The sequence below is a fragment of the Eschscholzia californica genome, unplaced genomic scaffold (genome assembly GCF_041429995.1).
Source record: "Eschscholzia californica isolate CP2 unplaced genomic scaffold, dmEscCali1.0.p SCAF_1, whole genome shotgun sequence".
In the NCBI taxonomy this organism is placed as follows: domain Eukaryota; kingdom Viridiplantae; phylum Streptophyta; class Magnoliopsida; order Ranunculales; family Papaveraceae; genus Eschscholzia; species Eschscholzia californica.
In genome coordinates, this window is record NW_028238198.1 from 2,673,944 (window position 1) to 2,799,157 (window position 125,214).

The 125,214-nt window shown below is 35.8% G+C and overlaps 16 protein-coding genes, 3 long non-coding RNA genes, 3 other non-coding genes and 1 pseudogene across 29 annotated transcripts; 10 read left to right on the top strand and 13 right to left on the bottom strand.

The window, feature by feature from the left end:
- Positions 1-2,687: 2,687 nt before the first annotated feature.
- Positions 2,688-4,303, top strand: LOC147563190 (uncharacterized). Its single transcript, XM_086635523.1, has 2 exons — positions 2,688-3,664; positions 3,887-4,303. Exons 1-2 carry the CDS (start codon positions 2,900-2,902, stop codon positions 4,112-4,114), a joined length of 993 nt encoding a protein of 330 aa, XP_086491649.1. The 5' UTR covers positions 2,688-2,899; the 3' UTR covers positions 4,115-4,303.
- Positions 4,304-5,293: 990 nt separating this feature from the next.
- Positions 5,294-12,658, bottom strand: LOC147563191 (Transcriptional coactivator/pterin dehydratase). 5 transcript variants are annotated; one of them, XM_086635532.1, is made up of 7 exons: positions 12,422-12,658; positions 12,296-12,342; positions 9,418-9,515; positions 8,710-8,795; positions 7,318-7,441; positions 6,613-6,681; positions 5,294-5,556 (listed from the first exon to the last, which is right to left on the bottom strand). In XM_086635532.1, the coding sequence occupies exons 1-7, from the start codon at positions 12,509-12,511 to the stop codon at positions 5,450-5,452; spliced, it is 621 nt and encodes a 206-aa protein (XP_086491658.1). In that variant the 5' UTR covers positions 12,512-12,658; the 3' UTR covers positions 5,294-5,449. The 5 variants fall into 5 exon arrangements, with proteins under 5 accessions (XP_086491658.1, XP_086491654.1, XP_086491651.1 ...); XM_086635528.1 differs by having other exon boundaries at positions 12,290-12,342; positions 12,422-12,624; XM_086635525.1 differs by having other exon boundaries at positions 9,418-9,536; positions 12,422-12,591.
- A 5,368-nt stretch (positions 12,659-18,026) lies between these two features.
- LOC147563192 (RNA-binding KH domain-containing protein) lies at positions 18,027-22,949 on the top strand. Of its 2 annotated transcripts, none has more exons than XM_086635579.1 (8): positions 18,027-18,388; positions 18,809-19,411; positions 19,623-20,057; positions 20,143-20,397; positions 20,493-20,819; positions 21,007-21,083; positions 21,269-21,348; positions 21,504-22,949. In XM_086635579.1, exons 2-7 carry the CDS (start codon positions 18,842-18,844, stop codon positions 21,318-21,320), a joined length of 1,716 nt encoding a protein of 571 aa, XP_086491705.1. In that variant the 5' UTR covers positions 18,027-18,388; positions 18,809-18,841; the 3' UTR covers positions 21,321-21,348; positions 21,504-22,949. The 2 variants fall into 2 exon arrangements, with proteins under 2 accessions (XP_086491705.1, XP_086491710.1); XM_086635584.1 differs by having other exon boundaries at positions 18,250-18,388; positions 22,365-22,949.
- Positions 22,950-26,892: 3,943 nt separating this feature from the next.
- Positions 26,893-28,863, top strand: LOC147563193 (uncharacterized). The gene is made up of 3 exons (XM_086635588.1): positions 26,893-27,684; positions 27,777-27,867; positions 28,172-28,863. Exons 1-2 carry the CDS (start codon positions 26,993-26,995, stop codon positions 27,859-27,861), a joined length of 777 nt encoding a protein of 258 aa, XP_086491714.1. The 5' UTR covers positions 26,893-26,992; the 3' UTR covers positions 27,862-27,867; positions 28,172-28,863.
- Positions 28,864-31,088: 2,225 nt separating this feature from the next.
- LOC147563194 (uncharacterized) lies at positions 31,089-34,078 on the bottom strand. Its single transcript, XM_086635554.1, has 7 exons — positions 33,830-34,078; positions 32,112-32,274; positions 31,924-31,986; positions 31,768-31,815; positions 31,617-31,670; positions 31,425-31,488; positions 31,089-31,339 (listed from the first exon to the last, which is right to left on the bottom strand). Exons 2-7 carry the CDS (start codon positions 32,256-32,258, stop codon positions 31,299-31,301), a joined length of 417 nt encoding a protein of 138 aa, XP_086491680.1. The 5' UTR covers positions 32,259-32,274; positions 33,830-34,078; the 3' UTR covers positions 31,089-31,298.
- A 2,036-nt stretch (positions 34,079-36,114) lies between these two features.
- Positions 36,115-36,205, top strand: LOC147563195 (small nucleolar RNA R44/J54/Z268 family). The gene has a single exon (XR_015231666.1). It is a non-coding gene; the product is annotated as a small nucleolar RNA R44/J54/Z268 family (small nucleolar RNA).
- Positions 36,206-36,289: 84 nt separating this feature from the next.
- LOC147563196 (small nucleolar RNA Z267) lies at positions 36,290-36,361 on the top strand. Its single transcript, XR_015231638.1, has one exon. It is a non-coding gene; the product is annotated as a small nucleolar RNA Z267 (small nucleolar RNA).
- Positions 36,362-36,481: 120 nt separating this feature from the next.
- Positions 36,482-36,564, top strand: LOC147563197 (small nucleolar RNA snoR122). The gene has a single exon (XR_015231671.1). It is a non-coding gene; the product is annotated as a small nucleolar RNA snoR122 (small nucleolar RNA).
- Positions 36,565-38,831: 2,267 nt separating this feature from the next.
- LOC147563198 (uncharacterized) lies at positions 38,832-41,626 on the bottom strand. Of its 2 annotated transcripts, none has more exons than XM_086635549.1 (3): positions 41,259-41,626; positions 40,887-41,166; positions 38,832-40,729 (listed from the first exon to the last, which is right to left on the bottom strand). In XM_086635549.1, the coding sequence occupies exon 3, from the start codon at positions 39,845-39,847 to the stop codon at positions 38,927-38,929; it is 921 nt and encodes a 306-aa protein (XP_086491675.1). In that variant the 5' UTR covers positions 39,848-40,729; positions 40,887-41,166; positions 41,259-41,626; the 3' UTR covers positions 38,832-38,926. The 2 variants fall into 2 exon arrangements, with proteins under 2 accessions (XP_086491675.1, XP_086491672.1); XM_086635546.1 differs by having other exon boundaries at positions 38,832-39,791; positions 41,037-41,166; positions 41,259-41,621.
- A 1,331-nt stretch (positions 41,627-42,957) lies between these two features.
- On the bottom strand, positions 42,958-44,623 carry LOC147563199 (uncharacterized). Its single transcript, XM_086635563.1, has one exon. The coding sequence runs from the start codon at positions 44,621-44,623 to the stop codon at positions 43,154-43,156; it is 1,470 nt and encodes a 489-aa protein (XP_086491689.1). The 3' UTR covers positions 42,958-43,153.
- Positions 42,958-49,892, bottom strand: LOC147563200 (uncharacterized). The gene is made up of 3 exons (XM_086635571.1): positions 47,599-49,892; positions 45,976-46,049; positions 42,958-45,650 (listed from the first exon to the last, which is right to left on the bottom strand). The coding sequence occupies exons 1-3, from the start codon at positions 47,836-47,838 to the stop codon at positions 45,566-45,568; spliced, it is 399 nt and encodes a 132-aa protein (XP_086491697.1). The 5' UTR covers positions 47,839-49,892; the 3' UTR covers positions 42,958-45,565.
- Positions 49,893-50,287: 395 nt separating this feature from the next.
- LOC147563201 (O-fucosyltransferase family protein) lies at positions 50,288-55,075 on the bottom strand. The gene is made up of 8 exons (XM_086635556.1): positions 54,179-55,075; positions 53,305-53,372; positions 53,116-53,204; positions 52,870-53,032; positions 52,081-52,370; positions 51,437-51,641; positions 50,982-51,139; positions 50,288-50,863 (listed from the first exon to the last, which is right to left on the bottom strand). Exons 1-8 carry the CDS (start codon positions 54,438-54,440, stop codon positions 50,590-50,592), a joined length of 1,509 nt encoding a protein of 502 aa, XP_086491682.1. The 5' UTR covers positions 54,441-55,075; the 3' UTR covers positions 50,288-50,589.
- Positions 55,076-56,578: 1,503 nt separating this feature from the next.
- On the bottom strand, positions 56,579-59,085 carry LOC147563202 (RING/U-box superfamily protein). Its single transcript, XM_086635567.1, has 5 exons — positions 58,351-59,085; positions 57,778-57,956; positions 57,537-57,617; positions 57,186-57,347; positions 56,579-57,028 (listed from the first exon to the last, which is right to left on the bottom strand). The coding sequence occupies exons 1-5, from the start codon at positions 58,601-58,603 to the stop codon at positions 56,897-56,899; spliced, it is 807 nt and encodes a 268-aa protein (XP_086491693.1). The 5' UTR covers positions 58,604-59,085; the 3' UTR covers positions 56,579-56,896.
- Positions 59,086-59,204: 119 nt separating this feature from the next.
- Positions 59,205-61,885, top strand: LOC147563203 (uncharacterized). Its single transcript, XM_086656265.1, has 2 exons — positions 59,205-60,425; positions 61,175-61,885. The coding sequence occupies exons 1-2, from the start codon at positions 59,205-59,207 to the stop codon at positions 61,883-61,885; spliced, it is 1,932 nt and encodes a 643-aa protein (XP_086512391.1).
- A 3,727-nt stretch (positions 61,886-65,612) lies between these two features.
- On the top strand, positions 65,613-68,348 carry LOC147563204 (transmembrane emp24 domain-containing protein p24delta9-like). Its single transcript, XM_086635611.1, has 4 exons — positions 65,613-65,940; positions 66,359-66,568; positions 67,628-67,704; positions 68,066-68,348. The coding sequence occupies exons 1-4, from the start codon at positions 65,737-65,739 to the stop codon at positions 68,208-68,210; spliced, it is 636 nt and encodes a 211-aa protein (XP_086491737.1). The 5' UTR covers positions 65,613-65,736; the 3' UTR covers positions 68,211-68,348.
- Positions 68,320-71,475, bottom strand: LOC147563205 (Pentatricopeptide repeat (PPR) superfamily protein). The gene has a single exon (XM_086635597.1). The coding sequence runs from the start codon at positions 70,818-70,820 to the stop codon at positions 68,862-68,864; it is 1,959 nt and encodes a 652-aa protein (XP_086491723.1). The 5' UTR covers positions 70,821-71,475; the 3' UTR covers positions 68,320-68,861.
- A 295-nt stretch (positions 71,476-71,770) lies between these two features.
- On the bottom strand, positions 71,771-74,421 carry LOC147563206 (uncharacterized). Its single transcript, XM_086635605.1, has 2 exons — positions 73,274-74,421; positions 71,771-72,131 (listed from the first exon to the last, which is right to left on the bottom strand). Exons 1-2 carry the CDS (start codon positions 74,306-74,308, stop codon positions 72,042-72,044), a joined length of 1,125 nt encoding a protein of 374 aa, XP_086491731.1. The 5' UTR covers positions 74,309-74,421; the 3' UTR covers positions 71,771-72,041.
- Positions 74,422-75,799: 1,378 nt separating this feature from the next.
- On the top strand, positions 75,800-79,646 carry LOC147563207 (uncharacterized). 2 transcript variants are annotated; one of them, XR_015236347.1, is made up of 6 exons: positions 75,800-76,153; positions 77,464-77,606; positions 77,685-78,215; positions 78,560-78,621; positions 78,747-78,872; positions 79,235-79,646. It is a non-coding gene; the product is annotated as an uncharacterized LOC147563207 (long non-coding RNA). The 2 variants fall into 2 exon arrangements; XR_015236353.1 differs by lacking the exon at positions 78,560-78,621 and having other exon boundaries at positions 75,956-76,153.
- Positions 79,647-81,340: 1,694 nt separating this feature from the next.
- Positions 81,341-82,646, bottom strand: LOC147563208 (chalcone synthase 2-like; annotated as a pseudogene).
- Positions 82,647-83,049: 403 nt separating this feature from the next.
- Positions 83,050-87,141, bottom strand: LOC147563209 (serine/threonine-protein kinase VIK-like). The gene is made up of 11 exons (XM_086635619.1): positions 86,627-87,141; positions 86,401-86,475; positions 86,157-86,273; positions 85,751-85,845; positions 85,492-85,612; positions 85,259-85,338; positions 84,680-84,739; positions 84,430-84,551; positions 84,237-84,322; positions 84,026-84,141; positions 83,050-83,600 (listed from the first exon to the last, which is right to left on the bottom strand). Exons 1-11 carry the CDS (start codon positions 86,987-86,989, stop codon positions 83,459-83,461), a joined length of 1,377 nt encoding a protein of 458 aa, XP_086491745.1. The 5' UTR covers positions 86,990-87,141; the 3' UTR covers positions 83,050-83,458.
- Positions 87,142-88,145: 1,004 nt separating this feature from the next.
- LOC147563210 (uncharacterized) lies at positions 88,146-90,475 on the top strand. Its single transcript, XM_086635628.1, has 6 exons — positions 88,146-88,401; positions 88,510-88,712; positions 88,774-88,860; positions 89,617-89,766; positions 89,971-90,168; positions 90,276-90,475. Exons 1-6 carry the CDS (start codon positions 88,347-88,349, stop codon positions 90,378-90,380), a joined length of 798 nt encoding a protein of 265 aa, XP_086491754.1. The 5' UTR covers positions 88,146-88,346; the 3' UTR covers positions 90,381-90,475.
- A 10,238-nt stretch (positions 90,476-100,713) lies between these two features.
- LOC147563211 (uncharacterized) lies at positions 100,714-103,455 on the bottom strand. Its single transcript, XR_015236360.1, has 3 exons — positions 102,461-103,455; positions 102,203-102,384; positions 100,714-100,822 (listed from the first exon to the last, which is right to left on the bottom strand). It is a non-coding gene; the product is annotated as an uncharacterized LOC147563211 (long non-coding RNA).
- A 6,233-nt stretch (positions 103,456-109,688) lies between these two features.
- Positions 109,689-111,669, bottom strand: LOC147563212 (uncharacterized). The gene is made up of 4 exons (XR_015236365.1): positions 110,634-111,669; positions 110,445-110,564; positions 110,043-110,139; positions 109,689-109,932 (listed from the first exon to the last, which is right to left on the bottom strand). It is a non-coding gene; the product is annotated as an uncharacterized LOC147563212 (long non-coding RNA).
- Between the last annotated feature and the right edge of the window lie 13,545 nt (positions 111,670-125,214).

A 125,214-nucleotide genomic window follows, 5' to 3' on the forward strand; every position in this document is an offset into this window, starting at 1 on the left:
CACCACCATCACCACTTAGTCGCATGTTGCTTTGAGTAAAGACGACCATTTCAATTTCTATTTGAAGTCGATCGATAAACCACTGTCTTCATTGATTTGATTGAGATAGATAGAAACTTGCTTTGTCTGATTAAAAGAAAACCCTAGAAAGAGCTTTCCGTTCCTTCTCTATCTTGTGTCTATTTATCTATTAATCTCTCTTTGATTGCTGTTGGTTCTATATCATATGTAGTAGAAGAGCAAATTCAATGATAAAAGACATCAAAGTGTCAACACAAACATCTTTTTCACCATAAAATGGAATAATTGAACCCTTCGATCAAAACATAGATGAAGACTATGTGATGGGATTTGACATCGGTTCTGGCGAAGAAGACGAATAATTGATTGAAGAAATTGAAGCAACAGGGGATGAAAATGTTGAAACTTTAAGCAGATTAAAAAATGAGAGTATGATCCATTGAATCTTTATCCAAACAGTGATTAAAGAAGGAATGGTAAATCATCACCAAAGCCAGAACTAATCAAACGATTAAGAAGAGAAAGAGGGGAAGAAAACTATAAAGAATAGCATAAAAGAGGGAGATCCGGCGAAGGGAAACCCTTCGCCGAAAACGCTGGATCTCGAAAACTACTTTCTCTCTCTGCGGTTATTCTCTCTCAATTGAGTCCGATTACAAGACATTGATACATCATAAAAATGTGATAATCACGATAATCGCCTAAGTTAAACTAATAATTAAAGAGGCCTAGAGCCCGACAACATCTATTATATTTAGTGCCTAAATTATATGAGATAAATCTTAGTGATAAACTGCTTCCACCGAGACTCAATCTAAAGACTTCATGATGTCCTACCACTACATCAGAGAGGCAGAGAGTGGTGGACATCACAAATGCTCTGTTGAGTGAAGAAAGAAAAGCCAATGCAATATTAGTATGGGAATGGACGAACTTTTGAAAAAAGAACACCACTCATCTTATCATCAAAAAGGGATAATCAAATTGTGATAAATTTGATACTCAAGACAGATCAGAATGCCTAAGAAGTTGAATCGGGATCTGTTTGGGATTCGACAAGGGTTGAGTTCGAGCCTAGCACGAATTACTCGACCGAATTATGTCGAATTTAATCTAAACTTGGTTACATAAACAATTTTATTATGCTATTTCTTATATTTCACGAACTTTACTTGATTGGTTGAAGATAAGCTCTCATTTTTCACTCCGTAATAAAACAAATATGAATGGAAAAAAAAAGGAAGAAACACAAGGGAAAAGAATTTGAATGTAACCAATAAAGACGAAAAGGAAAAATCAAAGATAATCATTTCTACCCTAACGTGTGGTTTGGCACCACGTGCTAGTATTGTGGTGCATGTGTTTCATGTAGTGCTAGCGCGTCTAAGTTTGCGCTTTAGTCTACGTGATGTTAAACGACGACTTATGTAAACATCGTTTTACATGCATTCTGAGCGAATGTTTAAACTCGTTGTGCTTACGTTAAGGAGGTTTTTACCATAATTGGCGTAAGTCTGACGGGATTGACCGCACTTGCAAGATGCGGGAGAAACCTAGTTATGTGTTATAATAACTCGTTATTTGTCCATAAATGTGTTTGAGGACAATGCGACATACACTTGTTTAAAATAAAACGTAAGAGAAAATAATTTAAAGAAATGAGTATAAAACGAAGAAAATTATAAAACAACACACAACGAAAACTGCGGAGATGGTTTATTTTCTCTCTTTCTTGAATAAATTCGTTGCTCTTGAGTTTTATAATTCTTTTTCTAACTCGTTTTAACGTGTTATTTGTTCATAGTTTACAACAATTATTGTAATGAAATCATTAAAAATAAATAAATAAAAAAGTCATTGACATTGCAATGAGTTAAAACTTTTTCCTGCAACCATAAGTAACCTTATAAAAATTGATCAATGTCCTCTAAAATTTACAATTCTTATTCTTCTTCTTCTTTTATAGGTCATTGATTAGTACCTCATCAAATTCAAAAGCAAGAGAAACAATTCCTAAATAACTAAAACTATATCAACAAGAAAACCAAAATCCATGGTAAGAAATGCTCAAAACAAACCCTAGGAATTTTCATCACCCCTGATATAAATTAGACATGAATGAGTTTGCCAACATTAGGATAACATAGTTTAGATAGTTTTAAATACACAAATCAGCACATTAGAATTAGAAAGTACTAAGAAACTATATATCTTCTTAAGCCAATGGCAGAACAAAATAACTTCTATGTGAATGAATTATTTATTATTGTTCTAATTCTAAAAAAATTGAAGAAACAGAGAAAGTCAATTAAATTATTATATATAAAGATTGAAAGAAAAATATGAATAGAATTTGGAGAAAGATTGAAACAAAGATTGAAAGGAAAGAGAAGTTGGGTTAATGGAGAAATTTAAGGAAGTGGGTAGTTGCTGAAACTTCACACATGTCAATAATACCCTTGTATTCAACTGTTTTGAACTTAACATAGTTTGTAATTTTTTGATAAAAACAAGGGTAAATAAATAAAAGGTAGTTTGAGGTGAGTGAAAGAAGTCAAATTACTCTCCTTATTTTTCTCTCCATTATTCTCTCTCTCTCTCTCTCTCTCTCTCCCACCCACGATTTTCTCCCATACATACATATATGGTGAGTTAGATTAGTAGTAGATAGATAGATGTTTTTTAAGACTAAAACTGATTTAAAGAGTGAATGCTCTTTCTATAACCTCAACGACCATATCTTCTTCTAATGTCCTAAATCATCATAATCATAATAGTAGTACTACTTTATCATCAACAACAACAACAATATCCTCAAGAAGAAGAAGAAGAAGTAGAAGAAGAAGTAGAAGAAGAAGTAGAAGAAGAAGTAGATCAAATGATAATGAATATCACTAACAATTCTACATTTCAACAATCAGATATTAATAATATCCCACCACCAAATCCATTCATTTATCCTAATTACTTCACACTACTAGAAGAAGATTTCTCATCCTCCTCCTCCTCCTCCCATGTCATCTCATCCACTCAACAACAACAACATTTCTCTTCTTTTTCTTCACCATTGAATCAACAATTGTCTCAAATCTTTCAACCACCTCCTCCTCCTCCTCCTCCTCCTCAAAATGATGATATTCTCTTAGGGTTATTCTACAATAATAAGCGTCTCAAGAGTAGTAGTAGCTATTGTACTACTGACTACTTGGTTAACAATCCTAACTACTACTATGATTCTATGTTTAATTCGAAAACTAGCACTAACATCTTCCCTGATCAAGAAGAACTCTTCTTTCTGCCTTCTACTGGAATAATACCTGATATCACTATGGGGATCGATGATATTCCGGCATTAACAGCTTATAATATTTGTGATGATGATGATCAGACAATGGGGGGGAGTTCTAGTAGTAGTGGAATTAAGACGAAACCAAATAATGAGAGTGGAGGAACGGGATTATCGGCACAAAGTGTAGCGGCAAGACAGAGGAGAAGAAAGATTACTGAAAAGACTCAAGAGCTTGGGAAGCTTATACCTAGTGGAGGAAATAAGATAATGAATACTGCTGAGATGTTTCATGCTGCTTTCAAATATGTTAAATACTTACAAGCTCAAGTTGGTATTCTTCACTTACTAACTCAGGTACTCTTCTCTCTTTCTCTCTCTGGAGGTGTACTTCTTCGGTTCCACTTATAGAGGAGACTCTGTCAGGTTTTAGTCTCGTATGTGAGTCATTAGGGCGTGTTTGTCTGCCACGTACGAAGGGCTCCATAAACACGCTCTCCCACTCTTGCTTATGATCTTTTAGTTGATATCAAGTTTATAAATGAAAAATGAATTCATGGGTAGTTTACAAAAATGCAGGGAAATCAGGATGAGATTAAGGCACAAGCAAAAGGAAATACTAACAAATATGAACTTCAAATGCAACTTCTTCTTGCATCTTCAACTATACAAGAGAAGCTCTATCTAAAGGAAAAGTGTTTGGTTACCAAAGATTTTGTGGAAACCCTAGCAAATGACAAAGAGATCATATCAAATCAAACAATCTCTATGGATATTCAATCTTTGGTTAAATTGGAATCATCTTGATAGGGAGAAGTACTCTCTGAATTAGTTTTTTTGTCTCTAGTTTGATTTGTTGTTTAATTTTACTTTTTTTTTCGTTTTTTTTTTTTTTTTTGTTGTTTGTTGTTGTTGTTGTTATTCTAATCTTTTCTTGTAAATAACTAATTTCCAAGAAGTCGATTAGTTAGTGCTTTATTTGTTCTCCCACAATCATTCTTTGGTGTTCATGGATATTCTTGAGCTTTCTGATTCTGATTTTTTGAGTTAGGCCAATAGTTAGTATATTTTTCGACCATTTCTCTCAACTGTTTGATGAAATCAAAGAAATCTGAATATTCCTCTCATAGATGAACAGGATAGTAAGCTTCTTCTAGTAGTAAGAAAAGTAGTTTTAGTGTAGTTTGGAAGGAGAAGTTTCGGAAATGTCTCGATTAGGTGATTCGGAAGGAGCTTCTACTAGTGGATTCGATAATGAGTTATTATCGAATTATGGGTTACAATGTACTCTCTTTATCGAGTTTACCCCCGGAGATCTATGGGAAAAGAAATAATCAAGAAATTGGGAGCAAATTAAAGTATAAGAATGAGTTGGGTGATGAATCTAGCAATAGCTGCTTACCTCAATTTTGTCGAAGAGGCATGGGTTCTTCAAAGACATCGAAGAGAAATGGTAGTAGCTCACTAAGAAGCAAAATGCTCGTGCATTTTTCGATTAGGCATGTAAATTCATTAGATAGTTGTACAAAGAACGTATCGAAATGGAAGAATATGTGTTTAGTGCATGTCCTTCTCCTGTTAGAGACCGCACTATGAGTTCATTGATCGTGACTGATGGGAATCAAGTAATTAGTAGAGTAAGTTGTGATTATAGGTCAAGGATTCGAAGCGACAATTCAAAAAAAAAGTTGTAATTCTTAGAGTTTGCAGTTAAAGAGTGAAGAAAGTAAGTTTCAAAAGGACAATGAATTCTCCTCCGATGGAAAGGAGATGGTTTTGGGGGTTCCATCTCTTCCCGAGCTAAGTCCTGTGGAGAGGAAAGAAAAGAGATGGAAGGGGGTCGAGTTGGAAGATTAAGCTGTTCAAAGACAAAATCGAAGTTCGAATATGTTATCTCACAAGGTAGTCATGTTATACCCCTGTTCTACCTTATTTATGAATGTTTTTCTGTTGAAAGTATGGTTTGAATTAGCATGATGAAAGTGGTTTCGTGGTAATAACTGTTTCCTCACTTATTTTGGTTAGAAGTTAACTAGTTACACCTGAGCACCTTAAGCTTCTTTTAAACAAGACCCAAGCAAACCAGATACAGACACTTGACATGAAAATAGTTAAGCAAAAAGGACAATCCTTTCACAACTTCTAGTTGTTTTTTATGTTGTGGGCAACTGATTTTCGTCTGAGGAGATGTTGGAGATCAAGGGTGTTGATCTTAGCAGCCAATATGAAATCATTCTCTGTCAGGCCACCTGCATTTGTTATCACAAACAATGTTTAAAGAAAGGTTTTCCTTCCTCAAAGCGGTTTTATGTAGATGCGCAGGCCTCGAGGCGTAAGCATCTACCGAATTTTAAAGTATTGATCACAAACTACATATGATATCACATAATAAACACTATAAAGAGAGCACACTTGCAAGGACTACAACAAAATATATTTTAGAAGTATTCTGCTAAGATAATGAGTCGGTTCTAACATGTCAGCCAAGCCACTCGTCTTACAAGTTGAAGAAAGACGAACCACTTAGCCGGCAGATCAAGTTAGCGAGAGGTTACCAGGTTGGTAAGCTAGCAGTGTTCACTTTTGTCATGCCTAGATTAAGTAGTTTGGAACCTTGACCCGAGCGACCAGTAGATCAGAAAGGGATCTAAGGTTAGCCCCAGGGGATTCCATACCGACCTCCTAAGTCAAGGATTTCTACCTTAAAAGAGAGGTCACTAAGTGAAGAGAGATTCTTCTATTTGACGAGAATGAAAGATAAAAAGCAATTGATGCATGCGGCAATTTACTGTAGTTGTAACAACAACAACTTTTTGTGCAACTACTTTAAAAGAAGCTTCGCAGTTGTTGTCTATAAAATATATGTAGTCAATCCGATGGAGGAAAATCAAATAATAAATCGAGTTGGAACTTTAAAGGCTACTTATGTCATTAAACATGAACTGCAGGAACGTTTCTCTCCTGAAGTCTATCTCCCCACGTCTTCACTCTATCGACTACTTCTCCTGTTTTCTTATTAGATTTTTCAGGTTTTTCTTACTTGTAAATTATCAAATGATATCATGCGTTTACCAAATTACACCTTTGCAGATTCCATGCACAAATTTCTTATCTTGGTAATTACTACTCTAAAAGTCTGGGTTCAAAGTTTTATTGTGACCCACCACAACGACATTAGCCAAGAGAGATCTTCGGTAAGTATAACACATAGTCTTCAGGGTGGCTAATCTGGAAGCAATCCCGTTTCGAACTACTTATGCCCAAAGAAACTAACAAACAGGAGACAAGTTGACAGATAATCTTACCAACAGAATGTGTCCAAATTTCAATCTTCACATTATTCCATCCAGTGAGGTGAAGATCAGGGTGATGACCTGCATTTGAAAAGAAGATGATTGTCAGTAAGTCATGTATTCAACATCTTCAAAGACATATCACGTACCACCACAATCCAACTTCTATGTCAATTGGGACATACTCATTTGTTCATACAATTTGGTACCAACATTTTATTCGGGAATCGGTATCACACACAAAAGGATAGTTTCTTTCTGAAACAGAACTATAGAATTTTCAGAGAGGGATGATTCACTCATTCAAATCAATCTCACTATTAAGAAAATCAGATCATTTTATTCATTACAAGACTCTGGAGGCCCGTACAAAAGTTATACTATTTATGGTCCATCCATTTTATCCTAATTCTGAACCTAGACAGTGAGATATTATGTCAAATGACCTAGACATAAAGGAGCACATCCTCGTAGCATCAGTTCATAAACACGGCGGCTCCACAAATAGAAATACAGAGAATGTAACAAAATGTACTTCAGAACACAAAAAGTATTTCAACAAGAAGACCATCAACATTTGATATCTACCCCTGGGACAGCTAGGGTAGTCAATATATCAGAAAAGAAGTTGGCACAAACACGGGATAAATCCCTGTGCAGTAAGATAGAAGCATAAAAGGAAAACTCAACAAAACACATAGGCAGAGAAAGTTGTACCTTCTGCTTCTGCAATATTTGCTACCAACTGAAATAATTCTAGTCCTTTAGTGAAGCTCTTTACTTTCCATGTTCGGTTCAACTTCAAGGTATCACCATCATGAACCAAGCTCCATTCTGGAACCTGCATATAAGAAATTCAGAAAAAGAACTTTATATATGCAAACTAACTAAAAGCATTGGGCCAAAAGGACTCAGAATCCAATGCACATTAACTCCAGGCAATGTGCTTGAGCCTTGAGATAGTTCATTTGTAGTTTGTAACTAAAAAGAACATAAGGGTTATACTAACAAGTTAACTAATTGATGGGAGGTCAAACAGCCAGAACCTTTAGATACCTCCTAGTACTATGGAGAAAGAAAGAGAGTAAAGGGTGTTCACTACTTCACTCTGGTAAAGATGATTTTATACCATAAAGTGATACCAACCAATCATTCAAAAAAGTATTGTGCAAATCTGAAATTCAAAGTTTCAAACTCCTTCAATCCACTTCAATATAATATTTAGGCATCTCTTCTAGTAGAGTCAAATTGACTAAATTCTGGGGTAATAAGAAGTATCGGTATGGGATGATATTTTTGGAGGAACTGAGGATAGTCTACATGGTGAGAGGACGGCGAACGAAACCAATCTGACAGAACGACTTGGACGAATTGCAGACAATTTGGCTAAATCAAAAAAGGGAAAAACTCAAGTTATGCCTCTTGGGACACATCTCCATACAACTAAAGCAAAGTACTACGATTGTGAACATGTGAACTGCAGAAGACGGCCCATTGATTAGACCAATGGACAGATGGAACTTCCACTGGCTTATGGGTTCGTCGACTATGTAACACATATGTCCTTGTGGTGGACTAGATACCCAGTTAGCAGTAGATAGAACTTCTAAATAGGCCAAAACAGTGTCACCCGTCCAAATGGCCATACCTTTGGGACCTTCTTCCATCTTTGTAAAACTGTGAAACTAGGACTTTCTCTGTGTCCTAACCCAATACATTTACAGGTGATTCTCTAAAAGTTTCTTCCTCTAGACAAAGGAAATGTAATGTCTGGAAGCATTCTAAGTCACATAACAATGCTTATAACTCAAATTCAAACAAATTTATTAGTCTACGAACAATCTTAGAGTAGATAGAGGAAGCCTTTCATAAGTTCAAACGAAAATAGAGAAAAATAATAATGAAAGAGATGTAAACCCGAGCTGTGTTAGAATTACTTGGAGTCTGGTTTTTAAGTAATGTCAAGACCAATGCTGAAGGTCATGTGCAAGGCCTCTCTACATGATAAACCCCCAAGACGCGTGATTTACATAGAAAAACTGAAAACCCGTGACATTTAGTTCACTAAAGAATAGGAATAAATCGGATGATATGATTTTACAAATGTACCTCCGTAACTAGCTTTGCGGCTGCTTCTTCAATCATGGGCTTCATGTCCTTGGAACTGCATGGCACACACTTCTTTGCCTGCAGATCTATTAAAAGCAGAAACAGAAAACGAAATCACAAAACCATTAAATGGTATAGGAGCACTTAATCTAATTTTTTTTTAAGTATTAAGAAGTTAAAGTTAAAGTAGAAGAGGGATTCCTCCAAGGTGAGCCCTATAAAGGGGATCTTTATTATCCGCTTGGTTTTGTTAGCGTTCTTTATAGTATATTTTACATTTGGATGGAACTTTCCCACGATTGCCCGTTCCCAGTTTCTGATATAAACCTTGAAGTGAGGTTCCATCAGTAATATAAACATGAAATTGAGCTCATTTATGTGCATAGCAGTCTCCTCTGTAATACCCATTCCATTGACACAATAAAAGCTTGATCACTATTTCAAACCAGAAGGTGGGATTGAGCTTCCTAAGTGTGTAGTTTCATGAAACAAGCATATCTAAGATAGCATTTTGAATTTATATTTTTCCCAAATAAAAATTTCTGAGAAGCTGCTAGCTTTCAAAACCATGAAAGTCGGTCAATTGGCTGATCATAGTGTGACAAGTTGGGCTGAACTAATCCGTTTTCAAATGAGATTTTTATGAAATAACAGCAGAACGATGCTGGTGGTAATGGTTAGCGCTATACATACAATTCGAGTACGCACCTTTTATTGTACAAAAAGTACGAAATCCAGAAAATCTGTTTCTATTTGATGACACTCCTAGATGGTCCTGGAGTGGCTTATTTATTTGAACATTTGAGCTGTATGATAAGATCTCATCACTCAAGCAGGAAAAAGAAATGATTACTATAGACTGCATATGTGAAATCCTAATAAACAAAAAAACGGAAACAGATTTGTAATAAAAAAAATTCCAGATATGTAGAATCTTTGATAATAAATTTTAATAAATGAAGATAAGGTGAAAGGCCCACCTCCAAAATCTAAATAGCATAGATCTTATTTCAAATTTCAAGTCAATTCTAAAGGACTCTTGGTTATACATGCCTAATGATATTCTCCTATAATCTTTATCATTAATTTCAGTTTTAACGGTTATTTTCTTTTGAAGGTTAGTATACTATAAGGGGTATGAATCCGTGTCTCGAACTTGTTTTTACAAGGGATGCAACACAAGGACTTCCCCAAAATTTGGTACTGCTCCTCTATGTCAATGATATCATCCTCACTTGTAGTAATAAGGACAGTATCACATCTCTAAGTGAAAGTCTTAGTTTTGAATCTGTTATAAAAGACCTTGGGTCTCTTCATTTCTTCTTAAGCATTGAAGTTCTCCCAAATGCTTTTGGTGAATTGCTTTTGACTCAGAAAAGATATGTTCCTGAACTCATTCAAAAGGCGAATTTTTAGATTCCAAACCAAGCATCACTCCTGTGTCTTCTGGTCAAAGGGTTTCTAAATTGGACGGGGAATAGTTGTCTAATCCTTATTACTACAAAATCAGTTCGGGGCTTCCAGTACTTGACTCTGACTAGGACATAGATGGTTTCTCGGTGAATTATACAACTCAGTTTATGCAATATCCCTCACACCTCTCATCTGCAGGTGTCGAGAAAGATTTTGAGTTATTTTAAAGGGCCAGCGGATTGTGTCATTTCAGTCAGTAGTGGGGATATTCACAAGCTCATTGGTACTCTAATTGGATTGGTTGTCCTGATTCCAAGCACTCTACTACTGGGTTTTGCGTTGATTTAGGTAGCTCTCTCATTTCTTGATGCTCCAGAAAGCAACCTACTGTGGCTTGATCATCCACAGAAGCAGGGCATATCTCTGTTGCAGCAGCTGAGTTAGTTTGGATTTCTTATCTGTTGATTGAGCTGCATTCTCTTCTTTCTCAGCCTATTCTGTTATATTGTGACAATATCAGTGCAAAAACTCTAGCTACCGACACAGTTTTCCGTGCTCGAATAAACACATTGAAGTTGATTATCACTTCATCAGGGAGTTGGTAACAGCGGGGAAGTTACAGATTCGTTTTATCCCTTCTCCTAAGCAGCTTATAGACACCTTGACCAAGGGTCTTCCGAAAACAACCCTGGTCCATCTTTGCGACAATCTGATGGTTCTTACTGATCCATCAGCTTGAGGGGGGGCCTATCAGAGACGACATACTACAGCCATTAAAGCTTAACTCTGAAGTGTAATCTTGGTACAAAATTACTAACTAGAAGAAAGAGTTGCGGGGGCCTTTAAAAGTAACAATAGTTAACTGAGATAATGGTGGAGCATATAGGCTTAACGAAAATCTGTTATCGTTAGAATAACAACTTTCTCTCTATATAACGTCTTTTCTAACTTCGGAGGAAATTTTGCCCGATCCCCAAATGGAAACATTTCGTAGAAATATTTCAGTTACTGCGAAAATTTCGCAAATCTATGGAAATGATATAGGAAAATGAGAGAATGCCCGGCCACTATCCCGGCTCAATCCCGGCCGGGGTATGTGACCGGGCATTGCATCACGGTTGAATGATATAAATACGATGCAATTGTATATAACAAGATTATTAAACCATAATGAAGCATAAAAATGATGTATATAATGGATTAACAGAATCTATTAGTTTGAGGGGGTATTAACAATCACACAGTTACGTCAGGGAGTAAATTGAATAACTTTTTGAAAATAACACCCAAAAGATAACATTTTTATTGATAATAGTTAATAGTTAACAAACTCTGATAGTTTGAGAAGGTATCGTCGATTACACAATTATATCAGGGGTGCTACTAAGATAAAATCGATTTAGGCAGTTAAGTCAGGGGTAAATCATTCAAACAAATTTAAAAAACATTAATAACATAACATAAAAATCAAGAGATATCTACGAGAAATAAAGAAGTTGGCAATGAAAAATATGAAGGGAATAGATATGTCTTTAGTTTTAGTTTATCTGGATTTTTTGCTAGATTTCCATTACGTCGATGGAAATATCAATCATGTCGGTGGAAATTTCCAATAAGTTCGGTCGAAATTTTCATCACGACGGTGGAAACTATGCAGGAAATAGTTGCAAGTGTGACATTGTGCACCTCATCTAAATTTAGGAAAGGTTTCGCAAAATTTTGGTAAAATTTCATTCCTTGTTTTTAACAACCTGAGTGTACCTGACTCATCTGATGTAACAGACTATAACTCGAGTCTATCGGTTGAGTGAATTTCCATTCCTGTGATTTGGTGAATTGCAAAGTTTTCTAAATAAGAAGAGTATATTCGCTCTTTCTCTCTGGGTCTTTCATGTCAAAGTTTTCACACCTTAATAACAACAGACTGCAAGAAAAAACCAAGGACATCAATCCCCATCTCTACCCTCTCTGCTAGTCAGTACATGAAAAAGTCTAATACTATAATGGTAAGGACATTAGGGTTGAATAGCTTCCTAGGGCTAGGATTGATTATTCATTTATCTTTTGATTAATCTGAAATGAAAAAATTGTCAATTACAATACACAAATAATACCCAGAAAAAAGAAAAAGTGTGTGTGTGAGAGAGAGAGAGAGAGAGAGGGGTACCAATACCATCCATGATGAGTTTCAGTGGTTTTGAGAGAGTTGATGAATGGTACCTATTAAAGACATGAAACCACCAAAAGTAAGAAGATAAAAAAAGTAATAAAAAGAAGGTTAAACATTGCTGGTTCTAACCTTATTAGAGTAAGAGTAAGAGTTGAAATTGGGAGGAGAAAGAAGAAGACGGGCTTTCGACAACCACAACATCCGATTCGTGAGATTCATTCCTACTCACTGCTATTTTAAGATGTGGAAATGAAAAAGAGCCTCTTTCTAGAGGGGAAATTTGACCAACACTCTCTCAACTTTGGTTAAAAATGATGAGTCTGGTTGTTTTTAGTCTTCACTTTTGCAACATGTTGACATAGCTTTACAACGCCTTGCGGCCAGCTTTATTGTAATATTCTCACATTGCTCACAAGAGTGTCCAGAGACTGGGCTATATGTGTAAGCTCAAGCTTAGTAGGTACCGAGGCCTTTTGGGTAGGCTTGTGGTGCCTTCACCAAGGACAAAACCCCGTACCTGTGTGAGGTGGTTAAAGCGGGGACAATATCGGCAACTGCTAAGGCTTGGGGCGTTACAAGTGGTATCAGAGCCGAGGACGGCTCTTCGCTGAGGGTGGGGGATTGTAATAGTCCCACATTGCTCACAAGAGTGTCCAGAGACTGGGCTATATGTGTAAGCTCAAGCTTAGTAAGTACCGAGGCCTCTTGGGAGGGTCGTGGTGCCTTCGCCAAGACAAAACCTCACACCACGCCGAGTGGTGGCTAAGTGAGGACAAAATCGTGTATGTGGGGGGTCCACGATGTCGTTGCGTGCTCTGATAGGTCGGGCGAATCGCGTGTCTTCGCCCAATACCGAGGCCTTTTGGATAGGCTTGTGGTGCCTTCGCCAAGGACAAAACCCCGTACCTGTGTGAGGTGGTTAAAGCGGGGACAATATCGGCAACTGCTAAGGCTTGGGGCGTTACAAAGTAGTGGTATCAGAGCTCTAGGTTTAGTGGTCCTAGGGTTGTATTGTGGGTTTGATTGTCGTCGTTAGACACGTCATTGTTATGAACACTTTAATTAGTGTCTTGCAGAACTGGTTGAATCTAGAATGTGCTTTTGGAATTGCTTTCTTGTGAAAACTTGAAAGAAGTTGTCTTTATATTTTGGGAATCTAAATTGTGATTGCAAATTTTCCATGGGAAGGATAATGGCTATTGATGTGATGCACTTTTTGTTTTTGATGCGTGCGAGTAAATGTCTTATTTGACCGTGATGTCAAACCTAAGGTATGTGATTGTGATTGTAGCAATACATATATTTATGATATACATGAGGGTACTGAAAATCCCTACTTTTACGGGGTTTTGGGTTGTTTGAATGTGTGTTGTGTGATAGTGTATCAGTTGATTATGAATCAACTTAAAAATTTGTTTCGATGAGAAAATGTTAACTGAGAATGGTTGGCTCGACATGTGGGTCGATGCAAACACGAATTTGTTGTCGTGATAGTGGACAACCTCGTGGACCATGATTTTAAGTTCTACTTATTGGATTGAACCAAGAATGGTTGGCTCGACATGTGGGTCGATTGCAAACACTAGTTACTAATGTGATATTGGATAACTTGGTGGACCATGATCTTGAGTTTCGTTAATGGATTGAACTAAGACTGGTTGGCTCGACATGTGGGTCGATTGCAAACACGGGCTTGTCAATTTGATATTGGACAACCCAGTGGACCAGGGGCTTGAGTTCTAATATGGATTGACGATTATAATCCATAAGTGATCGGTGGTTGGCTCGACAGGATGATCGATGCAAACACAAGTTCATTATTGTGGACCACATACTTCTAGTTTGAGAAGTAATAAATTGAACTAAGACTGGTTGGCTCGACATGTGGGTCGATTGCAAACACGGGTTTGTCAATGTGATATTGGACAACCTAGTGGACCAGGGGCTTGGGTTCTAATATGGATTAATTGTAATATTCCCACATTGCTCACAAGAGTGTCCAGAGACTGGGCTATATGTGTAAGCTCAAGCTTAGTAAGTACCGAGGCCTTTTGGGTAGGCTTGTGGTGCCTTCACCAAGGACAAAACCCCGTACCTGTGTGAGGTGGTTAAAGCGGGGACAATATCGGTAACTGCTAAGGCTTGGGGCGTTACAAGTGGTATCAGAGCCGAGGACGGCTCTTCGCTGAGGGTGGGGGATTGTAATATTCCCACATTGCTCACAAGAGTGTCCAGAGACTGGGCTATATGTGTAAGCTCAAGCTTAGTAAGTACCGAGGCCTTTTGGGTAGGCTTGTGGTGCCTTCACCAAGGACAAAACCCCGTACCTGTGTGAGGTGGTTAAAGCGGGGACAATATCGGCAACTGCTAAGGCTTGGGGCGTTACAAAGTGGTATCAGAGCCGAGGACGGCTCTTCGCTGAGGGTGGGGGATTGTAATATTCTCACATTGCTCACAAGAGTGTCCAGAGACTGGGCTATATGTGTAAGCTCAAGCTTAGTAAGTACCGAGGCCTTTTGGGTAGGCTTGTGGTGCCTTCACCAAGGACAAAACCCCGTACCTGTGTGAGGTGGTTAAAGCGGGGACAATATCGGCAACTGCTAAGGCTTGGGGCGTTACATTTACAAAGTCTTAAGACAACTTTACAATTGTTTTACAACAGTTTTGAAGCATCTTGCAACACCTTACAACAGTTATGCAACAGCTTTGCAATGTCTTGCAACGTCGTACAACACTTTTGTAAAAAATATTAGATTTTCAATCAAACAAAACACAAATATTTAAATTTTTAACAAAAAAAAAATGGATTTTAAACCAAAAAAAAAATATAACCTGTTTTCTTAACTAAAAAAATGCTTAAAATTGGGTCTTCGGTCCAATTTCATGTTCCTCCTAGAAACTACAAAGAAACAAAACAATGTGTATGTTGTCACGAATCGTGATCGACCCGATATAATACGCTGAAAACACATAGGTTGAAGTGACTTTCCCAAGTGACTTTAATTAGATTATCAAAGAAATTAAAGAGGAGTAAAAGTGACTTTCCCAAGTCAAAATAAAATGTCTTTCTACCTTTGGTGACAGTTAGAGGGTGTTTGATTTTTTAGAACTTATAAGTGATAGAACTTAGCAAGTGATATTCACTTACTAAATGCTATCACTTAATAAGTGCGATGTTATTTGTTTTATATCGTTTGTTTTTCATCACTTATAAGCGCTATTAAAAATATAAATTGTCATAAAAGATTAATGGCGAAAACATATATTTTGTTTACTAAAGATTGTTATGAGTTTTTTTCTGCCATAAAAGATTAGCAAAAAAAACTAAAAATAATAAAGAAAGAATAGCAAAAAACCATATTATATTTGATGAACCAAACTTATTGGTATATTAATCAATGCATAAGGCGAAACAACAATGAATGTATAACAAAAGACAAAAATGATATTATATTAACTAATGACATAATTTATTTAGTGTAAACAAAAATATAATGAATTACAAACAAATAACAATAAAAAAATAAACTAATTAAACAATGAAAAATAAGAAAATTCACTTCTACGAGATTCCTACTACTTTTGCATCACACAGTTTTGTCTTGAATTTAGATATGTATTTGTAATTTTAAATCTTGTTTAGGTTTTTTTTGTCTTTTTTAGCACTTACTTTGACACCACTTAGAAGTGATATTCATTTATTACGTGAAAAACACAAACGGCCTAAAATCCCCGACCCACACTTATTAAGTGGAATCACTAAATAAGTGCAAAAATCAAATACCCTTTTAGTTGGGTCAAAATGGCCAACCAGATCAGACCGGTAAAAATGTGCTGACTTGACACGATGGTAAGGGCATTTTCGTAATTTAACATTTCAAGGGTAGTTTAGGCTTCAAGCCGATCTCATTACAAATGGTTAAAGACCGACTGTCTCAAGCCTGAACATACAAACAAAGCCTTCTCAATCTCTGATTTTTGGAAGATCAAATCTTAGTTAAGTTTCAAAGTTTAGGGGATCTTCGTTTAGTTGTAGATGGAAAACCTTGGATAATTCAGAACAATCTTGTCTTGATTGCACGTTACATCTCAAACGAAGCACTATAGGATTATTCTCCGTCTAAATGTCATTTTTTAGATTCAATTGCACAATTCACCACCCGATCTTCTCACACTTCAGATAATATCTCCTCTTAGGGTGGCTTGGGTCGGGCTAAAATCGAAATCGATATATTTATACCACTTCCTACTTCTATTAACCTATCTTTGAACCCAACTATGAGTTATATAGTTGCTCAAAGGTTTGAAAAATTTCCACGTTTACGAGGTTTAGTCAGGCATACCAGAAAAATTCTACACAAAAAAAAAAATGATATTTTCGAACTCTTTTGAGACGATTTACCGTCTCATGTCCTGAACTCGATTAACAAAGCTTTGGAACCGGCCTACTCCGCGAATTTCAATGTAATCAGTCGCTCGAGTTCCACTTGACCGTTTAGAAATTCCTCCAAACATGCTCCAGTCTTCTCGTCGTCAATGGCAACGCTGAATGCAAGCCATGGAGATCAATTTACATCCTTGATGAGTTGATGGTAACAACCTCGCTTCTGATTTTGGGTACTTCCACAATAGTCCAACCCGTCCCCATTAACTCTATCTGAACCATTAACCCATATCAACCCAATTATAGTTACTGTTTATGGCAAATTTTGTCTTTCTAGAACCAGACAAGATGTTGATACTGTTATGTCGAATCTTGCATTGCTCATCTCGATCTGGGGGGCAAAACCTGCAGGGAACTTAGAAACTTCTCTGACACTCAAGCCAATCAGGTTGCCCTTACAGTTAAAGCATTGAATATCGAGTGACACCCATAGTTCAGTGGTTGACCATTTTAACCCGCTACTAAACTCATAATACTCGTATAACTAGACTTCGATTGGTTGAATTTGACACCAATTGATTCAGAAAACAACTTAAAATTAAGTCTAAAAATCGCCAACTTCGATTTGAGCCCTATTTTTCATATTCACCACCACCTTCGACTATAACCACTACTTTTGAACATATTACTCACGCCATGACTAGTGCTTTGGGGCATTCACCTTTGGTTTGAGGGCTTTTACACTTCGGTCGGTTAAATTTGACTCCAATTGATTCAGAAAACGAATCGAGATTATGTCTAAAAATCGTCAACTTTGTTTTTACCCCCTAACTTTCATATTCACCACCACCTCTGAGTTCTTCTTTGTTTTCCTTTCCCTTTTTAAATGAAGAACATTGATAGGGGAAAGATAAAAAAAGGTGAAGATAGAGAGAAGAAATAAGACATACAGAAACTTTGTGGCGGCTGTTGGTGATGGTTTGAAGTCAAGGCAATGAATTGTAGTCTCTCTCTAGATCTCAACTGACCAAGTACCCTGACCGAAATTCGTCTAGATTTTTAACCAAACATAACAACAACAGATTATGGGTAAAAACAAACTTGTTCCTTTTTGGACTCAAACTTAAGTTCTCCACTACGTCCATTGAAATTAAATCTTAATTTTTGTTTTTTTAAATTGACTACGATCTACGATAGTCATTATAATAGCATTGATACATCAAAAATGTGATAGACACGATAATCGTCTAATTTAAACTCTTGTAAAAACGAGCCTAAAATCCAACTACATTATATTTACCTTAATAATCCAAGTCGAATAAATCCCGGAATCCACCTCCTCTGAAAATTGAACCGAAATTTTCAGGATTTTGGAGTTTATGTCACCATGATCCATGATAGACCCCTTTAGTGCCACCAAATGTTCGCCAGTTAACTCCCAATTGACCAAAGTTTATACGTCAACGAACCAAAGGTGATACCCAAAATCCCTGGCCTACTCACACGTGTGGTGTACGTCAGTCAGTTCGAGGGCATTCCGTTATTTTACTTACGTCAATAGGATTCCTTAGTCATTTACCAACTTCCTGGTCAATCAAAACCCTAGAACGAAAACTCGAGTCTTTATTGGTACATCTACATATTTCTTCATCGCCTTCCCCAAAACCTAATAACCGAATTGGTCTACCTCTCTCTACTTGATCCCCAATCAGGTATGCCGTTTTGGGAATTTCTTCATCGCTTTCTGTTGTATAAATTGACATGTTTGTGTTTTTATAGTGGATTTAGCTTTGAGTTCATTAGATTTTCACTTCAATTTTGTCAATTGATCTGTTTTATTTATGAAGATCCAATCTTAAATAATTATCATTGGGTTTCTGTTAATTGGGTTAATTTTTGTTGGGATGTTCATGGATTGAATGTCTGGACTTATTTTGGAAGTTCATTCTGTTATGTAAGTTGTGTTCCCATCCATCAAAACCCTAGCTAGAGGGTACTATGTTTTGGAAAACTGGGTTTTAGTGTTTGGTGGTTTGTGATTTTAAATTGCTATTGAGATTGTGCACTTATCATTGGATTCTTAGAAGATTTTGTTTTTTAAGTTTTTAATCCTTGTATTTCTATGTGTGTAGGTTTTGAAATTGATAATTTAGTTGTACTAAGTGATGGCTGGTCAGAGAAATAAGTACGGTAAGCGACCGTACAACGACTACGATGATGTAGGAAGTAAGAGAAGAAATCACGGTGACGATAGAGAGCAGTATGCTCCAGGCGCTGAAGACACTGTTTACCGTTACCTATGTCCTGGAAGAAAGATCGGAAGTATAATTGGTAGGGGAGGTGAAATTATTAAGCAATTGAGAGCAGATAGTCACTCAAAGATTAGAATTGGCGAGACAATACCAGGTTGTGACGAGCGGGTTATCACTATTTTTAGTTCAAGTCGTGAAAGTAACTCAGTTGAAGATAATGGAGATTCTATCTGCCCAGCGCAAGATGCCCTTTTTAGGGTATATGAACGGCTTATCGCAGATGAGGCACAGGCTGATGACGATTCTGACGGGGCTCAACAAGCTGTTGTTCGTCTACTTGTACCATCAGATCAGATTGGCTGTATAATTGGGAAAGGAGGAACGATCGTACAAGGAATAAGAAGTGATACCGGTGCTCAAATTCGTATTCTGAAGAATGAAAGTCTCCCTCCTTGTGCTATGGGCTCTGACGAGCTTCTCCAGGTAACACGTTCTCTTATTTATTCACTTGTTCATTTGTTATCTCAAAAGTCAGATTCTTACTGTACTGTACTTAATCCGGATTCCTGCATGTGAATTGTGATTCCCGAGATCCGTGAGATGCTCATGAATAAGTTAATTTTCATTTTGTGTTTTTTCCCTCTATAACTCTCAGAGAGCTATTTGTAACCCAATCAAGTTTTTCTTGTATCAGATAAGTGGAGAAGTCCCAGTTGTTAAGAAGGCTCTTGTGCAAATATCATCTCGACTTCACGATAATCCTTCAAGGTCGCAACATTTGCTCACGTCTTCCGTGCCAAACATGTATCAACCGACTAACCCATATATGGGTCCGAGTCCAGGTGCTCCGATCATGGGGTTGGCTCCGCTTATGGGACCGTATGGGGGATATAAAAGTGATACAGGAAGTGACTGGTCATCCAGTTCCTTATACCCTGCTCCAAGGGATGAAGGCTCTGCAAGGGAATTCACTCTTCGTATGATTTGTTCTACTGGAAATATTGGTGGTGTGATTGGCAAAGGGGGTTCTATTATCAAGCAAATACGACAGGAATCTGGGGCATTTATCAAAGTTGATAGCTCAGTTGCAGAAGGAGATGATTGCCTAATAACTATCTCCTCAAAGGAGGTATGATAGTTATCCGTTTATCTTTAGCTTCTGTACAAATAATCAAATGCAGGTGTTTGTGACAATCTCATATTTGTTCCTTCAGTTCTTTGAAGACCCAATTTCCCCAGCTATCGATGCAGCAGTCAGATTGCAGCCAAGATGTAGCGAGAAAACTGAGAAGGAATCTGGTGAATCTTATACTACTCGTCTTCTCGTGTCATCTTCTCGCATTGGATGTCTCATTGGTAAAGGAGGGGCTATCATCACCGAGATGAGGAGGATGACAAAAGCGAATATCCGCATATTGTCGAAGGAAAACCTCCCAAAAGTTGCATCTGATGATGATGAGATGGTTCAGGTGATTTTCAGTTCATTAAATTAAGTTCCAATTTTGGCTTGCCCGTTTATATGAAAGCTCTTACCTATTCTTTGTACTACTTTCTTTCTTTCCAGATCAGTGGGGACCTTGAAGTTACCCGAGAGGCTCTTATACAAGTAGCAACGAAGTTGAAAGCTAATTTTTTTGACAGGGAAGGCGCGCTATCTGCACCATTCCCCCCTGCTGTCCCATACTTTCCCATGCCGGCAGATATTCCAGATGGCCCCAAGTACGGAAACAGAGACAGTAGAGATATTAGAGACAGTAGAGATATTAGAGACAGTCGAGATATTAGAGACAGTAAATCTCATGGACGTGGATACTCATCTTACTCCGGTGGATATGGTGGCTCAAGCGATTTGCCTCCTGTTGACAGTTATGGAAGTTATGGCGGTTCACAGGTGATCTCATTTGCACTTTTGTAGTTATCTATTTTTGTAAATCAAAACGGTCATTTTTCCCTCCTGTTTTTGCGCTTCCAGCAATGTAATTCTCCCCCGGGCATCTCTCTGTTCTGTCCTTCATTGAGACTCCTGACATTTTTCTTATGTTTTGTTGTATAACGTGCCTAATTGTTTGTTATCTCAGAGTGGTGGTGGTGGTGGCAGTGGTAGTGGTTATGGAGCATACGGTGGATATTCTTCTGGTCGTTCAGGCAGCTCAGGGTAACGTTTGGTTATCTCAATTCTCGTACACCTATTTCAATCTTTTTGTGTATTGATACCAGGGTTTCATTACTCCCCCACATACTTACTAGTCCTTTGTCCAGTTTTGTTTAAGTGTGTTAATATTCTGCCAAATTTGCTATGATATCTTCTCCTTGAACCTGATTGTCAGCTTTTGTCACCAGGTTATCTGGTCACAACCACCCTGTATCCCATGGAAAACATCACGGTTATTAGGGACCACCCCGGTGATTAGGGCTTGCAGGTAGATCATTGTCCTTAAACTTATACCCTTCAATGCTGAGTTTATATACCAGTCACAATATATTTATGGCAATTTCCTCTTAACCCTAGCCTGCCCTCATTTAGATTTCTAATATTCCTATTTTACCTTTATTGCCTTCCGTTCCTATAAAACAGCTGAGATATATGAAGCCTGAAGCCTCCAGCCTAGACCCGAAGACCAGATGAACAGCGTTTGAGAAACTTATGGCCCACCTTTGAAGCTTTGTTTAGGAGGACAACCGTGTTATGGCGATGATTTTCACTAATCAATCCTTTTTGCGGACCTGGACCACATTTACCGCCTTCCAGTTTTTATTGCCTTAATGGGCCTATGTAACCAGAACATATGACTTGCAGATCTTCATCTACCTTGTTTTAACTTTCAAACCTATCTCCAGTGATTCCAGCTTTATTAGGATTAGTTGTTCGATTTCGTATTTGTTATTGTGATTTACTTCCTTTGGTTTGTTAGTAGAAGAAATATTATGAGTTTTATTTGTAGAGCACTGAATGCTGTGAAAGTCTTCACCTCAAAATGTGATACTTCATGTGGTGTTTGTTATAATTATTTTTCCCAGAACTGAAATATGACTAGATGGATATCCGTCTGAGTCAGTTCTCAGACCTTTTTCATCTCCTGACACTGACCACCCTGAGTTGGTGAAAATGACAGACTCCTTGAGCCAATATAAAACACCATCCTGTCCTCTGACAAGCCCAACTCCAGCAATGGAAAAGAACACCAAACAGTGCCTACGGTTGTCTTCTCTGTATTTTGTGGGTTTTCGATGTTAATGATTCCGCATGTGTTTTTTTTTGTCAATGATTTTTCATTGACTTCATCCTCGTTGGCTTGCTCTTTTAAGAAGCAATAACAGGAAGACAACCTTGGCAGGCATCCCCATTGTTAGTATCATTTAGAAAACCCATCTTTGGTGATTATTTATGAACAATTTTTTCGATTTGGCTTGTTGTTAAACTTTGGTTTTGTACAAGGCGTTACCCTCTGGAAGCAGATAATGTCACTTCGTTGCCTGAATGACTTCATTTAAACATTGTGTGTGACAATCAGAGGCAGGTGTAGAGGTATCCACTGATTTCATGCCAACGTACAGGTAAGTTCTCCGGTGAGTAGAGAGCACTAGGTATTTGCATCCGTTAAAATGTTGGTTGCAGGTTCTATACTGGTTTTGTTCCTTTCCGGGTTTTCTGTAATGGTGCAATTGGATTTTGGAGTTGTTATTTCAGTTTTCTGCCACGAGGAATGAGCTTCTCCTACTTCACTTCATGATGGCCCAGTCGATTATGCCCTCACCATTATAATCCAAACATAAAGATTACTTGGAACTGCAGGATCTTGATTATCTTGATCTGTTTTTAGTTGTGTTTAGTTTCAGCCGGTATGGTGATAATACCGTAACTTAGTGAAAGAACCAGCTTTAGGTCGGAAAGAACAAGCATAGACTACAACAATCATTTCTCGGGGGATAGTTTTCAAGTCTCATTAGTGTTTATTTCTAGTGTAAATTGAATAGAAAATGTATACATTTGGAGGTGAAAATTAGATTGCTTGAGAATTAACCTTCTTTTTGTTATAAGATTGCGCGAACCATTTTCCCGGTGTACTAAGCGATACTCTCTACTTGTCAAGATCCTAAGGACTTTCAATCTCGTTACTAGTAATAGTGCCTTAACTCTTACAAGGGATGCCAACAACCCTTGGTCGGAGTGGTCTAGGGTTCGAGCAATTTAAAAAAAAAAATCTTGCAAAGGACACTAAACTTTGCCTTCACCTGAGATTGCACTGTGACAGGTTGCAAACTTGCAATTTTCAAAATTTTAGCCTCTCTTTCGCGTAACTAAAGGGGCGTAAGTCAATGAAGATATTGGTTGACATTCATAGATTTCAAGTTTATGTACATTATCATTGAAGATGGAGAGTTCGTGGACTTTAATGGATTCTTATTATCATTTTAATGACATCTCTATTGACATTGTATATTTTACGGATTCTCATTAACAACTTCATTAACGTTTTATAGACTTTCATGAATTTCATGTCGGTGTAATATATTGTGATAAATAGATATAACCAATATATATAATATTATTATATATTATATCGTATAAAAGATTTTATTAATATTCTTTTTAGTTTTTGACGACTCCAAGAGTAATTATATTCATCATTGTGTGGATACATAACGATAAACACGTTAATTAATTATAGCTACTAAATCCACCAAAATGTGAATGAAAGTTCAAGTCTACCAAAATCCATGGGTTTGGGAATGTCACTGACATGTGCCGACTCTGAAATGTCTATGATTGAATACCATTGACATTCGTGGACTCTGAAATATCTGCCACTGAATGCCACTGACAACGGACTCTGAATCATCTGTGATTTAATGTCGACATTCACGAATTTTGGAATGTCATCTAAAGTCATCGTTGACTACTCCAGTACTCCCTCTAAAATGGGAAATTTTTTAACTTATTTGGTTTGCCCTTGATTTGTTTAAGATTAAAGACCTAATTAATTTTGAGTTACTATAAGCAAGATTAGGCTAGAACTTTTTTTTGTTGAAGTTATTAGGCTAGCACTTGACTGGAAAATAAAGCAGTTTAGTTTGAAGTATCATCTTAACTTGAAAAAACTTAAGGGTACGTCTAAAAGCACCCGCCTAAAGTGCTGTTGGCACTCGGATTGCACATGGGAGTTGGGACATCTCTCAGTTTGTACTTTGGCCGAGTGCCAACAGCAGTTTGAGCGGGTGCTTTTAACCGCACCTTGTAAAGGCTGAAAAGAAAGTAGAGTTAATTCTTATTGGGAGATTTAGTGAATGCCCCCCACTTATTTAGCAATATTAGGACTTCACCTCTAAATACATTATCGTTCAGGCGTTAACCCCCATTGTCCCTTTTTCCGTCAAAAGCTCGTTATGTTGTGAGCGTGCGCGTCACGTGCTTGTTGTCGGACGGAAATACCCCTTTACATGATCTGACGGTTGGGGTAAGCACAGAAGATCAACGACCAAGATCTAATCTAACAGTTCAAAACTATCCCATCAACTACTCACCTACCCAGTTGAAGGCGGGAAGTTCTAACCAGCCTTTACTCCTTTTTTCCCAATCGTCTTCTCTCTCTCTGCGAAAGGTACGAAAGGTACGTACGAAACCCTAAAACTATTTTCTCATCTTCAAGCTTGAATCGGAGTAGAATCATAGGGGTTTTGATCAGGTATCATTGTGTTCATGTCCATTCTTGTTTCTCTCTCTAGGTCAGTCGAGAAATTTTGTTTCGTTCGATTCTTAAAACTGAGTTATCTTCAACAGCCTAAACCCTTGGACGAGTAATGACTTCTCTGCGTCCTAGTTTGTAAGTATCCTTGAACCAAAATTCATTTTTCGTTTACTTACCATTTGAACAAGAGACATTGATTTGTATACACTCCATATTTGCTATTTTGAGACTCGGTTTTAGGGTTTCTGTCATAATGTGTTTCCATTTGAACAAGAGACATTGATTTGTGATGTTGCTATGTTTAATCCTTATTGTATTTGGTTGTTAATGATGATGCTCTGTGAGAGAGCATATATTTATGTGTTTTTGATTTTGTTTCTGTTTTTTAATGTTTCTGTTTTGGTTGTTGTTAATGATGATGATTTTCTCCTAATTGTGACAACAATTCTTATTTCTAATGTTATTGGACTTAGACAACCAGAATGGCCCATTCTTGTATGCTCTGTATTTAGAAAGATTATGAATTTCATTAACTTAATATTGTTGCTCTGTTTGCTATGCTTTTGCAATAATTTTTTTGTTTAACAGACCTAGGGAAGAGCTTGGAAGTAAAACTATTGTGGTTAACTATGATGGTCACTGGAGAACTTCTAAGAAGAAGGACAAATGGAAATGTGTAGACTATTTGAGTGGGAAAATAGCAATTTTCGAATCTGTGGATGGTGATGAGGTAAACATGATAGATTTGGTGAAAGGTATGGGGGCTAGGGACATGGATTTAGTAGGCCATAGTATGGTATTCAATTACTTGAAGAAGGGCAAGTTGTTTTCTCTTGAGAAAGAGTCTGATTTGTTGAAATGGTAGGCAGAAGGAGATATTGATTCTTGGGGAAGGGCTAACCTGTTCTTAGATCATAACTCACAATTGAATAGAAATGTTCAGGAGGTCACACCTATTCAAGAGATGAGGGCAGAAGAGAGTCTTACTACCCCTGTAGGACAAGGTATAAGCAAAGTTAAAAAGAGGACACCATGTCTCTTAAGAAGTTCTGCAGTTAGAAAGAAGTTATATGATGTGCAAGGTGATGAAGTTGAAGTTGAGGAAATACCTATGATGTCCAAGTCCAACCAAGGGAGTAAGAAAAAGGAAACCAAGAAGAAAGAAAGTGAAAAGGGAAAGCAAAAAGTCATTGAGATTGAATCAGAGGGTGGTGATTTGTTTAATGAAGAGCTAGATGGAATGCCTAATCTGGATGGGATTGATCCAATGTCAAATGAAGCACCAATTATACCTGATGTGGGGCATTATGACTTAAATGAAATTCATAATGATGTCCCAATTCAACCTCAACAACCTGAAACTGATGGAGCACCAACTGAAATAGATGACATTCCTATTGAAGAAGACTACTACAGCTACAACTCATCAAGTGATGATGACTATGACCCAACCAAAGATAATGAGATGAATGGTTCTGATTCTGATATAGATCCAACTGAACAAGTACCACCATCTAGAGAGTTTAGGGAATTTGTGCAGTCATCAAACAACTTGTATACCAATGAAGAGTCTTTGGAGCATAATAGGGTTGAGGTGGCAAGGGATGTAATCTCTGAAGGCCAAAAGTGGGCTAATGTCACTGAAGCAAGGAAGTTTCTGAGAAGGTTTGCTGTGCTGAATAGGTTTGAGTTCAAATACATTAAAAATGAGGAATATAGGCTGAGAGCTAAGTGTGTAAATGAAGGTGATGGTTGTCCTTGGTTCTTTTATGCTAGAAAATGTCCAAAAGACAACTTCTCATTTGTTTTGAGGCAGGTCAATAACACACATACATGTGAGCATAGTTCAAAGTTAAAGAACAGAATGGCCCATTGTTCTTTTGTGGCTGAAGAGTTGGAGGCAACTATTAGAGCCCAACAGAGAAAGAATTTCAATCCTAAGAACATCATAGATGTTGTGTGGAAGGAATTTACTGTCAATATCAGTTATTGGACAGCTTGGAGAGCAAGAGCAATAGCTCTTGAGAGGATTTATGGAAACTATGAAGATGGATACAAAATGGCACCAGCAATGTGTATGAATCTCTTGATTGCAAATCCAGGAAGTATGGCAACATGTGCAAGGTATGATACTGACCATAGATTCAAAAACTTGTGTATTGCATTTAGACCTTTTTTGGATGGGTTTGTTAGGGGATGTAGACCTGTCATTGGGTTAGATGGATGCTTTCTCAAGGGGAAATATGGTGGGGTATGCTTGGCTGCCACTGCCCTTGATGGAAATAATGGGTTATATCCTTTGGCAATTTACATTTGCAGTTCAGAAAACTTTGAGAATTGGTTTGACTTTCTTAGGCAGCTAAGTGACCATGTGAAGATGCATCCCAACCTTCTCACTTTCATCTCTGATAGGCAGAAGGGTTTGATAGAAGCAGTGGCACAAAACTTTCCAAACAATCCACACAGGTTCTGTTTTAGACACTTGTACAAAAACTTTAAGAAGACATTTGGTGGGGATCATCTTAAGAACTTGTCATGGTCTGCAGCCAAAGCATACAAGAAGGAAGATTATCAGAAATGGGCTGATGAACTGAAGAAAGATGATGAAAAAGCATATCAATGGCTGCATAGGTTAGATGTTAGTACATGGTCAAGGGCCTTTTTTGATGAGAGAACAAAATGTGAACATATTACCAACAATTTGTCAGAGAGCTTGAATAGTTGGATAGGAGATCTTAGAGACTTACCTTTGTCATCCATGGTTGATAAATTTCATTTGATGATGATGTCTCTCTTGTATGAGAGAAGGAAGATAGCCAGGACATGGGATCCAAATGGAATAGTTCCAAGAGCACAAAGAGCAATAGATGCTTTCAAGAAGAACATAAACAAGTACAGAATTCAAGGTTCAAGTGACCATCTATTCAATGTCTATGAGGTTAACACTCCAAATAGATGGACAGTCAACTTGACTAGTCTTACTTGTAGTTGTTGTGTGTGGGATATTACTGGCATCCCTTGCCAACATGCTGTCCCTATCATCATGCAGACTAGGATTGCATGGGCAGAGTATGTACATTATACCTATTTAATCTCTTTTAGACTATGTAGTTTATATCTAATGTGTGGTAGTAATGGTTTCTTTTAAATCTCTATTTCAGGTTTTGCAGCCCATTTCATAGAGTTAAAACTTACTTGGAGGCTTATGCTGGATTTATCACACCCATGAAGCAAATGAAGGACTGAGGAGAAGTAAGTGTTTCATGAATTGTCTAATCATGAATTGTTTATGATTCTAAACTATTTTAGACTAAGTTAAATCTCTTTTGGACTAAGCTTATGATTCTAAACTATTGTCTAATCAGGTTTTGCAACCCATTTCATAGAGTTAAATCTCTTTTAGACTAAGTTTATGATTCTAAACTATTTTGTATGCTTAAGTACTTACTTATAAACTTAGTCTAATCATGAATTGTCTAATCATGAATTTACTTATAAACTTAGTCTAATCATGAATTTACTTATAAACTTAGTCTAATCATGAATTGTCTTTTAGTCTGCATATGAGGTACTGCCACCCATGTTAATCAGACCTCCTGGTAGACCAAAGAAGCAGAGGAGGAGAGACATTGATGAAGGACCATCAAATCCTAGAGCTAAGAAAAGGTGCAAGAAGTGCAGTGGATTGGGTCACAACAGCAGGACATGTAAAGGCCCAAAGGCAGTACCAATACCTACAACCACCACCACCACACAACAACAATCTTCTTCACAACCACCTAGAGCTTCTCAGCCACCTGTGTCTCAAGCTTCATCTTCTTCTCAACCATCAATATCACAACATGCAGGAACTAGAGCTGGTTGTTTAACATACTTTGGGAGGGCACCAACTAGACCACTTGGTCAGGTCTTTAGGCCATCCAAGATGGTTCCAGTCAGGAAGAAGCAGTAAGCTGAAGAACTAATTTAACTGTCTTTTGAACTATACTTCAGGTGTCTTTTAGTAGTTGAAGAACACACTATTACTTTGACTTACTTTTTGAATGGTTTTTTGAATGGTTTAGGGAAGAAACAGCAAGTTGAATTACTTTTTGAATGGGTATATGGTATATGGTAAATGTGGTTGAACATGAGACATCTAACTTTTTGAATGGGTATATGGTATATGGTAAATGTGTTTGAAAAGGTTATGTATTACATTAACAGTTTACTCAAGTTATTGGAGAATGAAATGGTTGATGTTTTGGTTATGAATTCTTTTGTTTTATTTTGCCATGACAGAAGATGTGCAAGGTTGAATTGGTCCACTCTTTCTTTATGAAACTTCCTTACATTTCTTGCAAAACTACATGTTAAAACTAAGTGTCAACTTCATGGAAATTCGATGAACTTTTACTAATTCAATAAGAGTACTTCATTACATTTGAAATTTCTTGTTAAATTTGTTACAAAACTCGTCGAGAGTAGTAGTGATTACAATTTGTGTTTGTGACGAGCTACTATGCTTGTCCGTGACTCTCCTACCCATGGGACAATCTTTCTTCCAATGACCTGCTTCGCCGCAACCATAACATCCTTCAATTCGATGTTGCCTTACACGTTGAGTTTCAACTACTTTCTTGGCATCATCAAGCCACTGAAAACTATCACATTTGAGGTATTGACACCTCAAATATTTTCTCCCCGGGTTCTTCGAAGTACTCGACACCAATACTTTTCGAATACCATCGCAACTTCCTTTTGTGCATGCTGAATATAGGAATGGACAATTCAATGCCCCATGACCCACCATTTCACACATCTGGCAATGCATTTCCTACATAAATAGCAACAGCTAAAGTTAGGCAAAAACCCTCACTGTAAATATGATATTTAGTGAAGGCCCCCCATTCAAAAATCTATCAGATTCGATATACCTGAGAACCTGACGCTTCTGTTTTTGAACCTCCTCCCATCGGTTTTAGCTAATCGACTACCAATTGCACAATTGTACCTCCTCTCAAAGTTTTCCAGTCAATTCGAAATGAAGATAAAATGGGAACTAGGGTTTTTATAGAGAAAGATTCTTACCGTTGGAGAAAGTTGGGGGAAGGGCAAATTTGGAAAAAAAATTCAACAGCTATATGAAGTGACAGATTAGATCTTGGTCGTTGATCTTCTGTGCTTACCCCAACCGTCAGATCATGTAAAGGGGTATTTCCGTCCGACGGCAAGCACGTGACGCGCACGCTCACAACATAACGAGCTTTTGACGGAAAAAGGGGCAATGGGGGTTAACGCCTGAACGATAATGTATTTAGGGGTGAAGTCCTAATATTGCTAAATAAGTGGGGGCATTCACTAAATCTCCCATTCCTATTTGGCCTCCTACTTTGTCACCAGCTTCTTTTATGGCTCCCTATGTAAATTCAAATTTAACTCCTTATTTTCATGTAAATGTCATAACTACCCCTCCTGTTAATATATTTTTAAAATAAATTTAATTAGTAAATATGTCTCTCCACCTCACATCCCTCTCCACCACAAATGTCTCTCCGCCTCACCTCACCATATTTCGGTCTGGTTTCTCCGGCGAAGGGGAACCCCCTTCGCCGGAATATTTAGAGAGAGAAAGAGGAGAGTTTAAGATTTTTTTTTTTATGTTGAAGGTCGCCGACCAGGAAATTTTCCGTCCGGCGACCTTCTTCGGAGAAGAAAGAGGTGAGGTGGAGAGACATGTGTGGTGGAGAGGGATGTGAGGTGGAGAGACATATTTACTAATTAAATTTATTTTAAAAACATATTAATGGGAGGGGTAGTTATGACATTTACATGAAAATAGGGGGTCAAATTTAAATTTACAAAAAATAGGGGGCATAAAGGAAGTTGGTCACAAAATAGGGGGCCAAATAGGAATTAACTCAAAAAAAGTAAAAACAACTGAAAAATAGAAGTATTTAAGGACACTCATTTTTTGGATTTAGCACCTGAAACACCCCTTTACTTCATTCTCCTGAGTCCTGACTCAACAGAGTCTACAAGGTCTCAAACCGGGTAGTTCGAGATCTTGCTTATCCTTTCGGACTGATCAGTCCAAGAGCGCGACCCAATTACCACTTATAAACCGCTCTAACGCTAGTTGAAATCAACCCAAAATTAATCATTTTTGATGATTTAAACACACTTAGGGAAATTTTCAAAAGTTAGATTAATAGATAAAATCATTTAAAAAATAGTATTATAAACTAATCTTTAAAAAGAAAAGGAAGTACCAATAATACCATTCTAATGACACGAGAAAATCTAAAGAGTTGTGGTGAAGATTTTGACAGAAAGTTCAAAATAGAAATAAAAGCAGTCAAGAGGGCTCCTCTTCTGACCCAGGGCGCTTATAGATGAGAATGTCGTTTTAGCCTAATAAACCTGAGATTTGAATCGCTTATCAGATCTCGAAAGAGAAAAAAAATAGTAACAAAAATAATCTGAAACAAGACTTAGCGAAGTTGTTTAGTTTTCACCTAATAACCCTAGCAAGTTCATTACACATAAATGTTCAATGCTTCAAAAGCTGGAGATAAATAACAAATTCAGCAGGGAATTAGGGATTGAGACATAAATCCGGCAGTTTACAACAGTTCAAGGAAATGACTGCTCACTACTTAATGACAGCATCATCGGTTTCCGAATGAAATGGGAAGAACCAATTACTGGATGTTCTGATCTTCAAGGTTGCCGTTTCCACCATCTACAACAACGAATTGAAATGCTTCACGAATAGAGAAATCACATCACACACATTTAGAAAAGTTTTAGGACATTAGAATACTCACCTTCACCTTCATCTGAAGGAGCATAAGCGGATCGCCTAGATCGTACTTGTTGTTGTCGTGTTGGCTAGTAAGTAAAAAACACGTCGATAGAGTAAGTTCATTTGTCCAAACTACTCCACCCAAACAGAGAAAACATCTTATATGTTCACAAATAAAGGAGAAAGCAAACGAAACTTGAAACCTAACGAGTACCTGTAGTTTTGGTCGAAGTGCCTCGAGTGGTCCTTTGGGTTTTGGTCCTCCTTGCTGTTAGAATACGAAAGCGAAGACACTAGGCATTGAGTTTACTGCAACTACAAATGGTTGAAGTAACGAAAAGTATGGAGTTTAACAAGGTAAGTACCTTTCCGAGTGCCCAATCAGCAGAATCAAAGAAAGCACGCTCATGGTCCTACAATTAACATTGATTACGGGTTAATTGGTGAGTCATAAAGCGAGAAGAAATATTAAAAAGTGGACTCGATTTTGTAAGATATGAACTGAAGAAGGGGATCATCACCTTAGATATAAGTGGAGTCTTCTTGGGTATTATTCCTCCATACTTCTTCTTCAGTACTGCTTCCTGAAGAAAACAAACAATTATCATGGTAACTTTTACTCAAAATGTCAACCACTTAATATCGTTACTGACAGTTTAATAGCATCTTTCACTCTCGAAATAAAACTTAGCGAAATAGTTGTAACTACCTCTTCCTGAGCCGAGGGCATTGAATGCTCCTCTTTTACTTCCAAAGGAGCTTGATCAGTCTCAGGCAAGCCTTCTTCAACCTGGTTCTTGAGAATATCCTCTTCATGTTCTTGCTTCGGGGCATCTTCCATATTTACGCTTGACATCTTCTAAACCGGACTTCTGGCAAAAAATAAAAGGGATAGGATTAAAAAATAAAAATCCCTTGAATATCACATCCCTCAGACGTAAACGTGTATTACACATGCATGAGTAAATACGGCATGTTCCTACAAAAAAGTGTCGTACTTTCCATTTGACGTCATAAACTAGTTTTGGTAAAAATACAACAGTAAGTATTTTTCACTCCCATGCTACCCTTTATTTCAACAGATCGAGCGTATCTTATGAGATAGTGCATAACGGTTTTACTACCAAAAAACGAAACACCCGCAACTATTGAGCCTTAGAAGTTGTACGGATGAATGTAAAGGGCGAAGTACGTAAACATACGGGTAGTATAACGAAAAGTTTCATCACTCAAAGGAATTGAGCTATAACTTTAACATACCAAAAAGTTAAACTGTAACCACTAAAAACAATTTGTAGGGAAAGACACTTGCAGAGTCGAAAGATATCACTCAACCGAAGTTAGTAGATAATAGTGTTGGTAGTCTAATGAAATCACTCAATTGAAATTCAACTATAACTTCATTAAGTTAACAGATCAAAATGTCAGACTGGCGCCACTTGATACAACTTATCGAAACAAACACTTGAAGTGCTGAACCCATAAGTAATGAGCTACCATACAAGTATACTTTCACGGGGAATACATATTTGAGTCTTTCCACAACCAAGACTGAACAAAAACACTCTGACGAAGGATACATATGTCTATTAGAGCCAAAATAGTGGACATATAAGTCTTAACTTCTTAACATATTTGTTGCCCTAGGAAATATTCATATTTAAGACACCGTATCTAAGAGCTGAAATTTAGTGAAGTAAGGCTGATTTTAATAACATTACGAGATTAGAAAGCTTCACTATTAATGAGATTCGTATTTATCGCAATCGATATTAATAACAACCTACAATCAAGAATTTAAGCAATCGACATAGCCACTCGAACGACTGACAAATCAATAAGAACTCGCATCATCTCGTGCGAAATTTCGAACATCCCTAAAGATTTGCAGTATTTCAAGTGACAGAATTAGGTCACAAGTAAAAAATTAATCTTAGCTTATGACTCTCTATGCCAAGATCCTTTGAACTTGACAAAAAATTCTACCCCATTAAACATATGCGGTTCTTAAAATTCTGTTTATAAACCAATCTTTTTTTTTAAGTTGCTCAGATCAATCAGCTAAGACAAAATTGGGCATCTTCTTAATCAATTTCAAAAATTCTAGGTTTCAAATCTAAAAACAGCCTACCCATTTTGATTTTAAGAAACATACTTACTTGAAGAATCATAATCATAAACAACAAGGGCAATAAACAATCAGATCTAGATATGATCTTATTGATAAAAAGATCAAGAACTAAAAGAGAATCAACCCAATTTCAGTGGGTAAGAAAAAAGATGAAATCTAAAACCTAAAATGTTAAATTAGATCTACCCATGGATTAAAATCAGATCTAATAATGTTTTTAAATAAGAAGATAAAAGTGAACAGTTTGATCTAATCATAAGTTGAATTATATTAGAGGGGATGAATAAAAATGATACCTTGGGTTTGTGGTTTAGTAGTAGACAAGAACAGACTCTTTCTCTCTCTCTCTCTCTCTCTGTCTAGTTTCTCACTCTATCTTGTAGTACTACTGGAAGATGATTGAATTTAAGATGAAAGAGAGAGGGAGAGAGAGGTTTATGGTTGCGTACGCAATTGAAAAGATTTTATTCGAAGAAGACATAAAACAGTGATTGATAGATAGATAGATTGATTGGATTCTTCATTGACTTCTTTCTCTGCCGTTCGATTGGTTGACCATTTCAATGATATTTGTATCGATTGGATCTTTTACTAAGTTATATATGGGCACACACGTTTTACAAACTCCACGTACCGACAATCTCAGTATTTCTCACTAGTCAATTGTTAAACTCACACCACCACCCATCCACCACCACTTCCACATTTTCTCTCTAGGGGTCTAGGGGTGTACACGAGCTGAGCTCTTAACGAGCTGCTCGAACTCGGGTCGAAAATTGTTCGTGTTCGACTCGAATATTAACAAGCACGAGCTTAACACGAGTCCAAAATCATGGTCGTTTATGTAAACGAGCCGAGTTTGATCATTCTTTAGTGTATCACGAGCTACTCGTGAACAGCTCGTTTAACATACTCTTATAATATTATAGTACGTAATTACGTATTAGTATTGAAACTTGTACATGAAATATCAACCATTAAAAAATTATCGGAATATAAATAATTAATCATTATTATTGTATGTGACAAATGATCATTAAAGTATTTTGATCATTTAGGAAGTTTCAATTTGAAGTATTTTGATAAACGAGCTTAAGACAATGCGAATTCGAACTCGAGCTCTTTCAAACTTATACGAAGCGAGCTTGAACAAGTGGACAATTACTCGGACGAGCTCGAGCTCAAATTCGATAGTCAACTACACGAACCGAGCTTGAACATCTTACTACTCGACTCAGCTCGACTCGAGTACACCCCTATTTCTCTCTCCACTCTAGGGGTGGGAACTATGCGTCTATGCCGAGTCGAGTGACCCAAGATTATTTTGTTGGTCGGGCTGTGGAACTTTATATCCATTGAGATTAATGAGCGGAGTCAGATGTTTTAAAATTGGTGTTCAAAGCTAACACACTCTTTTCGGTTTTCGAGTTTAGGACGGCGGAGTCTGGGATAAAACTCAAAACACATCAAGGCACGAGACGAGTATGAGTCGTTTGACTAATTTTAGGTCAAACAAACCTATCTTTAACTCAAATTAAGTTCAATTTAGGATTTTTTTTTTATTCTAAATTCAGTTTTATTTTAATTTTTATATTCAATGTGGAGTTATGCATTTAGTTCAACAAAAAAAAAAAAAAAATGTGGAGTTATGCATCATTTCATAGCATTAAATTAATACATATTGGACCCTAAGGACAATATGAACACCCATCAAATAGGGGTGAAGAACCCAATCTACTCTTACATCTACCATATTGACACCCCTATTCGATCAATCATGGATTTTCACTTTTATGAGCATCGATTCTGAAACCTCCAGAATGCGGAGTGGGAGTCCAACAACTGCACCAAATGACGGTGAGAAATTTCATGTTGAAATCTCTATCTTTGACTTCAAATTTATCCTTTCTTACTAATTGCTCAAAAGTGTGTAATATAATTATTGTAATTAGCAATCGGGTATCATCATCCAAATACTAATGTAGTTGAGATGAGACGTGATGTCGGGTACTACTTCAAAATCCGAACCCAACATTTTTATTTCATCGGGCCAGACGAAGTTGAGCTTGTCTTCAAATTTAGGGTTTTAATAAAACTTTTTCCCAACCCCTTTGTCCTATAACCTGATAACCCATTCGTGTGCCCTTAAACCCAGGTCGGTCGGTCTGGCCTTCTCATTATTATTAAAAGCCTAAGCTTGTTAAGGATTATGGACTTATAATTTTTATAGAACTGGGTATCCACACAAAGATTGCGGAGAAAGCCCAAAAGTTTATCCAATTGGCTTCTCCCCCTCCTCTTCTGGTTGCCCTAATTTAAGAATCATGTCTATATAAACCCTCGTAAACCCCTTGAAAACCTAAATCCAATTTCTAGATCTTTTCTTTCTCATCTTTGTTTTCTCACTTCATTTGATTTTTTTCTCAGAATCAGAAACCCTAGTTTACGTTTTCAACGTTTCGATTTTATCTTACGAAAAACCTTGATCTGAAAGTTCTTAGCATGATAATTGTCTCCTTTATCTTTAGATTTAGTAGTTCATGATTTAAAAAAAACCCTAGATTGTATTGTTTTTTGGTTGATTGCAAGTGATGATAAAAAGACAGGGACATCAGTAATCCATTTTATGGAATATGTTGACTCAAGTCTATTGGGAATCTCTCTGATGCATTATTAAAAAACTTTCATTTTTTTTTCAGAATCATGAACCAATTCGTCAGCTTTAATTTTTATTTATGAATCTAGGGTTTTTAAATATGGTGCCAGTGATGGTTTTAAATATACTATGAGTAATCACTATGAACACAAAATTAAATCTGAGGCACCAAAAATCTGATATATTTTTTAGGGCTTTCATTTTTGAGTTTGTTTTTTTAATCTTTAATGACTAATTAAATCTTGATTTACTTGATCCTTTTTTTTTTCCAATTAGATAAGTAAAATTTAGATGCCAATGATGTATAAAAATGCACGTATTATCGGACTAATAATAATGACGATATTTACATTAGTTGTCACTACCGCTGAGGCATCAGTCATTTGATTCTTAATCATATTTGCCTGTTGTTGGACATAAATGATTAACCCTAAAAATAACTTTAATTTGGAATTATTCATGTCCACAAAATGGAAATTGTAAGATTTAAATGAGACATTGATTAAAACTGATCAAAAATTGTAGCTAGTTTTTATCTACCCATAGATAGGGCATGGGCTGTATAGATTGACCAACTTAATTGGGTTCCTTGGCGAACAGTTAAAATACAAACAATTGAATTAAACATAACATACAGTAGTTAAAGAATGAGCGGCCAGGGGCGGGTATCAAGTCGAAGTACCTGAACCCCTGGGCAATCAAGTCTGATGAGGGCCATGGATGCCTGCGTTCATCTCGGACATAACTCGCCAAGTTTTTGTGTGGAACATGTGTTAAAATTTCTATCTACTCATCTGCCCATTTCCGCACCAATCAGATGACATCAACTTTTTGGATTGAAGCCCAACAGTCAATGTTGCTAGGCCTAGTTGAGTTGGTAACAATATGTTTAAGGACAATCAGAGGAAACCAACGCATTGCTTTGCAATGACTCAAGAAATTTCCCAAGCAGTGGAGCAAGGAGTGAGTAAGTTTATATTATTACAATCTCATAGAGACATTATAAATAGAGAGGAAGAAGTGAGCTTTTTCAAGTCATGTGCTTACCTGCTACCCACCCATTCATACTCGAATTACCCAAGCTTCTTGCTCGAATTACCCAAGCTTCTTAATGAGTTTGTGCAGGCAATAGACAAGGCGAATTTCAAAATTATTCGCTTAATTAGTTCGCTTACCCTAACAACAACTGAAGTTTGGTGCCTGACTTGATGCTTCAAGTTCTACAAACACTGTCCGTACAAGTTAAGAGCTCCTTGACTGTCTATTAAGAACTAACCACGATCAATCAACATTTGAGGGAGTAAAAGCTTATTGATAGGCTTGTTGGTAGAAGCTTATTGACTATTCTTGTGGGATTTGAAGCTAAATTGCCTACCCTTTTTGGAGTAGATTTAAGTACTTCGAGGACAACTATTTTTTAGTTAGTTTTTGCCTTTCAATAAAGTATGATTTTTCTAAACTACCTTTGGCGCTCCTTTTCTTAACTATTTTTAAGTACTTCTTGCTCGATTGCGCCACCGACTCAAGACCTTACCGTTAGACTTCTTATAGTTGGTTTCATTAATTGTCGAACATCTGCCCCATAGACTTTTCCATCATCTACAGAAAATAGAGTAGTATTTTCAAAAAGAAACCTTTAACTGTCTTGCCATATTTCCTTCATCAAAAAAAAAAAAAAACTGTCTTGCCATATTCTTTCAGTTAGTTAGAGTGTGGTGCTATTGGCACCATGAGGATTGCTGGTCGGAGTCTGCTTTGGCCTACGATAACATTTTAACTTTGAAGACCATGTTATTTTCATCAAAATCATTTTCGCAACAATTTGAATCCAATATCGAGTTAATGAATTGATACACTTAAAGTTGTTTTACATTAAAATTCCACAAGACTTGAAAAATATATTTGTAGGACATCCTATAAAACTTTGAAATATATTTGTAAGTCTATAGTATAAAATTGGGCTGGATTAATTTCGAGAGTGTTACTTTTTGAAGTGGTCAATTTATCCAAATATATTCACACAAGCTCATGAGATTCACGTGAATATCAATTTCATCGCCATGAAAATCATGTTGCAATTTCGTAGCTATAAAAATCAATTATTTTAAAAATCATTTCAAACAATGATTTTTAATGGTCGTGTTTGAATAATAACATTGAGTTTAGTTTGGTTGATTATTTGATTGTGATGCTCCAATTGATATGGGGGATACGATAAGATATGCATTTAATTAATTCTTTAATGAAAATGTGGTCCATGATTTTAACTAGTTTTCTTCTCTGTCACCAAGCTAGCACCAGTTTGCTAGTTGGCCCCTGGGCCAAACTCAAGAATGGATTTGACCAGCTCTAATAACGTTTTTCAGGCACCGTAAATGTGTTTTTTAAAGATCTAATAGAATTTTTTATTTGTAAGTTGTTTCTTTTTAGAATTACGTCGTTGGCAAACAGTGAATCAATGTAAAACGAATAAATACAAAAAATAGTTTCTTAACGTTTTTCATAGTGTTGCTTGATTCGTAACGTGTTCAAAAGAACTATCCGTACCCCACGAGCACGGGTTACACCCTCGTATATACATATTATTTTTGGAGTACATAACTAAAGTATTTTTTTTTTTTGTAAATAAACACATCTAAAGATTATTAAAAAATATAAACACTTCTAAGAAAATATACATAAATTGAATCTGCTTATGTTTGTTAAATTTGTTATTCTAATTGAATAACTTTTATTCTCATTCAGAAGTATTCAAAAAGTTCAATACATTTTTCTTGCGATCTTCACTACCATCAGCCTCAGTAGCACCAATTGCACTATCGTTTAATAAACTGCTATTGTCAAAATGAGATAAGAGTATATTAGCGAACCCATCGCCGAAATTCAGACCCGGTTGTTCCTGTTCCGGGGCTTCCAATGGTTCAAATTTCCAATGATCTTCATCTTCGATGGTGAAATCCGTAAGACATTTTTCATACCCATCCCAATATTCATCATGGACTTCTAAACCTTTTTGGTTCCTAACTCCATCAAAATCAAACGATAAATTTCTAATCAATTGGGTTTCACCAGGGTTTGAATTTGAGTTTTGTGAAAAACTAGATGTTGAGGTTGGAGATTCAAGAGGGTGATAGTTGGAACCAAAACCAAGATTAGAACCAGATGTGATTGATTCTGGTTTAGTTCCTTTCCAAGCTCTTAAAACATCAAGACAAACTGCATGAGCTGCTGGCTGAGTAGCCACTTTGTTTAAGAGCTTAGCCGATAACGAGGAAGAAGCCGAGCCCAAAGCTGAAACTGAAGGCGTAACTGGTTCCAGAGCCTCAAGTTGGCGAGAAGCACCGGATTTCTGCACAATAAAGCGGTGGGCAGACCGGGCTTCGGCTTCGAGCCGAGCACTCTCCCACTGAGCCATATGGCTAATGGTGTTGGCTGACGAGGATGAATCACTGCTTGAGCCACTTGTTATTGGGTGGGTCATGGGTTTGTGGGTAACCGGGTCAATACCCATTTTGGTTAAACGTTTCTTGAGATGGGTATTCCAATGATTTTTTATTTCATTGTCTGTTCTCATGGGCAAATGTGTAGCTATTGTTGACCACCTGAAATCAAAGATACCCAAATCAACAAACTGCAATTCTAAAACCCTAGAAACCATCAAATTCAATCACATTTTCAAGATTTATATAATAATGTATGCAAGGACAATATTAAATTAATAAACAAAACTAGATTATTTTTTCATAGCTATGTTCTATATAAAAGTCTTCATTTGATTTTATGTATCTTCAAAACCCATTTTAAATTATGATTAAGATTAAAGATTTTATCACAAAGAAAAGACTGATTCACGTGTTCATTCTTTAACATTTATACTTGAATCAGAGTAATGAACAATTTATATATTAATTCGAACTAGTCATAGAAGTTAAAATCGGAACTGGTCAAGGAGTAATAAACTATTCTCATTTGTATATTTTTGTCCAAACATATTCATCATGAAAGAAAGGTAAATATGTGTTGAGTGTGATTATAAGAATATATAAAGTCCTCAAGCCTTATAGGTAGTAATTCTGAGAAGCCATTGAACGAGACAATATTTTCAGCAGAACTAGCGGAGAGTAACATGGAAAGGACAGAAACACTTTTGATTGTCAATCAATTTGTGATCACATTTAGTAGTACTAATTAAAGAGAGGGAGATAGAGATCATAGAGTATGAGAGAGACATGAGATGTGATGTCTAATAGTGTAATCTAGAAAAAATGTGGTTGTATGTGCTTTACAAATTCTAAAAAGGTGTTAGAGCTTGAGAATAATTTCCCCGAGGAAAATTGGAGCTCACACGCGACTTTTCTTTCAGGTGGAGTTGAAATTACGAAATTCCAACTTATTCTTGAAATAATAGCTTTGATACCCGTTGAACAAAACTCTCTTTGACTAAGACTTAACCACACGACAATTCTCCTTCACGCGGAGCTCAAGTTATGATGTCTCAGCCCCTCCCTAAAATTCTAACTTTGATGCCCGTTGGACAAAACTTTCTTTGAAAACTAGCTTGCATAGAAAGAGCCACTCAAAATACCTTCATCCGGGGTTGTGACTTGACTACATCACACTTCTCGTTGACGGAGAGTTAAAGTAACCAAATCTCGGTCCCTATATATCTAACACACTAGCTCTGGTACCCGTTGGACAAAACTCTCGTTAAAAATTGGCTTGCAAAGAAAGAGCCTTGACAAATTCTAATGCCCAAGTAAAGTTGATAATTCTAACAATATCATTTGATAAAATGCAATTCTAATACTATAGGTTAAAGTTAATTAATGAATGAAGTATATACATACCTATTGCCAAGAAGAGCATGAAGTTGAATGATGGTTTGTTCTTCATGTGAATTGAACTTCCCTCTTTTAATATCAGGTCTCAAGTAATTTGTCCACCTCAATCTACAACTCTTCCCACATCTCTGCAACCCTATATACATTATATCAAAAGATTAGGTCAAAAAATTTATATTAATTAAAGTGTTCTATATACTAATTATCAAAGACTTGGTAGTTAATTACCAGCTTTAGATGGTAATGCACGCCAGCCACCATAACCATTTTCTTCAATATAAGCTACAAGTTTTTGATCTTCCTCTGGTGTCCATTGCCCTTTTTTTAACCCTATCTTTTCACAGCATGGAGTTCTTCCCATTTTTGGTGAACTCTGAACAGAGATTGAAATAGAAGATCTTGGAATTTCTCTTATATATATAGGTGGGTTTTAGTCAGAGTTGCATTTTAAGAGGATGAATTGATGAGAGAGGGTTGGACTATTTTGAGAGAGATGGCAGAGAGAGAGAGAGAGAGAGAGAGAGAGAGAGAGAGAGAGAGAGAGAGAGAGAGAGAGAGAGAGAGAGAGAGAGAGAGAGAGAGAGGAGAAGTGGAGAACTGTCAAATTTATGAAAGTCATATTTATACATAAAGTTGTGTACTATTTGGAGAACTAAAACCAGCATAGACAAATAACAAAAACCACTCAAGGTGAGCTAAAATAACACCATATATAACTTGGTCTACTAGAGTCTAGACTACTAACAAGTTCTAGTTAAGTATGTCGAGAACGAGAGATGTACCATCTAGGTGTACCATCTTGTTGACCAACTCAAGTAAGACAAGGAGTAAAATTGTAATTTCGCACCGATAAAATTACCACCTATCCCTTGTCTTTTTTGAGTTGGTCAAAAAGATGGTAAACGTAGATGGTAAGTCTATCGGGCATGTTCATGATCCAGAGAGAAAAGTTAATACTTTTTCTCTAGATCGTGACTGGACACATACCCAGGCGGAATTGTCTCGGGCATTGTATCATAGATTCATAGTTGACTTATTATCTGTTACAAATTCTAACTATTTTCAGAACTAAGTGACATACTAAATTATTAGTTTAAGAAGATATAAAGAAAATTGCTGAAGAATCACTCTCACAGGAAGAACGTACACTATCTATAAAAGCATATTCTACTTTTGTAGTTGTAGACTATAAGATACATTCCATCGAACCCTAAAGAATAAGTCTTGTATATTGATCTTGGTGTAGCTTCTTTCTAAGTCGAGTTGAAGCTTTAAAGAACATATGTATCCCTTTTGATATATCCAAAAAGAAATTTTTTGTGCTAGCCCCTTTCCTTCTCCCTACCCATGGACATGGGGAACACAAATGATGAACTAGACTTCCAGGAGAATTGGGATGTCTTAAAGAATTGCATTCTCTTGTTATGTTTGAAATTGTGTGTAAACATATACAACTTCAATTAAAAAACAAATTTGTGCTTTTCAAATTTTTACTAATTTTCACTTTTTCTTTCCCCACCATAATATATTATTAGCTTATGATGGAACACCCATAATTGGAGAGAGAAAAGAGTACTTATATGTATGGGACAGAATTTCATAGTCCACAGATTTAAGTGCCCACCAAATGGTCCAAATATATATGCTTTTTCTACATCTAAAAATTATGTGAATCGTCGTTTTCACTTAATAATAACACAACCGACTCTAATAAGTGAGTGCTTAGATTGTTGGTTGATATGTGTAGTTGAAAATATAAATTTTCATCACATTAATGCACAAATCAAATCACCCAATAACTGGATCGAAAAGTATAATATTTGTGAATCTTTTTATTGTTTAACACATTAAGTGATGACCTAAAAACATACAAAATTCGTAAGATTTGATTCGAATTTCAAACTGTATTATATCTTAAAACACAAAATGACAAAATCAAATTTCGCATTCATTAAAAAAAATCTAAAAATGATAAGAGATTAAATACAATGGTAATCTTTGACTTACAAAGATCTAATCAACTAGATTAAAATCCAATACAACAAAGAACACTTGGAACTTTCATTCATATTTATCTAAATTTGGGGGAAATCAATGAATTTCCTCTCAAATCATAAACAAAATCAAACTTGGAATCCTGTCCATCTTATGAAATTAGTTAAGTTATTAGAAACTGCCATTCCAATACCAGTTCTTCCTTCTCTTCCAATACCTCTATAATACAATCTCAATTCATCACCATCACCATTACCATCCATTTGAACTAAACAAGGATACCCAACTTCTTTATTATCCCATCCATCTTCTTCCCCACTTGGTTCAAGAATTGCTTCTCCATTTTCACATCTCTTCCAATCTTTCAATCCATCTAATGATTCTGCTAATAGAATCTTCTTCTTCCCATCACTTCCAACTCCTTCATATGCCATTAAATACCCACCACCATTTCTTCTATTCTTAACTATACTTGCATTCACAACTCCAAATTCATCAAATGAACCTTCTTTTCCTCCACCCATGATCTTCCCCAACTTTACCCATTTCATCCCATCTCTTGATCTCGCCATTCCGATCGAAAATTTTCCACATTCTTCATCAAATGAATGATAATACATTCTTAAATCGCCATTTTTGTGATAAACAACTTTGGGTCCTGATATAAACAAAGAATCCCAATCTTTTTCGGCTCCAACATCAAGAAGAGCTCCACTATGGTGTTCACCTTCAATTCTTGCCCAATGTCTTCCATCTTGACTAATAGCTAAACCTGGCAAAGATTTATAAACCCCACCATTATTATTATTACCTTCTTCATTTCTCTTTGCTCTGTCAGGATTTTCTACAAACACCTTATGAGCATTATTAGATAAGTTGAGTAATTCAGAGTTGAATCCAGTATAGTAGAGCCAATAAACAGCACTTGATAATCTAACTTTTGAACTAGACATTATAACAATTTCAGAAGGTCTAATACTTTCAGTATCAAAAGCCCACCAATCTTTACTAGGGTTCATGACTGAACCCACACCTGAACTTGAACTAACAGGTCCTAATCCTCTTTCCCAATGAATCCCATTATTTGAAACAGCTAATCCAATTGAATCTTGGGGGTTTCCATTAGTAGGGTTTCCATGGTACCACATATACCAACGTTCTTCTTCATCACTTAGGTATCTTTTCACAATTGGAGATCCAATTTCTTGACTATCCCAAGATTTTTTTGTACCCAAATCAAAGACTAATCCCCTAGAAGAGTATAAACCTGAAGAGGGTATTTGATTATGAGATGAATTTGAGACTTGTTCTTCAGAAACTGAAATTGAATCTGTTTCAGCTCCAATTGGGGTCTTGTTTGTTGCATTATTACCCTCAATATCCGGTTTTGTGGAACAATGAGTTAGAAAGGAACCATTTTTTCTAGGGTTTTGGTGTTGATAATGATAAGTTCTATCAGGAGAGAAGGTAAGAGATGAGAAATCTTGATTATAGTTAGAAAGAGAAAGTATTGAAGAATTTGGGAACCTGGGTGTGGGTGAAGATGATAAAACGTTAAGCATTTGAAACCCATTTGAAGCTACTACTACTGCTTCCATTGATTGGTTGAGAGAGAGAAGTGAAGAGATCGACCAGAACCACCTGTGCGGAATTTTGAGGGAAAACAAAAACTCACTAGAGAGAGAAAATCCGAAGTACTAACAGAGAAACTCTGAATCTATCCATTTCTCTGTTTTAGTTAGAGGAATAAAAACGGTAACCAAGATAAATAACGGTTACATTGTTCTCTAAATTGAAATGGAAATAACAGTCCTTACACCGTTATAACGTTATTGTCATTGTGATAGTCCGACTATAAGTGTGTGCTCAAACTCAACGAGTACCGAGGTCTTTTGAGATAACTTGTGGAGTGTTCGCTATGAACGAAATCCAACATCTATACAGATGGTATCAGAGCACAATACAAGTTGTCTTCCATGGCAGGGGATTGTGATTGTCGATGCGCTTAGTAAATGTCCAAAGCCTTTCTGGCCTGCTCATAGAGCCTTCGTTAGGAGCAAAACACATCACTTGTGCTCTTAGGGCTGAGTGTGCTCTTAGGGCTGTGTGTCGAAGTGGGGATAATATCAATAATTATTAAGGTTTTGGACCTTCCAACTCTGTAACTATTTCAACGATGCTTCTTATCTAGGTCTTTGTAGCCTGTCGATATGCATGAAAGGCGTAATGATTTGGGTTTTGTTCTAGAGAGATACAAAATAGACATGTCTCAGAAGATAGAGACTACATTCACTAGAACAGAAAGACCCTATGAAGCTTTGCTCGGTTCTTTAACGTTATATAACCGTTCTTTATATTGCTTAGCATATTGGTAGCTTCCTCAATTTGTAGTACAAAACAGAATTTCTCAAAGACTGAAACTAGAAACAATGAACAATGTGGCCATGACAATTCAATTGTCTAAAATTAGATAAATCCAAAAATGGTTTCATTCTGAAAAGGCAAAACCAAGAAAGGTTTGTGTTCATCTTCGACAAAGTTCACGTAGAATCATTACTTTCGCCTGGAATTCCTCGTTCCCCGCTACAGCAAAAGAAATGAGGTAGCTTAACCCTACCGCAGCTCCTGCAACAAGAAAGGTAATAAGTATAACATTACCAACAAATAACTAATAATACCTTCACATTTTGATGAAAGATATAGAACTTCAGTTCCCATTGAAGAGGCAAATTGCATAACACCATACGAAAAAACTTTTCGATTACCTTATTTCAAAGTTCAAATCAACAACCTAACTAGGACAAAGAAATGGGCTTGTTATTGGCTTTCTAGGGATTTATTATGTACATAGATGGAGGATTTTTAGGTCTGCATTTTGTAGGAACGGCTGAATGTGTTGAGTTGAATTGCTAATGGAGCTACATGATCACAAATGGGTGAGAACATGTACCTGCATCGTACTATCACTGGAATGGGTTTGAGAGCTTTAGGTCCATTTCTTATGCCTCTCTTATGCTTAGATACCTGCAAGATTTGAGAATTATCATATTAACTTGTTAGTCCTTGAAGCACATTTTGAATTCAAAAAGATACAACGATTAGCAGTAATAAGTTCAATGAAAGCAAATAGATGGACAATTAAATTGAATGACGACTCAGAACACTATAGAAGAATAAAGTGAAGTATTTCAACTTCTGATCCTCCCGATGTTTGAAGTGGACAAATGACTCAATCAAACTCAAAACGAATAAAATCACTGATAAACATTTGAATTCCATTGCAGAAGGAAATTCTCATATGGGTTACCAACTCTGGATCATCAAAAACATATCTACAAACACGCCGAATCCATTTAAACCATTAGTTTATCACTTTATCTTCTTTTTGTTCTATCTCAATTCAGCTTATGAAGTTACTGCCATAAAATCGAGCGAGTAAGACACCATAAGGTGAAAACTGAGGCATAACATATGGGAAAAGTGTAAGCTCCATAGATAGGGTAAACTTCCTTTGAAGTCATCAATGCTTTCTACCACTAAATTAGATTCTTTTCGAGAAGCTTGGTTGCGTTGAAAGAATACAGCTACATTTAACGTTCAAGACATCCAAAGTCCAAACTATAGAACCCTTCTCTCTGGAGAGAATACAAGGTCTTAATCCGTAAGCAGATCCTCACATTGGTCAAGATTGATAAAAGTAAATAAAAATTTAATAGAATACAGAATTTCAACAAACGATTTGCTTCTTTGAAGAAAAAAAAAGCAAGAGCTATTACACCGAGGAACTAAACAAAGACTGAAAGCAAAACCCATGAGACTTAGACGGGAATCCACAAATGAAAAGGTAAAACGACAGTGAAGGGTCGTATTGAATAGCTCCAAGACACCACACTCAAAGAGCAATGAAAAGGAATTAGATAACCACCCATCTACATGGCCATCTAAGGCATTCAGTCGAAAAGCAAATACTTGTTGCAGACGTAGAGAATTGTAGTCGAACAAGAAATAGTAATTCAAACATGGTTTTCGAAAAAAAAAATCAAATTCGTCTAACTAAAGATTTATAATACAACATTAAAAATTCGCTCCTCTCAGACCTTCCACATAGTATCATATTACTAGAAACCCTGAAACAAAAGCTATATGAGCTTAACCGAAATATAATAACTTCATATATTCATCCAAAGAAGATAGTATAAAGTATAAACATAAATAGCTAAATTGTTAAAACCAAATAGCTTAGAACTACAAAAGGCATAAAAGGAGATCAAAACAACTGAAGCACCTAAAACATTAAGGTCACTACTCAAATTGCAACCTAAACTCTTGCAGAAAGTCTGTGAAATGACCTAGAATCAATTCCATATGCAAGTGAGAGAAACCAATCAATTAATGTATAAACCCTAAACCCATTTCTGAATTGAGATTTAAACTGAAAAACAAGCATACCCATATTGGCTAAAATGAGTTTCAATGTCCAAATATAAAAATCATACCTTAAACCCTAAAAATAATCAAAACCCAAGTTTGTGTAGATATCAATTAGGGATAAAGAACAAAAAAAAAAACTCACCTTCTTCTTTGGGACAGCCATTAGCTCCATTGAACCAGTAAAAGAGAAGTTTGGTATTTCGATTTTGTTATTTGTTTCTATTTCTCGATCAGATTCTGGCAAAGATAATTGAATCTCAGGTTTATGATCCGTTACCCTCTCTAATGGTGCTGGTAAAGGTACATGATAACCCCTTATACTGTTAAGTCTAAACCCTAAACCCCTCACTTCTCTGCTAAGAATGGTTGCCCTAAACGCCATTGTTTCACCACTACCCTCCTCCTTCAGAGTTGTTTCTGTCTCTATGGCAAAATCTAGAGAGAGAGAGAAAGTAAAATCGTTTTAAACGGGCTTGACCCGACCCGTTATTGTAGTAAAGGACAGATGTCTCTAACCCACAATCAGTGCTGGACGACTTGGCTTCTACAGCCGCAGTAGGCAGTACTGTTACTCTCTCTTTCTCAAGTCAAACCCTAGAAAGTTCAATTGATTACTTGACAATTGTTAAAACTTTGAACGTTGATGAAGCAGCTTGAAAGGGGTTTCTAGGGTTTATAGCGGATACCCTTTTGAGATCTTTAGATTTTCCCCAGTTTAAATCCTTATTCTATAATATGGCTTCATCTGCTTCAGAAACCCTAGAAACATCACCAGAGATCAAAACCCAGGATACCCAAACTCCTTCAAGCTCAAATATATCAGATCCCCATGAAAGTAAAACCAATGAAGATCAAAACCCAGAAGTTTCAGATCAATCCAGCAATACAGAAGTTGGTGAAGGTGAAAAAATTGATGAAGAAGAAGAAGAAGAGGGAGAATGTGGGTTTTGCTTGTTCATGAAAGGAGGTGGATGCAAAGAAAGTTTCATAGCTTGGGAGAATTGTGTTGAAGAAGGAGAAAAGAACAAAGAAGATATTGTAGAAAAGTGTGCTGAAATTACTGGGTTGTTGAAGAAATGTATGGATGCTCATTCTGATTACTATGAACCAATACTCAGAGCTGAAAAAGCAATGGAAGAAGAAGCAACAAAAGAGATAATAGAGAGAGAAGCTGAAGCACAATTAGAGGTAGAAAACTCAAAACAACAAGAAAAGTAGAGAAATTTTTCCCCTTTTCTCTACAGTTTACTTTAAACTTATGATTTCATATCTGTTCCAATTTTTGTTTTTGATTAATGGGTTTTAATCCCCAAATAGAAATTAAACTTGGGTTGATAAAGAATTATTGAATTCTTGATGAAAGAACTAAGAGATCCTGAGCTGGTTATTGATTAACTATGCCATTGATATTCCTGTTTTTTTGGGTAATAAATGGATTGATGAATGTGTTTACTTGAGTAACTAGTGTTTTTACAACAATACTGATTCGATCGACTCTGCTATTAACCAACTTATATGTGCTTGTTTATTCATTTTGAATTTGCAAGTGTCTATCTCTTATATTATGATTATGTTATGATTGGAGTTGCTTGAGTAATTTTTGTTCTTCTATATTGTTTGGTCTAGTTCTTAGTTCCATGACTAAAAGAGAAAGAAAATCCGATTGCCCTGTAATTCCTTAGAATATGAGAAATTTCTAGGTGTCCTAGGCATAGAGGAACCACACCAATCCATCCCGAACTTGGTGGTTAAACTCTACTGGCGGGGTTTACAAGAGAAGCCAAAATACGTAATGTTATTGATTATATGGTTCGAGTAGCAGGAGAGTTTGTGATTTGGTTTTGTTCTTGTTTAAATCCGAATCTGCACTGATTTTTGTATTCCGATATGATTATATCGTATATTTGCTTTCTTCAACACCATCCTTGACATGATATTCGTGGTTGCCGAAAGTAGATTACTTCCTTGAATGGCAATTACTTTCCGACATGTTGATCAGTAAGAACTAACGGATCAGCGAAAGCTCTTGCTGTGAATATCTTGCTTTGCTTGTTGTCCTGTTATCTATGGTCTATCGTATCAGATTGTGAATCCAACTATATATATTGCACCTAAAGCTGACCAAGATGAGGATCTAAAGGCTTTTTATGAGTTTTTCGCTGCGTCATGACCAAAAAGAAGGTAACAGGTAAGGGCAATAAGAGTTTCTGATATTCATTGTGGTCACTTCTTCCCTATATACTGTCATGAGTCACACAACACACCATGGCGCTTTAAGGAACAGTTTTATGAGGTACAAAGAGCTTATGGGAGAAGACACCACTCGGGCTTTCGAGTTTGGATATGCCAGCCCGATTCAGTTGTTCCTGTAGTTCACTCGGCCCTCCTTCCTGATCTTACTTTCATGACTCAGGTTTAGATATGATAACCTGATTCAGTTGCTCCTCTACTTCTCACAGCCTTGTATACTAGGATTGAGCTGACCATCCTTCTGAGTTGCTAGTCATATTATTTGCGTCAACACTTTAGGACTTCACGGTGTTAGCATGTGTCATTAGAAAAGAGTGCATGCCCCTTACATCTCATCGCGCACATATGTGGAATTTCGGTTTGAAATACACTTCAGTAGCTTAGGACCTCTTATGACTTTAAGATGTACTGTATCATTACGGAGAGGACGCCCAGACTTCGTCTCTCCCACTGTCCAGAAACCTTTGACAACATGACTGATTCAACACCAATGAACAATTCAACACCAACAGACCTATTACATCTTCCTTCCCATCATCCGAATGATTAAGAGAGAATTAGAAGAATAAACTAAGAGAGAATTGGATAATTAAAAGAATGATCTCATAAACGTGGAGGAAATCGTGTTGACAGATGGAAAATACATAGATGAAACCATATTATATGGAAGCAACAACAAACATATAAACAATTGACAATGTAATAAGCGATACATCAAAGCTTTGTTTGACCATTTACTTGCACGCCAGTTTTCGTATGTCATAACATACAAAGGCTCTGTGATGGGGGAATGAGATTCCGGGTTTGCATCCTTTGCTCATCAAGCAAGCTACTTGCATTAAAACTGAAGAACTCTGATGCTTGGATTTTCTCATAATCTTCCTCATCGGGTAACACTTGAGTTCCTAGGTCCGACGAGCTCATCACATTCCTGTCTTTCACAGAGACATTCGTGAGGATTCGCGTAGAAATAGTCTTCCTCCTTTGGCTTGTCCGTGATAACTTTACGGCGACTTGGTTGCCCCATCCTTGTCTCATGTATTAGTCGAACATCAGCTGCAAACTTATCCCAAGCAAGTGTTCCGTTTTGGTGCAAATCAAGCAAACCAACGAGCCTTCTGCGGTCCAGTAGTATAGTTTTCTTAAACCCAAGATACCTGAAGCAAGAACGAATAATGCAACTCTTTTATGATAAAGCATATCCATATTCCATAAGATATAATCGGGAAACTCGTGTTCTTAAGAGGTATAGAGTTCAATTAAAATCAAACGGACCTGCGGTGACCTTCGACAAGTTTAGCCATGTTACCATCATATGTGGGAATGAATGTGTCACTGGCAACTGAGACCATAAAATCCAGAGCAGCCATTTGTGATGAGTGATTCTGGAATTGCTGAAGATCACCTGAATCTAGCAACATCTCCTTTTTAACCTGCAATTAAGATCAAAGTTTAGAAGAATTGAAATTTCCACATGAATTTGCAGAGAAGACCCAAATTGATGGGTCTCCCAGGGGCAAGAATCTGGTTAGTAAGATAAGCACAAAATAGGTAGGCTTTATGCTTCTTTTATTCAAAACGTGGTTATGATTGTTAGAATCATCTGATCAACAGAACAAGTTATCTGCTTATCTAGTAATGAGCACAAAATGATTGGTACGTAATATAACCTCTGCTGTGATAAGAAGTACTCTACATCTAAGTTAAGAGATTTCCAGCAGGGTACTCACAATCCGTGGAAATGCAGCACGTAACGCCGCAAGCCTCCGCTCACTGCCATATATCTCGCCCGAGGCGATATAGATTTGAGTGTCCTTAGAAAGGCCTAAAGCTTGTAAAACTAGTGCAGCTTCCTCAGGGGTAAGGGGACATAATCCTTGTGATCTCCTGTCTTCGGATACGATCTCTTTCTCTCTCCACCAAGGATATGCATATCTGAATGAGAATGCAGGAGAGAAAGAAAAACGTAATTGGCATTTGCACACAAGTAATAAAGTAGGTCTGAAGTCCTGTAGTTGTAATATACTGACAGTCAGCAAGCTAAATTATGTGGAGATTTTTTTCCCTCTTGAGAGATCTGGCCATACGGATGATCCTAATTCCTAAGCATCTGTTTAAGTGGTATTCGGGTATAAAGCATCAGTCAGTTTTCACGTCACAGGGTAATAAATTCCTTAGGTACACATACGTAAAGTAAATAGAATTGAATACTATAAGCACCCAATCAAGTTCCTTCTTGTCTTACGAAGCCAGAAACACCCACACCACATTACATGTGAGTATGTGACATATATGAATCTATCACATCCTATGGTACACCTAAATCCCACTGACATAACGCAATTTTCTTTAACTTTGGAAAGAAGCAACAAACCTTAGCCTCTTGAGCTCTTCTGCTTCTTCCCCGGAGCAGCCTTGAGTGCAACCAGAGAAAGCCAACATGTCCATCTCATATCTTAAATGCAATGCCACGAAAGATCCCTTTTGTTTAAGAATGTTAACCAATTTGTTCCCCAAAGCCTCAATTCTGGGAGTGAACCTCAAGGCCTGATAATTGACACGGCACCTAAGTTTCTGAAAATCAACTGGTAGCCCATTGTTTGCCACACGCGCATCTGTTTTGTTAAAATGGACCACTTTATATTTGCTGAATAGTGGCAAAACCTGCAAGGTACGTCGCACGTAATAAGACAGAATGGAAAGAAATTAAACTAATCAGTAACGAGGTATCGACCGGAAAAGGGTCACAGGCTTCCTGTCCTATGTAGGTTGCAAGTTGAATGAGATAATTATCCTTTGCAAAGGAGTGGCTTTGGTGTAAGCATGCATTTTGACAGGTGGCTAAAATGTTTTCCTAGGAAAAGGATATGTCAGAGAATCTATGCTTAGAAAGTGTCAGTTTTGTTCTTCAACTTTTCAGTAGTTTCATTTTACTCATGTTAAAATAAAAGTCAATGTCAGGTTTGCGGCTGTTTGTTTAGTCAGATACAAGTGTCATCAACTTTGACTCTCGATAACCCTTGTGTTGCTTCTAATTCTTATCTCACTTATAAATAATTATCATCTAAGAGATTTATCCTAGAACTACCAATCACAAAAGACTAAAAATAGATACATGAAAACGTAGATGAAGGGGTGAAAGCCTGCAACTCAAGATACTAACCTGTTCCAAGTAATACTTCTCATTTGACCAGCTCACAGGTGACATTTCTAGCAATTGATTTGCAACTTTTCGGCTAAATTTCTTCGGTAACCTTTTAATGACATGCACCTCATCTCTTAATGAATCAATGAAGTGCTTCACGTCAAAAATATCACCAAAATCACTGCAAGATCCAATAATTGGGAGGTTAACTTAGAAGCAGCATGAATCATATTAATCACTGAACTTCTGAACCAGTAGAAATACCTAGGATCAGCCCAAAACGATGTCTTATCAAGTTCCGGAACAACTAATGTTAGGTTCAAAAGTCGAGCAACTGTCACCATGTCACAGATCTGAAATGTAGCGTACAAGATGAATAAGAGGACTGGCCATAAACATGCCAAAGTCGAAAAGAAAAATAATGAAATATACATACTGCAGAAATATACATACTGCAGCACGCATTTGGTTCAAACCCCCATTGCACGATACTTTAAGATAACCATTGCTTTCATATATTCCTGCAACATGTTAGGTAGCGTCTTATTTACCAAAAAACAAGATTCTGAGTACAAAATTCCACCCAAAGACACCTTAGATATGCCATGAGATAAAAGTTGGTACAAATGAAACTCGGGGTGAGGATAATTGATAGACCATAACTGCCTCACAGACTTGCTTTATGGCCTGATTTTATTCACTATATATGGAAATCTTTAATTATAGCTGTGTCTCTTAGTAAATACCAAACTAAGCGAAAGAGCTTCCACACTTACGAAGCTCTCAATTTACTAGATCAGATATAGATACAGGAACTTCTAGGAATGACAAACGACCTTAACCCACCCTTCATTTCAACTGGTAATGTGCACGGATGAGGAAGGAGGTAGACTTTGAATCACTGCGAACCCCCATTATTACGATTTTTTGGAAGCCATCTAAGGGGCCTTTTCCCACGAAAAGAGACGCTCATCTAGGCGTGTATCTAGGTGAGCTGAGGTGAGTCTCGCGCCTCAAACAACATAGCAAATGTGAACAAAAATTTCATCTTAGCTGCTCTACGTGATCAGCTAAATACTCATTTTGAACATATATGCTTAATCCAAGTGTCATATCCTCCAAACAGCATCTCCAATCTAGTGGGTCTTCTAGTTCCATGTTCACAATCAACAAACACATTGGAACTCAATACTTTAACTAATCCACATTAAATGCTAGAACTTTCTATCTAAATTCCAAATTTTGTCTAATCATTCAACCTTTTCTAGGGTAATCTAGTTACAGAATTCAAACATGAAACATGAACAATGCAATAAATCAAACTTACTAGCAGGAAGAAGTGGCGGTGGTGTAGGAGCTGGTTCATCAACCCTAAGAGAGAAATGAGTAATCTTATTAATCTGGTTCGACAAACCGATCAATATATGAGGACGCCAAAGCTCCCCAACTGCAACCAACTGAATAAAACATGTCCATAACAAAATGCTTGAACAAACACGAATAAACCAAACTTGTAAACGAGTTCTTGGTAATGGGGGTGAAGGTAATTTATCGCATCTTAATTGAAACCCATCAGATCTAACATCCATATCTTGTAAAACACAGACTCAATCAGAAACTCTCTTAACCACCTCATTCGTTATTCATCATTTCAGATCCCTAATACTTCTAGCTCCATTATTCAATCTTCTACCTCAAGTTCAAATCATAAAACCCTAGCTAGCTCATTTGAAGATATCATAGAAATTTACCTTCTTTAAATTCCAATTTATTCTATAATATAGGTGAACTGAAAGTCTAAAAGAATGAATTGGATATTTTGAAGAAATGATAAAACCCTAGAAATAATGAATTGATTAGAAGTACAGGGAGGGGGAGGGGGGGAAGAAACCCTAGCCCTAGGTAGATAAGGATGGTATGAAAGCGGTGGTTTGTCACTCACGAGCAAAGAACAGGAAAAAGAAAATTAAATAACGGAGCTTATCGACATTAACACGAGACTCCTCTCTGTTTTCTCTCTCTCTCTCTCTCTAAAAACATGTGTCAAGAAAAGGTTTTCATTGTTTTTAGGGGGGAAAGAAGGAGAGAGGTTAGTTAGGTGTAATTCGATTGATTAGGTGTTTAGTGGAATGAATGTAATCTTTAAGACAAACCCTAAGTTTGTAATAAATAAACAAAATATGATTTTTGAAATACAGAAAGTATTAATATATTATATTATTACATGAGCCAAGCACGATCCGTTGAAGTATTAATCTAAACATTTTGACGTCATGCATGTTTGAGTTTCTTGTACGATATAAAATTTAATTTGCTATATATAGGCAGATGAATTTTGTTTGTACATTCAATTTTTTTAAGAAAGAAAGATCATAAATCGATTATCCACCTAAGTCAATCTGCGAGAGAAATGCAGACGTGCAGTTGTGTAACCAATCTCTGTTAGGAGAGAACTTCTAAAACAATATGAATTGACGTTACAATTAGAAAGTATGAAAAAGAAACATAAAAGTATAACAAGATACCTAACCGTATAAAAAGATACCGGTGTTTTTCTTTTCCATTTTAGTTCTTTATTATACTTGCTTTTGAAGCATTAATAAAAAGGAATGATGAAGGATACCACCATTTGTTTTCAGAATCAATTTGATGTTGGCCTTTAAATTGAACAAAGATAAAGAGCCCCCACCATGAAACCTTTATGTGTTGGAAAGTGAGGTTGGAATCTCTCCAATTAGCCTCTCTCTTCCCTTGTTTAAATTCTTAGCTTCCGCTTCCCCATTAAAATAACAAATATTTCATGGGGGAACTAAGCAACCCATGCAATTTTATTCATAACGCAGATAATTAGGGGACTTAACTTCTTTAATATAGACTAGCCTTACCATTTAATGTATTTTGTACTCTTTAGGGTCTTAGCTAATTCCGATGTTGAGAGTTACGAACATGTTTTTTTTTTATGACGAAAGAATTAAGAAAGAACTAACATAGTGTATTAGTTGGTTCCACTTTCTGGAACGTTTTTGGGGCAACATTTTGTATAGCTTTTCACAATAATTAGTACCACTTTAGCGACCCAAAGCATCACCAAAAGTGACAAGATGTGGCACAAAAAATAGTAGAAACGATTACAAATGCAAAAAATTGCGCCTGAAAGCACTCCACCCACGCTCAAAAACCGAAAAGACAAGAAGCACCCAAAATTAGACCCAAAATCATTACAGGAAACAAACACAATGCGTTGCCAATTATGGCCAAGAAAACGTTGCCAAAAAACTCCAAAGCATTACCAGAAGTCCATGATAGTACTTGACCCTCATATTTTGATAAGGAACTAGTGTGGTCCCTATATAGACTGAAGACATTCAATAAGAAGTAGTAAATGAATAAAATAAGTAGACATGTTTATGTTAAAAGATCCCTAGTTCCTCGACCTGCTTTGGTTCTGCCTATCTATTGCACAGTTAACAGTCGTCACTGCATATGTATCTGCATTTGCAGCATTAAAATGCCCTAGAAAACCGGTTCACATTCAATACTATCTTCTAAAATTGAGTATCCTTAATGACTTCTGACAAAGATATATAATACTAATATTTATATCAATAAGTTAATACTTGAGTTTAGCTTAATTTGACCATTGTCGAATCCCCATCATCTAATACCCTTGAAAAAAAAGGTGCACGTCCGAGGATGGAGAAGGAAAAGAAAAGACGAGTCGACGATGTGATAACATGATAAAATATATCAAGAATAAATCCATCATTAACTATGTCACAAGGTAAATTAGATAATACATTTATGGAACAAGAAGATACAAATAACTCATCGACTTAAACGCTTAAACGGACAGTGTATGAAGATGTCTTGTGCATAATGAAGGCGTGTCTATAGTTTCATCTTTTTGCTCATACAATATAGTTACAGAAGAATAATATGTATGTACATGAATAATATAAACATATACCAGAGACAGAGAGACAGAATCCAAGGGACTAAAGAGCATAATCATACCACCTTCAAAGAGGATTACGTGTACAAGAGCTCATGACAATGCTACATCTTGTCTGCACACGGGGCATGAGCCATGGCCGACAAGCCATTTATCCACGCATGTCATGTGGAACGTGTGGCTGCATCTTTGCAAGTTTCTCACGGTATCCCCTACTTCAATTTCCTGTCAATACAAAAAAAAGAAAAATCAATAATCAACGGCAAGATAGAAATCCGCAATAATATCGACTCCCATCATTTTCCTAATTAGTATTCTCACATTTTGTAGGTGACTGATAAAGATAAAAGAGATGAATAACAAGTTTAAAGAAAAAAAGGACCTGCAAGCAAATCGTGCAGCAGAAACCATCGCCGGAGCCTCTGTTTTCAGCTGTTACCACATGGAATGGTAGTTGTTTCAATGACTCACTAGATATACCTTTAGGTGCAGGTTCACCATAGGCATCATATATTTGGTCATAACTTATGTCACCAATACTCACCTGCAAATTTCAACAATATATATGGAAGATTTTCAGGAGTCAAGATTACGTCAACTAAGCGCTCAAGCTCACTTTTAAAACCTCAATTAAGTCAAGGCCATATTAGATCCAAAACCGTAGACTGGCGTGACAGAGATGATCATTACTAACACAAACAATTTGTATCGTTTTTAAGCAAGAAAATAGAACCTGCAAACGGTAGGCTGTGAACATTGGTGCAAACTGTTCATGTACAAATCGACCATGGAGTAATTCCTCTATGAAATCTGCCTGGAAAATGATTAAAAAAAAAGTGATAGTTATGTAGTTTAGGTACCAAATATCAGTGTGTCACAGAAGTGTATGACTGAAGGAGAAATGGTGTGTATATGTTGGATCTTGTATAATCGACGAAAAATTATAAGGAAAGGTGATAATTTTGTTGACTAACCATGGATGATGAACTTCGGATGCCAGATCGCTCTGAACACCAGTATGCACGTGAAGCTTCTAAAACCTCAACAGAGAGGATAGCTCCAGCAACAGCTCCTAGCCCAGCTCCACGAATAACACCACTGTCAGAAGCACGCCCGGCTAAAGCACCGGTAACTGCTCCTGTGAAAGCTCCAGCTGTGTATCCAGTAAAAGAGTATAAGAAGACCAAAACAATATCTAGGGTGATAACTGAAAGTACCCAAAACATTCGAGGGAAAAGGGTACTCGAATAGCCAAGTATATAATATCTAGGTATCTCCACTCATCGCCAAATGGTTTCGAGTTGGATGACCACTAATTTAACATTATTCATACTAATTAGAGTTGTTTAGATTGTGCCCCAAAAACTACACTAAAGTATATACTACAAATCAGATTCAATATGATCAAACTGTTGTGAAATTTAATCAACCCAATTAACAGGCAAATAAGATTTAACTACTCACCACTAATCATATAGAAACTAACTAATTTAAGAGCAATAAAAACCAAAAAACTCAGAATTGAGAGGTTTAAGAAGTGAAATTACCAAGAGCAAAAATCCCAGTAAGAGCACCAGAAAGAGCAGTTCCAATCAATCTAGGAATATAATTATACATTCCTCCTCTTTCTTGACCATCAAACCCTTCTTCACTTCCACTAGAAAACCCTTGAAAATTTAAAGAACCAGAAGTTGATTCTCTGCTCAAAACACGAACTGATCGATAACTTCCGCATAACCCACAAAGCCCAGAGTGATCTTCACCACCATTATTGCAGGTACAGTGACGAACAATTTCCATTGAAATAAAAAACAAAAACCCCTAATTCTTCTTCTTTGTAATAAATGATCAATGAATAAACCCAAAATCCCTAATTTCTACAAGTTAATGGCAAAGGGTCGTCAATTTAGGACCAATTTGCCCTAATTTGGGGACAATAGTATATGTAATCAACCATCGAAACCAGACATTCAAGTCAGAGAGAGAGAAAGATACAGACAATAGAGAGGTTAAAAAATGAAAAAGACGAAGACTTTGATAGGAACGTGAAGGAGGAGACGTTATTTCCGCCCAAACTTTTTTCGGGGGTTTGGACAAAAGGTCAAGAAAGAGAGGGTTATCGAGGAGTGGAGGACCAATTCCTTTCTTTTTTAACACCCCGAGAGGAGTAGACGGAAAAAGAACCACCGTTTTTTTCACCAGAGAGAGAAAACTAGATCTTGTTGTTTTTCGTCCTCCTCCGAATTTTCCTCATTTTTAGTTTGTATTATCTATGTTATTTCAGTTCCTCAAGTCTGTAAAACCATCTATGTTATTTCTTTCTGAAACTCGATTACAATCTAATGCACCTGTATTTAATTTATGTCGTTTTAATTTAAACAATAGTATTATTATGCCCTCAATGGGCCGTAGTGGTGGTTTGGCTTTGTTTTGGTCAGATGAAGTTAAAACTCAATTAATCTCTAGCAACAATAATATGATTCATATGAAGGTCAAGTGTTCTGAAGAAACTCAATATTGGAACTTATTTGGCATTTATGGTCCCCCAAAAGTGATAGATAGAAAACCATTTTGGGACCAATTGCAAGCATCATTATCTGTTCTTAACTCTCCGTATTGCTGTATAGGAGATCTCAATGCTATCTCATCACGTCAAGAGAAATTTGGTACAAATCGGGCAACGCCTTTTGTCGAATATTTCAACAGCTTCATCAGAAATTCGGGTCTTATAAACTTAGGGTTCCATGGCCCTGCTTATACTTGGTCAAACAATAGAGGTCCACTCACTTTGACTAGAGAAAGACTAGACAGGGTTCTTGCTTCGGCAGATTGGTTAGATTCAAATTTTAATGCGGGATTCTTTCATCTTCCTAAATATAATAGCGATCATTGCCCTATTCTTTTGAAAACGGAAGTAAAGGCGACTATCCATCGATCCAACAGAAAGTTTGAGGCTTATTGGACTAAACACGAAGACTACATGGCACAATTGGATAAGAAATGGCAACAACCAGAATCAGACTTAGCAACCAAACTTCAAAATGCTAAAGAACACCTCAACCAATGGGGTAATGACAACTTCGGTAATTTAGACAGACGAATCTCCATCTTAAGATCCCGATTACTTCTCATTCAATCTCAGCCTATCACAAATTCGGCGATTAACCAAGAATCAAAAATCCAAGAAGATCTTATTCATCTTGAGGACGCCCAACGTACACGACTTGAACAACGAACTCGACAATTTTGGGCGTTAAATGGAGACAGAAATACAAAGGCATATCATGTGGCAATCTCAAGCAGGCGGCGGAAAAATCACATACATTTTATTGAAGGTTTGAATCAAGACAAAATTACTGATGAAAAGGCTATAGCAGAAACTCTCCTTGCTCATTTTCAGAATTTATTCCATTCAGAACAAGTCGATCGAGTACCACTTGATGTGTTATTGGCTTATAAACCGACACCACCGGAAAATATTCAGTCTATATCGAGGATTCCGTCAGAAGAGGAGATCAGAAATGTCATTTTTAATATGGTCTTCCTTGTTTATTTTACCACAATGGTTGGAATGTTATCGGCCCAGAAATTATTTTGTTCATTCAGGAAGCATTTCGTACAGGTAAATTCCCTCATAACATCAACGACACAAACCTGGGTATGATCCCCAAAACTGACCATCCTTCTAAAGCTGCTGACTATCGTCCAATAGCTCTTTGCAATACTCTTTATAAATTCATCTCGAAGATCATTGCAAACAGAATTCGACCAGTTTTAGAAGATTGTATTAGTCCCAACCAGTCGGCTTTTGTACCTCAGCGACAAATAATTGATAATATTATTATCGTGGAAGAATCTATACATTCTATGAAGAAGAACAAATCCAAAGATGACGTTTTTTTTACTAAAACTAGATATGGCCAAGGCATACGATTGAGTTGAATGGTCCTATCTACGACAGGTCTTAAGTGCCATTGGTCTGTCTGGACCTTTCCTTAATCTTATCATGTTTTGTGTAGCATTTCTTCAGTATTCTCGTGAACGGCAATAGGTTCGGCCACTTCGCTCCAACAAGAGGCCTTCGATAGGGATGCCCTTTATCGCCTTACCTTTTTATATTAATTTCTCAGGGGATTTCACTTTTATTTGAAAAATTTGAAAGAGAATCACTCTATGATGGCTATAGGGTGAACAAAAATGCTCCGACAGTATCTCACTTATTATTTGCTGATGACCTAATTATTATGGGATACGCTACTCTCAAAAATCTCCAAGGAATTCAGATTCTTATTGATAAATATTGTGCTTTCTCGGGCCAGTCAGTAAACTTCACTAAATCTTCTATCCTATGTAAAAGAATTTTTCATTCAGTCTCTTCAGGCTCCACTTATGAAGGAATCTGATAAACATTTGGGTAATCTTACACTGAGGCCAAAAACACGTATCAAGTCTTTCGACTTTCTCACCCAGAAATTTAACTCGAAATTAGCAGCATGGAAAAGAAAGTTAATATCACAGGCAGGTCAAACCCTACTCATCAGGACTTCACTAAGTCCTATCTGTACTTATTTTATGGGGACTTTTCTTCTACCACAAGGCACTATTTCTCTTCTAGAGCAACTAGAACGAAACTTGTACTGGAACCACGATAATACCAACCCTAAAATGCATTTCCTATCATGGGATTTAATCCGAAGGCCTAAAGAATTAGGTGGACTGGGAATAAGGTCTCTGTCTTTAGTCAACCAATCTCTTGTGGCTAGATTAGCTTGGAGATTGATTATCTCGCCTAATTCTACATGGAGTAAGATTATAAGTGCTAAATATTACAAGAAGGGAAATTTTTGGGATGAAAATAAAGACAAAGCAGCTTCTAAACTCTGGAATTCTTTAATGGAGGTCAAGGATTCCCTATCTCGCAACTGTTGCTGGCAAGTTGGTGACGGTTCTTCTCTCAAAATTGCCGCCGATCCTTGGATCCCAGATTTGGCGGGATTTCGATCACATGTTATCATCGATCTTCCTACAGACATATATTGGGTTTCAGATCTAATTGACAAAAGTAATAATACGTGGAAATAGGAATTATTATACTTATATTTCGATCAACCCACAGTCATGGCAATCCTACAAATCACCCTTAATGAGAGTATTACTACGGATCGACTTATTTGGAGACCAACTTTAAAAGGGAATTTTTCAGCAACATCTTTCTACAAAGAAGTATCTACAGTTAACATAAATCATACATCTATGACTATAACATTTTCTTGGTCTAAATTATGGAATCTAAAGTAAATTGAACCAAAATTCATTCACTTCATTTAGAAACTTGTAAATAAGGGCTTGCCTGTTCTAGAAAGTATATCTAGGGGAAATGGAAACATCTCAACAGTATGCCTCTTATGCAACAACGCCATGGAAACAACGGCTCACCTCTTTGGAGAATGTATCAATTAACAACAAAGAAGATAATTTAAAAGTTCGATTTTATCTTTACCTCCTTTGGAATCTTTGGAAAAAGAGAAACCAAATCCACTTCAACAATGGTCGACTGAACCTTCAGAGAATCATCATCAGATCTACTTTCAATTCGGTTCAAGGTAATAATTTGACCATACAACATTCAGACACTCGTCTTCTCCAACAAGATATGTAACAAGATAACATGATGTTAATAAACTTTGATGGCACATATCAAGAGAACAAAGCTTCTGTGGGTATAGTTATTAGAGACCCATCCAACAACATAATACTTCAAGAAGGTAAGATCATCACCCCCAAATCAGCATTGGATAGTGAGGCGAGAGCCTTACTGCTAGCTTTACAATCAGCGGTCAGTTTAGGGTTCCAAAGGATATATATATATACATACATATATATATGTATATATATATATGTGGAGATTATTTAACCCTAATTAAAGTCATATTGGACGGTGAAGATGAATTCCCTTGGAGGATACAATCAACGGTTCTCCTTATACAACAACAGTTGTCTCTTTTCCATAAATATGTCCTCAATTGGGTGCCACGTTGTGAGAACTTTCTAGCCCATAACATGGCAAAATCTGTTTTAGGGACACCTTTACTTTAATTTCTTGTTAGCACCCTGGGTTTGTCAGTGTTGCTATCATTTCTGTTTACTTCATTGTAATTCGTTTATTGCCTTTTTGGCCCTTAATGAAGTATCATCTTCAAAAAAAAAAAGTTTGTATTATCTTCTAGATCTATAATAAGAAAATCTGAAGTAGACAGGGAAGAAGATGAAGACTCCATTAACAATAATTCCTTCATCGGGTGGTTTCGTCACGACATAAAGACGGTTTTGAAGAAGATTTAAAGACGGATTTGATGAGAGTTTCTCACTCTAAAAACGGATTCAAGGACGGTTTTTGAAGTTTTCATAGTCTATCTATACATGGTTGTGATTCGTGGAGAAGAGAAGATGGATTTCAGATATGGTTCATACATGAACAACAACGAAGACCTGGATTACAATAATTAAATCAAAGGACGGGAATTGACTAAGTTATCTCTTCATCGGATTGCTATTAATACTAGTATCACCATAGTATTACTTCTAATTTTCAATTTTATTTGTATTATGAATTCTATTTTGTCAGACCTTTAGGGTCTTTAATTCTCAGATATTCAGGATATCCTTCTGTTGGTCTTTAGGGTCTTTTCTTTGAGTCATTGTCGTGTCGATTTCTTTCCCTTCATGAGGCACTTTGCATTGGAAAGTCCTATGAATTTATCTTATGTAACTCTCGTGAAGTTTTCAGAGGAGATGAATAACAATTATCTACCATGTAACTTTATGATTGTTATCACTAATGAATGAAAGTATGATTTTGCTAAAAAAAACACAAGGACCAAATCCAGCATAAACAAAGACATAAGGAACTGGTCCGAAATCATATTTGAAAGGGTTATTTTCGTACTTTTAAATGGAAAAAAGATTTACTAATATCCAATTAAAAAAAGAGGTATCCCTAATTGGACATTAAGGATGAGGGGGTATCGCTAAATACCCCTTCTATGTAACATAAATTTCTGTGTATACAAATTTTTCTTTGTCTAATGTCAGATACATTATGCATGTACACAATCCAATTGTACAATGATAAAAATGTGATTGATATTTTTTACCTTTCCACTTATCAGAGACTTGTCGATTGTGTTTGTGCATTAAAGCAAATGCACAAAGTAGAAATCCTCGTACTTAACAAAAACTTTGTTGTGGATAACATCTTCAAATATGCATACATTGTCTGTCATTGCTCTCAAACACAGACTAAGGTGCGCTTACCTTTTCGGCCCTCGAGATTTGACATTTTCTGATCTGAATCTAACATCTAACCACATTAATCTAAAAGCATCTACAATACTACATCCAGTTAGAAACTTTGAGTACTACATATAATTTTTAAAAGTTTTTCGAAAAAAAACTATCCTCAATGTTGAACTCAATTTGGATTTGTAAGGTGTGTAGTGGTAGTTATATACAAAAGGACATAGACTGCCATCTCAAGATATCTCTAACCGTCAAAATACAAACTATTTATATTTAAAACCAAAATAATCATGCCAACTAAATACGTAAGATAATCTTAGAGATTTACAATAGAGATATAGAGAGTTTAGAGGATCTCTATTTTTCCTCAAATGATAAATCAATTAAAGATCCTATATTGAATCTCGACCGATAAAACTTATATCTCTAATAAATCATTCCCTACTTTGACTTTTTGGACTGATCTCTAATTTCTTTTTTTGCATTTGATTGATTTCACAACCATAGTCTTTTTTTGGCATTGAGGGCTCATTTGCCTTTTTGTTTTGAGTTAATTCTTATTTGACCCCCTACTTTGTGACCAGCTTCCTTTATGACCCCCTATTTTCTGTAAATTAAAATATGACTCCCTTTTTTGAAGTAAATGTCCTAACTGCTCTTTCTATATTTATTTTTTCAAAATAAAATAAAAAAGAAAACCTCAATTCCACCTCATTTCCCTCTCCCCCACACATCTCTCCACGTCACCTTTTTTTTTTCTCTCTCTCCAACTCACCTCTCTTCTCCGACGAAGGTCGTCGGACGGAAAATTTTCGGACGGCGACCTTCCTTCATTAAAAAAAACACTCATCTATCTCTTTCTCTATTTATTTTTTCAAAATAAAATAAAAAAGAAAACCTCAATTCCACCTCATTTCCCTCTCCCCCACACATATCTCTCCACGTCACCTTTTTTTTCTCTCTCTACAACTCACCTCTCTTCTCCGACGAAGGTCGTCGGACGGAATTTTCGGACGGCGACCTTCCTTCATTAAAAAAAACACTCATCTATCTCTTTCACCTCTCTTCTCCGACGAAGGTCGTCGGACGGAAAATTTTCGGACGGCGACCTTCCTTCATTAAAAAAAACACTCATCTATAAAGATATAGATGAGTGTTTTTTTTAATGAAGGAAGGTCGCCGTCCGAAAATTTTCCGTCCGACGACCTTCGTCTGAGAAGAGAGGTGAGTTGGAGATAGAGAGGTGAGATGAAGAGAGACGTGTCGTGGAGAGATATGTGTGGGGGATAGGGAAATGAGGTGGAATTGAAGTTTTCTTTTTGATTTTATTTTGAAAAAATAAATATAGAAAGGGCAGTTAGGACATTTACTTCAAAAAAAGGGTCATATTTGAATTTATAGAAAATAGGGGGCCATAAAGGAATCTGGTCACAAAGTAGGGGGCCAAATAGGAATTAACTCTTTTGCTTTTTCCTATTTACACCCCAACTACTACTACTCTTACACCCTGTTTAGACCTCACTGGTTGGCGCGTCAAGTTGGGCGTCAGCTGCCATTGTGATAGTCTTCGTTTTGATCTCTCTCTTCTTTCTCTCTCTAGGGCACAACCAGTTGCTTTGTCTAATCCCTTCAAGATGAGCAGATTTGGTACTCTTCTTCTTCTGATTTTAGGTCTTTTATTCACTATTGGTCATTCAATTCGTTTCGAGCTTCAATCTGGCCATACTAAATGCATCTCAGAAGAAATCAAAACGAACGCGTTGACAGTTGGGGATTACAAAGTTATTAGTCCGATCGAAGGAAACCCAATCCCCGATTCACACAAAATCGCTGTCAGAGTAAGAATTGACATAATCAAAACCCTAATTCAATGATTCTTTTTTAATCTACTTCTTTCCCAGTTTCGGGTTTGTGTTAAATCATCTTGGGTTTCTTAAAGGTGCAATTTTGATGTGTAAAATTAGGTTATTTTTGCTTCTTCTTTGACCAATTTTTTCCCACTTTCAGATTTGTGTATAACAATTCTGGGTTTTTGTCCGGTGCAACTTTTGAGTGTAAAATTAGGTTATTTTATGCTTCTAGTTAACTAATTCATTCCCAATTTCATATTTGTATAATGCAATTCTGGGGTTTTTATGGGGGTCATGATTTTTTTATGTGTAAATTTCTCAGATTTCAGATTTGTATAGAACAATTCTGCTAGGGTTTTTTTTTGGGTTTAATTCTGATGGGGTTTTGTTTGCTGTGTAAAATTAGGTTACTTCTGCTAATGGGAACACTTTTCACTCTGGAGATCATGTTGAATCAGGGCATTTTGCATTTACTGCTGCAGAGACAGGTGATTATATGGCTTGTTTTTGGTCACCTGAACAAAAAGAACCAGTTACAATAACTGTTGACTTCAATTGGAAAATGGGTTATGCTGCTAAAGATTGGCCTAATGTTGCTAAGAAAGGGCAAGTAGATGTAAGTAATTGATCCGTTTTTTATTTATCAAAATTCCATATAGTTACTTAATAATCATTGATTTATCAGTTTAGATTGTGTTATGCTGGTAGAAACCCTAGCTTTCTCGCCGAAAAATCAAGTGTTGACTCTCGAGAATTCGATTCATGAAGTTTTTAGGATCTCTTCCCTTTGTACAGTTATATTTTATTCAATTCATATACATTTGTTTTGTGCAGTCATTCAAGTATTGAAGATGATAGTAAGATAAACTCGAAAACAATTTTTTTTTGTTTGTTTTCTATGAATCTAACTCAATACTTGATTCAAAGTTTTGGGTGGCTATTAGTTTCTTTAGACTCTAGTATTGCTACGACTAGTTTGGTTCATTTTACTACTGTCATTGCAAGTTTTATCGAACTTTAATCAACATTTCCTGATGCCCCTTCATGAAAGATGTGTTTTCTTCTTTTTTTTTTTGAAGAATTTGAATTAATATAACGAAAAAAGAGAGAAAGGACTGTACATAGACAACAAGAAAAGAACAAAGGGAATCCGAAGCGACTACATGCTCAAGATACTGTCCCAACTAGACACGAAATCTAAATACGTGTAAGCCCTAGTCCAACCTAGAGACCTACTCCAATTAAACAAAACTCCCAAAACATCTTCCACCTCTACTTTAAACGCCCGAGGGGAGTCCTTAAAGGTTCCATCATTCCTCGCCTTCCAAGCACTAGAAGATGTGTTTTCTTCTAGTGCTTGGGGAAAGCAGGAAAGTGGTGACATGGTTGCCTGTTTCCGTAAAACTACTTGGGGTGGTCTTATTTTTCATCTAAAAGTGATGAGAGTTCATGGTATCAAAGAAATAGTCTTCAAATGTCATTCCTGTCGTAATATATTGGTGTGGCAGGTGAAGATGATAAGAGGAATAAACCCAAATGAAACGACTTGTTATCTGTTTTAGACTTGATTAAATCCTAATTTGATGGAAGTAATCTTTGATAATTCTTTCAATTTGGTTTCTGAATTTGTTTGACATGTGAATCTTATTAACTCATCTATAATTTTCTTTTGCAGTACATGGAACAAGAGTTGAAAAAACTAGAGGATACTGTCCGATCTATTCACGAGGAGATGTTTTATCTCCGCGAAAGGTATGTAAATGTGATAAACAATAGAGATCCATCTTTTGATTTCAAGTAATAAGGATCCCATAGTGAAAAATTCGATTATGGAACGAAAAGGAGAAAACAAAGAAAATAATGGATGATAGTTAACTAGAGCTAGAGCCTGCTAGACCATGTGACCTTAACAAACTAAAAAAATCGAGACCCCAAGACCATTTTTCTAATCAGATACAGATTCCGTTCGATGGAATTTCCTTCCGTTCTAGTAAAAAAAACAAAAAGAACCCCGAACCCAGGCCTTCAAGTTTCTAACTACCAGGCCACAATGTGTTCCTCATGGACTTACCGGTTTGCCGTCTTTTGCTTGTTTTCTGTTGTGGTGGTTCAGGGAGGAAGAAATGCAGGAGCTGAACAAGACAACCACTACCAGAATGGCCTGGTTGAGTTTCCTTTCTCTCTTCATCTGCTTATCAGTTGCAGGTCTGCAGTTATGGCATTTGAAAAGCTTCTTCGAAAAAAAGAAACTTATTTAGTTTTTTCACCTATCTTTTTTCCTTTTCCTTTTTGTATCAGTCTTTAGACCTGTAACTTATTTTTCTTTTAGAATTTGATTATATACTATTTGAAAGATTATCACAGAAGTAGTCAAAGTAATAAAGTTCAATTTTCAATTTTCATGCATGAAAGTTACACTTCTCTTTAATTTTGTTACATAAGTTACACCTATCTTTCCCTGCCACTAATATTTAAGGTTTAGAGGAAAATGCAGGCAGGAAAACCCTAACCCAATCCTCTGCTTTGCCATTCCCAAGCTTGGGATTTCTAAGGGTAGTAATAGTCCAAACCCTTTACCTTAATAATGCATTACTGAAATAAGCAGCCTTCAATTCGAAACCTTGTTTACTTCATCAATTATTCATAAATTATGAGCTGAACTATCTTCTTTTGTACAAAGATTTAAATGGGCATTCGAATTCTTGAAAATGTCGTTGATTCTTCAGAACTTCTAGAGAGAGAGAGGAGAGAGAGAGAGAGAGACGAGGACATGTTCATCAAGCATTGGATCCCTGCTTTCCGTAGTGCTTCAGCAAGTAAATATGATTCTAGAAAGGTGATCAAACCTTCTGGTCTATTTCGATGTTGCTTTTGATTGTTGTCCAAGTTGCAGCAAGACTATCCACCCCTTAAGACCTCATAGTTCTTACGGCACAGGAGAACGTGGTCAGCTGATTGTTAGTTAAAATATGATACGTAACTTCGTTCGGTCTAGTACCGGTCTTTAACATATCTGCGTAAATCATCAACGCGTTGAAGAAACGTCTGACTGTCAATTGCCCTTGTATAAGAACATTGTAAGTAAGAACATCTGGTATCAAACAACTTCCTTTCATATCTTTGAAAAACTTGCTAGCTTTCAAAATCTGGCCATCTTTGCACAACCCATGAATTAATGCAGAATATGTAACACAATTCGGAGACAAGCTACTTTTATCAGTAAAATCTGTTTTACTTCCATTAACATTCGATCCAGTATTCGCTAAGAAAAGTTTGACAGCGTCACGACTTCTTCCATCCTTGCACAACCCATCAATCAAACAACCAAGTGTATGTTCATTTGGTGTAAGACCTCTCTCTTTCATCTCCTTTTGAAGCCGAAACGATTCTTTCAAGTTACCATCTTTTGAGTGTCCATCGATTAAAGCAGTAAAAGTAACTACATCTGGTACAAGACCTTTAATCACCATTTCCGAGTATAAACCCATGGCTGCCTCCATCTTCTTCTGTTTACAATACCCATCTATCAAAGAAGAGTAAGTAACCACGTTGGGCTCTATTCCTCTTTCTGTCATTTGTGAACAGATCTCCAAAGCTTCTTCCATGCTCTCGTGTTTACAGTATCCATCAATCAGAATATTATACATTATCGAGTTTGCAGCCACACCTTCTTTCTCCATCTTTCTCAAAAGATCAAATCCTTCTTTCGTTTTACCCATTTCACATAGTCCTTTTATAAGTATACTATAAGTTATAACATCGAGCGAAAGACTCACCTGTTCCATCTCCGAACAAAGAATGAATGCTTCGGAGAGGTTTCTCGCTTTACAATACCCGTCAATCAAACAGTTATAAACATAAATATTCGGAAGAACACCGAATTTAGCCATATCAACAAAGAGATTTCTTGCTCTACCCAATTCACCTACTCGACACAAACCACCCACCAAGATGCTAAAAGTAACAACATTCGGCTGCAAATTACTCTCTTGCATTTCTCTGTACAAATCAAGTGCTTTCTCCACACTAACCATTTTACAGTACCTATCCATTAGAATATTATAAGTGTAGAGATTTGGGCGCGTACCAGATTGCTTCATCGACTGGAAAAGGTCCATGGCTTCTGTGATCCTACCCTCATTGCACAAACCAGATATCAGAATAGTGTAAGTTACAACTGTTGGTTTAATCTTCTTCTCCACCATCTCATCAAAAAGTTTTCGAGCTTTTAGAATATCGCCTTGGTTACATGAAGCACTAATCAAACTGCTGTAAGTAAAAGCATTGGAAGCTATCCCACGAGATACCATGTCAGTATAAATTTCCCACATTGGACCAGTTCTACCTAACTTAACAAACCCATGTAAAATCGAGTTACAAGCATAGATTACAGGTAAACATTCAACCTTTTTATACACCCAATAAGCTTCTTCGACGATACCCATTTCAGAGAAAGCCATAATTAACACATCAAACACACCAAAACTGAATTTGGTGTGTTTGAATTGATTAAGTGTATTAAAAGTCAATGAAGCAATCTGGCGAGATTTTCCATTCTTTTGGAGACTTTGGATGAGGTCTTTCATCAAACACCTTGCTTGTATATATAATTTAGCTCTAGTTAAGACATGAATGATAGCTGAATAGATTTGGGGATTCTTGTTTATGTTAATCCTGTTGAAAAATCTTAATGCCTCAAAAGCACTTTCAAATTTGACTAATGTGTTAATGATATTGGAATTCGATCGAGACGATGGCGATGAGAGTAATGAAGATGATGATCTTGAAGAAGAGGATGAAGAGGAGATAGTTCTGAAAGTGAAATTGGAAACTTTAGGGCAGAAGAGAGTCTTGTGTAGAAGCTTCATTGTTTTTTGTATTGATTTGGATGAGTTTGCTTTCACATTTCTTCCCAAACAAGTACAAGAATGGGTTCTTCAGGAATGTAAGCAAATGAGATTCATAAGTAGATTTTGGAATTAGGGTTTTCTCTTGTTAATCAACTATTTGAACTGAGAGTAGATTCAAATGTTACTTATTGGTTAGGTTTTTTGCTTGCTGATCTGAAAAAATGGCGAATTAGATTAGGCTGTTCGACAAAATGCCTCAAAGAATGTACGACGATGTATTGGCCAAGTGTCAGACTCGAGTTTATTGCAAAATGTTTCAAAACAAAAATGATATTTTACCCGACTCCTATATCATTAGAACCCTGATTGGGTTAGGTGGATGGGCACAATCTTGACCAGTTTAGGTTGACGGGCAGAACCCTCACTAACTTTAGGTGGATTGTTAAGAGCTCTATTCTGTCGGATGGCCCAACAGTCGGGCAGAACATCATCATTGTTTCGGAAATCTTGGAGTAGGATATTTGTCCATAGTTCGATTTTTGAAAATGGATTTAGGTGGACGAAAGATTCATCTTTAAACGTGTAGAGAGAGGGCTAGAGAGCCAATGGTGAGAAGTGATTCGAAGGTCACGAGAACATTGTAAGAACTAGTTGGTTTATTTGAAGAAACGGCAAGAATAGAGACCTTGAAGAGATGATGCAACATTTTAAGGTTTTACTCACCGCAATCATATGCTCATAAATGTATCTAACTCAGAAAGAACATTACATCTTTGACAGTCTAGTCCTATATTTCCCCATAAGACCTTTATTCTGGTAAATGAATAGCTAAGGTATCCGGGCAAGCCTTCTATAGTTCGTATCAATGTTATTGAATGAATACTCAGAAGTTACAGTTGAGCGGTGTTGTCTTTTTTTTTCGCAGATGTTATCTTTTTTCCGTTCATAAGGCATTATCATTGGCGAGATTAAGCAAACAAAAGAAGTAGATTACCATATTCTCAACTATAGGTATGAGAAATACAAATACTGTTTTCGAACACAAAAGAGCCCAATAAGTTTAGGACTATGTAAAAAACCACGTCAGTTTTCAGACAAACAAAACAAGCTTAAGAAGCAGCAGTAATATCGAAGATCTCATACCCTCCCCACCAATTATTTAGTAGCTACTAAGCTGAACAAGAAGCCCTGCGTGCTTATATGGGGTGAGAGGCGGCGGATCTTTGTTTCAAGAATTGCTCAGTCATCGTAGTGTTTACGATTGTGGTGACGCCCATGATGACGCTGCTTCTTTTCCTCATCATCATCGTCATCAGATTTGTCTTCTCCCTGTCAAGTTACATATACAACTTTAGAAACCCATTTTCATATAGGACATTAGAAAAACAAATGTGTATAAAGGAGTAGGCGAGTTGATCACAAAAGAAAGTCAAACTACTTTCTTTAAGGAAAAAGTATATGACGTTGTTAACAATTCTGATCTACTTTTAGACTTGTATATTAATTAAACCTAACAAACATTCAGCTGAAACATAAATGTTTAACTAATATTATATGGTCATAAAGTATCAAGTAGTAGGTGTTTGATACAGGATACTAGATCATATCGGGTAAGGTGCAAAAAAAATAATGATTAATATAATGGGGATATTGGAAAATATCAGGAAACTAACAAGAACAGCTCGAATGACTTGAAGGTCACTACTTGCTTGAAAGAAGATGCCCGATACTAGATTATATCAGCTATGGTGCGAAAAGCATAATAACTAATATAATGGGGATATTGAAAAATATCAAGAAAAATATAAGAACGGCTCGAATGACTTGAGGGTCACTACTCGCTCGAAAGAAGATGCCTGAGCCGACAGGTAAAACTATTTCTACTGTCATACTGTGTTCAATCATGCCTTAGACACAAGAACTACTACAACTTGAGAGAGAAAAGAATTGGTAGGTCCGAATAGAGCTTTCTCTTAAGTAAAGGAATCTATACGACTCCATGGAAACAATACAAAATATTGAGGCAAAACATACTAAGAACCACGGGTTTAGGAGATTCTCGACCAAAAGTTCCGAGCATATAATCGTCATGAGAACAGAAAGAGGCAAAAACTGAAAACCATGATTGCTACTCAACCATATCATTATGAACTCTTCAACAACATAAAAGAAGAGCTATTTAGTTCGAAAACAAGATCAAACAAATGAGAGAATGGATCAATTAAGATATAACTACTCTATAACAAAACCTTCAACTAGGAAAAGCTCTTAAGAAATGTCATGGTGAAATTCATATTTGAAGAATCAATTCTTTCTTCTAATTATATAAAATGCTTCTAAAACTAGCATTAATCTAAATCCATATCATTTCATAAGTAAAGCGATTTCTAACCCTAACGAATTTATGTTGAAAGGAATCCAAACCTAAATTGATAAATATGAAATCAAGTGAATTGAAATGATATACTTACATATTTCTTGCGGCCATATCCTTCTTCACCATAGCTACTAGTCTCCTGATACTCACTCCTTCCATAACTAGGTTTCTGATACTCTGATTCCTCCTCTTGACCTCCATAGCTTGACCTCCCGTAACTCGGTTTCTGGTACTCCGATTCGGTCTCCTCTTGCCGCCCATAGCTTGGTTTCCGGTACTCCGATTCCTCCTCTTGCCGCCCATAACTTGGTTTGCGATACTCCGTTTCCTCCTCTTGCCGCCCATAGCTTGGTTTTCGATACCCCGATTCCTCCTCTTGCCGCCCGTAGCTCGGCTTCTGATACTCCGATTCCTCATCTTGCCGCCCATAGCTCGGCTTCCGATACTCCGATTCCTCCTCTTGCCGCCCGTAGCTCGGTTTCCGGTACACCGATTCCTCATCTTGCCGCCCATAGCTCGGCTTCTGGTACTCGGTCTCCTCTTGTCGTCCATAGCTTGGCCTCCGTGGTGGTTCTACTTCCTCACCATAACCATATCCACCACCACCACTTACATCATCTTCATCCTTCCTCCTCCGGGGTGGAATCGGTGCATCCTCTTGCCCATAACTCGGTTTCCCATACCCAGATCCATACTCTGAACTCGGCTCATCACCACCACCACCATAACCAGGACGACCCATCCCAGGTTGAAAACCATAAGCTGGTTGAGGTTTAGCCACCCCACCACCATATTCATACTCTCCACCACCACCACCACCACCACCACCACCACCACCGCCATAAGTGGGAGTTGGTCTAGGTTTTGGCCTAGAATAGCTACTATACTCATTCTGGGTAGCTTCATCTCCATAAGCAGAAGGTTCAGATCCATGAGAATACGAAGGTCTTTCATAATCAACATCACCACCACCACCATAAGAAGAAGATGATGATGAGATCTGATAACAGGTCTCATCACAGGGATCAAGAGGGCGGCCATAAGTAAGATGAATATCGTAACCACCACCGTACGGGGTTGGATCGTACTCGTCGAAATCGTCAACTGCGTCGTTTCCTCTGTACGCCATTGATGAAGTTTTTCTCTCTCTCTCTAAAAAGAAGAAAAGGTTTGATTTAACGGGGAAGATGACGGAAAATGAGATCTGAGTTCTTATAGGAAAATTAGTTTGTAAATGGACATGGATCTAAGAATAATATCGAAATTGCCATGGGAGAAATGTTTGAACAAACCATTGATTCACACGTGTCTCTATTAGAAATACCGAAAGATTGGGATCTTGTCGTTTTATTGTCGGTCTGAGGATTTCCTACGAATCAACACAGGCATTTACGCCGAACGACGGGTGCTCCAATGATGGTAGGGAGTTTTAACTTTACCCCCTCCCTGTTAACTGCATATGATATTAACCCTCATTTTAATGTCCATGGAGAGTGTTAGAGATATACCAATTCCTTGATATTATATGATTTCAAGAGGACAAACTCCATTTGGACATTAAAACGGGATAATGTAAACTAGTGGGAGTGGCAAAAAGTCCTTCACCAACTACTATAATTTGTTTGCTTGGGAGTCCCTGATGATTGAATAAACCAAGATTTTACCATGACTGCAATTTTAGAGAGACGCGAAAGCGAAAGCCTATGGGGTCGCTTCTGTAACTGGATAACCAGCACCGAAAACCGTCTATTTCTCCTTAGATAATGACAAGTTAGAGCATCTCCAATGCAAAACTCAATCTTAGAAATTCGGAGTGCCACATAGGATTTTCTGAGTTTTTCTTAAAAAATCATCTCCAATGCAAAACTCAACTAACATCTCAAAGATGATGTGTCGAGAGTGGAATAGAGATATCTCAAGAGGACACTCTATTTTCAGAGTGTCCTCTTGAGATATCTCTAATTGTCCAACTCATCAATATTTAAATTTCAACCAATAGAAATCAAGTCTTCGTATATTTCCAAAATAACTAATTATTTTTTTACAAAAATAACCATGACACGTAAGTAAAATAAAAGAGTTTAGAGTGTTGCATTGGAGACATATAAAAATTGAGGATCTCTATTTTCGACACCTAGGAGTGAGAATCTCAATTGGAACTTGACAAATAGGACGAATAGAGATTTTTTTGAGTTTTGCATTGGAGATGCTCTTAGTCTTCTGAACTTTCTATTTCATGTCAGATCTTGATATCTCGGACTCCAATATGCAATATCTTTACCTCACTAACTCTTAGCGAGTTAAAATGACCTATTTATGAAAGTACACTTGTTTGCTAGTTTAATGTTGAATATGAGTTGGTCTCAACATTGCATGTTGAAGCTTGAATTCTGTTTTTTTTTTTTTCATATTTGGAGTCGAAAGTATCAAGAAATCTAAAGATTGCATCTCTTGAAGGTAAATGAGGATAATTCAAGCGATGATTCTTTTACAGACACTACAAAAAAACGGGCTAATAGGTACACACGTTTTTACGTATGTCCCTAATATATTTGAAATAGGGACAGTTTTCAATGTCTGTCCCTATTAAATATACAATGGGGACAAATAGATGTCTTTTAGGGACAACAATTTATCCATAAAAAATCGATGAACAAAACTTAAAATAAAGGCGCCCAAATTTCGCGCTCACAGTCCCGTAGAAAATTGGCCGTCAAAAACAAAACGAAAACAGCCAAACCCTATTTTCTTTCCCTCTCTCTCTCTCCACGTTCTTCCGCTGAGTCAGTTTCCTTCTTCTACTTCTTCGGTTTCCTTCTTGCTTGCGTGCTTCCTCTCTTTCATTTGTAAAATTAAGGTTGGAGTTGCTTCTTCAGTACTGCGAACCAGAAAACTCAGAGAAATTGAGAAATTGATTTCGGTGCAATCAGAGAAATTGACTCAAACAAATCAGAGAAAACGGTTGCTCCTTCAGGTATCCTCTATACCTTTGATTAAATCTCTTCTCCATCTTCTTTTTTCTGTTATTCACCCTAGTTATTAGGTACTGCAATCCACTAAAATTATCTAGGGTTTTGAAGGTCATGAACTGAAGAAGTAATATAAGAAATAAAATTAATTTAGGGGTTCCCTTGCTAGAAGATGAAGATTAAGTATCTATGTATCATACATTGAGAAAGATCTGGATTCAAGGTTGTTACAAATATGTTGTATTTGTATTACAGAAAATGTTGTATTTTGATTCAAGCAAAGCTGGGGTGGTAATGTCATTATGTGAAGAAATGCAGGTTTTAGAGAGAAGATGAGTTGTTTTGTCAAATATCTCTTGAAAAATCCATTTTCATGTCTTACCTTGTTTATGAAAGAACTCCATTGACACTTAAAACCTTTTCATTTGAACTTGTTTATGAATGATTTGTTTATACTTCTGATTACAGAAAATTCGATTATTCTAGTGAAGGAGATCTCTATGAAAAGTTTGATTTTTCTTGCTCTCATTTGAATTGATTATTTTGGTAGTTGATTTCATTATTAATAAGAGTTCATAGTTATTCTTCAGATTTCATTTTGTAATTTTTTATTATTGCTCTAGGCTGCTAGGTTTTGTTTTTTCCTGTGTAAAATTCAGAGAAGCCTGAATAAATTGATATAACATTGTTCATAACTCATCTCGAATTCATTTTACTACACAATGACTAATTTAATGTTTGGATTCATGTCTTTTACTCCCTCCGTCCCAAAAAGAATGACCTATTTTGAAAACCCAACTTATTAAGGGAACATCATTAATTGGTGTTTGACTTTAAAAAATAACATGGTTTTCCAATTGTATCCTTGATAACTATTATAATTTACAATGAAAAAGTTGAACTTACCTTTAAATAAAGTTGTCATTAAATTTATATTAGTGGGTATTATTGGAAATAGCGAAAAGTTTCTTTCTTTATTTTTAGAAATAGGACACTAAAATGGGACAAACCAAAATAGAAATTAGGTCATTCTTTTTGGGACTGAGGGAGTATGGTTTATTTTACATGGTTTTAGTAACAGGTTAGAACAATACATTTTTTAAAAGTATATGTTTGCTCTTTGTCTTGGCTTACTTGTATATGAGGTAATTATGGCATTTTCTGATTAAGGTATTGTAGGTTAAGTGATTTAGGTAATTATGCGATTTGGTCTTACTTGTATGCTGAAAGGAACTGGATTTATTTACGTAGAAATACTTCTTTAGTGATTTTGTAGTAAAGATAATTAAACGACAAGCTTTCTGTATATTTTCAGGCGATGGATAAGCTCAGGTTCCTTTCTCTCACCGACAAGGAAAATCTAGGAGAAGGCGATAACACAAAGCTAGAGATCCAGGTCAGCAATGTTCTCGCTAACAATCTTTTACTACCGTGAACATTTTAGCGTGCGAATATCAGGTATATTTTGTCATAAAATTAAGTATTTTCTTCACAAATAATCTGACATTGATATTTGGTTCTATGGACATTATGCAGTAAATTAGACAAAGAAAAGAAAATCCTCTCCATTGGTGACAGAGGTATAGGGATGACGAAGGAAGACCTTATCAAGGATTCAGGAACCATGGCAAAATCTGAAACTTTAGATGAATGAGATCTTACTTGCTTTTGGTGTCTTTTTCTTTGATGAATGATGAAGTGAATGATACCTGGTTTGGTGACATTTTTATTTCCATACAGCCTTTGTGGAGAAAATGCAAACAAGTGTCGATCTCAATCTAATTGGGTAGTTAATTTGGTCGCAGACTATGCTGAAGTCATCAACAAACACAACGAGGACAACCAATACAATTTACCATCCAATTTGGAATTTCTTACACTGCCTGTTTGAATTCATTGATTCTAATACCAGTTCAGCTCTTGGGTACGACCGTACGGGAGTCCAAGGCTGATGGAGAATTTGCAATTTCCGAGAACGAATGGAATGAACCACTGGGTCGTGGAACTGATATAAGGTTGCATCTTAGAGAAGAAGCTGGGGAATACTTGGAGAAAAGCAAATTGAAAGTGAGTATATCATGTTAAATTCTCTTACGCCTTCAAAATTTTTTTAAGCTTCAATAATTTATTTTGGGGACCACTGAAGAAAGCATATTGGGAGTTTGTAGTACTTGGTAACGTTCACTGGATAAAATCTCGTTGTTGTATAACTAGAGGTACACTGAATGATCGTTTTTCGTAATGTCGTCTTTTATATGGATTATGGAGTGCATTTAGACATGTCTACATCACAAACCTTGAACTTGATAACGACCATTGTTATGTTGATTGACAACACCTTCTCATATCTAGTTTCATGCTTACGATATCTAGTTTCAGTTCATAACGTCCATTGTCATTTAATTTGCAAGACTTGGCAAAGAAGTATTCTAAATTCGTCAACTTTCCCGTATCTCTCAGTGCAAGCAAGGAGGTAAACGTTGAAATTCCTGCAGAAGATGATGAATTTAGTGAAGAGGAAATATATACTCGCATACCTAGCTTCTTACTGGTTGCTTTTACTTCTATATTTCACTCATATTTCTTTGTTCTAAACAGTTGAAAGCAGCACCAAATCGAGGAAGAAGAGTGAGGATGAAGACAATGAGAAGAATCCAAAGACTGAGACAGCAAAGGAGACATTGTAATTTGAAATTTGGTTCTTATATTCCTAAAACCTGACAGGTAAGTACGACAAAAGCTCGAGTTCTTCTACTGTTTTGTTCATTTGTTGTTCGAGACTTGCTACTTGTTTAAATCTAACTTTAGTTCCCTTTATTCTTAAAAATTGATAAAAAATAGGAGGTGAGAAAGAAAGTGAAAATGATGAAAAGGACAATATGCTAAGTTGTAGAATGAGTTTGAGAATCCGTAGGACTTGGTATCATTAAAGATGCGTCTAAAAGAGGTCTTTTGGCCAAGCTTCTCAAATTTGAAAGTATAGATTTAATTTCGTACATTCTGTTATGTTATATCAGTTTCAAATTGTCTTTTCATATTATTCAATACCGACGTTACTTGAACTAAAATCTTCTTACTATCTATAGTTCAAAGTCTGGTGGCAAGTTAGCCTCTTTGGATCAGTACATCTCAAGAATGGAACAAGGGCTGAAAGATGTATATCAGTAACAAGAATGAACAAAGAACAGTTGGGGAAATCCCCATTCCTTGAGCAACTCATCAAGAAAGACTATGATTTAACTAGTGAAGTACTTGTGACAACAAAAGGCGGAAGTTCCCTCATTTCCTTATGATCCATTGGAAGTACTTCTATGATGAATAACCAAAGACATATTGGTCTGACAATGAGTGGAAATTCGCATTTTTATCGTACTTTGACGTTGTTATCGACAAATTGGCATTGTTATCAATATTCCAAATATAGGGTATGCATGTATTTATGTACTTGAGTTTCTTATTAAAAAAATATTAATAAAATTCCATGGGAAGTTGATGAAATGATAATTTGTCTGGATTTTTTTGGTTGAATTAATAATCTTTAAACAAAAAATTTGGATTCTAATTTTTTTTTTGAAAATAAAATTATTATTAGTGACGGATAAAAATTGTCCCAAATATGTACTAGGGACAAACGTAATCCGTCACTAAATCTGTCCCTAATATTATTCGGGACGCCAGTATCTGGGACAGACAGCATTCTGTCCCCAATCACTTATTGGGGACGGTTTTTGGATTTTAGGGACGGTTTTCAGCTGTCCCTAGTGACCATATTTTTTGTAGTGAGAGGATAATTCAAAAGAAGAACGAAAACTGAATTGTTAAAAAACTTCCTTTGTTTGAGAATGAGGAAATACACGAGAAAATAACATAGATAATAAAGCCTATTTTGGCTTATAACAACTTAAGAAAGAACAAATTACAATAGAAAAAGAGATTCCGAGTCTCTAACGATATACAAAATTCATCAGCAGTAGTGGAGACGATCTTTCAAGACCTCTGCTTGTTCGAAAAGATATTGACCTTGTGGAAAATGAACCATTGATAATTTGATATTGTGATATCTATAACAGAAATTTAGATGACTTCTAAATTCACACGATTATAAGAATCTGTCCGAGTAATCACATAAAAGTGGAAGGAAACGAGGGAGGATAAGCTTTGATCATGGCTCATTGCTCATGAGATTAGATGCTATTAAGCATTGAAGATGTTCCCGTGATAAGAATGACACCCATACCCATTGGGTAATTACAACTGAGAAATTATCCCTTTTATTTCTTTATGTTTACAATAGTAATAAGGTAGGGGAGATTTGCTGTTTGGACCCCCTTTCATATAATCGACTTACTGTTGGGACTCCCTTTTTCCATAGTTGCATTTTGGACTCCCTTTTGACGGAATCCCTCAAGAATATTTCGTTTCTAAAGTTATACTTTGAAAAATTCCCACTTTACCCTTATATTATCAATATTGCACTTTAGACCCCCTAAATTATTTAAGGGTTATTTTCCTAACGCCTACATCATCATCTTCCCCGACAGGGGTCGCTGGCCGAAAATTTGACTGGCCGACGATCCTCAATTTTTTTTTTAAAAAAAAACAAATTTCTTTTCTCTCTCTCTAAATTTTTTTTGCTTTTTCTCCTCTCTCTGTAAATTTTTTTCCTTCCTCTCTCTCTCTCGAGAACAGATCTAGAGAGAGAAAGAGATTCGTGGTGAATCATCTTTCTCTAGATCTGTTCTAGAGAGAGAGGTGAAAAAAAATATATTTTTTAGAGAGAGAGAGAGAAGAATTTTGTTTTTTTTTTAAAAAAATTTTGAGGGTCGCAGACCGGACAAATTTCCGGCCGGTGACTCCTGTCGGGGAAGGTAACTGAACTTGTTTTTAATATTAGTAAAGGTAATTAAAATATATTAATAATTACCATGGGTACTTTTGGGTTACCTACTTAGGTTGGGTTAGGTTAACTACATGGTAAAATAATATTTTTCTCTCTTGAAAAATTAAATCTATTTTTTTTTTAAAAAAGGGAGTCCAAAATGTAACTCTTGAAAAAGGGAGTCCAAACAGCAAGTCGATTATATGAAAGGGGGTCCAAACAGCAAATCTCCCTAAAGTAGTGTCAATTATTTTCTTCACTTCTTTTATTAGTATATTACAATAAGTCCAATTTTTTTTTTGTTTCCAAACAATCAGTCAGAAATCTTATTTATAGGAAGGCTATGAAGGACAACGGTCTCCATCGTAAAACCTGGCCCCATCCCAAGTAAAGCACCCCATTCAAACCCTTGACCGGTAGTTGACTTTCCTTCCTCAATTGACTTCTTCCTCGCCTCATCTAGAACAAAAAACACAGACGCGCTTGACATATTTCCATATTCTCTTAGCACGGTTCTGCTCGCCTCTAGCTTATCCTTGTTTAGATCGAGTTTCATTTCTATCTGGTCTAGAATGGCTCGACCACCCGGATGGACGATCCAAAATAGTGAGTTCCAATCACTTATTCCAATTGGACCAAAAGCTTTATTTAAAATAACATCAATATTCTTAGAGACCAAACCAGGCACATCTTTTAGAAGTTGAAAAGTAAGGCCCATTTCATGTAGGTGACCCACAACTGCGCCTTCCGAATCAGGCGGAATCGTCTGAGATGCTGAAACAATTTGGAAAAGCGGATGCTCGGAAGAAGGATCAGGAACCGACCCGATAATAAGAGCACCTGCACCATCGCCAAATAACGCTTGCCCGACAACTGTGTCAAAATGAGATTCAGATGGGGTACGAAAATGAAGAGACATGATTTCACAACAGACGACTAATACACGTGCCCCAACGTTGTTCTCAGCGAGATCTTTGGCTACACGAATAGCAGTCCCACCAGCGAAACAACCTTGTTGATACATCATGATCCGATTAATGGACGGTTCAAGATTGAGGAGTTTGGTGAGTTGGTAGTCAGCACCAGGGGTATCAACTCCACACATAGTACAAAAGACTAAGTGAGTGATCTTTGACTTGGGTTGACCCCATTCTTGGATGGCTTTAATGGCAGCTTCTTTAGCTAGTTTTGGTATTTCAACAACCATGAAATCTTGACGTGCATCGAGTGAATGAAGGAGCTGATAATTCACACATGTTTGGATTCTGCTCCAACATCTCCTCTGTTAGGAATAGATGACGTTTCCTTATCATTGTCTTCTCGCCTGTCTCAAATAGATTTACAGATTGAGACGAGTCAGATTCAGGCGAGATAGTCGGGAGAGTTTAATAAAAGAAAAAAATGAATACGATAAGATATTAAAATAAAACATGAAACTTACAAACACGCTTGAACTTGTTCTTGAGATCGGTCATGTGTTCATTTTTCGTGACCCTAAAGTAAAAGTCGGGGTAATCTGTCTGGTAAACCGTGTTCGGTGGATTAGCAGTTCCAATGGCCAAGACATTTGCTGGTCCCTGAGCTCTTTGTGCATTCCTAATATCTTCAACTCTTACCATTTTGCTCTTCACCTCCTCCTACTTAATTCGATACGATTATATAGTACTAAAAACTTCGAAATTAACTAAATAATATTTATAATTATATGGAAGGTTACTAGGTTAGGTTACACGGACGGCCGGATCATTAACCACGATACTACCAAGTTTTTTTCGTATTGGTTTTCTGTTTACGTCGTTTCGGATCATTAACCACGCATACTACCAAGTTTTTCAGTATTACAATTTTAAGTGTTCGGTATTTCTTGTTATGGGTGGTTGGTAGGTTGTGAGTTATATTATTCCAATTTATACAATTTGTGTTATTCTAAGCGATTACACGTAACAAATAATCAAATAAATGTTAATACAACAACTATTCCAATGTTTAAATTGAGAAATTAGTAAATGAAATTGGTATTACTTTTTAAATAAACCAGAGTTAGACATTTCCGTCTAATCAGATTTAAAATTAATAATAAAATTGAGATCGCTGAAAAACTTTCTTTGTTTCAGAATGAGGAAGTACATGAGAAAAAATGACATTGATAATAAAGCCTATTCCGGCTTTTAGTAACTTTAGGAAGAACAAATTACAACAAAAGAAGATATTCCGAGTCTCTGACCATATACAAAATTTATCAGCAGTGGTTGAGATGAGCTTTCAAGACCTCTGCTTCTTCAAAAACGATATCGAACTTGTGGAAAAATGAACCATCGAAATGTATAATTGATACGATGATATCTATAACAGAACTTTAAACGACTTCTAAACTCACACGATTATAAGCTTTGATCTTTTCATGGCTCATGGCTCATGATATCAAATGCTATTAAGCATTGAAGATGTTCCAGTGATAAGAATGATAATCAGATGCTGATGGTAGGTTATCTTTGATCTTTTCAAGCTTCTTCAGAATATCTATAAAAGATGGTCTGTGGTTCATATCAGCAGCCCAACAGTGATCTGTCAACCTAAAAATAAAACATTCCACAATCCAAAAAAGTGAGAATTTGTTATAGCTCAATTTCATACTTTTACTAGAAAATAATACCCGATGAGTCCTAAAAATAGAGACACGATCAGGCGAACAAATTTCTCAAAGTTTCAAATGTTTATGTAGCTAAACCAAATTTGAGCTTGTATAGAAATCATAGTGGCTTGGTTTAGGTGCATGTAATATCAGGCTTCCGCTTTTCGTGTCCGAATCGTCAAACAGGTTTAGAGAGGAGCAACTTTGGAGATTGATATAGTGTTAGAATTACCAATTTTATAGTTTATACTAATAATTTTACTTCAGATTCCAATCAAAAGCCAGCCTACTTTTATGCCACAGGGCTACTAGTTCATTTTTCGAAGTTTATTATATGGTGGAGGTCGAATGATGGAGTTTACTTACTCTCTGAGTTCAGGGAGATAGCCTTTTGAACGAAAAGCGGGTCTGTGCCCTTCAGCTACATGTTTCGCTGCTTCATAAGGTTCGAGATTTGCAAAAGGTGGGTCTCCTTCTAGTATCTGAAGAAGAAATTTATGAAGCCGCAAATATTTTAGCTCTATTTGTTCTTTCCGGAGAAATTATTATTATATGAAGCAAAAGAATAAAAATTTACCTCATACAAAATCATTGCAAACGAGAAAACATCAACCTTTTTATCGTATTTTCGATGCTTGAAGACTTCAGGAGCCATATAACGATCTATATTATATACCAGAAAAAGCACAATGATTATAAGTTTAGTAAAGAAAAAGAAAAGAAGAAGCCCATCATTATTATTATTAAATGTCATAAAAGGATGCACTTACAGCTACCAGTCTCCCCAGTCATTTTGTAAACATCATGAGAATTCTGAACTTTGATTAGCTTGCTTAATCCGAAGTCTCCAACTTTCAAATGTTCTGCACTAGAGTTCACCAAAAGAACGTTCCTGAAAAATATTGAGTTGTCGTACCATCATCTACTCGTCAATCCAGAGATCACTTAATGTTAATTGTACTTACTATACTAATTGAGGCCAGTAAATTAAAAATATAATCACCCATTGATTGAGCTCACCTTGGTTTCAGATCTCTATGAATTATGACATTTGGTTCGTTATGGAGATAAGCCATTCCCCTGAATACATAAATAACAAAATCTAATTAGTATTGACATCAGTTTATATGGTTACCCTGAATAGACTTTGATTGTATGAATTAATACATAAAACGTCCATAGGACTGAACTTTTTTTAACAAGAGGGAATTCAAGCCACGAGAGTTTGGGTTTCATTATCCATGATATAGGCATCTATAATTGTCATTATCTCATACTTAATCACACTTTCTGGAATCAACCACACTAAGAAAGAGTGAAGGGGAGCAAGTTTTTTTGTGAAGTTATCATTAACACCACTAAATTCTTCACTGAAAATTTCAAACACACTGAAAGTATATCAGATGTAATCTTCTTACTTTATGTCATCGAGTTGTGATCTCAAGAACTTTTTCCATGATTATTTTCAGTAATTATGAAGCATATAATCTTCCGAAATTCATGTAGTCCAAATTATCATTTCATTAAACATTCAATTAATAATGATACAAGTAAAGTCTGTCACATATTCTAGTCGAAAGAAAGGAACAAAATTCATACCTGGCAATGTCCAACGCAAAGCTAATGGCTTGGGATGGAGCAACTGAACTCTTATCCTTGAGGTGCTGATGGAGATCACCCTACAAAATCAGGTTACAGTTACACAATCAGCTAAGAATGGTATATCCTCGAAGTATATTTTTAGTTTCATGATTTCATTAACTACTAAGCAATAACTCAAAGATAACAAATAAAACAATTAACTTGGACTTGGGTATTAGCTTTCACATTACCCCTCGTAGATATTCAGTGATTAGCATTAGAGGCTTCTTTTCAGTAACCGCACCTAGGAATTGGACAACATTCGGGTGACGGAGCTTCACTAGCAAATTAACCTCGTGCCTGAAGTCTTGGCTAAATCATAATAAAGTAACTAATTTAGTTTCAAACAAATTCCTCAAAGACTCCTAAGCAACTCTTTTTATTACATAAACTATGTAACCCGGTAAATTTAAGGGCACAAAATATCGAACAGAAGCAGAGAGGTCTTACATCACCATTCTATCATCAGAAAGATTAGGTAGAATGCGTTTTACAGCTACTGGTGTTCCACGCCAATAAGCTCTCAGAATCTCACCAAATGACCCCTAAAAGAAATATTATTACCAATGAAAGAAAATGCAATTCAGAATCTTATGCTTATTTCAACCAGCACTAAAGAAACAATCTTGAAAATTCAAGCAATGGTAATTAGCAAGTTAAATGCCATCATTCTGCAGCTCCGCGATTAGAACAAAAGTATGTAGCAACAAACCCACACCATGATGGTACTGAGAAATTCAAAGGCCCTACTATAATCTCTTGATATAAACATCCAGACCACAGAATTTTCAAAAAGAAAAAGAAAATCAGATAAGTGAATGCAGTATAGATGAACTAATAACAGAATAAAGCTCACTTTTCCAATGATGCTCGAGTTTGAGAAATCCAGCTCAGAAGGGTCGACTTCCCAATCACACCTATTTGGGAGAGGAGGAGCTACAGGCGTGGGTTCGTAATGGCTGCCATTTTGCCCCTACGGCAAATACATTTTGAATTCATCAAAGAAGAACATTATCCAATACAAAACATCAGAATGCACTCAAGTTATAAAAATTACGGAGACGAACACAATAGATTCGATAGAAAATACTCAGACTCACATAAGACAAGCCACCGTACGATTTCAACATCTCAACCATGGTAAGCTTCCGAGCTCCTTCTGCATCAGCTAGGGGCTTAAAATAGGTAAATACTAGATTAGTTATCAAGCTTAATCAATTGATTGTTCATTCAAATCTTGATTTGATTTTGATCAGTAACTAAGATTTAAATCTTATATAACACAAACATAGATTGAGAGAGAGAGAGAGAGAGGTGAATTCATACAGTATTTCTCCATCGATCTTGAGCATTAACATCAGCACCATAATCAAGAAGACATTTAGCAACATGAATCCAACCATGAAGAGAAGCAACATGTAAAGGTGTTCTATGATCATAATCTCTTGCTAAAATTAGAGTTTTATCTTCCTCTAGAAGTTTCCTAACTGCAGATGCATCATTTTGATGAGCATGCCAAAGTATTAGAGACGTTCTGCTCACTTTTAGCTTCGCTTTCAATTTTTCTAATGACTTCGCCTTCGCTTCTGCTGCTTCTATTGCAGCTGCCGCCGCCGCCGCCGCCGATGATGATGATGGTTCATCGTTCGTTTCTCCTCCTCCTCCTGATCCTGATCCACCACTACTCATTTTGATTATCAATTTTCAGAAATTATTACATTTCAAACAGATCTGTTCATCTTTCTCTCTCTCTCTCTAGGGTTTCTGTTATGGTTAACGAAGTTTTTTTTTTCTTCGGCTGGTTTGGCGGTAGGATTGTCAGGAAAATGAACCGGAAAGGTTTGGCGGGTAAACTTCGACCCAACTTTATAGATAAATTAATTATGGGAAATTTTAAAGACGCCCCTCGTAAGTGTTAAAGGCGCCTTCTTAATCACAAACTCACTTTCAGATTGCTTAGAAAGAGGCGCGCCCTTCACATTAATAGGAGGCTTCTTTAAAACTTCCCATTTTTAATTCGTTTTAATTTGGTGGGAACTGTTGGGTAAGATGTGCCCTCAACCACAACCCACGACAATGAGCTTGGTTGGGCATGTTGACTTGTTCCTTTGGGTATCTTGGGTTTTCATTCAAGTCATGTATAAGATTTGATATTGTATCAAAAAAAAGGAAGTATAAGATTCGATTTGAAGTTTGAATTGCCCCCAGTTAGGTTTCGAGATATTTATATTTGTCTGATTTGTGATATCTAATTCGTTTGAATGGATGATTTGGTTAATTTTAAGTTTATTTTAGTCAGATAGATGTACATCGCTTTTCGTTGTTTTCTTGACAAATTCAACGTAATTGACATCTGATTTGTTATTCACTATAACAACCTTTATTCATGGTTTCATCTTTTGATTAAAATCTAATCTTGTTCAGGACCTTGTATGATATATAAGTGTTTTACGCGACAATACAGTGTAAAAGCATGTCTCACTCTTTGTTTCTCTAATTTGTTGGCGTAACTCAGACTCGCCTTAACCAATAAAGACTCACACAATATCAAGTAACGCCTCCACTAGATTATCTAAATTATTATACAATAAATCTCTCTTCAATATGAATAACTAAAGGAGGCATGTCCGAACTTCATTGGGTCGAAGTAGAAGTTCTTAAATCGACTATGATATTTTGCACAACTCTAAAAGTGACTAGGATTTTTAACTGACTTAAGTGGCCGAGCAGATACATATCAATAAAAAATAAATCTTATTTCTCTCTAAATCATATCCGACTTAGTTAAGTTGGTCCGGATTCAGCCATCCCGACTATAGTAAGGAATACTACTGTACATTTTTGTGTTCCAAAATACCAACTTCCCATACCTATTTTTGTTTAAACTAAACTTTTTAGTGGTAAAAATGGTCCTACCATAGAAGGCTAACCACTAAAATTAAGACAAGCACCACTTCAAGATAAAACTGAAAATCTGAATCACTCAATCACTTTCTCTTTCTCTTTTCTCTCTCTAAAAATACTTATTTGAAGATAGAAAGAAACAATGGGGGAATTATTAGGTCCTTCAGTTGGTTACAAACACAGATTCCCACTTTCAGGTACTTCCTTTTCTCTCTCCAATTTGAATCTTCTTGAATTAGTTTCAGGTAGAATTTGGTGAATTTCTGACTATCTATCACTATAAATCTATAATGGGTGAGAATCAGGTAGGCATTTAAATTATGTTAAGAGAGAGAAAGGGGAATTACAGTTTCAGGGTTTTGGGTCATCTTCATCTAGTTCCAAATGGCAATGTACTGCTTCATCATCATCGTCTTCTTCCCCGTCTTCGTCTGTCAAATCCAATGAGAAGCTTTCGACATTCTCTTCGAGACTTGCTACTGATTTGCCTCTTTATGAGCCTCCTGGGGTACTTCTTCTTTCTCTCTTTCTCTCTATAGACTCTGTATCTTACAAATTGAATTTTGTAGGTTTCATTTGATCAATACCTAAATGATAAAGCAAGAGTTTTTCAAGCAATTTTTCCTGATAAAAGGAGGAGTGAGAGATTGAATGAGGTAATCTTAATTATACCCATCTTTACTTTCTTCTTCTTAATTCAATTTCTCAATTGAACCCTAAACCATTGTTCTTGTGCTACTCAATATGATAGTTAGGGTTTTCATTTGCTTAAAATGCGCAAAATATTTGATGATAAGTGTTTTGTTCCTAGGTTAGATTTGAAAATCTAACTCCGTGCTGAATTGAATGGAGTCATGTTTCAGAATGTTTGTTATTGTCAGACTATGACTGGTTTGGCTCGATTTTGGTTCATTTGTTTCAGACGATCCATATTCAGAGAAAACACACCAATACAATCTCATTTCTAGTTATGTAGGAGGATACTAGCTATTATTTAAACCCACAACTTCAATTGTTATCGAACACTTACCATCATTTAGGTATATATATATATATAAACAACTAGCTCTAAAAAGCTCACTATATTGGAGTGTTATTACGATTTTAGAGTCGTCGAGCTATGATATCATTTAGCAGTATACAAACAAGCACTTCGTCGACAGAGTTAGAACTTCGCCACAGTTATTAAGCTTTCTTATAACACTTGTAACTATTTCACCCCTTCGCCAAAAAGATATAACATTATTAAAATCGAATTCCTGAACTTGTGAGTGTTAATATGCTACATCATTTATTTGAATACTAACTACTACCTCTACTCAACAATGGCTCCAAGTTGATGAATATCTGGAGAAACATGAATGAACACCTAATAGTATCAAAGATTTGATTCAAAAGCAAACTTTGTGCAGGATGAGTGGAGAATACAAATGCTTCCTATACAATTTCTCTTTTTGACTGCATGGCCTATTATTGACATGAAGCTAAGGTGCAAAACTCAAGGAAACGATTACCCACCCGGTGTTCCTACTGACACGACCAAGGTCCTTGAGCTCGATATTGTAAGTGCTTTTCCATTTCGAACCATTTCACATATCTCAAGTAACTAATTCCTTACTCGCTACTGCTTCTTCGACAATATCAGGTAGATTGCAAGCTTAATATCCGAACAAGTACTAGTGTTGGTTTAGATATCAAGTTTGATTTTTTCAAAATTACGAATCCTCAAACCCTTCTTTACACATCTATAGCGCTGATTAATGCAGGTTAGATGGGAGCTACAAGGTTTAGACAATGTTCTTGATCCATCTCATTTCTCACTTGGTGTAAAAGGAGCTTTATATCCTTATAGACGAGGAATTAGAACTCGTCTTAAAGGTCAATTAGAGATGACTATAAGCTTTGTTCTTCCTCCTATGCTTGCTGTAGTGCCAGATGATGTTCTCACTAACGTCGCAGAATCGGTTAGTTCATTCATATGAACTCACTTTCAATAACTCAATGTCAATGAATTCCTATGATAGTTTTTAGGTAATTCGATTAAGTTGTGTTTTTGAATTGAATGGAACAGGTATTGAACAGATTAGTCGAGAATATGAAAGAAAAAGTTAATGGTAGTTTGCTTGCTGATTTTAGTGAGTTCAAGAAGGAGAAGAAGCTTAAAAGAAATATTTGAAGTTTTTGCAAATTTGCAATTTCCAACAATTATTGATATTAATGATGATAAAAATGTCTACGTTTTACAAGTAAAATGAATTTTCATTTTAGTAAGTAATTACAATTTCTTTGTTTAGTATTAAGATCCATTAGATCAACTCCTCTTCATCTTCAAACTATCGTTTCCTAGCCTGGGCTGAAGGTTTTTTGGGTGGTGGAGGAGTTCTTCCTCGACGAAAAAGAACTGCTAAGAGCTCTCATCTTCTGGAAGATATAATATGGCCACGGCTTTGGGGAATAAAGAAAATTCTCCGGGAATAAAGACTAAGGGAGCATATTTACTTTTAACCCAAAAATTTACAAAGTTGTATCTTGCCCCCTAATCTTCATCTTCATCTTCCATTAAGTTTATCTTCTTCTTCTTCTCTCTAAAAACCCTAATCCAAGAAACTCAATAATAGTACTACAAATCAAAATTCCTAATAAATTAAGAGAAGAAGATTGAGGAATTAGGGTTACAAATTGAGTTTTAGAAGTAATATTCATACACCTTCAAAAATCCAATTAGTTTGAAACCTACAAAGTGATGTTATATCAAAATTGGGTGAGTTGATTGACAATGATTTAGTATCCATTCCAACACGAATTTGATGGAAGAAGAACCCCGTTGGTCTCTAAATTCCTCAATCTTCTTCTCTTGATTTATTCGGGATTCTGATTTGTATTACTACTATTAGGTTTCTTGGATTAGGGTTACAAATTGAGATTTAGAAGAAATATTCATACACCTTCAAAAATCCAATTAGTTTGAAACCTACAAAGTGATGTTATATCAAAATTGAGTGAGTTGATTGACAATGATTTAGTATCCATTCCAACACGAATTTGATGGAGCAAGAACCCCGTTGGTCTTTAAATTCCTCAATCTTCTTCTCTTGATTTATTCGGGATTCTGATTTGTAGTACTACTATTAGGTTTCTTGGATTAGGGTTTTTAGAGAGAAGAAGAAGATAAACTTAGTGAAAGATGAAGATTAGGGGGGCAAGATACAACTTTGTAAATTTTCGGTCTAAAATGTAAATATGCTCCTTTAGTCTTTATTCCCCGGAGAGTTTTCTTTATTCCCCAAAGCCGCGACCTATAATATTATCTACCCTTAGATTGGGATTATAGGGGGGAGGGCAGATCTCCGAATCCCAACGATCAAAGCCAGGTAATGCCGTCCTGTTTTCACTAACTCTTTCATACATAATAAGTTTGGGGTTTGACAAGGAATGGGCTCAGGCTATATCCGATGCTGAAACAATCCACGAGTTACTCGGGTAGATCGGTCGAACCTAACTACTTAGCCCACATGAACGAACACTAGCTAGACCTTGAAGCATTAACCCGTCAAATCATACAAAATATTTTGTGATCCTTGTTTTTATTCTCATATGTAGCCCAAGTGGTGGATAATGTTGACATAAATTCCAAAATCCTAAAAGTCTCAGGTTCGATTCTCAGAGGAGGTAGATTTCATGATTTATTGAATTTGGGTTATTAAGGTATGAATTTGTTGTTGGGCTCTAGGTCATAGTTTAGTTGGGCTATAGGGCCGTTAATGAGTATCGTAGATCTTAGTCGATTTCCAAACACAAAAAACAAATTATGATATGATATTGCAACATCGTAGTCTCATAGGAGTATGAAATTTAGTCAGTAAAGCAAAAGACCATTTCAGACTGTCCTTGCCTTTGACTTGCAGCTCCCACATCATTTTAGGTAGAAAATCATTTTCCACAGAAAAAAATAAAAGAGACTTTTTTTTTTTGTTGAAGGGTAATATATTAAGATAAAGAGTCTATTACAACAAACAAAGTAGAAAAACAAAAATACAATAAGTAAAGTAGAAATACAAAATAGCATAGCTGAGGAATTGCATAAGATAATGTCGATTTTTCGAGCATTCTTCATTATGTAGCTTGCAAATCTGGCTGCTCCTCTTGGGAATGATATGCAATTTGATCTTAAGAGTCCTTCTGGTTGGTTGAGAGATGAAACTTCTATCTAACTTCCTGTAACATTGAAGATGGATTAAACATACATCCATAGTTTCAAGAAGAAACGAGGATGTCTGCAAGATGGAACCATTAGATGGTTCCGAGTTATCCCGCCAGTATTCTCCATATAAAGAGACCATATCCACACGAGTTCTACATAGTAGAAACAGGTTAGATACCTGGAAAATGGGATCGCCGACATAGTCCGAGTATAAATACCCAGCTAATCCGACAAATGATCGCAAATGAATTGCGACAAGGGGTGGAAGTGAAAATGTTACGGAACTTTGATAAAAAGTTAAGTCTATAAAATAACCAAATACCAAGGTGATCATCAAATAGAGAGCAGGAAGATTAGAAACAAAAACAACACGGCAAGGGTGGAGATTGATGTTCGAAATATTGTGTCGTCCAGGGTCGAAAGGTAAGTTAATACTAATATTAAATCTCTTATAAGAGCATCGATATGAACTCATGAGCCACAAGGTTAATCGATGGATCCAAATAAATATAATTTGATCCCATGCGTTAAAAGCTTTCTTGGTGCAGTAATGAAAGATGGTAGAAGGAAGTACAAGGTTTAAGTTGTGTTCAGTTGAGATTGAAGAGATGTTTGAATCAAGAGTTTGGTCATCGGTTAACAGGAGAGGGATGAAAAAAACCGTCATTTGATGAGCTCTAAGCTCGTCCTCTAAAGATGCAAGGCTAATAACCAAGAGATGCAGTAAAATAGACATGCAAGACTGATTTAATGACTAACTAAAGAGAAGATCTGAGCCTAGGAAAACCTAGTCTGAAGAAGATGTGAAAAAAGATCTGAAAGATGATAAACTAAATCTGTGGAAAGACTACTATATATGAGACAAATAGTTAATCTAGTTTAGGAGATCTGATATTAATATTAAGATAATCAAAGATTAGATAAAACTTCCCTGGTTTGACTGGTGTTCTTATAGATCTGTTATCTTCCTTGGGTTGATTTGGCGAAACACTTCTTTCTTCTCGAGTAAGTGCAAGGTGTAGATTGCTTCCTTGTTGAGAGATAAACTGATTTGTGATTCGAGATTACACTGACCCCTTCAGGATTGCATATGGTTCCTGATGATGTAACTTTGATCCTGAATATGATAGTTAGGAAGAAGTTGGTATTTACTCTAAGATTCAGTCATCATTGCTTCCAACTACTCCATACAAAATCTTGACGAAAAGGGGATCTAGGGTTTGTGGTTAAGGTCTCTATTTGCTGCTTACGGTGAAACTTGATAGGGATTGGAATAGATTGGGTCTAAAATTGTGATGAGGTAGGTATTGATTTCTAAAATCTTTTCCTTACTATTGTTGATTCAAAACCAGGATTTGAGTGTTGGATTAGGATTTGTGAAGTGGTAGAACGGAGAAGAGAAATAAAATAGACTTACTAACAATTTGGTGAAGCTCTCATCAAAAAAAAAAAAAAACAATTTGGTGAAGCAATTGCAGGGAGAGAACTTAATATGGAATGTGACAATAAGAAATCAGATCCTGTTTATTCAAATTATTTTCACAAAAGTACTAAGTTATGTGAGAAGGAATGCAGACATAAGTTAAATAGAAAGGAAAATAAAGTACCCAAGTTATTTGAAACCAAATTCAAACAAACATATGCTACACAGGCCCAAAATCCATCCAATTCATTACATATGATCCATAGCAATGTTGTAATTGATGTTGTACAAATCGCGACCACGCCTTAAGATCTTTGATACGAGCCAATTTGAAGATGAACTTATTCAAGTTTTTCTTCACTCATAAAAGTCGCACCTGTACATGCAAAAAAGAAAGCAAAAATATTATGTTGAACATGCTGCAAACAAAAGAAATGCTTTTTAGAAATTAAAGACAAATAAAAATAGTCTTTTTATGAACACATAAATGTCTATGTAAGTCAATAATGGAAGTGAGGATCAAGAGTTACAAGCCTTATAATAGGATAGAGAGTTTCCATGTATATAGTACCAGATTGTTGCGTATACATCTTAGCAATGTGTGCCCTGATGACATATCCAACAAAAGAGTGCAACGAAGTATCCAGCGGAAAGCCCTGGAAAAAAAAAACGTTGTAGGCTTAATTTTATTGAAGCGCAATTAAAAAGAGAAGAACGTAAAAAAACCCAGATGAAATTATAGTCACAAGTCAACAGTAATCGATGTAGAAGGGCAAGATGTTCCAAGTTAGTAGTATATACAAGATGTCTAGTAGTAAAGAACAATTAGTTCCATTACTCTCTATGAGTCAAACCTGCTTCTGATTCAATTCTCGGTATAAAACAAACTTAAGTTTCACTCGCTTAGATTATGAGAAGGCTTCAATTGTCTCTACCATAGGTGATCTCTACCATAGGTGATATAGCTTTAGGGTTATAAACTTTTAACAGACAAACCAAACTAATCAAACACTTTCAACCAATCAATTAAACATTTCTAACCAAGTAACAAAAACTAAAAAAAATTATGATATATATAGAGTATATCAGAACCCTAATTAAGTAACAAACATTCATATTGAATTAAAAAAAAAAAATATAAATTAACTCACTGTGATTAGGGTTTAGCTAAAGAGATCAGAACCATACCTTTCTTCACCTTGATTCCTCTGAGACCTCAAAATAAAAACACATGAAGAGAGATAAATCAGAACCCTAATTACAGTAAAATGAGAACTTTAATCAGAAAAATGAAGATTTGGTGGAATTAGAGCAAAATTTCTTCTTAATGGTCGAATTTTACTTTGGAAATAAAAATCGTGGATCGATTTGGTAGCGGAAGAACAAAATTCCAAAAAACAAAAACAGCAAACCGAATCTAGAAAAGCACCAAATACCAAGAAACTGATCACCACTATTGATGAATCTATCAAAAACAAGTAGGTCTTATTAGTTGTTGGAATCGCTATGTTGATGGAGTTGTCCAAACAATGATTAAACACTGCAAATGTCTGTAAAACTTAAAATGCTGCAAAAAGGAGGTTACAAAGAAGAATTCAAATAAAAGAAATCAAAACTGACCCATTCTATTTTTCCATTACACAGTGATTTCAGTTAAAAATTTGCTCATTTGATTAGAGAGAGACATAGAGAGGGAGAGGAGAAGTATGTTCGTGTGAAACTAAAACTGAAAAACCTTACCATTAAGGCAGTAATGTTGGGATCAAACGACTAGAAAAATCTCAACTGGACACCTATACATTTCAGCGGACCAGATTAGGGACTGTGAAGAAGGAAACTAGTAACGTCCATGAAACAAATGTAATGGTGGAGATGATGAAGCACGCGGAAGGTTTTCCTTTTCTAAATTCATCACTATGTTTACATTCTTCCATGGAGTGGGTGAACAAATTTAATATTTTAAGTAGGTAATAGATCTAACCGTTAAGATTTAAGATCAAACCGAACGAACGACCGAATTTGTTTTTCAACTTGTCCCAATCAGCACAAAAGATTGTGTTTTGTTATATAGACGGTATAAATCATTTCTACCTTGTTAGAAAAGTTTTATAATATCACCATTTATAAGATTTGTATTGGATTACAACCGTGATGATGTGCCCGACACCAGTCCCGGCCGATTGACGTGTCGGGCCATGATCTAAAGAGATAAAAAATTTCACTTTCTCTCTAGATCATGGCCCGACACGTCAGCCGATCAAGATTCGACCCGAAATGGTGCCGGGCATAGCGTCATTTCCCATTGGATTATATTGTCAATGGTTTCGACAATATCACTGATCTGGAATGCTTCGCGGTTTGAATGCCTCCAACAATAGTTTAGGATATGAAAACTAGAAATTTGTGAATATACACTTTGAGAATGAAAAATGTTTTGTTTAAAAAAAAAAAGAAAACCAAGAAATGGAAAATAAAAATCGAAAAAATAATTGTTTTTCCTTATCACAACAAACAGAAGAAAATATGAAAATGTTTGTGGAGTAAAATGTTCCTCGTGGTAAATAGTGGTAAATATTAGTCTGAATAAATATTGGATTTTTGAGTCAAAGGTCCAAAATCTGGGGGGTAAACCCAAAAATCCACTCTTGCCCAAAAATTAGTTGCAGGTCCAAATGTCAGTTTTTTTATTTTTATCTCCCTCTTGCCCTTGGACGGGACATGCTGACGTTTTCCTGATGAAAAAAAAAACTGACTGGTAAATAAAATAATTTACCAGTACACGAAAAATTCAAATTTTCAAACGAAATTTCAAATTCCCGCCCAGCAAACCATCTCTTCCCAGTAAATAAAATAATTTTCCGTACACAAAAAATTCCAATTTTCAAATTTTTTTGAACTTTCAATTTTCCGTCTAAAATTTCAAAATATTTTGGACGAAATTTCAAATTCCCGCCCAAATTTCCAGTAAATAAAATAATTTCCCGGTCACAAAATCTTTTTTCGAAATTTTGAAATTTTCAAACGAAATTTCAAATTCCCGCCCAGCAAAAGTGTTTAGTACAGAAAAAAATTTCCAGTAAATAAAATAATTTCCCGAAAAAAATTTCGTTTCCCGGGAATTTTTCGGTGGCAGTTCCGTAAATTTCTGAACAGTACAGATTCTGATGGACGGGTTGTCAGATTCTTTTTCAGAAAAAAATCGTTTCCCGAGAAATTTCGATGGCAATTTTGTAATTTTTCGATAGCAATTTTGTAATTTTTCGATAGCATGAACCGTAAATACTTTGTTTTCCAAGGGCCATTTCGTCATTTTTTTCTCACCCTGACACTTTGGACCTGCTTTTTATTTTTTGCCTACCTAGGATGGGAATCCTATTAAGGGCCTCCTTTTGGACCCTTCACCCAATCCCCCATAAATATTTCTCTATTTGTTTTCTTTTCCCCAAATTTTATCAAACACAACCTAAATGTTTTGAACTTCCTTAAGACAGAAAAACGCAACGTGTGTGTGCCTCAGATTAGTCAGTTGTGAGAGAGATATGTAACTGAACTGAAGACCGAAATGATTAAGAAAGAATTTAAAGATAAAATCAGATTGATTATCGTTGCCGCCATTGAAGGTTTTACTCCGATGATACATGCTTTGTTTAGGTTTATCGACCAAAGCGCGATCCCCCACTACCACCATCGATGACCACCAAATAGTTTGTGTATTTTTAATTATAAAATTATTTATTTGTAAGAAATTATAGTTTTATTAAGTTAAGATATTTATTAAATAAAGATATTATATATTTGTTAAATAAAATTCTTAATTAAAATTTAATATTGGTTTATTTGATTTAACTAGATAAAATAACATGATTTATAAAATTATATTTATTATAAAGTTTTTAATAAACCTACCAGTAATCAAATAATTTATATAGAAGTATCTAAAGCAATATTTAGACGTGTAGTCCTAATAAGTGAATGTCTAAATAACTTAAATTATTGTTGTTTTAGGCATTTTAGTTATGTACGAATTATGTGTTTAATTTATAAATTAATAACTTATATAGGTATTAATATAAACTATATAAAAGACCTTAACTACATGAACGTGACCAGTGTTGTTTATAGTTTATATTAATACTAGGCATAACCCCCGCACTACGTGCGGGGGCAATGCCCCTTATGAAATTCAAATATTGGGGAAATGAAATTGAGATACGTAGAACTGGTTACAATTTTTATTTATCTAACACATTGTATGTAACTATGGATACAATACATTATATCATAAATGAGTTGAGAACTATTCGTTTTTGTGTTCCAACAATAAAAATATCATCTTGTCGAAACAAAGTTGTATATGTGATGTACATGATAAAACAAATACAAATTAGACAGTAAAGTAAGAATATCTATAGTTTATAATGAAATTCGAATCTCAAACGTAAACTCCAACCTCCGTATGCTTGAGAAATCCCCTAAATTTGTTTTTCTTCGATATATTTGAAACTACAAAGTTGAAAAAAGTAAATAATAAGAATAAAATACAAACATTTGCTTTACATTCACCTGTAGACATAATAAAATTGTGTTATAAGTTATGATCAGTCACAGTATTCTCCTTAGTTGTCTTCACACAAACAATTACTTGCAAGGAAAGTAAATAATTGTTAGGAGGTGCAGAAGGGTGGAAGAATGGAGAAGAAATTTAGCAGAATATACTTCAATGAAGAGGAAGGGCATACGTAACATGTTGTTAAGCAGCAATTAGTACAACCATGGGCGTTCCGAATTTGGAAAGATTACACGTTGCAGACTTAGGTACAACTTGAAACTCAAACACCACAATATTAACTTAAAGATATGCATCAATCTGCCATTAGCACGCCATAAATCGCCGAGGATGAGAGGCACACTTTCAAGTTATAGCAGCCATCCTGAAATTGTTCAACAAAGCTCATAATGATAGGTTTTAGAGTGAGAAACAATAAATCTGCGGAGATTTGTGCCCCCAATAGACATGTACAGGTATTTTCAAGCAAACTTGTCAACATCACCTCGTTCACAATAAGAACTAAAGACAGAAAAACCATTGAAAATAATTGGATTCACATTGCGTAATCCTGTTTACTTGGCCAACACCATCCTCACAAACTCCTCATAGTTTACTTGGCCATCCCCATCCACATATATTTCTCTGATCATCTCGCCCACTTCTTCATCAGTCAATTTCTCCCAGATTTGTCATCACATGCCTTAGCTGCTCCATGTTGGTATAAAAAACAAATACAATTTATTATGATAGGATATCTTCCAATGGTCGGAAAATATTTTGATAACTTAGTGTCTTCTGTAATACATATTATAAGTTTTGATGTAAGAGCTCTTTGCTCGATTGGTGCACTCTTTACACCATTGTCAATATATTATAGACCTTTAAGAAAAAAATGCAAAACCACAATGTACACAAAGTATGAAGAACCCAATTTTGTATTGTTTTTGTAATAATAAAATGAACAAATAACGATCATACAAATATATAAATGAATCAATAGGGCCTATCTCTGCAGCTGAAATGACACCATTACGATCCTTGTCAAAAACCTTGAAAGCTTCCTTGAGTTCTTCTTCGGAATCAGTATCCTTCAAGAGTAGAAATAGAAATTTTAACCATGTCAACATAATTATTCTGAAATTTTTAAATTTAATTGAAGAAAGAAAACGTGTATTACTTCTTCCAAACATTCATGATCTTAAATTTCAAATACACAAATAAATCAAGTGAAACAAATATAACAAAACATTAAGATATAATATTTTCATGAAGAAAGAAAAAGAGGCGAAATTTAATGGGTAACAACTATACCTATATGGGTTTAGAATCACTATTATGGTGTTCCGTGACAAAATGTTATAGATGAAATTTTTTTTTGGATTTGAATGAAAGAAACACCATTCGGACGCTAACCGATTAATATGTAGGGTTTGTAAAGACTTTGCGACCTTAAAAGTGGAGTCAAACTCCATATGGTTGAGATATTAGTTGGAAATATATTTTCTCCAATAATCAAAATTCAAAACTACAGAATTGGTAAATTAAATAATAATAATGAAATACATATCTATCCCTAGAAAAAGTTACATAAAATAAATTTTCAAGTGGATTTTGGAAGAAATCTATTCTAGCGACATGTAGACTGTAATGAGAACAAACAATCCAAGTGACGTTTCCATATCTAATGTTCTAGAAGAAGGTATTTAAAAAAATCCATTACCAATTATAAAAGGCATGGAGTAGTTCACTTAGCGTTAAAGTGACCTGTAGATATAAAGAAATTGCGTTATAAGTTATAGATTGCCCACAACACTCTGTTTAGTTGTGGTTCGTAACGTGAATAATTAGAGTATCAAGAAGGATAAATGTCAATGATTGTCAGATGATGCATAATTGTGGGAAAAGACGAAGAAATTTAGTAGACTACACTTTAACGGATAGAAGGTTATATGTAGCATCCCAATAAGGCGTAGCACCGGACGTGACCAGTTTCGAAAGATAGACATTACAGTTGAACATGTGTTATGTCTTGACGGAAACAATAAAAAATTTTAATTACAGTAATAGAGACCAAAAAAGTACTTAAATATACTAAAGATTCCATGTCTTGTGTAATAAAATACCTAATGACTTGTGTAGTTGAATAGTACTTTTGTTGTCCTATTGAGTTTGAAACGAAAACGCTTTAGTTATGTTCTTTACTTATGGTGATTGTAAACATCCATACAAATGCGTATGAAATTAAATTTAAGCGACAACCCAAAGAGACCAATGTGGCTATAAGACGACCTTGTTAACTATAGCTGAACTAAAATTAGGAGTTGCATTGATGGATTTATTGAGTAATTTGAAACTTGAACATAACAAGACTAAACTAAATATATGGATAAAAGAACCCTTTGCTGCACCAAATGTTTCAACTTGATTTTATGGCACCATGATAACCTACATTAAATTTAAGCGACAACTCAATCAGACCAATGTAGCTATAAGACGACCTTCTTAACTGTAACTGAACAAAAATAAGGAGTTGCATTGACGGAATTGTTGAATAATTTTAAACTTAAACATAACAAGACTAAACTAAATATATGGATAAAAGAACATTCACGATGTTCGTGGTAACCTACAATTTTTTTAAAATGAAAACAATTAAAGAGGTAAAAAAATAATATAACAGATAAGTAAAGTTAGTGTGTCGTACAGAAAATTAATGATTCAACCTTTGTGTGAAGCCAAGCAACTACAATAAGAACATTCACGATGTTCGTTAGTACGTTCCGATCAGGAGGAAGATATACATATCTAAAATGGGAAGGATGTTAATGAGGACTGAGGAGAACATGAAACTAACTTTTATGACAAACCAAATAATTTATTTCACTATTAGATGACTGGATCAAGAAATGAGGATGTCTTCACAATTTTACAATGAAAACTCATTACCAAAGAAAGGAGAAGGAAGTAACATACTCAAGATGAGGAAGAAATGTGTATTCCACGACAATCTTGTAGCTATAGGTTCACTAACAGGAAGAGACCCCATATTGACTCCCCTACTTTGGTTTCCAGTAAAGCCGACATCTTTGGTCAACTATGCAGGTAGACAACTCGAGTCCTTCACAACTTGTGCTTCATTTTGTTGATCCTTATTATCTGTTGATATTGGCTTAGTTGCTGAATAAAATTTGACTAATTTGCTTAATGTCAGGTTGGTACGTAATTTAGGGGGAAGACTTCTTTCCCTACTAAGTTACCAAAGAAATGGAAAACTAAAGAGAAATTTCTTCTCTTTTCCTAACCGTAAAAGTTAATCAAACAAAAATTAAAGGTAATAAGAGCAAAACATATATGTACTTGTTTAGTTGTCTTTTGCTTCATAAGTCAAGTTTTCATCTTTGAAATCCACAAATGCAATGTTCCTTAGCCTCAACATAACAATAAAGACCGGTCAAGCGGATGAATATTGAATGCAAAGTCCCACCTAAATAACCCAACCAGTAAATATATAATTTGCAGGCATGTATGGAAGGTTACCAATTTATAGTTCATGGATCTTATAGGAACAAAGGTAGGATTTCATTTTTTATTTATTTTTCATGCTCCTCTTGGCATTAATATGCTGGCGGTTTACTACAATAATCAGGACATCGGTATTCAGAATGACCACCAATATCAATTAGAAGCAAAATCGAACATCCATGTGAAAAATTAATATATTTGAACATGATTTACTCAAAACGGCTTACAAGAACAATCTAATTGATAAACAAAAATTTATAGACTAATTCGAACTATGAGGTTGTTATGGGAGGAGAGCGATACCTTCCTCCAGAGCAAAGACAGACAAAGGAAGCACCGTAGTGATCAGAAAAGAGTCGAGAGAGTTTCTCGTGATCAGGAGATACCGAAAAAAGGGTCCCTCCTAATAGTGAATCTTCTTCTTGTCCTCATGTCTACATTGGTGTTGTCTGCATCTGATGATGAAATTAATTCATTTGCTACCGCTGCAATGGAAGAAATACATCCAGGAGAGAAATCAATAATAAGCAGTTGATTAAAGTTAACAAAAGAAAGTCATACCAAATGAGAACGTGAAGAGATTGTTGTCCATTGCCATATATTATCCGAAATGAAATTTGATTGAAAACGTCGAAATTTTGTTCAAGTAGTTGTCCTGTTACACCATCAATGACTTCACATAAGAATAAATAATCTCGTAAGCAATTGATATAACTGGAACATAAGAAATTTAGGCAACAACAATCTGCGAGTATCAAACCTACAACCTCTTTTAGTTAGAATCGGTTGCACGCCCATTAGAGTACAACCCATTTGCTATATAAAGAAGCTTTGAATCGGTAACAATCAATTTTCTAATGTAGATCTGAGAGGATGAAGGATAAACTGTGTAAATTATAGCCAAGATACAGTTATAGAATAGTTCTATATTCAAACAAAGTTGTTCCATGGAGGAATTTGACCAGGTAGGTAGTTTGCACCTTATTGGAAATGTTGATTACGGTACATATCAAATAAAACACGGAACACTGTAGGAGCAAAGGTAACCAGGAAGCAAAATTTATGAAAATAAAATTCAATTGGTTGAGTCATTTCCCCAAACAAGTTGTGTCATAAATAAAAAGAACTATGGACAAGTGGAGGATGAAAGTATTCACTCAATCTCGTCCAATACTCGGTACTTCTTAACAAATAAAAAAAAAAGTAGATAAAGATGTCATAAAATCTAAGACAGTGAGAGAGTGAGACATTGAGAGAGGAAGGTGAGATATTGCGGAGAATTTTAAGTATGAAATAATTACAAAAAAATTGAGAGTGGGGGATGAAGAGGTAAGGAAGGAGGATTAGATGAAAGGGATAAATGGGAAAGTGAAAAAAATAGAGGATTTGAGAGACAGGGATGGACATTGACAGAGAGGAATGAGAGATATGACAAAGAATTTGAGAGTGCATATTCAATGAAGCGCTTGCACGAGAGGGGAGGGATTTTGGTGTTTGAGATTCACTGGGCGCGGTTAGGAGTTGATAAGGCGAGGAAGACAAACATGGAAGAATAGTTGTCTGTGTGGCTACCCAAGTTTTTGTTGTTGAGAGAGAAAAATGAATTTCTGAGAGAGAAGAAGGAAAATGTCATGTTTGGTATGCGAATGAGGTAATTGAAGGGACAACGAAGAGGTAATTGAAGGGACAATCAAGTGTAGATGGACAACAACAAAATGAATGGATTGTTTTGAATGAATAGTGTTTGTCCTAGTCACATGTATGTGTGGTCACCAAGTTACCCGGAGGAGCTTTCATTTTGTCCTAGAACTGGGTAGAGTTAATTCAACTGAACAGAGAGAAGTTCAAAAGATGAATCGACCCATAGGAGAGGAACATACCGTGAAAGATGGGCGAAAGCTTTTGGTTATTAATGTGCGATTCAATTAAAAGGTCTGGACTAAACGATAAATAAATCATATCAAATTTGACATCTGTTTGAACCATGAAAGAGGAAAGTTGCCTTTTTTTTTTAGGAAAGGAAAGTTGTCCTTTTAAAATGTCTATGTGGCTATCAAATTATGTCTTAAGCATGACCCCCCGTCCTACTGGCGGGGTAATGCCCTTTAAACAACGCGAAAAAGTAGACATGATATTCAATTATTTTTTGTAATTAGTATCCTGATACCCTCTAAAGATAGGTGTAGTTGTCTAGAGGTATAAGATTTGTCGTTAGTTATTTAAAAGTTTTGAAATTACAAAACTTTTTTGATTTTGATGTTTAAATCTATTTACAATTTTTTTTTTAAAATATTTCTAGTTTTCTTTTATAGATAGCTAACTGCCCCCATATTATAGGTTTAAGTCCAATTTAATACAATCAATCTAGACCCATTTAAAAAAAAAAATCAAACTCCAACTTAGGTGTAGTAGACATATGTTTAAGTTTTTTTAAAGTATGTCTTACAAAAGACATGAAAATTAGAATTGTACGATTCTAGCCACATAATATTCAGCAAACAAAAATTCGCTATGACATAGAAGGCATCTCCATCAATTCATAAAGGGGTGCTATTATAAAAATTGTAACTTCACTTTCCCTCTTTTCTTGTTTGTTGGATTATCAAACCAACTCCATATCACAACAATTCAAAGTGAGAACAAGAAAATATTAACAAAATTAAATTGTGAGATAAATTGATAAATACGTAACATGTTCTACCTTGTTATTAGAAACGGAACCAAAAATTTTGTTTGGAGTACAAACACGAAAAAATTTGTCAAAGTATAAGTTCTGGTATGAAATATAATTTTCATATATATTTTTCATTTTGATTTAAGAGGAAATGACTCAATATTAAAAGCAGAATACAAGAGTGAACATGAAGGTACGAGAAGATACGAAAATGAGTCTCCACCAAGGCAATAAACCTAATCTTTCAATTATATAATCAGTAAAAGGAAGAAGGCAACTGTTGCACCAATCAGTTATACCCGCTTACTTCTTTTTTTTGTTGAGATTATATCCGCTTACTTGATTATCAATCTTGTATGAGCGTACCAGTATATGATACCACAAAATCACTTATTGCTCTTACTGTTCATTTAGATATTTCATCATCCTAATAGAAAAAAATCCAATAAGAATACTAAAGAACAAATACCCATCATCATTATTGATAGTTTGAAACTTTTCATCACTGAATGAAACATATGAGCATAACATTAATAAAATACTTGATCTGTATCAATTCTCCTTCCATGAATATATCAACTGTTGCTTCGACGTATGGGGAAATGGTTCTTTCTTATATATGGGAAAAATAATTTGGTTCATGAAAATGCTACGGAATTAGTAATTAGAATTGACTAATACTAAATTGATATTTTATGGACATAACATTTAACATAATTGTTCATCTTCCTAAATTTTTCTTTGAGAGGCTTAATAGGTTCAAGAAGCTTCAATTAATTTAATAATCACCTATTAATCACTACTGAGATTTGTTCATCTTCCTAAATCGTTCTTTGAGAAGTTTAATAACTTCTGGAACATCAACTAATTTATTAGTTAGCTATTAAAATTTATTAAGATATATTTTGAATAAAATCAATACAATTGTTGATCTTCCTCAATGGCTCTTTGGGAAGCTTAATAGGTTCATGAATTTGAAACTAATTTAGTAATTAACTACTAATTATTAATGAGTGGAAGACTGATCTAAAGGTTAAGATTATAGATGAAAGAGAAGGGAGGACTATGATTTGTCATAATCTTTGTCCTAGTCAGCAAATCATATGTTTTGGTATGCCTAGTCACATTGTCCTAGTCACCATCTAAGAGCATTCATTTTGTCCTAGTCACAAGTATCTGTTTTGTATAATAGATAGATTAATGACAAATAAACTAAAAGCAATATTCGTAAATAACCAAACTATTTAAAATAACAATAATTTATATTATTTAAACATTCATCTACTTGTTTAGAATGTTAAAGAGTTACATGCATTGTATGTTCTCCCGCACTTGCATTATACGACAGTAATTCTACAACAAAAGTCGATGCAGGGACAAGGGTGTAAAGTTTTGAAATCTTAAGATGTTAAGCCATGGCCTAGATTTTCATTTGTTACTCACTATACTCTAAATATTGCTTTATATGTTTCTTTATAACTTATTTAATAGTCAATAAGTTTATTAAAAACTTTATAACTAGATTTATTTTTATAAATTGTGTTATTTTATATAGTTAGATCAAATTAATTAATTTAAAAGTTTGATTATTATCAAGAAATAAGAATTTTATTTAATAAATATTTAATATTTTTATTTAATAAATAAATACAATAAATTAACAAAGCTACAATTATATAAAATAAATATTTCTATAATTAAAAAACACAAACTATTTGGTGGAATGTTTATAAATTTTCTTTATAATTTAGTGAATTTTAAAATAATAATATAGATTTAAATAGTTAAAAAATCTGTTAATTAAATATTTATACGATTAATAAATATATAGAGTGTCTGTGGAGAGATGAGGTGGCGGTAGTGGTCAGTGATGTTGATAGTCGGAAATCGCGCTTTGTTCGCTTAACCACCTAAACAAAGCATGGATTATAGGAGTACCGCCTTCGATGGCGTTAATAATAAACGATTACTTTCACACAACTCACTAATTTGAGCCACACAATTATGTTGCGAAAAATGTTTTTCGGTTTATGAAACATTATTTTATTAATTATAAAACAAATAACATTTTATTAAGGCCGCGACTTTGGGGAATAAAGAAAACTCTCCGGAGAACAAAATTTTATACAAAATTGGTCAGCAGAGATTGACTTTTTTATTTCCATTTGTTGCTGTAGGGCTTCCAATTTTGGAGTTCAAAAAAAATTAAAATTTTAGAAGATTTTATAAACCCTAAATTCCTTTTAAATGTTTCTTCTTTTCTTCAGCTTCTTCTCCAAAACTTATTTTTCTTCTAACCATTAAACCCTAAAACAACATGAAGAACAAACCTAATATGTATAGAAGTGATGAAAAAATATGTTTTAGGGCTCAAATTAACTTATTTTTATGGTTTACCATGTATTACCTGTCTTGGGAAGAATTAATGGATGGAGAAACTTGCTTTAGAATTTCCGTGGAAGATGTATTAAGAGCTTCTAGATATTTTGTTTGATGATTTCCTAGGATTTAGAATATTTTTTTCTTAATCTCTCGAACTTTGTTTATAATTTTAGAGAAATCAAAGTAGTGGGGGTTGGAGAAATGGAAAAAATGAGTAAGAAAATTGATAGAATAGGAAGAACAAAAAGTCTGAATAGAAACTATGAAGGAGGTGAGATGAATGAGTTCTCCAAAGAAGAAGAAAGAAAAGAGGAAGATGAAAGATGAAGGAAAGGACTTAAAGTTAATTTTGTAAATTGTAATTTTTTTCTGTATTCTCCATAAAAAAATATTTTCTGAAGATTTTACAAAAAATCATGGATCCCGTAGTGAATTTATTCTCCAAGAACTTTTCTTTATTCCCAAAGCCGCAACCTTTATTAAGCATAAAACAAACAACATTTAGTATTAAAGAATTTCAAAATATTTTAATACTACAATATAAAAATCTTCAACAATTTTTTATGTATGAAATGAAAACGTTCAATATCTTAGTGATCATTGTCGACAATTGGTTGCCCAAGTGACCAAGTAGTCCAATGTGTTGACATAAACTCTAAAATTCTGGAGGTCCAAGGTTCTGTTGGGTTGTAGGCTATAGTTTAGTTGGGTTATAGGCTTGTTCTTTTTGTAAGAGTTTGAATTCGGCATTTATCGTTCTTTAATCATATAAGATACAAACAAAATAAAACGTTCTTAACCATTTTGGTTGTGAATGGCATTAGATTCAAACAACTCCTTAGACACATCAACAAACATGGATTAGATAACCTCATTTTATATCCAATAGGTACCTTGAGCGAACTGATCCTGAACGAATCAAATGAAGGAAAAGAATTGGGCAGAGGTCACTTATCTTTTGTGGTCTTGGTGGAAGATGAGAAAGATGTCATCTTCAATAACAAAACGGTGGACAACAAAAGGTGTTGGTGGCAAACAAAGGAATCATTAAAGTATGTAAACCCTAACTCGAATTTTCTCTCATTGATCTTTCCATGCGGGTAGATAACTGGATCCCGCCATCGAGAGCAGGCATCAAAATAAACTGTGATGGACCCCTTTAGAAGAAACGATGCATCAAGTGTGGCGGTAGTCAGGGATTTCACCGACAACAAAATCGCACAAAAACCTCAAAGAATCTCGCCGACCTCAGCTCTAAGGAGTGAACTTTTAGGGTGGAGTTGGCTAACGAATTGGGGTTAGGGCATTTTATAATCGAATCTGATTCTAGGGGTTTGATTGATTTGATCACAACCGTCGATCTCGTGATTCTGTGGCGGTTTTATAAGGACGTGATGGAACTATCTGCCTCTATTTTCGGGCGATAGGTGGAGATCACGCATTGTTCTAGAAATCACAATCAAGCCGCGCACAACCTAGCATCTTCGTGTTTGGCCCCTTGATTGGGTCGAATTGTTGTCTAACCCCTTTGATGTTAATTTAGTTACTTATATTTGGTCCTATGTACTCGTGTCCGTCCGGTTAGGATTAACTTTGTAAATTTGCTGTCAATAAATGTGTTTCTGCTCAAAAGAAAGAAAAAGAAAAAAGAAGGCAAAAAAGTGTTGGGAATGCCGAAGAAAAGATGAAGAAAGTATGGAGTGCCTAGAGTGAAATGGGCTGAGAACAATAAGGCCGTGCGTGTTAGAGACGCACCCCAAACACTAGCCGACCCATTTATCCACTAATGACGTTATTCGTGACATAAGTCGGCAATAGTTTTTGCCAAAGAAAAGATGGTTAGTTAAGATTTCTTGGCATATAAAACCCCACAAATCCTTCCTAAACCTAGCAGCCTAATAAATCACTTGCTTGTTCACAGAAGAAGAAACCTAAACATGGGGAGGTGGTCAAACAAGAAGAAGAAGAAGAGGAAGAAGAAGAATACTTCCACCGGAAAAGTTATTACTGAACAGGCTTCCGGTGATGATTGGTTAGAATTTGAGATACTAACCAGGCTTTCGGTGAAAACCCTAACTCGTTTGAAGAGTGTTTGTAAAAGATGGCATTACTTAATAGAAAAAGATAAAGAATTCATTGATTTACACTTCACCCGTTCTAAAACACGTCTCCCATCTCGTCTATTTATCGTTGTTCCTCTACCTCGCACACAGAAACCAAAAAGAACCCTAAAAAGTTGTAAGTACAACGACCTTTGGCCATTCAAAGAGTTCCATCTTACAACTGGACTCTTGTTTCAACAAAAAGAAGAAGACGATGATATTACAAAACTGAAACTAGTTGTTGACACAACAGTAAGGAAGATAGACTCGTCGTCTTACAATGTCATCTCAAAGCCTGTGAACAGGTTAGTCTGTCTACTCATACATGTATCGGGTTGTTCGTTTAATTAATATCAGTACTGGAGAAATGTCACCTTGGTATGACTTATCCTCGATAGTCGTGGGAAAAGAACGTGTCACTTTTATAAATTTTTGCGTACTTGGCTTTGATCCTGCTCGTAATGAACATAAATTGGTATGTGTCTTGACTGTAAGCTCAAGTCATCTCGACATTGAATCTCTTGTCTGTGGGGTTTTGACCGTTGGATGCCAATCTAATAATAATAATAATAGATGGAGAAGGATCGAACAGATCCCACCGCATTTATTAAATGATGATCAAATGTCTATGTGTTTACTAGTAAAATGAATTTTCATTTCAGTAAGTAATTACAGTTTCTTTGTTTAGCATTAAGATCCATCAGATCAAGTCCTTTTGATCTTCCAACGATCGTTTCCTGGCCCTTAGATTGAGCTGAAGGCTTTCGGGTGGTGGAGGAGTTCTTCCTCGACGAAAAAGTAACTTTGGGGGGTTTAACAATTGGCTCAGACTATATTCTAAACCCATTGTCGTCCACGGTTTCCTTGTCGCCGTGCTGAAACATGCCACGAGTTACTCGGGTAGATCGGTCGAACCTAACTACTTAGCCAACATGCACTTGAGTCATCCACAACTTTTGAAATTGAAGAACTTAACGAGTCTTACCGAGGACGCGTCAATTTCTGCAACACCTTCACAACCTTGACCTCCACCTTGTAGTAAGTCAGCAATATTTCGCAGCATCATTCTCATCTTCAAATACCTAAATTGCAGAAAATTTTCTCAATTTGCCATCAATTTATCAAAGAATATAGACTGCAGGCTAAAAGCATCCCTCCACTACAAAAAAAAAACAATACACCATATAGGAGCCATATTAAGAGGTTAGTTTGGTAAAAAGTTTGACAATTCATGGGATTTTTACCCATACCCTTTTTGTAGTTTAATGCAGTTCCAACTTCCAGCATCGACACAGCCGCAGACTCATTCAAAGAAGTGGCTAGACTCTATTACTCTAAACACATGTACATATTATATCGTATAAATGAAAGAGCTCAATGAACTTACAAGCACTCCTTCCCGAAGATCCTCGACTAGCATTCGAAAATTTGTATCACTTTACTGTTGTTTTCAGATCGTTGCTTTCTTATCTTGGAAAACAATGCACCAAGCTCCCTTTCCACTTCACTGTGCAACTAGAAGTATTTTAATTAGAAGATATACGTGTAAAGATGTATACATGATAGTAAATCAAACCTGCGATTTCTTCGTGTTCTCATTGTACATAATTGGTTTTCTCTCCGGGTTAGTACATAAACAGGTTTTGGAGCTCCTCTCCATGGATTTGCTTCCAAAACTGAGGACATCATAGAGGAATTCATGGTATATACAAAAACATGTAAATTGTCAACAAAGACCATATCTATCTTAATATGTTCAAAAACATCCAGAGAGCTCTTATTTCGTTTTTTTTAAGAATTCGACTACAATCTACGTTAGTCGTTACAAGGCATTGATGCATCAGGGAGATGTAATAAGCACGATAACCGCCTAATTTAAACCGAGAATGAAAGAGGCCTAAAGCCCGACAACAAAGAGGTCTAAAGCCCGAGAAATTATTGCATTATTTATAGCCTAAATTACATAGGATAAATCTTGATGGCAACTGCTTCCACCGAGACTCAATCCCACGACCTCATGGGCTTAAGAGGGGTGTCCAACCGTTACAACAAAAGGTGGTGGACTTATTTCGTTATTAGTACCAAAGGCATCTAGATACCGAAAGAGAAATTGTACTCATAGGGATGAATGTAACAAGCATATAAACAATAGCATCAAGAAAAATGAAAAAAAAAAAACTTAAACTGATTCACAAAAATCATTCTTCCCCAAATTGAAATTCCATTATCTCTTTTAGAAACCCTAGTAATATTTTCCTAATTTAAACTCATACCCATCACTTATTTGTTAATTATAAATCACATAAAGATCACTATCTAACAAAATCAATCAATTGATGAAGGAACCCCTTCGCCAGAAACCTTTGTCTGGAAACCAGACGAAGGTGTCTGGATCTGGATCTTTCAGATCCAGACGAGTTTCCGGCGAAAGGAAATCCCCTTCCCCGGAAATTTCGTGAGAGGGAGAGACCATAAGAGAGAAGAAAAGAGAAAGAAGAAAGAAGAAGAAGAAGAAGAAAGAAGAAGAAGAAAGAAGAGAGAACTAGTTGAGGTCGCCGAAATCTGATGTAGGTCGCTGGTATTAATGGTGGAAGTTGCTGGAATTTGGTGGAGGTCGCCGAAATTTTAGTTACGGTGAGAGGAGAAGAAGAAAGAATAAAAAATTAAAAGAGTGATGTTTAGAAGAAACAAAAAAAAAAATTCCACCCAAAACTTTGCCTACACTGGCCTTTTTTTATGCAGAGAACCATTATGAGTTGATTTAATGAGCTCGAGCTCATACCGAGGCGTATGAGCTCGAGCTTTGCAGCCGTTGATACTTTATCAACGGCTAAAAGCCCTTCCTACAATTACTCCTTGTTTTATGGTTAGTTAGAGCTAATATATTTTAGACCTGAAAGTCATTTTAATTACATAATTGCCACTCAAATTAAATCTTCCAATCCCCGCCATCAGAATTAACATATTGGCCCAACCTATTATACACTCAGCCATTAAAAATTATTTTTTCTCCGAAGTGTACACTATCAATCTTTTGCGGTCTTGTTGGATGATTTCATTTTCATCGAAATAGTTTTTCTGTTCTTTTTTTACTCCCAACTTACTAGATAAAAACTAAATTTTCTTAGTCAACGACTCTTGATTAGAGTGGTAAAAAGTTTAGCCTTCCACTTTAAAGAAGGAAGGAGGTCAAGGTTCGAGACGTGCTGACAAATTAAAAAAAAACTCCTTATATTATGGGCAATTAATTCTTCGAAAATTAAAACATAATTACGAAAAAAAAACTCAATAAATTGGCGGTAGAAAAACTTAAGAATATCATATCATAATCAAATAGTTCATAGACGAAAAATAGTCGAAGATTTTTTTTTTTTTGGAAATCAAACTTCATTTAAATGCCAATAAGCTAATGAGAATTACATCATGAAGTTGAAAAACAAAGACACAACCAGAACTGGACAAACAAGACAAGTTATGTCCACTTGGGGTGCCTCTAGAGTTGCATGATCTAACTGGTGGGCTACTTCTGGTGCAGTCGCCACTAACCATCTGATGGTAGTATAATACTGCTGCTTCTTTCACCTTCATCTCTTCTCTCCGTCAACCGTTGGCATGCAGATGTCCGGTATGCGCCTCTGAATCTGGTAAGTCGGTAGAGAGAGTTGTAAGTTGATGAAAAAACTCCTAATAGTGGTCCATGATCAATCACTCGGTCTGATTAAAAACGAAAAATAACAAAAGGGTCCTAAAGACCAACAAAACAGGCCCTAAAGACCAATAAAGAAGCATGACCTTTATTGTACCAAGTATATAGAAAAACTAAAAACACTCTCTCCTGGCATGACATTGTTTATCATAGATAACATCTCTTGCATGAACTCAACAAATCCCTCTTCTTCTTCTTCAAACGGATCGTATAATCCAACATTCTCCTTTGTGCTTGAAAAATATAAGATTGATCCAAGTATTTAATATAAGATTAAACGAAAAATATAAGAAGTGTTTAACACAAGTTTCAATATCTTCTCCCATGAAATATGTCTCTCCATATATGATTGGTCAAAAATGAAAACATTCTCCTTTGCCCGTTGGATTATAATGGCAATTGCTGTAATAAAATAAGTAGAGAATGACTTGTTATGTTTAGATGGCAATTATGTAAATAAATTGATTATAAAGGTTAAATGGACATTGAGTTTAACTGCCCATAATTTAACGAGAATTTATAGGAAATCTTCTCATATGTTGGAGGAGATCTTGAGATCTAACGGTCTCAAGAGTTCAACCTCATACCCGTGGATATGAGGTCGAGCTTATTGAATCGGCACTCTTATCTTTATATCAGAATGTTTGTTGTTTTTTAACTCACATATGAAATTTGATTCGAGGTCTGAATTGATTTTTGTCGGATTTCAAAATAGTTGCCTTTTTTTCCAATTCTGATATGAAACATTGGCTTCTAGGACAAAACAGAGCATCTAAAAGAACTCCAAACTTTAGGTGATTAAGATTCCTAAGCTGGTTTTTTATTGTCTGATGTCTTGTCTGTCCAAGTTCAGCCCGAATCATAACTTCGAAAGAATCAGACAAAAAACAAACATTCTGATTTCTCACTCGAGCGAATTCAGACCTCAAAGTCAGATTTCAGATCTGACTTAGAGAGAACACAAACATTACTGAATTTGGCCAATAACATTTCTCATCATCTGCACCAAAATACTCTCAGTTGAGTTAATTTCTCCTCCTTTCTCCACCAAACCAACACTCTTGAATTCCACATGGGTAAGTAAGTATGTGACTTGGAATCCAATCTCTCTGAGGAGAATAAAACCTAAAATGGAACAAACACAATAATAACATCCAATTCCATTAAGAGACCAAAACATCTCCATTGTCAAATTGGATTGAAAAGCAAGCACCTTTTTTCATAATTTCATCAGAAGGAATGTTAGAAATGCTTCCGATATAAACATTTTCAGGGAATTCAGAGGGTTGAGTTAGGAGAGAGGGGGAGAGAGAGAAAGAGAGGAAGGGTTTTTGTTGATGGATCAGAGAACTTTTGGATGAGATGAAGAGGTCTCAATATATAGGAAGTATCATAATAATTTGATATCATATCATAGAGTGTGTTAGACCTCCCTACTTGCTAACTACGCGTCTAATAATATCGTCATGCCGGAGGAAGAGAAAAGAAAAAGAGGATCATATCTCCTATCGCTTTAATTTCTTAGTGATTATATGCATCGCCAAATGCAACCATTCTAGCATATTAACGTTTCCAATCCCAGGATACTTTATTTCGGATCTAAAAGATACTTCATTGGATATTTTATTATAATCTTGCTATCAATGAAAAACAAATAAATCTCGTCTTTCCAAAAAAACAGTTGTGTAAAATCGTAACGATTACATAAAAATCCTTGGGATTTTGGTTAGGTGGACAATCTTAAGTATATTTTATTATATATAAGGGGGCACCAGCTAATTCTTTCTCTAAGAAGGATCAAACAAAACTCTTTCACTATAAGTTTGTGTTTACCAATGTACAAGTCTCGCTTTTTTTTTTTTTTTTTTTTTTTTTTTTTGTTGAGAAACAACAAGTCTCGCTTAATATTTCTATGTTTTATCTAACATAGTTAGTTGGTCAACATGCTGAATATTATCACAACGGAGATCAATGAAGTGTTTGACTGTTGTAAGGTCATGGATTCGATTCCAAATTAATTTTATTCTCCAGGTAATAGATCCAGTAAAGCGAAAAAAGTTTAGCAAAAAAGTCTAGTTATATTGCTAAACTTAATCAAAATTCTACTATTCTTCTTTGAATTGTAGGAGTTAAAAGCTCTTATTCGTCTCCTAAAGAAAACCTAATCCAATTGCAAACAAACACCAGTCTAACACGTGTTTTTTTTCGGGTGACGTGGAGCACGTGTAGATTTTAGGTCTATCACGTGTGAGCCTAGCTTTGATACAATGTTAAGTTTGTGGTCATCCAACTCAAAACTAATTAGCAATGAGTGGAGATGACCTAGACATTATATTCTTGGTTACTAGATATCCTTTCTCCCATGTGGGACTATTCTCAGAACATATTTCTAGAACTCTTCCATTTTTTCCTTTTTCTACTTGTTTTAAATAGATATTTAGATTTAAATATTCTAATTAATTTAACCCTTCTTTTTTCATATTAAGAGTTGATTAATTAGACATAACTTTCATGCAGATTGCCGGGATAGACAACACGGGAAATTGAATTTTTTTAGTGGTGCCTGTTGTCTTATGCTGGAAATGCAGACCTTACGCAGGATAGTTGGAAGCTCAGAACAGTGTCTACCTCTATGTCGAGGAACTTGTCATTTTCTTTCTCAGCTTTCGTATCAGCCAGTCAATCACCTTTCTTCTCTCCAAGGTCCCCAAGCTTACAAGGATCCGAATCAGCTAGATCAGACATTCCATATTCTTTCAGTGCTTCCATTTTAAATGTTGATACTTTCAGTTTTAGGGTTGAGTTTTGCAAAACCAGAACCTCTATTAGGTGTTGGGGGTGTCTTAGACAACATTTTACGTGCTCCCGATGTTTGTAACAATGATGATTCTCGGAGATCCTCACTCCTAGATCTGATTTCAACATCTATTGCAACAATGAAGATTTCATATCATATTAGAGAGTATGTTAGAGGTCCGTACTTGCTAACTACGTGTCTAATAGTATCGTCGTGCCGGTGGAAGAGAAAAGAAAAAGAGGATCATATCTCCTATCGCGTTAATTTCTTGGTGAATTTATGCATTGCCAAATGCAACCACTCTAGCATATTAACGTTTCGGATCCCCAAGATACTTACTATATTTCGGATTTAAAAGATACTTCATTGGATATTTAATTATAATGTTGCCATCGATGAAAAACAAATAATTCTCGCCTTCCCAATAAAACAGTTGTGTAAAATCGTAGCGATTACTTAAAAATCTTTGAGATTTTGGTTAGGTGGACGCTCTTAGGCATATTTTATTATATATAACGGGGCACAAGGTAACACTTTCTCTAACAAAGATCAAATGAAACTCTTTCGTTATAAGTTTGTGTTTTTCATTGTATAAGTCTAGTTTGATATTTCCCTAACATACTTAATTGCTCAACATGGCGACTATTATCACAATGGAGTTTGATCTTGAGATATTCAAGTCAATGACGTGTTTCACAAGCATAAGTTAATTGGTTCTATTCCAAATTAATTTTATTATCCAGGTAATAGATTCAGTAAACCGAAAAAAGTTGAAGACGCAAGAAACAAAATACAGTACTAAAGTTCAGTTATATTGCTAAACTTAATCAAAATTCTACTAGTCTTCTTTGAATTGTATGAGTTCAAAGCTCTTATTCGTCTCCCTCTCTTTCTGTATGTCTGCACCAAAATCTGTATTTCATTCACACCTGATCTTAATATCCGATGATCGGAGAAGAAAACCTTATCCAATTGCAAACAAACACCCACTATGAATTTACATTTTGACCGCTCCCAAATGGAGATGACTTTTCAACTAAGTAAATAACATTATGAAAAAGGAAAAAGACCACCCTTGGTTTTCAATATGACCTTAATGGATATCGATTAAAAGTTTAAAGTATAGTATGTAATTAATTTTTCTTTTAAGTAGTTTCACTTATACTTTTAGTTATTTTTATCTTCGCGTTTTAGTGGATTTGTATCATTGTCTTTTTCTTTTAAGGCTTGCTAGCATTTCTTATATACTGCGGTTTTGAAGAATAAAGAAAAATCTCCGGGGCATAAAGACTTAGTCAATCAAGATTGACTTAGGAGACATATTTCTTTTTTAACTCTAAAATATATCAAATTTGTTTTCTAACCCTTAGAGCATCTTCAATGCAACACTCAACAAAAACTCAATTAATCAAATGTGTCAAGCATTGATTGAGTTTCTCTTTCCTAGGTAGCACAATTGAGATACTCAATTCGAAATACTTCTCTAATGCAACACTAAAAAAAAAAACTCAACATTTACTTTAGATTTACTCTTGCTTTTTATTTTAATATGTAACATGATGATGTGGACCAATTGAGATACAACAATAAATGTTGAGATACTCAAAAGAAAACTCAACAATTGAGTTTTCTTTTGAGTATGTTGAGTTTTCTTTTGAGTATCTTAACATTTATTGTTGACACATCATATTGAGTTTCTAGTTGAGTGTGGCATTGGAGAGTGTTTTTTGTTAAAAACTCAAATAATCCTATGTGTCAAATTGAGTTTTTCAAATTGAGTGTTGGAGACGCTCTTAGTCTTCATCTTCACCTCATCTTCATCCACACATTCCGATCATCACTGCCATAATTTCTACCCACCGCTTTTGTTCATCTTTCTCAAACTTATGGTGGTGGTGAAAAAACAGTGATGGATGATCGACCGTCTCCACTATCACTTACCACCACATATTTAACCTTACCAATTGTCTCTTCCTCTTTCGCTCTCTAAAAACTCTAATGTTTCTGTAGAATCTAGAATGAATTTAGTTTATGTAGATAGAGAATATGAGAAATTAAGAAAGTAATAGACAACAATAACGTTGAGTTTTGTTTCCATTTTGTTAGTAAAGAGAATTGCTTAAGTGGTGGTTGGGTAAATTTAGGGGTTTCATCAATTTACATCTGTTCTTTCTTCACTTTTAAAACAATGAAAATCAATACTCTAATATGACATAATCTTTCCTTTCTTATAAATTGTAATCTTACCCAAATAAACTACTAACAACACAAGCATGAGCTATACTCTTTTCTCCCTCTTACATCATTTCTCTCACTAGAATAACCAGTTGTGTTATAGGGTATCACATCCAGATTATTATCTTTAGAGAGAGAAAGTTTAGAGAGAGATAATGGGTAGAGGAAGAGTTGAAGTGAAGCGGATTTAAAACAAGGTTAATCGTGAAGTAACATTCCCTAAGAGAAGAAATAGGTTGCTTACATTCTCTAAGAAAAGAAATAGGTTGCTTAAGAAAGCTTACATGCTTTTGGAATGAGAATAAAAGAAAGAGGGAATATATGGGTAAAGGTGAGGAGATGAAGAATAAGGGCAAAAAAGCAATCAGATTTATTTTTGGGCTAACAAATACATATGCCCTCTAAGTTAACTTTGATTGACTAAGTCTTTATTCCCCAGAGATTTTTCTTTATTCCCCACAACCGCGGCCTTCTTATATATAGACATGTGTTAATTAAGTTTGTGGTCATCCAATCCAAAATCAATTGGGACTATTCTCACACGCCCCTTCACGTGTGGCTTGGTTAGAGCATCTCCAATGGGACACTCAATCTCTAACATTTGGAGTGCCACATATGACTATTTGGAGTTTTTGTTAAAAATCCATCTCCAATGGAACATTTTGTTAGATACTCTAATATGAGGTGGACACATTTATTATAGAGTTTTTAGAGTGTCTACTTCAGACTCTCTAAGTGTTACTTTTAAATTTCAACCAATGGAAAATCTTGCTTTTCAAATACTTTTTATCTATTGAATTGAAGAAAGGCATTTGTATTAAGTATAGACACTTTAGAGATCTCCATTGAAGACCGATAAAAATTAAAGTGTCTCTATATTGACATTTAGAAAAGAGAATCTCTATTGGCCTTGACAACTACGACTTTTAGAGTGTTTGTTAGAGTGTCCCATTGGAAATGCTCTTAGCGTAACACGTGTTTTTTTTGTTTCGAGTGACGTGGAACACGTGGGCTTTTAAACCTATCACGTGTGGGTCCAGCTCTGATACCATGTTAAGTTTGTGATCATCCAACTCAAAACTAATTGCCAATGAGTGGAGAGGACCTAAGCATTATATTCTTGGTTGCTAGTTACCCTTTTCCCATGTGAGACTATTCTCAGAACATGTTTCTAGAACTCTTCTAGTTTTTTCCTTTTTCTACTTGTCTTAAATAGATATTTAGATCTAAATGTTCTACTTTAGCCCCTCTTTTTTATATGAAGAGTTGATTAATTATACGTAACTTTCATGCAGATCGTCGCAGGGATAGACGACATGAGAAATTAAATTTTGGGTGCGTCTATAGGCGCCTCCCAAAACTATTGTAGGGGCATCCCCTCTGTAGGCGCCTCCCTAACCGACTATAGGGGCCTCCCGAGCACCTCCCTCTTCTTCTCCTCTGGTAAAACCTAGTAAGATTTCGAACATCATCACCTCAGCGTAAGCTTTCTACTAGTTTGGATCTTCATTAATGGTGGGTCACGAATCAAGATTCAATGAGTTCTATAGATTTGTTTGACAGGAGATGATGTCGTTGCCTCCTCCTATTCGAATGAATCGTCTGCTTCTATTGGACTCAACAGAGAAGGAAGTTTGAAAAACCAATTGGTTAAGGTTTAATCTTTGTCGGACTCTCCAGTCTGATTTGTTTCGGGCTGGACCAGTCCGAGACAAAATTGTGGCCCTCGGACTGGTCTGCCCGAATGGGGGGCGCCTACAGGTGTCGGGTGTTGACTGCTGGTCAAACAGCTATGAGAGGCCCCTATAGCAATTCGGGGAGGCGCCTATAGAGGCGCCCTTAAATTTTTTGAGTGGTGCCTGTTGTCTTATGGTGGAAATACGGACCTTACGCAGGACAGTTCGAAGCTCAGAAAAGTGTTTACCTCTATGTCGAGGAACTTGTTATTTTCTTCCTCAACATTTGTATCAGCTAGTCAATCACCTTTCTTCTCTCCAAGGTCCCCAAGCTTACAAGGATCCGACTCAGCTAGATCAGACATTCCATATTCCTCCAGTGCTTCAATTTTAAATGTTGATACTTTCAGTTCTAGAGTTGATTTTTCAAAACCAGAACCTCTATCAGGTGTTGGGGGTGTTTTAGACAACATTTTACCTGCTCCTGATGTTTGTAACAATGATGATTCCTGGAGATCCTCACCCCTAGATACGATTTCAACATCTATTGCAAGTTCTGGTAACAGTTCTAGTTGCATCAGGTATGATGACATTGGTCACTCCCGAATTAAAGAAAAAGATAAAAGGGGGAGAAACCAGAAATCAACTTGTGAAAGTTCATGTTAGTTGGTAGAATATAAGATACAAATTATAATAAAGAACACAATAGTTTACGTGGTTCGGTCGAAGGATCACGACCTACATGCATAGAGAAAGACATCAATGGATGTATTATATTATCTCCATAATTATGGGATTGATTGGTTACAAACTCGAAGACTCAATGAATAAAATACATAGAGGTCACTTATATTTATAAACTGACTTGGGTATCTTAGTTTCCGAGGACTCTATCTAGGATAAATACAAGATAATATCTTCATATATCTTGACAGTTGATATTTGATATCTTTGATCTCGATCCATCGCGATCCTAATACTCTAACACTCCCCCACAAGTTGGAATGCGGAATTTGTGAAGTATCAAACCTGAAGATTGGACTTGGAAAAGATGAATGTTGCTCGCATACGATCAGGTTCAAAGCTTGAACTTGAATTTGATTGCCTTTTGTTTGATTAATGTCAAACAATTGACAATAGTGGTGAATACTTTGTCCACAACTCCACTATATAAGTAACATTAGCTTGGCAATTTGAATAGTGTTGTAAATTTGATATTCTTTAACCGAAGTAATTTTGAATGATTATGCTTGATTAACATTCTTTTCTTGTAAGAGGTATTATAATCTCTTCCACCTAAGATGTCAAGGGTTCGAGACACACGTTGAATAATTAAAAAAAAACATTCATTTCTTCTTTTGTTCTTTATATCGGCAAAGATGAGAAAATAATGGAAGTAAACATTGGGCATAAAAGTCGGTGAATGAGATGGGGGCTGGATCGACCCATAAGGTATCAAATTCGGAAGAAAATCAAATTCGTTGACGAACTGATCAGAACCGGATGGCGACGATTTTGCTCGAATATATCTCCAATTTAGATGATTTAATCACAACAAAAAAAATCGTCAGAAAAACGAAAGAAAATCGGCTCCACGGGTGCACAACTTTGCTTGCGGTGAAAGTCGCTTCATATCCATGTTAAATTCACGATATGAAGATGACAAGAAAACGCATGAATATGATATTGATCAAGACGACTTGAATGTCAGTAGTGGCTGGGACTCTTTAGCAAACGGGCTTGTTAAAATATCAAAACAAGCACGAAATAGGATGATAAGAGACCACTCCTACAAAAACTAATACGATCATCGAGAGATAACGATATTAGATAGAAACTTTAATGTAAAGTAAGACCAAATATATAAATATATATATATATATATATATATATATATATATATATATATATATATATATGATAGATATTGGAGTGGAGCAGGAGAAAGTCCACATTTAGAAGTAAGAGCATGAACACCACAAGCAGAAGGAAGAGATAAAGCTTTAGTGATATTCAAAACAATACCCAATTGACTACTTCTTTTAAAAGCTTCACAAAGACATTGAGCATCAGATTTCACCACAGTTTTGAATCCACTTCAACACCCACTTTTTGGTTTTATGATTTTACTTCCATCAGTAACAAAACTTAAACAGTCAGACATATTGAATACAATGTTAGGCACGTCTCCTTCTTTCTTGGAAACGTTAGGCACGTCTTAATGGAGACTATGAGTGGCCCACATTCCTGATACCGTATTAATTTGGTCTTGGTCATTTACTAATATAAATGTCATTTACTAATATAAATTCAGTAAGAACGTTAGGTATTGGTTTCCTTATTATTTGGAAATATATTTGGGGGATATAGTGGTTAGAAAAACCAACTCACTACACATTCCTTTGATGGAAAAGAAGTGGGAGTAGGTACATTAACTGAAGGTCCTTAGCCCTTCCTATTAAAAAAAAAAAAAAGAAGATTTGTTTCATGTTTTGAAGACTAAATCTTATTCGACTTCTTATTTTTTCCTGATATCTGACCTTTTTACTCTATACGAATTACTTGAGTTAGGCCTCGTTTTGGTATACATATAGCTTATTCGACTAAATCTTATATGAAGCAGTTTTTGTTGTTTGGTAACACATAATAAAAAGGCCTTTTTATCGTCGAAAGCTACAACGAGACTATTGGTAAAAATAAGTTAAATGTAGTTTTATCTAATAATAAATTTTATGTTCATAATAAACATTAAATTAAATATATTGCAAAAGTGTATATTCATAGTAGAATATTAGAGTTTATAGTCCAAAAACCTACCCTTAAACGCACATTTAGTCCTCTCTAATCCTAAAATGGGTTTGTAAACCAAAATATTAATGTAAATGGATATCTAGTCCGTTTGTATCCATCTCGAGAGAAAACACAAATCCCTAAAATACATATTAAATCATAATACCTAAACTAACCTTCCTCATATATAAAAACTGATTTTCCTTCAAAATCCCCAAATATTCGTTTCCATTTTTATCTCCGACCTTCTCTCTCCAATCACGATTCTATTAAAGCAACCATTATCTTCATTCTTCTCCAAAACGGAAACCTATTACTTTTCTCTCTCTAAAATCGAATCATCTATTCAACCTCCATTTTTTAGCCTCGAAATCTGCTTCATCTTCATTAGACAAGCTGAAAACTCCATTGTTTATTTGGATTTCCATCATCAAAGATTCTGGTTCGAACCATTGTTAAGATCAACAATTGTTTCTGAGGTTAAAACAACCATTTTAATCTTTCTTCTTAATGTTTTTCATCGTCATCTTTAAAGACATTTATCGTATGGGCCAAAACACGTCACCAGGGGCGCCCGCAGTAACGTTAAAGTACGGAAGTAAGTCCAACTCTGGATAAAGAGGTCTGTCCCCACCAACAGGTTAAAGTACGGAAGTACGTCCAGCTCTGGATAAAGAGACCCGTTCTCACCAGCAAGCCAAAGTACGGAAGTGCATCCAACTCTGAATAAAGAGCTTCGTCCTCACTCCCTCAGCAGACCAAAATACAGAAGTACATCCAACTCTAGATAGAAGAGGTTTGTCCTTTCCTCCTCAGCTGGCCTCTCTTCGTATATCCGTTGCGGAGGCGTTACCGTCATTCAAAATGACAATATCCTCAATATATCCGTTGGATGGGAGTTACAATATCCCAATTCATGGTAATAACTCTGTGCGTTACCATACTCAAGGCAACAACTCACCACCAGGTGACGGTTGACCAAAACGAACAGTTGACCAGAAAACTATATACAAGGGTCAGCTGGTAATCGACTAAAGGATCCAATCCAACTACGGATAATAACAACCGACTTCCGAATTCACTCGTATTCAACTAACCACTTATTTTCCCTCTCCTATCGATCATCCAAACCACTGGCAGTCAACCATCATCTGCTCAAGAGAAACAGGTGATCATTCTCTCTCCTAACAATCACCTGCTTAAGGAAGACGGGTGACCATTCTCTCTCCTTACGATCACCTGTTCAAAGAAGGCGACTCAACTTCCTATTTCCTAACAACCAATTGTCCAAGGGAGACGACTGATCATTTCTCTCACCACACGACTAAGGGGTGCAGGCGCTTTAATTTGCTCGACGACCAGAAAACTAAGGCATGCATACACTTGGATGTATCACCTTTTCTCCCAATGACCGACTCGCCCGATCAGCATATCTAACTCCATAGCTCCAACTTCGGTTTTACAGTTCTTATTTACTCTTTGCCAAGTTCACTGACTTGATCGTTGAAGCCCCCTTAGGCCGGCACCATCCCGGTGTTCCCTAAGATCTCACGGTCACGTGCGTTGTTGTCTCTTTTGTCACAGGTTAAGCCCAAAGACGTTGTCGGTGTCCGCAAATTATTAACATGTGGAGGTTCGACTTTCGGTCAACGACCCGATCTCTGCTGACTTCTTGACCCGCGAATTCTTACCCTCACATTTATGGTTTTCATTATAATCGAGTACATCTCTGTATCATCTTTTCAAAGATTCATCATTATTCATGATTTTCTCTCTGTAAGATCTTCATAACCGATTTATGATATTAATGTTAAATCCTTGTTTAGGTTACAGATCTTGATGTTTAGAACATCTCTTGATATCAGATTCGGTAATGATACCATATTTTATCCAGAGACGATTACGTACATTTTTTGTAACAAACGATATGTAATTTATACGAAATTATGTGTACTTTATTGAACACCACAATTTTGTACCAGAAAAGATTTCGTACATTTTTTGTAACATAATGTAAACGTTGTTTAATTTACATGAAAGTATGTGCATTTATTGAACGATGTTACTGTAACAGAATGTAAACAATGCGTATTGTGTAAAAAATTATATGTACTTTATTGCGCTTTACACATTTGAACCGCTGAAGATTTCGTACACTTATACTGTAACAGAATGTAAACATTGTGTAATGTTCCAAAAATTATACTGTAATTTATTGCACATTATACTTATTTTTTTCACATAACAGTGACCTTGTGATTCAAACTAAATTTCTGTTTGTCTCCCAACACATTATGAAGTTTAACAAACAGTATGCATAATTTACTCCATTATACATGTCGTTTCTAGTAAATTATATGTTTTGTTGACAAACTTATATGTTTTTCTTTTTGTAATTTTGTTGTTACTTATGGAATTTCCTACAAAATCATCCAATCTAAGTAAGACTTCAAAACTAAAATCTGATGGCCGCGACAAAATGTTTACTAAAGTTGGTCAGTTATTTCCTGGTGGTGCAAAAGCATTTCGATATGCTCTTCGACAATATAGTATAACACAAGGCATGATTTCAAATTCATCAAAAATGATTTAAAACGTGTAACTGATGTTTGTCCTGTTCAAGACTGCAAATGGAGAGTACATGGATGGGCACCATTTATAAACCAGAGAAGATTTTGTACGTTTTTTTTGTAACAGAATGTAAACGATGTGCAATTAAAAGAAACTATGTGTAATTTATTGAACATGACACATATACATTTGATAAATTACGTTGTGTACATTACAAATGATGGTTTCCTCGTCATAAATAACACATAATTTACGAACTTGTTTCATAATTTATGAACTTATTATCGATAGCTGCGGGAAACAAACGTGTCGCTTTCCCACAACCATAATTTTATGCATTTGGCTTTGATCCTGATACTAATGAACACAAATTGGTATGATC

Excerpts from the sequence above, each read along its gene's own strand:
- LOC147563190 (XM_086635523.1), top strand. The coding sequence starts at position 2,900 with ATGATAATGAATATCACTAACAATTCTACATTTCAACAATCAGATATT. Across the intron at positions 3,665-3,886 it reads TTCTTCACTTACTAACTCAG|GGAAATCAGGATGAGATTAA; the intron begins GTACTCTTCTCT and ends ACAAAAATGCAG.
- LOC147563191 (XM_086635525.1), bottom strand. The coding sequence starts at position 12,511 with ATGAATCTCACGAATCGGATGTTGTGGTTGTCGAAAGCCCGTCTTCTT. Across the intron at positions 12,343-12,421 it reads CTTACTCTTACTCTAATAAG|GTACCATTCATCAACTCTCT; the intron begins GTTAGAACCAGC and ends TGTCTTTAATAG. Across the intron at positions 8,796-9,417 it reads TACTTTTTGTACAATAAAAG|ATCTGCAGGCAAAGAAGTGT; the intron begins GTGCGTACTCGA and ends TGCTTTTAATAG.
- LOC147563192 (XM_086635579.1), top strand. The coding sequence starts at position 18,842 with ATGGCTGGTCAGAGAAATAAGTACGGTAAGCGACCGTACAACGACTAC. Across the intron at positions 20,398-20,492 it reads ATGATGATGAGATGGTTCAG|ATCAGTGGGGACCTTGAAGT; the intron begins GTGATTTTCAGT and ends CTTTCTTTCCAG. Across the intron at positions 21,084-21,268 it reads GGTCGTTCAGGCAGCTCAGG|GTTATCTGGTCACAACCACC; the intron begins GTAACGTTTGGT and ends TTTTGTCACCAG.
- LOC147563193 (XM_086635588.1), top strand. The coding sequence starts at position 26,993 with ATGCATCCCAACCTTCTCACTTTCATCTCTGATAGGCAGAAGGGTTTG. Across the intron at positions 27,685-27,776 it reads ACTAGGATTGCATGGGCAGA|GTTTTGCAGCCCATTTCATA; the intron begins GTATGTACATTA and ends TCTCTATTTCAG.
- LOC147563194 (XM_086635554.1), bottom strand. The coding sequence starts at position 32,258 with ATGTCAAGCGTAAATATGGAAGATGCCCCGAAGCAAGAACATGAAGAG. Across the intron at positions 31,489-31,616 it reads CACTTCGACCAAAACTACAG|CCAACACGACAACAACAAGT; the intron begins GTACTCGTTAGG and ends TTTACTTACTAG. Across the intron at positions 31,340-31,424 it reads TCCTTCAGATGAAGGTGAAG|ATGGTGGAAACGGCAACCTT; the intron begins GTGAGTATTCTA and ends TCGTTGTTGTAG.
- LOC147563198 (XM_086635546.1), bottom strand. The coding sequence starts at position 41,391 with ATGGGAAGAACTCCATGCTGTGAAAAGATAGGGTTAAAAAAAGGGCAA. Across the intron at positions 41,167-41,258 it reads TGCATTACCATCTAAAGCTG|GGTTGCAGAGATGTGGGAAG; the intron begins GTAATTAACTAC and ends TAATGTATATAG. Across the intron at positions 39,792-41,036 it reads CATGCTCTTCTTGGCAATAG|GTGGTCAACAATAGCTACAC; the intron begins GTATGTATATAC and ends CTTTGATTTCAG.
- LOC147563199 (XM_086635563.1), bottom strand. The coding sequence starts at position 44,623 with ATGGAAGCAGTAGTAGTAGCTTCAAATGGGTTTCAAATGCTTAACGTT.
- LOC147563200 (XM_086635571.1), bottom strand. The coding sequence starts at position 47,838 with ATGGCGTTTAGGGCAACCATTCTTAGCAGAGAAGTGAGGGGTTTAGGG. Across the intron at positions 46,050-47,598 it reads TGGCTGTCCCAAAGAAGAAG|GTATCTAAGCATAAGAGAGG; the intron begins GTGAGTTTTTTT and ends CAAATCTTGCAG. Across the intron at positions 45,651-45,975 it reads CCAGTGATAGTACGATGCAG|GAGCTGCGGTAGGGTTAAGC; the intron begins GTACATGTTCTC and ends TTCTTGTTGCAG.
- LOC147563201 (XM_086635556.1), bottom strand. The coding sequence starts at position 54,440 with ATGGATGTTAGATCTGATGGGTTTCAATTAAGATGCGATAAATTACCT. Across the intron at positions 53,373-54,178 it reads ACCGCCACTTCTTCCTGCTA|GAATATATGAAAGCAATGGT; the intron begins GTAAGTTTGATT and ends AACATGTTGCAG. Across the intron at positions 51,140-51,436 it reads GTGCTGCATTTCCACGGATT|GTTAAAAAGGAGATGTTGCT; the intron begins GTGAGTACCCTG and ends TCTTAATTGCAG.
- LOC147563202 (XM_086635567.1), bottom strand. The coding sequence starts at position 58,603 with ATGGAAATTGTTCGTCACTGTACCTGCAATAATGGTGGTGAAGATCAC. Across the intron at positions 57,618-57,777 it reads TCCGAAGTTCATCATCCATG|GCAGATTTCATAGAGGAATT; the intron begins GTTAGTCAACAA and ends ATCATTTTCCAG. Across the intron at positions 57,029-57,185 it reads GCTGCACGATTTGCTTGCAG|GAAATTGAAGTAGGGGATAC; the intron begins GTCCTTTTTTTC and ends TTGTATTGACAG.
- LOC147563203 (XM_086656265.1), top strand. The coding sequence starts at position 59,205 with ATGGGCCGTAGTGGTGGTTTGGCTTTGTTTTGGTCAGATGAAGTTAAA. Across the intron at positions 60,426-61,174 it reads TCAGGAAGCATTTCGTACAG|TCTCTTCAGGCTCCACTTAT; the intron begins GTAAATTCCCTC and ends TTTTTCATTCAG.
- LOC147563204 (XM_086635611.1), top strand. The coding sequence starts at position 65,737 with ATGAGCAGATTTGGTACTCTTCTTCTTCTGATTTTAGGTCTTTTATTC. Across the intron at positions 65,941-66,358 it reads CACACAAAATCGCTGTCAGA|GTTACTTCTGCTAATGGGAA; the intron begins GTAAGAATTGAC and ends GTGTAAAATTAG. Across the intron at positions 67,705-68,065 it reads ATGTTTTATCTCCGCGAAAG|GGAGGAAGAAATGCAGGAGC; the intron begins GTATGTAAATGT and ends GTGGTGGTTCAG.
- LOC147563205 (XM_086635597.1), bottom strand. The coding sequence starts at position 70,820 with ATGAAGCTTCTACACAAGACTCTCTTCTGCCCTAAAGTTTCCAATTTC.
- LOC147563206 (XM_086635605.1), bottom strand. The coding sequence starts at position 74,308 with ATGGCGTACAGAGGAAACGACGCAGTTGACGATTTCGACGAGTACGAT. Across the intron at positions 72,132-73,273 it reads GATATGGCCGCAAGAAATAT|GGAGAAGACAAATCTGATGA; the intron begins GTAAGTATATCA and ends GTAACTTGACAG.
- LOC147563209 (XM_086635619.1), bottom strand. The coding sequence starts at position 86,989 with ATGAGTAGTGGTGGATCAGGATCAGGAGGAGGAGGAGAAACGAACGAT. Across the intron at positions 86,274-86,400 it reads CGTACGGTGGCTTGTCTTAT|GGGCAAAATGGCAGCCATTA; the intron begins GTGAGTCTGAGT and ends TATTTGCCGTAG. Across the intron at positions 84,142-84,236 it reads TTGCAATGATTTTGTATGAG|ATACTAGAAGGAGACCCACC; the intron begins GTAAATTTTTAT and ends TTTCTTCTTCAG.
- LOC147563210 (XM_086635628.1), top strand. The coding sequence starts at position 88,347 with ATGGGGGAATTATTAGGTCCTTCAGTTGGTTACAAACACAGATTCCCA. Across the intron at positions 88,713-88,773 it reads CTCTTTATGAGCCTCCTGGG|GTTTCATTTGATCAATACCT; the intron begins GTACTTCTTCTT and ends TGAATTTTGTAG. Across the intron at positions 89,767-89,970 it reads AGGTCCTTGAGCTCGATATT|GTTAGATGGGAGCTACAAGG; the intron begins GTAAGTGCTTTT and ends TGATTAATGCAG.